The sequence below is a fragment of the Chanodichthys erythropterus genome, chromosome 16, assembly GCF_024489055.1.
Source record: "Chanodichthys erythropterus isolate Z2021 chromosome 16, ASM2448905v1, whole genome shotgun sequence".
NCBI lineage: Eukaryota > Metazoa > Chordata > Actinopteri > Cypriniformes > Xenocyprididae > Chanodichthys > Chanodichthys erythropterus.
In genome coordinates, this window is record NC_090236.1 from 4425001 (window position 1) to 4537899 (window position 112899).

A 112899-nucleotide genomic window follows, 5' to 3' on the forward strand; every position below is an offset into this window, starting at 1 on the left:
AGTTTTCTCTTAATCTTATTAAGCACAAACAATAAGGTTTCATTTGTTAACATTAGTTTATGCACTGTGAACTACCATGAACTAACAATGAATGATATATTGCTCATTGTTAGTTGATGTTGGTTAATACATTAATGTTAATAAATGAGACCTTATTTTTATTTATACTGTTTTTATTTCTATGATCAGTTTGTGGAAAGGAGTTCAGTTAGGAGGTCAAAAGTTGTAGAAGCTCATAAATCATGTACAGTAAGCTCTGAAGAGACTGAAATCATACAGGAGAGCGAGAGAAGTCAGTCAGTTGAGTTTGTGGCAAAACCTTTTACAGTACTTGAGTATTGTTGTCTTTTACTGCATATGATAATTCATACTCAAGTAGAACTGAAATGACATTCATTACAAGATGATTAGTTAAAACATTTCAAATACACCTGCAGAATATTTTTTTCTAGTCATGTATTTCGCCATTGAGGATTTCTTAAAAATAGTGTAAAAATCTTGTCTCGTCTCGTTTCGTGAACTCAATCTCGAGTCTCGTCTTGTGAGATACCGGTCTCGTCACACCCCCCCAAAAAAAAGTTTATATATATATCTTTTTTTTTATTTTTTTATTTTTTTTTTTATAAACCATTTTAGTTTGTTAGAAGTCAGTGTTTGCTTTCTTGTATATGTGAGAGAGTGGAGCATGTTTTGAGCATGTGCAGTTTTGTGTACTGGCATGCCAATGTTTTGGTTTGGTTTGACACGGCAGAGTTGGATCTGTCAGATGCAGTGGTTTCCTTGCATTGTTGGGAACTAAGGATATACCACAACAGTTGATTAGTTCAGTTCAGTTAATGTTTTTATTAGGGATGCACCCCAATTTTTTGCTACCAAAAATTTTGCTACAATCAGGGAAGCCACCGTGGCTCTTTTCCTACATAAGTGACTCGGCGCACAGACGAAAATGGTTTTGGAGAGCCAGTATAGGCTACTACTTTTTTTTTTGTTGTTGTTGTTTTTTTTCCCATCATTTATATGTTAATTGTTTGAGTGAATATATGTGTATTTATTCCTTTTTATATAGGCTATAAAGGTGCATGATGTGATGATGTGAATCCTCCTGTTGTTGTTTATGCTGGTATTTGCGCATGTAAAACTAAACTAAACCCCTGGAAAACCTATTATTAGTCATATAGACACTTATCCATTATAATGTAATTTAATTTAAATCTAATGTAACAATCTTGTCAGTTAAAACCGAAATGAACATTCTTAGTGGATAGGCCTATAGGTTGATGTCAATTCACAAATCCAATATAGGCTGTTACACACATTTTCTTTCTCAACAGTTTGTGACACAACTGTTTATGGGGATATTTTGACATAATTTTGAGTGCATTTGTCCATGAACTAGTCTATGAGTTGGCTTTTTGTGTGCGTTTTCGATGTGTGCACAGCTCAGAAAACAGTATGCGGTAGCTACAGAAGAGTGCGCTTCATCTCGCACTTGAGGAATGGATTAAAAATCTAATTATTATTGAGCAAAAATCGGCCTATTCGATTCCTAGCTTTAAGTACATTAAGTAATTCCAGAATAGATTTATTTCCTATAAATTGGCTACTAGCATAGGTTTCAAAATATTTCATTCATGCTATTTCATGTGGAAAAATATGTGCATGATAAATACGAGACTGTTAAATATATTTGTAATTTTTTTTCCTCGATATTGGCGATTATTGTCTGAAACTGGCTTTTATTATCGTCATTGCAATACTTGAAAGACATCATTGATGTACGATAATATTGTCATATCGCACAGCCCTAGTACCCTATTTATTGTGCTGACAGTGTGCTGTGCTATTTAATTGTTTCAGACTGCTACTTCACATCTGGCCACTGTGTTTCGCACTTTCACTGTTGCGTTCCACTTTTTAGGTTGCAATGCTTTGAGATGTATTGAATTTATCATTGAGGCCATCCTTAAAAATATTCTTGTTTGCCGTAACCAGACCAAATAATATTAATTATATTTTAGTAAGTATTGTAAATATATAAATAGCCTAGGCCTACATACAAACGAAGGCTACATTCTTTTAAATAAAAACCGTCATCTATGTTTACACTATTGGTTAACGGATGTCACACTATGGCCGGTGCGTTCGCTTCGTCTCAACCCGTTGAGAGACGAGATGTGCTGACAGATAAAATAATTACATGATTGTGATAGCCTACGTATGATTTCGTCAAGCCGTCGTATTAACCATGTTTACTATGGTAATAGCTCGCATAGTCTTGGTGATCAGAATCCACATCCGATCACAAACATAAGTTATTTAAAACACTTGCTGCTGTCTGAAAGCGAGTTTTTAGCTAAAATGATTTTAAAAATCTTTAATGCTGGTGTTAGCTGGTAACCTACATGTAATCATCGGCGCCTCCGTCTCCACACAAAGATAAACTACGCCTTTGCTCGTAACTACTCCCTCCTCAAGCCCGAGCTGGCCCGCTTTGGACCAAATTATTCGGCGGGCCGAAAAACCCTGGCCGTTGGCCCCGAGGAAGCCCCGATGAGGCACGATCAAGCCCCGGAAGTGACAGTGGAAACGCGACTGGCCCTGGCACGCACTAGCACGTCCGCTTTAGGCCCGACAGTGGAAACATGGCTGCGCCCAAAGGCACGGGTTGAAAGACCCAGTCAGTGATGTCACGATATGCTAATTTGTTTAAATTCATACCTACGTAATCACCATCACCAAAATTGTACTTTTTTTTTTTTTTTTTTTAAACTGTTACTGCAAACCAAAATATTTTTAAGGATGGCCCGATTGGGGTTTTCTTTTATTTGTGTGTGTGTTATAGCAATTCTTTTGCACATTTATGTTTTGGTACTTGTTTACATATATTAAACTTAAATGTGCATAATTTATTAATTATAGAAGATATAACTTATGCTCAATAACGCAGTCTAAACAAGCTCAAGACTGGTGCAACCATTCAGATTCTATTGCACATGCTGGTGTGATTGAAATTCCGGCCCTATATGCTGCTCTGAAATGAATGTGTCAATGTGTTTTATGATAGATAATCTTAGCATTTAGTCTCATGACTTGACATCATTCACCCAGTCCCCACATAAACCTGCACTTGCAACTTAATTAAATTTTGTCGTTTGTGTTTATGTAGGAACACCATCTCCAGCGGGCGATCTCTGCTCAGCAGGTGTACGGGGAGAAGAGGGACAACATGGTCATTCCCGTCCCAGAGGCTGAGAGCAACATCGCCTACTATGAGTCCCTCTATCCGGGGGACTTCAGGATGCCCAAACAGCTCATTCACATACAACGTGAGTCATTCAGCCTTTACCCAGACCAAATATCAAATTCAGATTGATTGCTTGAGGTTTGTGTCCTTCACGCCTTTTACTGCTGACTTTACTCAGCTGTGACATGAAAGGGAGCAGACAGGAAATGATACAAATCCATTTCACACTTTTTTTTTAAGAGCTCTTCATAACCGACTTCAGCACTGAAAAAAAAATTAATTATAATATAATACAATATTTTGTCTGGCTACTTTTGAATGCCTGTCAATGGAGAAAAATGCTATACTAGCAGAAGCTCACAAGCCTAAAAAGCCAAACCTTGATCATTTGGTTTGGACAAATAAATTGCCCTAAACTCATGGTAGTTGGAGTCAGTAACTCCATCCACCTATTTTTATACGTATTTTGAAATATGTGCATAAACTGTGATGAAACACGTTTGCCTAATTTTGCCTCAATGTGCAACAAAACTTGCCTGACTTTGCCTCAACAGTGATTTGCTTGGATACCTGTACTAACTAGCAGACCAGTTTCGTTGTACAGCTTCTCAAATGTTGGTTTGATTATTCTGAAATGCCTGAGCCGAAGTTTGTCATCAGAATGATTTGGTATAATGACCTATTAGAAGTGTCTCACAGGATTGACATGAAGTGACATTTTTGTTCTCTTGAACGTATGGGATAGATACCCTGCTTTATTTGCAAATGTTTTATGCAATATTTCAGTTTGGTGCACAAGTTAAATTCACAACTTTAAATGTTAACGGCTATGTTGGGCCTTTCAAATAGTTTGCAATTCAGTTTGATGCCACTAGAGGAATAGAAATTACATATTGTACCTTTTAATGACTACAGTTTGTTACTTGCAGTCAAACTTGGATTACCGTGGTTTTGGCTCACAGTAAAACTCTTTTGACTGTATTGTTCTTTCCCACTCTCTCCAATTTACACAGCGTTCAGTCTGGACACAGAACAGCCGGATTATGACCTGGACTCAGAGGATGAGGCTTTTGTAAATAAGCTGAAGAAGAAGATGGACGTAGGGGCCCTGCAGTTTGAAGAGATGATCGACCGGCTGGAGAAAGGCAGTGGACAGCAGGTACTAGAGGCAGGCAGAACTGGGAATAGTCGGAACTGTAGATATCATTTAAAAATGCAAACTCTAGATTTGGAATTTAATTGTGATTTTGATCTTGAGCCAGTGCTCAAGTGCTTTGCCGAGTGTTTTGATTTGTGCTCAAATGTTTAATTTCAGAGATCCTTCAGATGGATATAATTATTAAGCAGGTCATGACAGACCATGTTTTTATGGATTCTGTAAAATCACAATAATACAATATAAATGGCAGATAGCTTTTCATATAATCAATTTTTTACATTTGCTTGTTTATTCATTTGACAGATGCTTTTATCCAAAGTGACTTACATTACATTGAAGGTATATGTTTTATCAGTTTATGCATTCTCTTGGAATGAAACCCATTACCTTGGCATTGCTAGCGCTCTGCTTTGCAGTTTAGACTATAAGACAGCTTGGAATTGATAACATTTGCAGATAAGAGTGTAGCTGTAACATGTTTTGCTTGCTTGAGGGAAATAGTGTGTATTTGTTTGTTGTTAATAAGCATATTAAAGCAACGTCTGTTTAAATGAATGAACTGTTTCCAAGACTGCACTAGTGTTTCAGTAAAGGCATGCTTGTTCTGCAGCTGATTTATGGGTAAAACCGTAGTAACATGGCGACGCCCATAACGTGTATAGCTCAACTAACGCAATCATGATAAAGTTGTTTAAACAGCAGAACACATCCACTTTCACATATTTGACAATCGGAATATCAGATATTTCATGTTATAGTTAACAAATTAGTGAATATTTTGAATAAAAAAGGAAAACTGAAATAAAAGCAGATCATCAGTCATACAGCGCTGCGGTGTGTGACATGACAAGCAACGACACGTCACCATGGAAACTAGGGCTGTAACGATATGCGATATGAAATCGAAATCGCGATACGCAGGTCCACGAACCTGTATCGCGATTTGAGAAGGCAGAATCGCGGCACACCCCTTCCAACTCCCAGAGTTCTCCTTCCTGTCCAGATCCAATGCTACCACATTTTTAAATTGCTATAAGTATTAGGGGTGTAACGATTTATCGTAGATGGTGTGTCTCAATCAGCTCTCTAGTTCAGTAAGTGTTTCGGGCACACATTGAATCTTGCAAGCAGGTTTAAACGTTTTTCATGTCAGTCTCTTGCATGGTCGCGTGAGAAGTCGTGGCTTTCTTTCACCGCAGTGCACAGCAACAGCTGTGCTCACAGAAAAGCAAAAGACGCTTGCGATGCTTTGCTTTAAGTTCTGTGGCGCCGTTCACATATTGTGTCTTTTCCGCGTGCAAGTCGGTTATTATTTTCAAATGTAGCCGCGCGGCAGGCGCGCTCATAATGGGATCAACGCGGTCGCAACGCGCATGCAATTCTCAACTTCTCAGAATGCCGCAAGCGCACCGCAGGTCGTGTGACAAGACTCAACCGATCAGCTATGGCCTTTCCGTAACAAAACATCGAAAGCTCAGCCGAACAGCTGATCATAGCTGTACATGGTGGTTTTTATATCTTATCTCCATCAATATATCTCGTAGTAAAACTAATGCAAGGGCTAGAAATCATTTATCCTTTGCAGAAACATCCTCTTGTTCCTCTGATCCTCTTGGAGAGCCCAGTTCAAGGTTGCATAGCAACGACCGACGGCACGGGAGCGCAAGCGCTTTGGAAAGAAGCGGTGCGGCCGCGCCTTCCACGCGTTTTTAGACGCGATATGTGAACGGCCCCTATTCATAATTCTAAGTTCATGTTAAATTAAAAAAAAAAAATTTAGTGACAGACAGCCCTATTCAACTGTTAATTTGAATACAGAAGGTTTTTATTAAAATTTTATATTTATTTTATTGAAATGTGATCTTGTGTGTACAACAAGGACAATTATTGAAATTTGTTAATGTTTTTTTTAATAAATCTTGTTTGAATTTCAGTTTCATTTTGTTCAAAATATCGTGATACGTATCGTATCGTGAACTCCGTATCGAGATACGTATCGTATTGTGACCTGAGCGTATCATTACACCCCTAATGGAAACCATAAAGCGATACGTTCTAAATAACGGTCGCCTTGAAAAACTCGTGCTGGGGGGTCAGCCAGAATATTTTAAACTTGCATGCGAAAGGGTTATTTTATTTCCCAACTAATGACTCATCCAGGCTTTCCAATAGGTTGCACGTGAGGGGAATAAGAGGGGAATAAAAGGGGCGGAGCGGGGCCGTGGCATCACGATGGTGTCACTCCATCGGGATGTCGGTCAGCCATCACGATGGACGATGATATCGTCCATCGGCACAACCCTAATCAGCAGTTATTCATTCTGATTTTCAGTCTTTGTCACTGATTGTCACTATTGTCAGCCTTGTGAATGGATAACACACCATCTTTTTAAATGTATAGAGAGTGAATTGTGACTTATTGTTTGAACTGAGTCAGGGCTCAACAATAAGGATATCAACTAGGGCTAGGACAGTACATCGATTCTCAATTCATGATACAATGAATCTGGATCGATCCTAATATTTTCCCTCTCTAATTGATTCTGAGCTTAGTTAAGATTTTAACCACACACTCAAATGATCACGAAGAAGACTGCTGGAGAGCGCTTGTGCATTTGGCTGAGTAATTGGTTAAATATACTTGCACCTCCGCTCAGAATTCTTTTATGACGTGAGATTAATGTAAACGCAGCCCACTGAAAACACCCTTGTAATTTGCTTCAACCTTTTCAAACTTAATGATTTAAGGTTTAAGTGGTGTGTGTGTGTGTGTGTGTGTGTGTGTGTGTGTGTGTGTAAAGGAACTGGAAGCAAGCAGAGTATGTGTGTTTCTAAAGCACGTATAGTGCCATCTGTTAAAAACTAAGCTCATAAATCGATTTGAGAGAGAATCGCGATACATTTGGAAAAATAACAGAATCAATCCAGATTCATTGTATCGTAAATCGATAATCAATGTATTGTCCCAGCCATAATAACAACCCACTGTTGTCACCACATCTTACCGTAGCTGATCATGTGTTCTGAGAATCCAAGTCCTACTGCCGTTCCAATTTTGGGGTCTGTCAGATTTTTTTTTTTTTTAATATTTTTGAAAGTCTCCTTTTCACCAATGCTGCATTTATTAAAAAGAAATAATAACAGTAATGTTGTAAATTTATTTTAATTATTTTTTTTGTTAATATACTTATTCATGTGATTTATTCATTTCAAAGCTGAATTTTCTGCAGCCAATACTCCAGTCTTCATGATCCTTCAGAAAGCATTCTAATATGCTGATTTGCTGGTGTGCTGTTTAATGTTGTGGAAACCATATTTTTCAGGTTTCTTTGACAAATAAAAAGTTCAAAAGAACATTTATTTAAAATGTAAATATTTGGTTACATTTATAAATGCCTTTACTGTCACTTTTTGCATCTTTACTGTCAATTTAATGCATCTTTACTGAATAAGTGTTCATTTCTATCCAAAAAAATCTTACTGATCTCAAACTTTTGAACATTACTTTTGAATTCTGCTCAATTAATTGACTAACATTGGAATTGATAGTTAAGGTTGGCTGTCAATGGTTTTATCATTCACCTCATGAGAGTGACCTCATCTGTTGTTCTTGGGGTGAACAGGGATTGAAAATGCGTTTTATGCTGTCATTGTTTTAAAACCATACTATACTAATCTTTTTATTTTGGCTTCTTTTCTATATTTGCAAAAACATGTTAAAATGTCTATCATTTGTGGTGGGGCTAGTAAAATTGTTAGCAGGGTAAGTGAAAATCTGATTTACAGGCCCAACTAGGTCTGAACAAAGAAATCCTTGTTGAGCCTTGACAGTCTTTTGACCACTGCTGGTGGTATTAATGGTAGTAATGTTCATTAACCTGTTATCTTGGTAAGAAGCTTAATTAGAAACATTGTTTCTCTCAGCCGGTGTCTCTGCAGGAGGCCAAACTCTTGTTAAAGGAGGATGATGAGCTGATAAAGGAGGTGTTTGAGTACTGGAGCAGGAAGAGGAAAGCGTGTCAGAGCGGCTCTCTCATCCCTGTCGTCAAACAGGAGAAGCGTGACGGCTCCAGCACCAGTGACCCCTATGTGGCCTTCAGGCGCAGAACGGAGAAGATGCAGACGCGAAAGGTAAGAGGGAAACACTCAACAAGGAATTGACTGCTTATGGAATAACAAGTGAAAATATTTACAAGTTCTCTTCCTCTACAGAATCGTAAGAATGATGAAGCTTCTTACGAGAAAATGCTGAAGCTGCGTAGGGACCTGAGCCGGGCTGTCACCATCCTGGAGATGATCAAGAGACGAGAGAAGAGCAAAAGAGAGCTGCTGCACCTCACGCTGGAGATCGTAGAGAAGAGGTACACACGCACATCTTGCACCTTCCCATTTGTGATCATGTACAACCTGGAAATGTGTTGTCATTGCTACAGGAAGTTTAAGTAGGACATATAAATAAGACCAAATAAAATGTTGGTCTTAAATTTGTGATGTCCAGGGCTTGACATTAACATCTGCCAAATGTGTTTTTCAAAATTTCAGCAGTGGCATGTAACGCTCTCCTACTATTTTTTTTTTTTTTTTTAAGAACATTTTATATATATATATATATATATATATATATATATATATATATATATATATATATATATATATATATATATATATATATATATATATATATATTTTTTTTTTTTTTTTAAATTTTTTTTTTTTTTTTTTGTGCAATGCAATGTAGTGTTGTCAGAAATAGATATTTCAGTATGGATATGTATTGAAAAATCTATAAGACACTTCCAATACTCATTTTACTCATAGATACAAGATTCCAGCTACACTTTCTCGCTCTCTCATCTCTCCGACATCATTGATAAACCTGCCTCTCATTTGCTCTGGATGAATATTGTTGGTGTTACAGGTCTTGAATTTCAGCATGGGATTGATTGTGCGTTCCCGCAGATTTTGTGCTGATACCCAAAGTGCGTGCGTATAAAGCCACCTCTCGGTACTAAATTGAGTTCTTTTTCACTGCTTATTGTGCTCAAACAGTCAAATACACAAAATAATGTCAATGTCGGTCCTGGCGTGTATTCATGTATTCTCAGTCTAAGTTTGAAGTGAACGTAAAAAGTTAAGAAAACCCATGTGTAAAAGTATAATTGATCCATGTGTAAGGTCTTAAAGGGACAGCAGCCTAATATACCTGCTGCCAAATTATGAGATGATTCTAAAAGATATCTATATGGCAGTTTTCCCCATGGTATCAATGTCAAAATTGTGGCTAGTAACTTTGGAAAACCACTGAATGAAACCCCTAACCCACAGTGGCTGGCTTGTGAGCAAAAAAGTTAATTTCAAGCCCTGGTGATGTCCAGACCTGGAAAAAACAATGAAATTTCTGTAGTGAATATAATATTTTATTATAATAATGTGTGTGTGTGTGTGTGTGTGTGTGTGTGTGTGTGTGTGTGTGTGTGTGTGTGTGTGAGTAGGAACAGCATGGCTGATTTCGGAGGGGAGGTGATGGCAGAGGTTTTGGCTCAGAGGGCTTTGGAGAAACCAGTCATTCCTCTGATCCCAATCACAAACAGCAACCAGTATAGACATACAGAACATGACCGGGACTATAAGATCAAGGTACACACACTCTGAGCTCTGTTTGTCTGAGCCAGTTGACTTCCCCTTATGCCCTAAACACATTCAATGCAAGTACGCAAGTACAAAATATTTAATGATGGTTATTTAATAAATATCGTATGTGTTTGGGCTGTAGATGGATAAGCCAGAGGTTGTACGGCAGAAACGAAAGTATGAGAAGAAGGCAAAGCCACTGCCGTTGGCAGGCTCTGTGCACTCAGGCCCGGCAGTCTTTAACACTAAAGACCTCAATCAATATGACTTTCCCAGCTCAGACGATGAACCCTTCTCACAGGTACACTTGCGTTAAATCACAGAGATTCATGGGAATCCTTTTCTGCTTTCTCTTGGTTTAACACTGTTTTTCATTTCCTCAGATGTTCTCTGGTTCTTCAGAGGTCGAGGAGGAGAACGATCCAGATGGTGTGTTTGGGTTCAGGAGGAGAACAGGCTGTCAATATCAAGCTGTACGTTGTGATGCTTCTTTATATTCATGAATTGGAATGAGAAATTATGCTCCCTCATCCTGTGTGAGACTGCAGTCTAGGCCATATATTACTAGCAAATGATTCTGTTTTTTCCTTGAAGGTGCGATCAGGACTCGTGGGTGGTTGGCCCTGGTCAGACCCTGCCGAGGGCGGGGTAGCTGATGTGCGGTATCGCTATTCTCTCACCATGCTCACAGTCCCGCGCCGATGCCTGGGGTTGGCACGGCGACGAGTGGGCAGAGGGGGCAGGTGAGTTAAACAACTTACCTAATTGAACTACAGTTAATTTATATTATCTCAGCAGATAATTTCATATGATTGCAGATCATTTAATTTGTAGTATCGTCATTTAAGAACCTATATATGATTTATATTCAATTTTATTAAATCACATTATTATTTGTGGTTTTAAAAAAAAGTCCTCAAAGATAATACATTTTTAATTTGTATAATTTGAATTATTAAATTGTATGATACCGTTAATATATATATTATCTTCATTTGATCTCACCAATTAATATTGAGTTGAATTACATTAATTTGCACTTAATTACATATTAACATTTACTGAGAACATACAAAAAAAAATCACTTAATCAAATATGACTATTGTCATTACTGCAGTTATTTGCATATATGTGCAAATTAATATAAATGAAGGTAGTACGAATTAATTGTGTGTGTGTGTGTGTGTGTGTGTGTGTGTGTGTGTATATATATATATATATATATATATATATATATATATATATATATATATATATATATATATATATATATATATATATATATATATATATATTAGGGGTGTAACGGTACACAACTCACGGTTCGGTACATACCTCGGTTTTGAAGTCACGGTTCGGTACAGTTTTCGGTACAGCAGGTGGAGAGAAAACTAAACATAAAATTGCTTTTTTTTATTATTAAACAGAGGTTTACTGAACAAATTGTGTTTTTGTCTTTAAACATATTAAATTAAATTAAAACTAAAAGTTTCTTAAGGATAAAAACAATTATCTCTGCTAATGCTATAAACTATGTAGGGAGCCCTAACTTGAAAGAAGCCCAAACTATTAGCCTAAATTCAATTGCTTTTTATTTTTAGATAAAATAATCAACACTCAAATAACAAATTGTATGCAAACCTGTAAGCTGCACCTAAGGCAGTTTTTGCATTAACTTCTAAATGTTTTTACTCCAATTCGTTGTTGAAATATAATCATTTCTACACAGTGGCTGTTATTTTAACATCAGATTTATTTAAACCTACATTAAATCGCCTAATCAGGATATCACTAAAAGATTAAGTAAAATAATGAATATATTGGCTAATATAGTGCATATATTAAGCGAAAGAGTTCATTTCTCTAGCGAACTAACAAGCTGTGAACACTGAATGGCTTTTCTGAGGTAAATGCATCATGACATATTGTTGAATACGGACGCTTTCATTGATGTCTTTCCACCGTTGAAACACTGAATGAGCGATTACATGAGATATGACCGTTTCAGTAAGTTGTACTGAATCTTGCAACATACCTTCAGATGTTCTTTCATGTTTATTCTGTAACTAGTATTAAGGAGGAAGAGATGAACACATTCACTTGCGCTCCGCGCTCGCGCTGCCGGTTGAACTGAGGCGCCTGTACAGTGTTCTGTCACCCCACATCAAAGCACGTCAAAATGGCATTTTCTGTTTAAACTTCATGATTTCGTGGACAGAATTTGAAGGATGACACTTTGTTTCTTATCGAAAGTAACAAAACGCAGAGCTTATTGCGGTTATTGGTGGTGAATATTGGTTGCAATTAGGGATGCTCATTTCGGTTAAATTTCTCGACCGACAACCGACGCTCGTTATCCGATTATTAACCGTTAACTGATAAGATTATAATATTGTATAGCCTATATAATATGACATTAAATAAAAAATACAATTGACGAGTGTCTGTGTCTTCCACGGGTTTATTTTAACATGCAAACAGCAGCATAGAACAGATAAACAACAGAACCTGGATTCACATTATCAAATTGTCACGCACCTGCAGCGTTTCTGACAGCAGAAAAAAATAATTTAAATAAAAGGCATAAAATAAATAGGCCTACACTAAATATTTTTCACTTAAATGTTTAACAAATTAAGATGACAAAACAAAAACACGGTGAATCCATTGAAGCTTTTAACAACCGGTATTTTAGACATTTTTTCCGTCAAATAAAAATAGCAGGCCTACCTCAAGGATTGTTATTGTTATGACCACGGACGGTGCACGTGTGCACACCGAACGCGTCTTTCCGCGCTCATGGGCAAAGGAGTTTCTTTGAAAGGCTCGCGCACGAGACCAAGCGGAATGCGGGAAATGAAGTATACCATGGCCCTGAATTGTAATGGACTGGAGCTCACGGTTCACATCGAGAGAAATGGGAACGCGGGGGCACCGCTATGCGACCGCAAAAGGCACTTTCACTTTCGTGATCAAAGTGCATGCCACTGATAAGCTTTGTATTATGCAGTATTACAGTAGCATACACATACCAATTAAACGCGCAGGTCTCCTCTCGTGCGTCCTCCCCACTGTGTCGCCGGTCGAGGCAATAATTTTCGTTTCGCTTTTAGATATCTCTTTTATTGATGCCATCAATGCTTTTAACTCAAAACAGTCCATAAACTACAAATCCTTCAGTCAAGCCAGCTCGCGCGTCAATCTGAGAGATCAGCCTCTTACCTTAAAGTGTCAAATTTCTCGGTTTCTGAATGGACGGTTTTGCTTGATTGACAAACGCTAACGTTCGGCCACGATTTATATACCATCGACCTGTCCTAAAACGTTAGCACGCTGTGATCGATTGCTTGGAAATGGTCAGTACTTCTTTTCGCTCGCTTCATTTTGCTTGTTGCTTAGCGAAATATGTCTGGCACGTGTGAAACGCCCGGTGAGTTAACAAATAAGCATATATGTATATATATAGCATATTTTTCTTTAACCATGCAGCAAAAAAAACAAAAAAATCGTTTAACTGATAGTATTAATCGGTTAAAATTCTTACTTTCGGTTAACGGTTAAACGGTCAATGCGAGCATCCCTAGTTGCAATGTAATGCTTCGGTACACACGTGCACCGTACCGAAAGACCTGTACCGAAACGGTTCGGTACAAATACGTGTACCGTTACACCCCTAATATATATATATAAATAAATATCACGGCATTACGTTCAAATATTTAAATGACTGTCCCAATTTAATCTTTTTTTTATTTTATTTTTTTTAGTATCATATATATACTGTAAGAAATATTTTACCCACATTCACTCTGCGAGCTGAATTTTTTTTTTGTTTTTGTTTTTTTTTCTCCCATCTGTTTGTAGGGTTTTATTGGACCGAGCCCACTCCGAATGGGATAATGTGTATCATGGGCTGGACCCGGATTCCCCCGCATTCCCATCGTTGTCTCCCACCCAGCAGCCCAGCATGGATACCTCACACACCAGCACAGATACCTCTGCCCACTCCTCCACCTCACCTGACCTCACACAAATCCTGCTCAATATCAAAGCCTGTCGCTGGAGGCATTTCAAGCCTCGGACGGCACCGCCAGATGATCCCGACAATCCAGAGCACTGGTCTACACGGAGACCCCGCCGCGGCTTCCTCATCCGCCCAATCAGCACGCTTCAGAAGCAAAGAGGCCCCGCCTCCTACACCAGACCACCTGCCCCTCCACCCACACCGGGTGAGTCCACTGTTGCCAAACCATTTGTGTATAGCTGCTTATCTCAGATTTATCAAGGCAAAAGGTGGGTTGTAAACCACTTCTGACCCAGAAGCCTTTTTTGCTTTATCCGAGTCCATGTATGAAAACGTTAAATAACTTTCATTAGCATAATTTAAGGTTTGATAATGTTAATTACTCATGTCAGTACTCTTTACTATTTTTGCATTTATTGTCATGTCCTGGATGTGACATCACTGATCTTTTTGCTATGTTTTCCTGCAGCTTTCACCGCTGAGCAGTACCAGCAGCACCAGGAGCAGCTTACACTGATGCAGAAACAGCAGCTTGAACAGGTTCAACTACAGCAGCAGGCTGGCAGCACAGCTGTCACAAACAACCCCCAGGTCAGCCTTTTATGACAATAGATGTCCACTGTCCATTAAATTTTTTCTAGTGCTTCATTTCATGTTGATGTGTGCAAGAATTTGTTGATTGGCTTTCCGATTTCAATTGAATGGTTGACTTCTTTACATGGGACAATGTTTTAAGACTTCTGTTTTGGCTAAATAATCATGTGAATACATTCTTCCATTATTGTCTTGAGGACACATTAGTTTGCACTTCAAAATATAAGTTCATTCTTTATGTGTGTAGGGGTGTGTGATATGTATCATCTACGGTGGTGGTGTAATTTAATGATGTGCGAGCTGATATTGTCACTTACACTTTCACTGCGTGATGTATGCAGTTACAGAGCTCCAGACTGCTACTAAATGGTGGATTGCAAATGTGATATTTTACACAACAGTTAAATGAACAATAAGTTGTTTCATTGGCAAATTATAGAAAACAACAGTGTTTCTAAAATGTCTTTCAAAATGAAACCACAGCAGAACAGAGTCTTCATGCAACAGACAGCAATTTTTATTTTTTTTTACTGACTGAATCCTCGTTTTGAACTAATCAGTTTAATGATTCAATGACCCTTTCAATAAAGATGGTCACTTGCTTTGTTCCTGAATGAATCAGCGTTTGAACAAATTGGTTGAATGACTCAAGACAGTGACTTGCTGCCCCCTACTGGCAGTTATTTTTAAAGTACATTTTAATGAAAAAGTTAAAATTAGAAATCATTTCATATTTAAATTCTGAATTAAATTTATGTAGACTAGTTGTAAATGCAGTGCAAATATATTAATGCCACTTCTGGTGCCGCATATGTGTCACCTCAGCATGGCAAAGATGGATTTTCTTGATAATGATTTAATTTGACTGACTGGCAACAGCCCTATACTGTTATTAATCTAAATAAATGTAAATGTTAGTTAAATTTTTTATAAGTTTATCAAAAATGCCCTTTTATTGGTGAAAATACTTCTGTAAATCAATTTAAGGTGGCAAATATTGCCCCTTAATAAAAATGTTAATTTGTTACTGCTGTGAACTAACCACCGCTTAGAATATTAATAATGTGAATGTCTTTGTGAGTCAGCTGTCCACAACATGCCTAAACCAGCCATGGTACTAGCACAAAAACACACTCGGCAAAATATCTTCTAATTATTATCAATAACAAACTTTCAAAACCACTTTGAAAATATTATTGCACAATATTGCAAAAAGTATTAATTTTTATTTTTTCAGGCTCTAAAAAGGTCCTAAAAAGCCTTAAATTTGACTTTAAAAAAATGTACAGCAACCCTGAGTCCTGTTCCCAAAATGGACTTGTTTCCACAGTTAACATTGAAAATCTAGGTATAAATCATCTTAAGGTGTTTTTTTTTTTTTTTTTCTTAATTTAAATAATAATAATAATGCTGTACATTTATAACACAACACTACATGTTTTAGTACTTTGGCCTTAAAGGAAGCCGGTTAAAGCTGCTGCACGAGTGTTTCTTTAAATTAAAATCTCACCGTTTTTGATCACATAAAAACATATTAGAAATAGAATAGAAAATGTCTTTAATGGATAAACTGTTTTCAACCTTTACAGATCTGCTGTGTTGTAGTTTTATCATTTTCAAATGTATTAACTTGAATGTGTTTTTTTTTTTTCTTCTTTTTTCTCTCCCCTCAGAGTTTGGTGTCAAAGACGATAGATGTTGCCAGTGCTCAGTTTGCTGCCTCTGCACTGCTGACTTCTGACCAGCTGATGGCGCTTAAGAGTAAAGAGGAGGGAGTTGGTGTCAATGGAGTCGTTTCAGCCTCAGGTTGGTCTTTTAAACTGTACACTCACTTATTTATAATGCATATGCATATAATGGTTTATTTTTCACTCTTGAACTTTTGCTTGATCCTGCAGGCGTCTATAAGGGCTTACATCACACAAGCTCTGCAGTGTCGTCCATCCTTCCAACTGCTAGCCCTACCTTCACCTCATCCCCCTCCCCTGCTGTTGCCACCACCACCACTAACAACGGAACCTCCTCGGCCAATCATCACGTCAGCACAGCCAGCCCCGCCCCTGGCCAAGCGCTGGTGGGCGGGGCTGTAAGAGTGAGCGTGCCCTCACCAGCAGGCACCTTGAGCGTGCGGCAGCTGCAGCGTCAGCTCACCGTTCCCACTTCTGCCCTAAAACTTGCTGCCAATGCCAACAGACCCATCCCAAAGGTCACTACAGGGTCAACTACCCTCGACATGGGGCCCAGGTGAGAATCCGTGTAGCATCAAAGGAATATTCCTGTAATAATTGAAATGAAACTAAAAAATTGCTTAGTGCAATTACCAAATTGCAAAGGGTGTGATTAGTTGCATCAATATATGCGCTGTCAACTGTTATATTTTGATTTGCTAAAGATTATTAATCTCTTTTTCATACTGTACATTATAATGCTATGTAGGGCTGCCCTTGACTAAATATGTTTCTAGTCGACTAGTAGTCTTTCATTTTAAGCGATCAGTCGAATAATCGCACATTTATATGAATAAACCATATAAATCATAATAATGAGCCTTAATTGCCTACATGGCCTAATCAGCGCTCAAGTGCATGCTTGCCACAGTGCACTGGAAAAAGTAATGATTAGGAATGTGTCATGAAAAACGGCAAGAAGACTGTCTGAACGTTTTAATAACTTATTGATAAAACGGTGTTTTGTGTTGTTTCGGCTGTAGTGTTGAAGTTGAGGATGCTGACTCGTCATCTCTCCAGTAGTGCACACACCTGTATGCATGTTTTATAACATAATCTGAGAATATTTGTTTTCCATTTGAGTCGGTTCATTTAAAAATACATTTCAAGCTTTCAATAGATGTATTTCTCATGCCTGTGAGGCAAGTTCATGCTGAGTTTCGGTTTATTTTTTTGACGCACTTAAGTTCACAGAGACAGAGATGGCACAAAGCGCAATCTGTTTGTTTTATTTTACAAAAGCACAATCTTTAGTTGTTTTTGTGAGTGCACACCAAATTTGTCAGTTTCGAATTATGTATTAGGCTACTCTTGATGTAACACCAAAAATGACGGGGTATTTTAGGTTAAATGCAAGTGATCGCGCCGGCACCTCCATGTCATGCAGAAGGCGTGCTATACTTCAGCTTCCACGCTCTGCACAAACATTGGATATGCACCTAATAATAGCACACATTTATCTTGGTAATTGTTAGAGCGAGCAGTCATGTAAACTTGCTACTGTTTCAAAAGCCATACAGGTGCTGGTCATATAATTAGAATATCATCAAAAAGTTGATTTATTTCACTAAATCCATTCAAAAAGTGAAACTTGTATATTATATTCATTCATTACACACAGACTGATATATTAAAAATGTTTATTTCTTTTGATTTTGATGATTATAATTGACAACTAAGGAAAATCCCAAATTCAGTATCTCAGAAAATTAGAATATTACTTAAGACCAATACAAAGAAAGGATTTTTAGAAATCTTGGCCAACTGAAAGTATGAACATGAAAAGTATGAGCATGTACAGCACTCAATATTTATTTGCGGCTCCTTTTGCCTGAATTACTGCAGCAATGCGGCGTGGCATGGAGTCGATCCGTCTGTGGCACTGCTCAGGTGTTATGAGAGCCCAGGTTGCTCTGATAGTGGCCTTCAGATCTTCTGCATTGTTGGGTCTGGCATATCGCAATGACAGTACATCAGTTCGATCTTTGATTTCGTTTGAAGTATATAGGGGCCTTGAGATTGTCAGACAGGAAATCCAAACTTTAGCCTATCCTCCATCATACTTTTTTTTTTTTTTTTTTTTTTTTTCCAACTAACCAAATAATAAAATTTTGGTCGACTAACAGTTAGTTGACAATTATGGGGGCAGCCCTAATTCTGTGATGGATTTATATTTAAAAAAATAAAATAAATAAAAATGTATTAACTGCTATTTATTGGCTATCAGTTGCAGCATGATTAGTTACAATCAAATTCCACCTTGCATCATTTCAAATGCGAATTTATGTTGACTTTATGTAGCTGTTTTTGTTCTTCATTGTGTGATTTGCACATGATCAGTTCAACTAATCCAATTTTGTCTTGCAGGGAAAATCACGATCAAGAGAAACCACCATTAAACAGTCTAACAGACAACACAGTCGCCATGGAGGTCACGTAGCCCCGCCCCCTCAACCGTTCACACACCACCTCATAATCGAGGCGTCTCCTTTAGGTGCTATGCATCGTAGCGACGCTGTTTCCGTGGCAGCCGTTGGGACTTAATTGCAATGCTCATCTTTTTTCTTTTTTTCTTTTTCCTTCAAAAATTTTGTTACTGTTAAGATATCAACATCTGTAAATTATGAAATATGGAAAATATTCTATGTACATACATATTTGTAATACACCCCCTTGTATATAACATTACTTGAATACAGAAATTGTTCATTTGTGATGTTTTGCACTTGGGAAAAAAATCAGAAAAAAACTGCGATTTTCGTAGTGTGTGTGCAGTTTGTGCGTGTGTGTCGGAGATTGTGAATGTTCAAGTGTTTGTGAGACTGTATCTGAATGTATGTGTCACATGCATGGTGCAAAACCTGCTGTTTTATCTATTTATTGTGAGGTGTTTACAGTTTTGTTTTTTTTGTTTTTTGTTTTCCCCCTTTAAATTCTTAATTTTTTTTAATACACTGTAACCTCCTGGGTTTCTCTGTGTGTGTAGCTAAAGCAGTTGTATGTGAACATCTCTTGTTTGAAAAGCAGCAGGGGTTCATCTGTCTGTCTTCTTTCTCATGTGGCTGCTCCCACTCCACTCAAGCACTATTTTTTTTTTTTTTTTTTTTTTTTTTTAAATCAATGCTGCTTTTGTATGATTTCTGAGTCTTTTTTTTTTTTTTTTTTTTTGGAATCTGAGACCCTTTTTCATTTGGGGTTTGTGAAACTTAGAAAATGGGTTTATTTTTATTACCTCTGTTTTTGATGACTGATTGTACGTCCCCTGTCTGTTATTTGTAATGGTAGTTCATAAGGGAGAGGACTACAGTGACATCTCAGTATGTTTCTTTATCATCATCATCATTCCACTTTATATGAAATAAGGAAAACGAACAAAAAAGGGACGTTTTGTTTCCTGTAAGACTTCATGGTGGCACCCTTCCTGTGGGGCCAGCATGAGCTCTCTTCTGTGAAGAGGACGGTACCTCACAAGGCTACTCGTAGTTGTTGTTTGTATGTACCACAATCTGAATGCCCGTTCCAATGGCATCATCTATCTTTGAGGTGTTTTTTTTAGTCCCACCTGGAAGAATGAATAATAAAAAAAAACTTATAATACAAAAAATGTTTAATAAACCCAGGGCATTAAGTGTTTGACCAGCACAATCTGTCCGTCATTTTTATTTCAGATCTATCTTCTTCATCACCCATACAGTTTTATGTAGAAATTATAATCATGTGAAATACAAGTGTCTCTTGCAAAGTATGATTGTCAAGTCCCATTTAATTAAATTAGCTTTAATTAATTAAATTAGCCTCAAAGGAGAGAGTCTCACAGGTTTTTGAACAAAATTTTTATTTTTGGTTGAATCCATTTTAAGTGTTTCCTTCACCAAACTTGCAAACATTTAACATCTACAGAGACATTTTCATGGTTATTAAATGTTCATACATAGCCAGAATCAAATTTTGAGAATTAGGTAGTGGTGTTTTATGGCCACAATGCTGCAAAATCAAAACAAATTAATTACAGATTCTATGACTCTTCAAATATATCAGCACTAAAGAGTTCATAAAAATAAAGTTTAACATCTGTTGAATTACATTTTACAAATCTTAACAGCAATCCTTCATACAATAAGAACATAATATAATTACAATACAAGACCTAACTGCATTTTGTATTCATTTTATTTACGTTGTTTCACTCATCCACAGTTCTTGGTACAGCTGCTGCTTCTGGAGTTTACTCCTGTAAACCGTCATCACACTACCATTAGTTTCCAAACAAGGGCCTTAAAAACATGACAGAGACCAGAGAAATATCAGACAAATGAAGAAATCTGTCTTGAGACAGATCATGCTTTAGCATTGTGGCTACAGTCAGAGTATATGTGCTGGATATGTTATGAGTTCATAAATACAAAGCTGGCTAGTAGGTTAAGATCCACACTACATGCATGATGAAAACCTGTACATATAGGCTTACTATACAAGGAATTATTGTATTCTTCTAAATCATTCAAAAAAGGAAATGCTTTGCTTAACTGGTAGCTGTTGTCATCACAGTTTTCATTGTTATCGTTTCATCAAGATCTTTGTTAATCTCAGTCGTAACTTACTGTCGTAATGTCTCCACAGAAAAGCCCTGGGAATTCAGCTGAATCTTCACCTGATGATTGCAGCTTTCATTTTTCCAACTTGTGCATTTTTCAGACTCTTTATGGCATCTGTACCTTCATAGCCAGATATCACAAAGCATAGCTTCACTACACACACCTGACATCTGTTTTGAGTATAATCACTGCTATAAGAAATGTTGTGTGGAAAACGGACCAAAATTTAAAGGGATAGTTCACCAAAAATTGAAAATTCTGTAATAATTTACTCAAGTTGTTCCAAACCTGTATGATTTTTTTTGTTCTGTTGAACATAGGAAGATATCTTGAAGGAAGTTTGTAATCAGGCTGTTCTGGGGCACAGTTGACTTTCATAGTAGAAAGAAAAAAAAAATCCTATGGAAGTCAATGGTGCCTCAGCATTCCCACATTCTTTAAAATATCTTCCTTTGTGTTCAACAGAACAAAGAAATTTATACAGGTTTGGAACAACCTGAGGGTGTGTAAATCAAAAGTTGATCAAGGGTGGATGTCAAGAAAAATACATTTGTGAAACGATTCCCAAAATGTTGGTTTGTTCCTCACAAAAAGCTATTGTATGACTTCTGAACACTTTATATATTCCTCATGAGTTGTTTGGAACATTTTGATACTTTTGTACCATGTGAGTTCAGAGTTTTTTTAAAGGGGCCACACACGATTTTTGAGGGTTTGTGGAAATATTTTAAAAATATTTTTTTTTTTATTCAGGTTTAAAATCAAACGAAGGTGATTAAATGATGACAAAATTGTCAAGTAGGTCTGTTGATTATTCAGTTATAGTCAAAGATGTTTGAGAAATATAAAGTTAACCAATACAAACCCAGAAAATGACAAATCACAGGCTGGCCTCACACATGACCTCTGCAAGATCTCGATTCCCTCCTCCGGTAAAAAATGAGCACGTACCCTAAAACAAACACACATTATGAAGATAAGGTAAGTTTAAAAAAACTTCACACTTTGCTTCCCATTCATTAAAACAATTCTATAACAATGATTTTTCTGGGGGAGTGCCAGATGATGGGCTGATGATGAGGTTATCTGCTAGCAAGAGCTTTACAAAATAAAATGACAACCGTTCTTTATATCCAGCTTTAAAAATGTGTTTGAATGTACTAGTAAAAATTTGGCTAAATTATAATTCCTGACATGAGATAAATGTATATAGAAAAAGGACAGAAATTGGTTTTAAATTTAGATTTCTTACGAGAGTTCTGTTAGACCAGGGAATTTCTGGATGATGTGGAGGATCTGCACAGACCACTTCCTAGTCAATACCTCCACTCCAATTTCCATCTTTTTCAGTTCAAAAAAAGAACGGAGAAATGGCAACAATACACTGGATTTCCTTTCATTTATCTGGAAAAGTTTCGTCCAGTCGATGTTGATCAGCTCAGAGTGTGGAAAGGTGAGGTCGAGTGATTTCAAACTTCGCTTTGGGTCTGGAAACCGTGTAGATGTTATGCTCATTCTATACACACAAACACAAACAGAATTAGTATCAGTTAAAACAACAGAGCTAGACTATATTATAAAATAATATAAATATATCTAAATTGTTATTGTCAGTCTTTCAATCCACAAGCTGGCCTGTTAGGCTGGAACCAACCATTATTTGCATCACTATCAAAGATAACCAAAGTAAAGCAAAATTCAACCTCGTTTTGACTAGATGTATGATACACAGGTCCCGTTCTTCGTGATCCCATGTTTCAAACTGTAGTTAGTGTGTAATGTTGTTGTTAGTGTATAAATAAAATCTGTAAAATTTTAAAGCTCAAAGTTCAATGCCAAGCGAGATATTTTATTCAACAGAAGTCGCCTACATCGAACGGCCAGTTTCCCTCTACTTCCTTCTTTAATGACGTCACTAAAACTGTTTTTTGACTAACCTCCGCCCACAGGAATACACAAAAAAGGGGGCGTGGTCTTGTTGCGCTCCCACGGAGAAGAGCAAGAGTTGCGTTTGTAAAGTGTGTTTGTCGCCATGTTGTCGAAACACTGTTATTTTCATCCCACTGTTATTTTCATCAAACACTGTTATTTTCATCCCGCAGTCCAATGTTTAACTCAGTTCCCGAAAATTATAATTGTGGTATCCTTACTGCAATAGTTAATGTTGGACTGCAGTGCACATAATGGCCACAAGAGGGGACTATGTTTATGTATATGGCTGTTTTCCGTATGAGGTACTCTTCTGAGTGAGTGCTAACGTTGTACATTTTCTGTCGCTGCTTGTGGAGATTAAAGAGTTCAGTCTCTCGGGAATTATTGTATTTTGTGTTCTTTCGGCACAACACCACAATAATCCACATGTAAAACTATGTGCAGCACACGTTATGGTAAGAGGCGTGACCTTTCCGGGCAAGGAGCGCTAAGCTGCTGTCGAATCACAACACAGGAACCGCTGGCACAATCAGAACTCGTTACGTATTTTTGAAGGAGGGACTTCATAGAACAAGGAAGTCATCAGCCTGTTTTTATGACAGTGGAAACAGCGGTATACAGATAAGTAAATTATGTGAAAAATACTGTTTTTTTTACACGCGAAACATGAACACATGTTATGTTGCATACTATAAACACAATCAAAGCTTCAAAAAAACACGAAAAACGGGACCACAAATGTCTACAAATGTGTAGGTTAGATTTTAATATTTAGGGCCCGAGCACTGATGGTGTGAGGACCCTATTGGAATTGCTCAGCCAATTATTCTTCTTCTCCAAAATGAATCGCATTTTTGAGGGCCTAAACATTCTCAAAAACTCATGAAACTTTGCACACGCATCAGAAGTGGTGAAAATTTACATCTGATATGGGTTTCAGAATTAGGTGTGGCAAAATGGCTCGATAGCGCCACCTACAAAATTTCAATTAAGCGCCCTTCGTGCTACGTTTTACGTACAGTTATGAAATTCGGTAGACAGATGTAACAGCCCAATACCTACAAAAAAGCCCCTGGGTGCAAAGTTTGTAAACCCAACAGGAAGTGAGATATTTTGACTTTTCTCTACAAAATTTTGGCAGTTTTTGCCATTTCCAGATGTTGTACTTTAACGAACTCCTCCTAGAGCTTTAATCAGATCAACATCATATTTGGTCAGTCTAATCTAAAGGCCTTTGAGACATTAAATTGCGAAGATCTTGAGTTTTCGTTGAAGGGCGTGTCCGTGGTGACCGACAAAGTCTGATGTTTCGCCATGTAAAGTGAATAACTTTTTTGAGGGCCGAAACATACTCAAAAACTCATGAAACATTGAAGATGTGTCAGAAGTGGTGAAAATTTACGTCTGATGTGGGTTTCGGAATTGAGTGTGGCAAAATGTCTCAATAGCGCCACCTAAAAAAATTCAACGAAGTGCCCCTGATACTACATTTTACGTACAGGTATGAAATTTGGTACACACATCTAACAGCCCAATACCTACAAAAAAGTCTCTTGGAGTGAAATCTGAAAACCAACTAGAAGTGAGATATTTTGAATTTTCTTTGCAAAATTTGTGCAGTTTTGGCCATTTCCACATGTTGTACTTTAACGAACTCCTCCTAGAGCTTTAATCAGATCAACATCATATTTGGTCAGTCTAATCTGAAGGCCTTTGTGACGTTAAATTGCGAAGATCTAGAGTTTTCACTGAAGGGCGTGTCCGTGGCGGCCTGGCAAAGTTCAATGTTTCGCCATGAAACAGGAAGTTGTTGTAACTCGGGCATACAATGTCTGATCTGCCCCAAACTTCACATGATTTATTAGAGTCCTGACCTGAAGACATCTTCATAACAATATTCAGTTACAGTCATAGCGCCACCTGCAGGCAACAGGAAATGACATGTTTTACACTGTGATTAACTCCTCATGGAGATTTAACCAGATCAACATCATATGTTGTCAGTCTAATCTTAAGACCTTAGCGATGATAAATATCAAAGATCTTGAGTTTTCGCTGAAGGGCGTGTCCGTGGCGGTCTCACAAAGTCTGATGTTTCGCCATGAAAGAGGAAACTGTTGTAACTCAGGCATACTATGTCCGATCTGCTCCAAACTTCACATGTGTGATAAGAGTCCTAACCTAAAGATGTCTATATGATAATATTCAGTTAGTCATAGCGCCACCTGCTGGCAACAGGAAGTGGCATGCTTTATACTGTAATTCACTACCAGATTCACATTTCATCATGCCACGAAGTACCAGACATGCTAGAAACACATTAAATCATGCAACACTTGGCTGAGTGCTAATGTATGCGATTAACGGCACGAAAGAAACAGGAAGTTGTTGTAACTCAGGCATACAATGTCGGATCTGCTTCAAACTTCACATGTTCAATGATAGTCCTGGCCTGAAGACATCAACATGGCAAATTTCAGTTACGGTAAAAGCGCCACCTGTTGGCCGCAGGAAGTGTGGCATTTCGAAATGACTTTGGCATAATTCTCCTGTATTCACTCACTTAAATGCATGACGCCCACTGTTCACTGTTTTCCTGAGGCCAACGGGTGGCGGTGAGCCCGGGTGCGAGGGCCCTCTCAACGCTGCTTGCAGCTTTAATAGTTTAGTATATTTCTCAAACCATCCTTCAAATTTTCAAACTATTAATTGTATTTATCTAAAAAGTCCATGATACTGCAAATCTGTGATCAGGTTAGTAGCTAAGTGTACATGAGAAACCATGGAATGATTAAACAAAGCTAGAGAAAGTAGTGGTCACAATCTCTGATTTAAGTGTGTACAGATCTAGGGGGGCTAAATAAATAAAGTACTTTTAGAAATGAGCAAGCATGGGCCGCCAGCCTTCTAAATAGTATTAGTCAATTACACAAGCTTGGTAGATCCATGTACGCGACTGACGTGAGACTGGAATCTGAATTAATGAGTACAATCAAAATTAAAAATGTTAAATAGGATAATCTAATTTCTAGAAAAATTGTTATATAAATGACCAACAATCAACTGGTATTTCAACCTAAATTCGAGCTTGTGATTAAATGGAATCAGATAAAAAGTATTGTAAATTAAATTACTTTAAGCACCATAAAGACAGAACATGCAGAAAACCTTCGGACTTGATACCATTGTCAGGACATTAGGGTGGACTTTAAAATCCTGAATGAGGGCTACAAAATCTATTTATGACCAGTTCAGCCTTGTTTCCTTAAAACTGCAAAGTGCTTAAAATCTTTGTACTTAATAATATATAATTATTATTATTATGTCATGTGGATACTTGCAATATTTATAAGAGGGGTTGACAGTGTCTGTTTCTTTTTTTATAATGTTTTCAACATTATAAACAGAATAAGGTTAGATTTTGGAGAACAAACATGCCAGATAAATGTTGAATATATGCCAGACAAAGGAGTTTTAGATGTGGCTTTTTTCATCACCTGTATTCGTCTTCTGTCATAAACAGTTCCACTCTTTCGACAGACCAATCTATAACGTACGGTCTAATACAGGCACTGTAAATCAAAGCACAGAAAAAAAATGTCTATGAGCTAAAAGTCAAATAAAAAAAGCGCACTGAATGATGATGGTGCATGTGTGCATAAAATGTTATGAAGATATTTTTGAGTATGCATTTAAATGTAGATATTGTATTTTGAGAATACCTCTTTATGATCAGGGTCTTTCTTCTTGTTAGAGTAAACATCAGTTCAGCAAGCTCAGCGTATGATAGACCTTCTGGACTCAACCTTCAAAATCAGACATTATACTGTTAACACTAACTAATTATGTCATTATTACAAATATTACAAACAATAGATAAAAATTCATAATAAAAATTGTGACTGTTGCCAAAAAAATGAGCCAAAGTGATTTAGGAAAAACTGTAAAAACATCATATGTGTTTGTACAATTTTATCTTACTATTAAGCTATCATTAGTTTCACAGTTGTAAGACATTTTATATTTGTTAGGAATCTAAGAGCAAGAGATGAAAGCTAAACAACCTGTGGTGGCATGAGAATAAATATTCAACTGGAAACAAACAGGCAGAGAGACAGACAGATATGGTGAATGGGAAGGGAAATGCTTGGTTCATGCTTGATTTTGTCAGGGCCATGACTTAGTAACTTGTAGGAAAATCGCAGCATGTTGAGGCCACAACGTGGGTATTTGGTAAAATGGCCACAAGATCATTTTGTCGAGATGAAGACATCCTTAGGAAATAGAAAAAGAACAAACTGGTGTGAAATAATTTCGAACAAAATCTAGCCAAAATGGGTTGAGCTTGACCTAGTCCAGCTCCACCTCTGTGGATCTAATGGATGGAGGGATAGAGTTATGGGTAGGGTTAGGGTGTGGTTGGATCCCACCCATTAGGCCCATCCAGAGAGGTGGATCTGGACATCACACTCTACCCACGGCTCTGCAGTGAATGGTCCTCCTTCCGGAGTTCTAACTACCATTGGTCCGTGAGGGTTATGTAAGTGGTAGGTGTGCTGTAACCCTCCACTTTCTTTTCACGTGGGAATCTCTTCTGTTCAGTTAGAGACACTGACACTTTTTTCATGTGTAATACTGTAAAGCTGCTTGCTTTTAAACAATCTGTTGTATTAAAGTGCAATATAAATAAACATGATGTGACTTTATGGAGTGCCAAATTCCAGCACTCGTGCAAACATATCCACATCGCTATGATCACACGCTTTCTTAACTGATCTCAGTGCTGCCATTTTTGTTGTTTATTTTGTTATTGAAAGGAAAGCATGCAGCACATCATAACATTCATCTACACATCGCTCTTAGCAGTGTGGACAGTGTCAGGATGTTTGCTAACAGTATACGGTACCACTGGTCACGTATTTCAAAAGTGAAGAACGAAAAAGAACTTGGCTGTGAGTATATAGGGAAATCTTCAGTAAGTAAGACTAGTAGAGAATAAGGCCCAGTTTCACACACAGGGCTTAGACTAAGCCAGGATTAGGCCTTAGTTCAATTAGGGGATATAAATAGCTTTTATAAATGTACCCTAGAAAAAAACATTACTGGTGTGCATCTTGATACAAAACAATGACACTGGCATATTTTAAGATATGTCAGTGCAAGTTGCTTTCAGTTGAAACAGCTCAAACATGCATTTTAGTCTAGGACTAGCTTAAGCCTTGAACGTATATTAGTAAGTATATATATGTAATTAGCTGTGGTTCATTGAGGAATACATTTTGTCCTCAAAGTTGATGTGTTAGAAGCAGGAAAAATGAGCAAGTGTAAGGATTTGAGTGAGTTTGACAAGGGCCAAATTGTGATGGCTAGACGACTGGGTCAGAGCATCTCCTAAACTGCAGCTCTTGTTGGGGTGTTCCCAGTCTGCAGTGGTCAGTATCTACCAAAATTGGTCCAAGGAAGGAACAGTGGTGAACAGGGTCATGGGCGGCCATGGCTCACGTGGGGTGCGAAGGTTGGCCCGTGTTGTCCGATCCAACAGAAGAACTACTGTAATTGCTCAAGAAGTTAATGCTGGTTCTGATAGAAAGGACGTGAACATCAGAACTGGATCACAGAGCAATAGAAGGAGGTGGCCTAGTCTGATGAATCACTTACTTGGGGAACACATGGCACCAGGATGCACTATGGGAAGAAGGCAAGCCGACGGAGGCAGTTGGGCAATGTTCTGCTGGGAAACCTTGGGTCCTGCCATTCATGTGGATGTTACTTTGACATGTATCTACCTAAGCTTTGTTGCAGACCATGTACACCCTTTCATGGGCCTTTTTCAGCAGGATAATGCACCTTGCCACAAAGCAAAAATGATTCAGGAATGGTTTGAGGAGCACAACAATGATTTTAAGGTGTTGGGATGTGCTGAACAAACAAGTCTGATCCATGGAGGCCCCACCTCGCAACTTACAGGACTTAAAGGATCTGCTTTGACCATCTTGGTGCCAGATATCACAGCACACCTTCTGGTGGAGTCCAAGCTTTGACGGGTCAGGGCTGTTTTGATACCAAAAAGGGGACCGACACAATATTAGGAAGGTGGTCATAATGTTATGCTTGATCGGTGTAACGGCCCTGTTTCACAGACAAGGCTTAAGCTAGTCCCAAACTAAATGCATGTTTGAGCTGTTTTAACTGAAAGCAACTTGTAATGTTTTGTCTCAAGTTGCACATCTGCATGTTTATAAAAGCCACTTAAATGCCCTAATTAAATAAGCCGTATCCTGGCTTATTCTAAGCCCAGTCTGTGAAACCAAGCCAATATAATATAATTATATCTTAATTCTGCACTTTTTGTCATTCTTAATTCAAAATAAAATGTTAATTTATAAATGATACCCATTTCTGATAATCCCAGGTTGCTATGGTTACTCAGGTATGTTTATTGGATTAAACATAAGGCCATGAGAATATAGCTATGTAATCCCCTCAACATATGATCTCAAAGCCACAGCTTTACATTGTAAGGCCACAACATAAGGATATTGATACCTTGACAAAATGATCTTGTTGCCACAACTTAATACGTGGTGCCTTCAACATGCTATGGTGTTCACACTAATTAATGTCTAGTGGCCACAACATATCACATTCCACCAAGTTACTATGTTGTGGCCAAGTGATCCGAACATATCCCATCCCAGACACTGTAGATTTGAATGCATATGCAACTGCCTATGAATTCACTGAGGATTTATGTACTCACATTAAATTCTTAAACTTGCAGAGTGCAGGCAGAATAATAGATAACTTTTCAGATGATAATCTGCAGTCATGGAGAGCCAGACTTTCAATGCACTCACAGCACTGAGAGCAGTACAGCAGGGCCCAGCAGTCTATTCTTCTTAAGATGAATGAACCATACATAGTAATATGAGGTGTGGATTCCATTGCTTTTTTTACAAAGTCCTCTTCATGCAGTTCGTACAGACAGTGAATCCAAAAGCATATTGTATACGAATCCCAAGACTCTTTTTGAATCTCTGTTAAAATCATTTTTTTCAGATAGGCCTGAGTGTTTGGATGAACAAACAGACCATGTTTCTTTCCAAGAGTGTCTCTCACATCCTTATTCAACAGGCCAAAAGCAAACTGCACCACAGCTGTTAAACGTGAAATGCCTCTTGAAAAACCACCTGCCTCTTCATGAATGGAAAATAGCTGTGTAAATTTTCTCTGGGACTCTTCTTCATCCAGAAGGACATAGTACAGAGCGGTGAAGAACTCCTGAAAGCTGAGATGCATGAAACTGAACATTGTCTCCTGGTGGATTCTTCTCTTAAAAAGGAACTTGCATAGGAATGGACTGCAAGCAGGATCTGAAACAGTTTCATTAACACTTCTCTCATCAAACAAAACTTGCTCTTCCAGCATCCCTCTCTCTGCCAGCTGACCCAGACTCCTCAGCAGGGTCGGGACAGACTGACTCAGACCCTGGCAGTGATGCTCCAGTAGAGTGGATACAAAATCAACATAGATGGAGGTGGTGGTTTCCAGTCTTCTTGTTATATCTGCACCAATTTTGAATCGTTCCTGGATAGTTGTGCAGATGATCCAGCAGACGATAGGGATGGAGCAGACAGTGATGAGAGTTTCATTTGCCTTCACAAATGTATAAGCCTTCCTGAAAAGCTCCTTGTTTTGAAAAAACTTCTGGAAGTACTCCTCCACCCCTTCCTGAGAGAAACCAATTATCTCAGAGAAACTTTGAGGTCCTTTGAGCAGTTCACTCAGTTTGTCTGTAGCTGTAGATCTGGAGGTGACCAGCAGGAAGGACTCTGGCAGGATTCGACCCCTCAGCAGGTCACAAAGAATGGCCACAGGTGGGGCTTTCTGAAGTGGATCAGAGTTTGATGACGTGTGATAAATGTCCTGTGTGAGTCTCAGCTCATCAAATCCATCAATGATGAAAAGCACCTTCTCTGGTGAATGCTGTAACATCTGTGAGATCTGATCTGGTGTTAAACTGCAGCTGTAACTCAAGATCTTCGCCAAACTGTTTTTGTCAGGAATGCGGTTTATTTCTTTACACTTTAAGTGGAACACAATATCAAACCGCTCTTTGTAGAGGTCACCAGATGCCCAGTCCATCATGATCTTCTGCACAGTGAAGGTTTTCCCATTTCCAGAATTTCCCTGCAGTATAACAGCTCTGGGACTGATCCCATGACCATCTGGGTCAAACAGAGAGTTCAGATGGACAGAGTTTTCACTGCTTCTGGAGCTGAGGACCTCGTGGAAGCTTTCTCCCCTGGAGCAGATCTCTTCTTCTCTCTCGTTTGGATCTCTATGTTTCTTAAGGATCAGAGGTTGTGTGTAGCACTCAGACAGCAGCACATGTTCACCAGGCAGAGAGTTATACTCAGTCACATACTGGTATTCACTGCAGATCAGCTTCTTATATTTGTGAATCGCTGAGCTGATTTCTGTAGAAATAATCAATATTCAAATTCTAAATTTAATACTGAAGGAAGTTTCAGGGTAGGCAGCAAATAGCAACTAAATAAAGAGTTGGAATGAGTGCAATATTTAAAACTATAAAATTCACCAGTCACCTGATGTTTGTGTTTTTTCAGAGTATCTGTAATACCCAGTGAAACCTGCAAGACAGTAGACACATTTGCTCTGAATACAGATAAATATGGACATTTCATATTTTGACTATATTTATGGATAGTCAGTTTTACATGCCAATTCCTCCTGCACGATCGCTGTTAGCTGTCTATGATGTGGAAGAGTCTGTAGCTAATTTGCTATGGTTTGAGCGCTGTCATGATGCGTCGGCTTACATTGAATTTTGTTGGTTTTGTGTGCCATATGTTTTGCAACTGAGTGATGATGCAGTTATTTGCAATGAAAATTTGCATTTTATTACATTTCATGAGTTCACACTTACATATAATTAAGTAGAGTAAAGATTATTCATATTTGGCATTATGTCCAGGCGGGCTCCGAGCTCGGAATGTTGGTCCAAACCCAGAGTACTCTCCCCACCCCCGGGTGGTGAGGTAGGTCTGCTGTATACCTCTTATCATTAATTGAGTTGATTAACTGAATGTGCTCATCTTGTGTTAATTAGGATAATTATCTGATTGTGCTCCTCCCAATTATCTGAATGTGCACACACACACACACACACACACAAGCCTATATGTATGCAACATCAAACAGATATCTGATACATTCATTTAGGTGCATGACGTGATTACTCACATTACTTGATCAAATATATTATCCAAAAAAAAAAAGATCTTTGTTAATATTATTATCTATTCATATAAAACCATTTTCTTACCAGGTGCATTATGTATGATGTGGACATTGCCTGTTATTGTATTTTTAGTAAGTGCAGGTGCTGTAATATTGCTTCCACTCTGAGCTGCAGCACTGACATTTAGCTCAGCTTGAGATCCAGTTATGTCTTTGTTACTGTGAAACTCTAAAAACAGGAATATTTAGGCAATATAATACAACAAAAAGGCCATAAATGTGTTTGTACAGGTGTCACTGTGTTTCTAGTCTAAAACATAATCAACACAAATACCTATTCTGTATGCACACAAGCCTTGTACAGCTGAGGATCAGAGAAAAAGTTTACACAACTCAACCTTTTTAAGAGTATAGCCTTGTTTTATCTGTGAGATCATGTTACAACCTAAACCAATAAATATGTCTTTTATAAAACTGTAAGTTTGACATACTGTTATAACTGTCCCGGAACATTCTCTGCAAGAAAAGAAATACCACAATTAGATAAATAAATATGAATAATTTACATAAAGCACATACTAGTTGTAGTAGTTATACAAATGTAAAGAGTTCCAGATCCACTTTTATGTAAAATCAGAACAAAGAACTCTTCCAAATATAGTCCCAAGTCCAGGGGTTTCATTTATAAAGCATGTGTACGCACAAAACGGGGCTGGAAACGTGTGTACGCCAGTTCCCACGCAATGGTTGTGATCTATAAAAAAAACAAACTTGACAGGAGAATGTGCGCACCTTTAAGCAAACTTTGAGCCGTGCGTACGCACATTCTGGAAACAGAGCAGTTTGGCGACACCGATGGTGAGCTGAGGGACTGACGGCAGATGAAGGAAAATGTACTCAGTTACGTACGTAACCTCGGTTCCCTGAGATACGGGAACGAGTACTGCGTATGGGGAAAAGCTCCTTTTTCCTCCTTGCTGAAGCCTTTTACAATAGCGCAGTGAAAACTGCACGTCTATTGGCTCAAAGAAATGAAACTCTTTGAGCCAATGACGGCGCGGCGTAGTCGCGGGCGTGGCTTATTGCTATATAAGCCAGCGTTTCGCCGTTGGATTCAGTTTTAGCTCGACTGAAGCGACGATACTGAGGCGCAGTGTCGGGGCACGGCATAATACGCAGTACTCGTTCCCATATCTCAGGGAAAGGAGGTTACGTACGTAACCGAGTACGTTCCCTTTCGATACTTTCACTCATACTGCGTATGGGGAATGAATACAATCACGCCGTGCCGCGACAGGGAACGACAAAACATAACTTGAGCGCCGAGGGGCCCAGAGGATATGCGAAGGGCTGAAAGCCGTCGAACCCTGGACACTGGGGCTGGGAGGCCCCTGAGAGCGTGTGATGACAGTGCTCAGGGAGGCCGTCTTTTCACACTGAGAGGACCCGAGCATGTAAGGTCGGGATGTCCAAGTTATAAAATCTGACAAAAGTGGACGGCGAGGACCAGCCGGCCGCTTCACAGATGTATTTGAGAGAAACGCCACTAGACCACGCCCAGGATGAGGCCATGCCTCTAGTGAAGTGGGCTCTTACTCTTATGGGGCAGTCCAGGCCCATAGAGGAGTAGCATAGAGCAATTGCATCGACTATCCAACGCGAGAGACGTTGCTTTGAGACCGGAGACCCTTTGGTGCGGCCACCAAAGCAGATGAAGAGCTGGTCTGACTGCCTGAATGGCTGAGACCGCTCAGCATAGATTCTCAATGCCCTGACGGGGCAGAGTAAATGCATCCCTCTCGCTCGTCCATGGAAGGAGGTAGCGCTAAGAGGGAAATAACCTGGTCTCTGAACGGGGTCGAGAGCACCTTGGGGACATAACCATGTCTGGGTTTTAGAACGACTTTAGAGTCGTTGGGCCCGAACTCAAGGCATGCAGGGCTCACAGAGAGGGCCTGCAGGTCGCTGATGCGCTTAACCGATGCTAGCGCAAGTAGCAGAGTGGTTTTAAGCGTTAAGGGCCGAAGGTCAGCTGACTGCAGTGGCTCGAAGGGCGGACCCTTGAGGGCTGCAAGGACAGTGGAAAGGTCCCAAGAGGGAACGGTAAGTGGTCTAGGGGGATTAAGCCACCTAGCGCCTCTTAGGAAAACGGACAACGAGGCCGTTTCTGCCCACCGTCTGGCCAGCGGTAGGTGCGTAAAACGCTCCAATGGCTGCAACGTAGACTTTGAGTGTGGAAGGGGTGAGACCGCTATCCAGCCACTCTTGGAGGAAAGACAGTATCTGGGATACATCATTCTCCACAGGGTCGACGTTGCGTGTTGAGCACCAGACAACAAAGACAGACCATTTCTGGGCGTAGAGACGCCTGGTGGACAGAGCTCTAGCCTGAGAAATGGTATGTAAAATGTTCCTGGGAAGGCTTAGCGGCTCCCATCGAGGGACCATAGGTGCAGAGCCCACAGCTGGGGCTGGGGGTGCCAGATTGTCCCGTTCGCCTGAGAGAGGAGGTCTCTTCTCAGGGGGATAGGCCATGGGTCTCTCGTGGAGAGCCTGAACAGCTCTGAGGACCGGGTTCGGGTCCTCCAGAGTGGGGCCACCAGCAGGACTCTGTGTTTGTCCTCCCTGATTCGTCTGATCACGCAAGGGATCATTGTGATCGGGGGAAAAGCATAAAGGAGGAGCCTGGGCCAGGGCATCCGTCTGTTTTGAAAAGAAGGTTGGGCAGTGAGAGTTGTCTTCTGAGGCGAAGAGGTCGACCTCTGCCTTCCCGAAGATCCCGATAGCATGTCTGCCCCAAGGTTCGACTTGCCAGGAATGTGTGTCGCTTTGAGCGACTGCAACCTGGGCTTTGCCCATTCGAGGAGGCGCTTTGTCAGGGCGCAAATGCGGCTGGATGAAAGGCCTCCTTGGTGGTTTATATACGACACGACCGTCATGCTGTCCAACTGGACTAGGACGTGATGTCCTTTCAGGAACGCCTGAAAAGAGTTCAGGGCAAGCTCTACTGCCAACATCTCGAGGCAGTTGATGTGCAGATGGCTCTGCTCGTGAGTCCACGAGCCGAAGGCTGGTCTGCCCGCGAAAACGGCGCCCCAACCCGTGTTGGAGGCGTCCGTCAAAAGCACCTTCCTTCTTGTTATCGCCTGAAGGGGGACTCCATACTTGAACCAGCTGGGGTTCATCCAAGGTCTCAGGGCTGTAACGCAGGCCTGATTGACCCTGATAAGGAAGCGGCCGTGCCGCCAAGCATGTATTGGAACCCTGAGTTTCAGCCAGTGTCGCAGAGGCTGCATTCGTAAGAGGCCGAGTTGCAGTACTGGGGAGGCGGAAGCCATCAGCCCTAACATCCTCTGGAAAGTCTTCAGAGGGTAACGGGCATTGTTCCTGACTGATGCCGAGAGCTTCTAAATCGTCAGAGCGCGCTCTGGAGAGACTACAGCCCTCATGCGGACTGAGTCGAAGAGTGCGCCCAGGAACGTGATACGCTGGCTGGGGAGCAGTGAGCTCTTGGCAAAATTGACCCTGAGTCCCAGGCACTGAAGGTGGCTGAGGAGCACGGATCTGTGGTATTCCAGCTCGGTATGAGACTGGGCCAGTACGAGCCAGTCGTCGAGGTAATTCAAAACTCGGATCCCCATCTTCCTTAGAGGGAGAAGCGCCGAGTCCATGCACTTGGTAAACGTGCGGGGAGCTAGAGACAGCCCGAAGGGCAGGACCTTGTATTGATAAGCCACACCCTCGAAGGCAAATCTCAAGAAAGGCCTGTGGCGAGGGGCTATTTGGATGTGGAAGTATGCATCCTTCAGGTCCAGTGAGAAGAACCAGTCCCCGGGGCATATTTGCGTGAGGATCTGCTTCAATGTCAACATTCTGAACTTCCGCCTCATGAGGGAGAGGTTCAGAAGTCTTAAGTCTAAGATGGGTCTGAGACCGCCTTCTTTCTTGGGGACAACAAAGTAGCGGCTGTAGAAGCCCGACTCGCTCTCTGTGGGGGGAATGATTTCTATGGCTCCCTTCTGTAGCAGAGACGTCACTTCTGCGCGGAGGACATGAGCGTCGTCCGTTTTGACCGAAGTGGTGACCACACCGCTGAAGCGAGGCGGCCTGCGGGAAAACTGTATGGAGTAGCCGTTGGATATAGTCCCGATGACCCACTTTGACACTCCGGGGATGGCTTGCCAGGCCTCGACCCGTGTGGCCAGGGGTTGAATAGCGTCCGGTGACAGACCGCTGTGCAGGGGTCTTTGCACCATCATTATAGGATGAGGAAATTTGCTCTCTTTTTGGTAATGTAAAAATATTGGGTTCGCCATTAGAATGGCGGTTTGTGTGGGCGCAGTCATTGTGGGCCCAGGGGACATAACCCGATGAATTCCAGCACCCGGAGCTAAGCGAGGTGGTAGGGGATGTAAGCGAGAGAGCTTTTGGGGCGGTCCGGCCGTGGTGAGACCTAACCCCATCCTCTTTCTTCCTGCCTGATCAGGAAGACGCCGGAGGCGTTGGGTCCAGCACTATCTCGGGAGCGTGGAGCGTGGAGCGTTTCGCTGGGCGGGCCCGTAGGCGCTGCTCCTTGGGTGGCGCTGGCTGTGATGTGGAAGGCGCAGGTTTTCTCTGAGGATGGGTCGCCGCAGGTTTGGACCGACTTGCAGCAGAAGAAGAGCTGGAGCGCTTCGGCAAGAAATGTTGCATTGCCTGGGACGATTTCTGCGCGGCCGAGAAGCGCTCGGTGAACCCCTCCATGGCTGACCCAAAGAGACCTGAGGGCGAGACAGGGGCATCTAAGAAGGCCATCCTATCTGCGTCTTTGATCTCTGTGAGGTTAAGCCAGAGATGGCGCTCCAACACAACCAGGTTGGCCATGGACCTGCCTATGGCCTGGGCCGTGGTCTTCGTGGTGCGCAGGGCCAGGTCGGTGGCGCTGCGGAGGTCACGGAAGGCCAGCACGTCGATTCCAGTAAAAACGGCGCTTGGGGGGGCTCTTTTAGAGCGGTATAGACCGCGAACGGAAGCTCTGAAGCAGCGGCGGTGAACTGCGCTGGTGCGTTGGAAAACGCTCACCGGATGGCAGCAGGAGACTCGCTGAAAGCGAACCGGAAGCTCGTGGCGGTTGGCGAGAGCAGCGCTCTGGGCGGCAGTCTTCGGTGGCGCCGGCGGGAGCCTGCGACAGATTCAGCTGTCCTCTGCGGGGCCTCTTCCACGGCGTAGAGAGCTCATTCCAGCAGCGAAGGCGATCAGCAGGATCCAGCGAAGCGTAGATCGTCGCTAAAGGAGAGAGAACTGAATCCAACGGCGAAACGCTGGCTTATATAGCCATAAGCCACGCCCGTTTTGGCGGGCTTGTTGGCGTGCTATTTTGCCATTGGCTCGCACGACTACGCCGCGCCATCATTGGCTCAAAGAGTTTCATTCCTTTGAGCCAATAGATGTGCAGTTTTCACTGCGCTATTGTAAAAGGCTTCAGCAAGGAGGAAAAAGGAGCTTTTCCCCATACGCAGTATGAGTGAGAGTATCGAAAGGGAACCACTTCATTATGAGTCATAATCATAAATACAGTGCATGTGTTCACAATAACAGTTTAAATAAATAAAAGATTGATTTAAACTCGTATGGAAACTCACGTTTTCATTTTGATATACACATTTACATTGATGTTACACTTTCACTAATGGCGATAAGCACTGAAATTACATTACGCAGTCATTATGGAGAAGTTAATCAAACGTGATATGAATTTACATAGTACATGTGCTACTTTCGATCACTTTTCCTGTGACACGCTGCTTTAATGACAGCGAGGAGCGCTAGGAGCACAATAATTCCTCTTTAAACTACACTGCAGATGTTGTACAAAAAAATTTAGCGAGAACGACGATCGATGCATACTTCAATGTTATGGAAGACACTGCTGGATTCGGTGATTGAATGGTCCGTTGTCCTGTTTGAATAGTTCCAATGATAATAGCCTACTAAACCACAGCTGCACGGAGGTGTTGATGTCGTGTGAAGGATCTTCAAACAATTACCACTGTATTTGAAGGATATAATTTGAGGAAAACGGTAAGATTTGCACGTTCCCTTTCGAAAGGGAACTTCGAACTTTCGAACTCTGCGCTGAAATCGCGCTATGGGAACTCCACTCGTGACCCGTGTTCAAAATGCCAAGAATCACACAACTCCAATCCTATTGGCTGGCAACAGCCTATGACGTCGAACGGCGTGAACCGTGATGTATAAAGGGAGTGCCCGAGGAAGCAGTCGGACATCTTCTCGTCTTTTCGGGACTGTTTTGTTCGTGCCATTGTTTCACTAAACTCCGGTAGGAAACTACTCCATTTATATCTGCAAACGTCCAGGAGGATGTGTTCATCCGTGTCCCAGGGGTTTGACACTTGATGTACACGTTTCTGGTGTTTTTCTGTCTGGAGAGGAGCGAACGCATAGACGATGCTTGAGGGCGGCGTCTATGTGTGTTTGTCTACTTACTGTGAGCGTCTCTCCTGTTGCGACACTCCGTTCTCGTTTGACACTCTTCCTGAGGGAGGAGGTGTCTGCGTCTGTGCCTGGGGATGATGGTGACGTCCGCGTTTGATGTCACCGCTCTGGCCGCTGGGTATGTGAGCTGCTGTGTTTTTGGGACGCGCTTTTCGGCGGGCTGCAGCTGCCGTGTGAGCGCGTTAAGACTCGACGAACGGTTCCTTTCTATCCATGAATGTTGTGGCTCCTATAGACTTTCCATTCTCTCCTGATCTCCGCGTTTGAGATCGGGAGGGCATGGAAAGCCCCCTGGCCATTCAGATTTGGATCTGAGCCAGACAGACGGGAGGATGCATTAATAAGGAGGGAAAATCTTCGTTCTGCGAGCCGCAGGAAGGTAAGCTGGGTCTATATTTTTATGTTTATAAAAAGTGTAGACCTTGTTTTTCCTGTATAGCTTTCCTGAGCATGTAGTCAGTAAAGTTAGAAGGGGTTCATTTGGGCAAAATAACTGTAGCATTAGGTTGGCTAATTTTCAAAATATGCAGGCCGCTTTATGGCCGTTATTTTGTAGCCTCTTATGTTAGAGTAGCTTCTCAGCTAATATTTTAGTTTGGTTTGAGTTAGCACTCGTCGCTTCAGTTATTTGTGTACAGGACGGCTTATTGGCCGCCTGACACTGTTTGCTTGCAGTGCTTCATTTTCTCCTCATATTTGAAGGTTTCAAAATGAAGCCCAAGCCTTGCTTGGCCCATTAGGCCTTAGCTAGTGGCTAGGCTAGAGCTAGGTTTAGGTGTTTGTTACATCACCCTTATTATTACTATCCCTGTGAGGTTGTATAGTTCCTAGTTCTGGCCTCCTCCTGAGGGAGTTGAGGGCCGCATGCCCATTTCCCCTTTGATGTGAAAATGTAGGTGCTATGGCTGAGGTTAACAGCTAAGGTTATAGGCTGTTATTAGCCTTCCTGGTGCTGTTTTTCCCAGGTGGTAGGCCCTTATCTTTGAGAAGATGAGTTATGCAGTGCTGCTAGGCCCCACTTTTTAGAACTTTTTGTCATGTCTATAATGTCTTCACATGAGCCCCTTGAATTATAGTCAAGTTTCAGATTACGAAGCTAAATATTTTAGCTTTTGTTCTCTAGGGTTCATTACAGATTCCAGTTCTGTTCTGTGAAGCATTTATCCTGTCTGGATGGCATGTATTACAAAGCATTCATGTTTGCTTTGGGTTCTAAGCTTTAGCCCTACATACATATGTGAGCTTACTCATGTGCTGCCACAGGTTAATGCCTGTTTCTGTGATAGCAGGCTGTGATTAGCCTCTATCTATGAACGTGGTGTTTTGTTTTACTCCCTGGTTAGGGTGTGTTTCACTGAGTGCATCACCTGTTGGATTGCACACTCTGGTTGAGTGTAGAGAGTCTTATTTTGGTTAGAATAGCTATCTCTGTTAACTCCCAGTCGATCGTGACCACAGCAGCTGTCTTGCATTTGCTGTTAGATTGTTGGCCCTTTATTGTAGCCTCTTTCTTATCACAGCTTGTTTAGGTGCTGTTGGTTATGATCATGAGTTTGCTCACGTATTTGTAGCACTGCCTCAGGCTTTTGCTCACATTGTCTGAGGTAATAGGCTTGTTCGGCCTTCCTCAAACCGTGATAGCATTTTTATGTTCCGAGGTACGTTGCCTGTTGGAATGTGCAGGCTTGAGCTCAGGTTTGGTAAGTTAGTTCCCCACTTATCGTGTAGGATCTAGACCTGCCCCCTTGAGTTTGGGCCCTGTTATGACCACAGGCTGGTGCCACATGGCGCGAAAAGTAGTAGGCCTTGCCAGGCCTCCTTTGTAGCTTCTGTGTTGACCCAGGCGGGTTGGTCATTTCTGGACTCATTCCATGGTTGAGTTATGTCTTTGACTCTCGCCGCCTTCGGCCGCGCCCACCTATGTTCGAGTAGGCCCTATGTTGGGCCTTTCGTTGAGTTCTGTGGCGTAGTGTGTACTTTTTATACCCGAGGGTTTTCAAGTACCTTGCCTGCGGGCTGGCCCTAGTCATGAAGCTACCACTGGTTGATGCCATGTGTTCATAAAGGTTGTAGGCCCCCGTCAGGGCCTCCTTTCTGTCTGCATATTGGCACAGCTTTGTGTGGGTTTCTATACGATTCATCACCATGGATGGGTCTTGATGCCACTAGCTGATGCCGCGTGTATACGGGTTGTAGGCCTTCGCAGGAGTTTGGTTTCCTTTAGCTCTAGTCAAGCTAAATAGCTACCCTGTCTATGACTTGGTTCTATTTTGCTCCTAGAACTTTAGTGGCCGCTAGCTGACACCGTGTGCGATGGGTAGGCTTGAGGGCCTCCTTTGTAAGCATGCTGGCTTTTTCCCTTTCAGTTTTTATTTACTTACAGTAAAGGGTCTTATGTCGCTGGCTGGCCGGGGCTCGGGCTGGCTAATGACCTCCTTGGTAGTCGGTCTGTCTAGCCTGAACCTTGATAACTCTGCCACGAGCTGATGCCACGTGTCTGCTGAGGTTTTAGGCCCATGGGGCCTTCTTTAGCGCGTGTTGGTGTACGTTGTACTCCTCTTGCTTAAAGAGTAAAAGGGTGCTTTTACCGAGTACACTGCTCGTCGGATTGTGTTGGATGGGCTGTCTTGTGGGCACTCACAGCTACCTAATTACTTGGTTGGTCATGTGCACAGCATGCTTTGTTTTCAGTTCTTTGGCCGTATGGGCCATCCTGAATACCACCTGGTGTGTTGGGTTCGTGTTGTAATGTTAGTTCTCTATAGAACTCGTAGCTATGTTGTAGGCCCCTTTTGTTTGGCCTCCATGGTTATGTGCCTACAGTACGGTCTGTCTGTTAGGTTGAGCTTCGTACTTCCCTCTGGGTTGACTGTGTAATTGTGCTTAGCTCCCTAAGCTGGTCATTGGTTGTAGACTTCTGTGAAGTCTCCCGTTCAGACTGGCCCCAGGCTGGTTTGTGCTCCCCTGTACCAGGGTTCTCTAGCGCAGTGGTTCTCAAACCTGTCCTGGGGACCCCCCACCACTGCACATTTTGTATGTCTCCCTCATCTAACACACCCAATTCAACTCTTGCACTCTCTACTAATTAGCTGATGACTTGAATCAGGTGTGTTAGATGAGCGTGACATGCAAAATGTGCAGTGGGGGGGGGTCCCCAGGACAGGTTTGAGAACCACTGCTCTAGCGCACAGCCTTCTCAGTGCTTTATCAGCCACTGAGTTGATCCTAGGTTGAGCGGATTATACTCCCCTCAATACTAGGGTTTATAGCGCTGAGTTCTGCTCTCCGGGATGCCCATCTCTTAATGGCCGCTAGCTGATGCCGCATGTAACAGGTAGGCCCTCGGAGCCTCCTTTGGGAATATGCTGGCATGTACCTTTAGTGCTTCTTTTACATTGTTTTTGAAGACAGTAAAAGGAATTTTATGTCGCTGGCTGGCCAGGGCTCCGGCTGACTCATTAACCTCATCTGTAGTTGGTTTGTTCTGCCTGGAGCTTGATAACACTGCCACGAGCTGGTTCCCTGGCCACATTCCCTTTAAGTGACCACTTCCCCACGGGTTGTTGGTCTCAGATTCCTCTAGCAACCTTGGCAGGCCTTTTACGGAAGGCCTCTTTTAGGCTCAGCTTGGGCTGTTGGCCGTAAGGAATGCTGTCACTGACAGCCTTGGAGAGTTGCTCCCAGTTTTTCCCTGGAACTGCCGGACGTTTGTTCAGACTTTTTGGACATGCACTCTCCTTCAGCATGGCGGCGTGGGTATCGTTCCCCATAGCATGATTTCAGCGCAGAGTTGAGTTCCCTTTTCGAAAGGGAACGTCTCAGGTTACGCATGTAACCATGGTTCCCTGAGAACAGGGAACGAGACTCTGCGCTTCCCTGCCATGCTTCGGGGTGCCTGCGGAACAGTCCCTCAAAGACGAAAAGGTGTCCGACTGTTTCCTCGGGCGCTCCCTTTATACGTCACGGTTTGCGCGGTTCGACGTCATAGGCTGTCGCCGGCCAATAGGATTGGAGTTGTGTGATTCTTGGCATTTCGAACACGGGTCACAAGTGGCGTTCCCCATAGCGCAATTTCACTGCAGAGTCTCGTTCCCTGTTCTCAGGGAACCATGGTTACATGCGTAACTTGAGACGTTTCCTTTTTAAAATACTTCAGTGAAGCGCCGAGAAAGACAATTGTATTTTCACTGCAATAAATAAGTAGGCCTATCCGTTTCCACTAAAAAATATAGCTTATAAACTTCCTAAAAGATATGTTCACCTTATCAGCAAAACTGCATAAATTTGATTAGAATTGTTTAAAACAATTAAAATACTATAGGTGCGTACGTACACTTTTAGGATGAAATCTACGCAAAGTTTTATAAATAAGACCCCAGGTCCAGGCTGAAATATCACAATATCAATCATTTACATCATCAACTGTTATATTCCAGATATATAATAGGTCTGGAAATATTGATTCACATTTGATAGATTTTTTAAAATATTTGTTAAAGGTTGGGTATTTCAGGGAAGAGCAACTAAGCATTGAAAGCATAAGATCCCACCCTCCCTTCAGAGTTGTCAAAACCCACGCCTCCTCTAAAATACATGAACGCGCACAGCCAGAGCAGAGTCAGCAAAGTGTCATAAGAGATGGTGTTAAATCATGTTTTAAAGCACATAACATTAAAGAGAGTCAAGCATTATGACAAAAACTGTTTAGATAATTTGGTCCTGGATGGCCACTGTCTTGCAAAGTTTGGCTCCAGTATTCCTCAACACACCTGCCTAGAAATTTCTAGTATGCCAAGTAAGACCTTGATTAAATGGTTTAGGTGTGTTTAATTTGTGTTGGAGCCAAACTTGCAGGACTGTGGCCTTCCAGGAGCAGGATTGGACACCTCTTGTATAGAATTAATTAAAAAAATATATTAATTTCTCTCTCATTTATTTAACTCTGAAATAATAATCATCCAAAGCTTTTTCTTGTGACTTTTCCCTCTTTAATGGCAACAACTGATATGATGGTGACACATCATTTCAAGGTATTGTCATGTCTAAACTGGACTAATTTGGCCAGTCGTGTGTTGTTTTAATTAAAGGATTTTTGCTTTGTGACAGAAAAATAAAGAGTAGCCTCTATATAAGAATAGCCATCTAGCGTAGGCTACAAGAGTCATGGTTTGTGTGTGTGTGTGTGTGTGTGTGTACACTGCCATTCAAAAGTTTGGGATCAGTAAGATTTTTAGTGTTTTTAAGTCTCTTAAGGCTGCATTTATTTGATATTTTTAAAATGCAATTTATTCCTGTGATGCAAAGCTGAATTTTCAGCATCATTACTCCAGTCTTCTGTGTCAGTTTTGACACCAAAGCTCTGAATGGTAGTGTACAATGTTATAAATGCTTTCTATTTCTGATTTATATTCATCAAAGAATCCTGAAAACAAATTGTACACAATTGTTTTCAACATTGATAATAATAAGAAATGTTTCTTGAGCAGTAAATCAGCATATTAGAATGATTTCTGAAGGATCATGTGACACTGAAGACTGCGCAATGATGCTGAAAATACAACTTTGATCACAGGAATAAATTACATTTTAGAAAATCTTTAAATAGCAAACAGTTATTTTAAATTGTAATAATGTTTCAAAAATTACTGTTTTTTTTTGTATATTTTTAATTAAATAAATGCAGCCTTGGCGAGCAGACAAAACACTTTTAAAAACATTAAAAATTTTACAGATCCCAATCTTTTGAGCGGTGATGTATATATTTATTTATAAATATATTAAATAACTCCCGACTAATCGGCACTTATCAGTAGCAGTAGTTAAACAATAACATGAGATTAAAAAAATATAAATTCAACAAAACTTTAAAGTTTAATTACAGCTATGAGGTGTGTTTAATCTTCATTGATAGGTGGCCCAGGTTTTCTTATATATAAGGAGGGGGCTTCAGGTACAAAAGGTTGATACTGTTTTAGATCAGCTGTTTCTGTAAAGGATCCCGTAGTTCAAGAACCCCTCCATTAAAGGAGAGTAAACATGCAGAGTTCATCCATCTTTCCACACAGGCACTCTTGACACACCACTGCACATTTCCTTATTTTTTTTTTTTTTTTTTAACTAATCCTTTAAATTAAATTAATCACTTATTTTCCTTTATTTTTTCAGATTTATTTTAAATTGAATTTAAATAAAATAAATTTCAAAACTTAGAAACAAATCTAAAATTAAATCAATGCATATATCATCAATCAATTTTTAATTGAATCATGATCCCAATGAATCAAATCATTAGATTCCAAAAGATTCCCAAAAGATTTCTGGTAGATGGAAATGAAACACCATAACATGAGCTACATTTAAGAGAAGTTTTAATGATATTATATACTTTTTTGAGACAATTGTAATACCTAACTAAATAAAAATAAATAAAAAATGTTACCTGAGCAGATCCTTCCAAAAATGTGGATTTTAGTTCTCTTGGTCCAGGTAATGTGGTTGATGTTTCATCTGCCTGTTAAAATAAGACATTAATGCTGAAAGTTTGTACACCTGCTTTTCTTCAGGCAGACAGTGCAGTGACTTCAGTTTGCTTGAAGGAGCTCAACTTATACCTGAAGCTGCAGGAACTGTAAGACCCTAAGTTACAGAAACATGACAAACAGGTTCAACCTGAAGAAGCAGTCCAAATATGTCACAAGCTATCCATCTTTTTAGAAGTTTTTAAAGTCTGTCTGAAAGTATGTTGTACAAGGTGTGGCAAGTCATGCCAAAGCTTAAAGAATTAGAATAACTCTCAAGCATCTCCCAAAATGAAATAATCCACGGTCGTATCTGAAAAAGTCACACCTTCAGTCAATATGTTCATAAAGCCTGCTCTGTTTACCTCCTATAAGTTATAGAAAAAAAACTTTGATGACATGATGAAATGTTTAACCTTTAAAAAAAGAATTCAGTTGCAATACATCCACATCTTCTTCAAATCTTCTAAAACTCTGAAATTTTGGTAATAAAGTAAAATCATTTGCAAACTGTTAGTTTAAAGTTCATAGTTAATATATTGTAATCTGTCACTGTAATTAAAAATATTTTTAATTACATAATTATTGTTTAATTGGCTCATATGTAAAGAGTTAGATAATGTTTGTTTATTAACAGTTCTCAGGTCATGGAAAATTGGAAAATGTCATGAATGAATTGCTTTAAACCAATCTTAATTGGACATTAATTGCATTAGTATTAAAGTGTTCCTTAAAATGTTTACAAATACACTAAACATAACCCTTGTCGTAATGTTCAATATGCCAATTTTGTGTCTTGCAAGTCAATGTAAATGGTAAAATAAATAAATAAATAAATAAATAAATAAATAAATACTCATGAGATCACATTGTTAAAATACATCAGTGTTAGGGTTAGGGGGCAGAATATAGTTTAAGTATAAAAATCATTATTTCTATGTAAATTTTTTCTATATATTGTAATTATGATCACTTGTAATTGCTTTAATGAGCTCATTGTTCTGCCTAAAATTAATACATGATTTTAGCTAACTGCATGATTTGTATGTTCTTGAACTGTACATTTCAGAAATCTGGACATTACTTGGACACGTCACTCCTGATAACAGATCACTCTAAATTGAAATGTAGAAACATACATTTTGTATGAAGCTGCTTTAAAATGATATTTACTGTGAAAAGCATACAAATAAATGAGAAATTAATTGAAATGTGAAAGTCCCCATAAAACATTGAAACCCAACATATGTGTACTTTGTAAACATTTTAAGGAACATAATAAAGGTTGTTTTTAGCACTTCATTAATGACATTTTCCAATTTTCTGTGACCAAATCTAAACAGAGAACTATTTACTCCTAATAACAAATTAACAATTCTTTTACTACTGGTTTAAAATACTGTACATCACTTATAAGGTTAATAAGTTGTTAACAAAGCATAAAAACATTATCTAACTGTTATGAGATTAAACAATAATAATTTTGTTATTTACAGTGACAATGAATGAAGAGCTCACTATTTTTTATAGCCCAATAATATTAACTATGTAGAGACTTTCCAAAGCAAATATAAAAGTTGGTATTACAAAGGAATGAAAGTATCTATACATTTCACCTGTATATTGTTTTTTAAAACAGGGACTTGTTGCACAACATTACATTTCAAAGCGTATTTAAATGTGTTTTTATGCACTATACAGGCTTTGTCGAGACAGCATTCTTCCAATGCATGTCAATCAAGGGTTTTTTATTGACAAGTTATCTCTCTGTCTCTTACGCACAAAGTCAAGGCTTTATCCTTTGTCGAGACAGTATTCTTGCAATGCACCTGTTTCAGAGAAGTGCATTGGTTCGTTGATATAGTTTGCTTTCTCATCACAAGCGCTCCAGAGTTCTTTATTTTTTTAGACCACCTTGTTCAGTACAGATTATGTTGGTGATCATCTGAGAATCAGCATGATTGCAGTGTTCATTTAGACAATGCCAAAGCAAGCCAAACTAAAAAGGTTCTGAATGAATTCAATGATCCATTCGGAGCAAGTCTCCAGTGAATGAACAAGTCTGACTGAAAATTAGCCAAGAACTGGGTTAGGGTTAGTCCAATCCCAATCAAGTGCGCGCGACTGATGGTGAAAAGTAAGTCAGCCCACTAATGCTGAATGTTTAGGTTCTGTCTAACACGAAATACTATTCTTCTCATTTGTTTCACTATATGAAAGGGCCACAAGAGAATAATGGAATAAATTAAGACAGTATCATCAGCATATTGTGCTGAAGTTCACATAATGCAGCGTCAGACAGCTCCATCAATGCCAATGCCAACAGACCCATCCCAAAGGTCACAATACTCTCGGCATGGGGCCTAGGTGAGAATCTGTGTGGAATCAAAGGAATATTCCTGATTAAGTAGTAATTAATAGTAGGGCTGCACATTAACTAAAATAATACTCAGATTGTGAAATGGCTTGAGTGTGATTTAATTGCATCAATGTACAGTATGTGCTCATGTTCTTTTACATACAAGTGTGTTCAGTGTCTCAGAGCTCAAAATACCCCACAGATAATTTTATATAGCATGATAAAACTGCCACTTTTTGGGGTTGAGCAAAAACGTGCTGTTTCATTGTGTGCCCTTTAAATGTAAATGAGCTGCTGTGGACGGAGAGGGCGGAGCTTCAAGAGCTGATTCTCCGGTGTCAGGATTTAGTCAGGACGCACTATAATGTCAGAAACTGCTAATATATGCTGCATGGAGATAGAACAGATATAGTTTAGTTTAATTACGGATATAACTTATATTGTCTTCTTGTTTTTAACCACTATAATAGTACAAACCTGTACTAAAAAATCACTGTAAGAGCTTAATAAAACACAGTGCAGGTGTGCATTAAAATATTTTCCATAAACTCCCTCTCTCTCCCTTGCATTATGATCAACATACATTGCAAAATAACAGTTACACAGATACACTCCTTACAACTAACAGTAAACAAATATATAAAGACCTTACCTTCTTGGTTGGTGCTTAATAAAATGGTAAACTTTATATCTATAAATAAACTCCGATGAACTGTAATAAAGTGCTCTCACCTTCATTACTGCTGAATCCAGTATCACTCTGGAGCTGGGGTGTCCAGACTAGGTCCTGGAGGGCCAGTGTCCTACAGAGTTTCGCTCCAACCAGCTCCAAAACACCTGCCTGTAAGTTTCTAGTATATGCCTAGTTAGACCTTGATTAGCTGGTTCAGGTGTGTTTAATTAGGGTTGGAGCTAAACTCTGCAGGACTGTAGCCTGACACCTCTGCTCTAGAGACTGTAAGCTGGATCACGAACAGTACTGATCTATCCTTGAGTAACAACTTTTTAGCACCTCTGGCATTCATTCACAAAGCAGTCCGGTGTGAAATGACAGCTTTCACAGCTGCGAACACGCTCAGGGCGGTTCTATGTTAAAACAGCAGTGTCTGTCAACATTCATGGGCAGGGCCTGTGGCTAAAGTGACATCAAACTGCCAGGGATCTGGAAACAGCTTGTTCTGAGACACTGCTTATGATTTATGGGGATTAAAAAAAAAGGAATGGTTGGATTTTTATCATTATAGGGTGGTTGTGTACACACACTGCCAACACACATTTATAAACCATGCAAATGTGAATTTTGCATAATAGGTCCCCTTTAAACTTGTAATGAAAAGTGCTTATAAACTGGCTGTTGTCAACAAAAGAGAAGCTTTGAGGCAGGGGTGTCAAACTCCGTTTCTCTAGGGCCACTGTCCAGCAAAGTTCAGCCAAGGATCAAGGATTACTAGAAACTTCCAGGCAGGTGTTTTGAAGCTAAACTTTGCAGGTTCGTGGCCCTCCAGGAGTGGAGTTTGACACATGTGCTTTAAGGGCCTCCTGTGGTTTTCCACCAAAATAAAAGTCTGATGGCTTATTGTTTGAAAATTAAAACCGTTAAGACAGACATAAATATTTGTACTGTAATTTTATTGAACTGTAAAATAAAATAATTATTTTTTTTCTAATGCTTGTTTTTTTTTTGTGAAATATAGCCGTGAAATTGTGATTTAATTTAGTAATAATGTAATAATAATATTGTTATAATCATTATTTAGTTTGTATAGTCTTTTCATTATTATAATCACAATTTTCTAAATAGTCACATTTTCTAGCCGAAAAATCGCAATGAGATTCTATCCCCCAAGTCACAGCAGGATGTGCAAATCTGCAATTGTTGATATTAATTATTTTGTTTTGAGCATGCACAATTCATTATCAACCATTTGATTAAATTTGTCATCTAACAATTTCTTGGGTAATCTTAAAAACACTAATAATTTAATAACACTGTTAAATATAATCTTTAGCAAATCAAAATAAATATCCATTATTCATACTGTACATTATAATGCTGTGATGTAATCATACTATTTTTTTTCTAAAAAATCACAGCATTATGGAGTTTTAATTATGGCTATTTGCTATCAGCTAAAGTATGATGGTTACAATCAAATTCCCCCTTGTATAATTTCAAACACCAAAAAACAAACAAACAAACAAAAAAACTGTTTTAGTGTTTTAACCTGTTAACTGTCACCCCCACTTTTTGTTTTAGACAACAAAATGCACTATCCAAACTTAAATGGTTGTAATTCAAGAATTCTTTGGAGTATAGACATAAGGCTGGTCTTGTTTTAAAGATGAAATTTGGCAGATTATTGTAAAAGTGAAATAACTTATGTAAGTGAAACAGAAAAAAAGTTATAGAAGTTTGTTTATGAAAATATAAAATGTTAAAATATAATATTTTATATTTTATATAAATGTATATTTTACAAAACAAGTTTTACTCTAAAGCTGCTAGGAAATCAAAGCCAAAAATCTGAACAAGTTGTGTTCCAAATTTCAGGTTGATATCTCAAAAAATGAGCTTTCAGTAAGATTTTGTTTGGGCGCAGTACCACACTTTTTCACTAGATGACAACCAAGCTCCATTACTGACCATATAAAGGCGCCTCCATTTCTATATATGGTTTGAGTGATCTGAACCATATATTTCCATTATTTTCATACAATTTATGAAGTAGACATCCTATATAGAAGTAGTATGGGAAGTTTGGCAGAATTTGATATGAATTTAGCCTCTAATAAACATAAAAATAACATGCATGTGGGTTATAGATCGCCGCCACAATCATAAATGTATTTTTTTTTTTCTATTAAAAACATTTTTAGACCTTTTTTTCTCAAAAAATTGAATGGATGTTATCTTTTGACATGAAAACAAACATGTTTCAACCAATCTTTAATGATTTTTCATGTTCATCGCTATTTCAAAATAAAGGTCTGAACATGCCTTATGAGTATGAAAATATGCTTGTTGCAAATTGATAAATTACTGCTCCTCTGTAATTTATTTTGTAAATCAGTCACTAGGTTTAGTATAGAATATTACTGTTTTAAATATGTAATGGCTGTGGGCCCACCGGTGGGCCCATGACAGTTAACAGGTTAATGAACATCAGCACTGTAAACCTTGCAAAGTTTTTTTACATTTTATTTCAGATTTTCTATGAACAAATACAGCTCTTTCTCTTCATCAAACATACAGTTTTATGTAGAAACTTGCAATGACTATGTGTCGCTTGCAAAGTATGATTGTCAAGTCCCATTAAACAAAATTAAATTAGCTTTAATTCATTAAATTAGCCTTAATTAAAGGAGAGAGACACAAAGATGTGTAAAATGACTTTTTATTTTTGGTTGAATCCATTTTAAGTTATACCTTCAACAATATTGCTAACATCTTAGTTTATTTAACATCTACAGAGAAATTTACTACTGGGACACCTACTGGACATTCCCATAATGGGGACTTTGAATCATTGATACAAACACATTGCTTTCTACTGGACAGGTATGATTTTATCCATTTGAGAGCTTGTTCAGAAAAATTGAAATAAGTTAATTTAGATAAAATAACTTTGTGATTAACAGTATTAAAAGATTGCTTTAGGTCTAGAAAGACAGCACCAACATAAGAACTCTTATCTAGGTAGCCTTTAACCTTTTCCAGAAACAAACAGTTAGCTGTTTATGTTGAGTGATGGGCCCTGAAACCAAATTGCATAGGGTGGAATGAATTGTTGCTTTTATTGAGATGTTGCATCTGTAATTTAGCGACTAATTTTTTGACTATTTTAGAAAAAACAGGTAAAATCCTCCTGATTGACCGATAATTGGTCATAACTGAACTTTGACCTGATTTAAAAATCGGTGTGACCAAGGCCATCTTCCATGCTGATGGCACAATGGATTGTCTTAAAGACTGATTAATCAAATATGTAATAGGCTGTAGAAGGGCCTATTTGTGCCTTTTTTTTAAATTAGTATCAAGGCCATAGATATCCATGGCATTAGAATTTCTTAAGCCACTGATGATATTTGCTACTTCTGTTTCAGTTATTTGTTGTAAGTTAAAAAAAAAATTGTGCATAATTAATGGAGCAAACAGAATAACTAGGTGAATTAAAAAGTTGAGTTATTTCATAAACAGTCTAGAAAGAAGGTGTTTAGTTCTGTAGATAAGATGATTGGATTTGTAACTAATTCAGTGTTAATTTTCAACTCTAAATCTTTATTGTTATGATTCTGTTTTCTGCCAATCAGCTTGATGATGGTTTGCCATATCTTCTTCCCTCTCGCCTCTTCAATAGTATCAATGAAGAAGTTGGCTTTAGCTTGTCTTAGCCTTTTTATTACTTTATTTCTTAGTGAGGTAAATTTCTGTTGGTCTATTGTAAGACCTGATTTTAAAGATTGTTTCAGTAATTGATCTCTTTTCTTCATATGTTTCGTACACTCTTCATTTAGCCAGGGCAAAGTGTCCCTGCTTTTCTTTTGGCTCTGCTTTCTGAGGTAGGGCCCAATAATTTTCTTAATTGTTGATGTAAATTGGTCACTGTCACTCTGCAGGGGCCTGTACCATGAAGCTGGATTAACTGGCTAGCCAGGAAAGTTTCAGATTAGTTTGCGCCAATCCTGGTTTTTAGGTACCATGAAACTAACTTGGCTTTTAGTGGTGTTCATCACCACAGTAACTTACGCTCCACAGCTAACCTGCTCCGGGGCAGGTTATGTTCTGGGTTAGAGATTTCAAACTGAAATTGGACCAATCAGATGTAAGCTAAGTGACACTGACACACTCAACACAATAAAGTCACTCCCTCAGTTTCTCTTCCTCCAAATTAAAGGTCATTATATAGTAAAAACAAATATTTAACAATGAAATTGTCTGTTTTTTATGATAATATAATTTATATGATTTGTATAATTATATGATCTATATTTTTATTAATCCATTACACACACACGCTTTAAGTTTAGTGTAACAGTAGTTATTAAGCACTTTGTTTCAATGAATATTAATATATATAGATCATATGTAATATAGGCCTAAATAAGGAGTAAATATACTCTTTAAAAATTACTACATGTGACCTTGTATTTTTAAGTCTTTATCGCTATATATTATCAACTATATAAACTAACTTCACAACTTTCATTTGCACTGATAGAGAAAGATAATTTCTTTTATTTGTCCTCTTTTACAGACAAGTATTTTCCATTAGTGTAAATGCATTTAAATTCTTCATTTTCAGCGAAAGAGTGAATCACCGTTTATCATGTTGCAAGGCATGTGATTGGCTGTTTGCCACTGATGTCACGGATTCATGTGCACGCGCTCCACAAACTCAGGATCAAAGCCTGAGTTGACAGAGAAAGTTGATGATCAGCATCATGGTACCAACAAAGCTCGATTGGAGTGGTGTGGTTTTGTTAACTTGAAACTAATCCTATAACACTAATCCTATAACCCTGAGTTTGTTCAACTACCATCATGGTACAGGCCCCTGATCACCTTTAGAGAGGACTCCATTCCATTCAGTCTCTCCTAATGCTACCCCAAGGTTTTCCTGTTGACTAGTTGGGACTGATTCATATTTACATATTGGTGTGGCTGAGGAATAAAACTATGTTTTTTTAGCTTCCTGGAAAAAAAGACTGATATTATGATCTGACAGCCCTGTCATTAGATTAAGGGTCTTAGTAATTCTTTCCAGTCTATTTATGAACAATAAATGATTCTAATTACAGCTTTCTGTTCATCACCCATGCAATTATGTAGAATTCCACTCGTGGAGCTGGAACCTTTAAAAGGTTCATTCTCAGAAATGAAACCCACTGACCACAGATCAACCCCAAGTAAAAAGTAAACTTGTCCAGATATTAAAATGCATGTTGGTGAATTCTGTGATCTATGAAGGAACCATTCATTGTGAACTAAATCAACTGGTTTATTGAAATTGATTGTTCATGAATCAAACATGACTACTCTCTTGACCATCTTGAGATTAAAGTTGTTAAATTTTGAGAAAAAAGTCGAAATAAAATGTTGAGAATAAACTCGTTAAATTAAGTTCCTTGATTATGCTTGTCAGTACACCACATAATTTAAAACACCAACTGCTATATACAATTTTTTTCTGAATGCATACATACAATATCTCACATGGTCACAATATATAATCTCAAATACTTATTAGTTTATTTTGTCTTCACATAAAGTAAGTTATCATTCATCTCTGAACTGTTAAATGTAGACAATTAAGCATCACCATAGTAAAACTCTAAAGCTACTTTGAAACAATATGTTTTGTGAAACACAAAAGGCAAATAAATTAACATGACTATTGCTATTACAACGCATGGCTTTACATGACTTTAGATATACTTGGTTGATGTCTTTATTCCCATTCCTAGCTCTAGGTAAAGATGCTTTGCCAGCTTTCTCCTAGTTGTCAGGCTGTACCATTAGTTTCAAAACAGGGGCCTTAGAAATGGAGACATTAGATAAACACATTAAATCATGTAGAAATGTCTATATACAAAGCTAACCAGTAGGTTAGGATCCACACTGTACACTATGATAATATGCTTTTGCACTGAAAGCTTTAATATACAATGTTGAAATTTGTATAAATCATAAAACAATATTTTGTGTTTTGTGTCATTCTCATTGTTACTGGTGCATTCTTAGTGTTAATCTTAGTCTTAACTTACTTTGGCAAAGTCTCAAAAGAAAAGCCCTGGGAATTCAGATGAATCTTCACGGCCTGGTTGCAGCTGAGTTGACGGTCATCATAACGTGTGCATTTTTGAGACTGTTTATTGCAAAATAACCTTTATCAGAAAGCACAAAGTACAGCATCACTACAGAGTCTTTAACAAACCTAACCTTTGCTTTTAATAGAGTATAATTACTGTTATAACAATGATTTATGTGTGAAACGGACTAATATTTAATTGATTATTGACTGCTTATGAACAAGGAGATCTAGGAAGGATGTAAAGAAAAATAAATGTATCAATTTAACATCTCTCAACTTTTTCCCCTCACAAAAAGGTAGAAAAAGCTAGAAAAGCTCTAGTCTCAATGAAATGACATGGAAAAGACATTTACGAAATGCCAAAATTGTATGATGGTAAACCAATACAAACCCCTCAAATGACATAATACAGGCTGGTCTTGTGCGTGACCTCTGCAAGAGCTTGATTCCTTCCTCCAGTAAAAAGGTAGCATATACCCTAGATTAAAAATTATACAGAAAAAATGATTGCAATTTTAGACTGATACAATACTTAACACATTGCTTTCCACACATTAATTTGAACAATTCCATAACGATAATGAATAATGGTTGAGGGCCATGTACTACAGATGGGATATTTGCTTTGTGAGGTTATCAAGAGCATCGCAAAATAAAATTACAACAGTTCTTTTTGTTTGTTTCAATACCTCACAGGTGGGTGACTGTAACCCTGTTTTTATGTACATTTTGAAGTATTGCTTCAGAAATGAGTGATAGAGACACCCAATCATAAGCGAACCCTTCATGAATGCACAGTCACAGTGTTTTATTTACTATTGGATACTAATTTACCAATACCACCATCATCCGGTCAAACAACTTGATGGAAATGCACCTAATTCGCATTCGTGTTTTTTCTTTTTTTGCAAACTTTGAAAAGATTCGCTTCATGTTTGGATGGAAACCCAGCTGTGATCAGTCCGTAATCTCACTAAATGAAATGGAGTAATATTTTAAAATTATAGTTCACTCAAAAATTCAACTTCTGTCATTGTCATGTTATTCCAAACCTGTATGACTGATTTTCTTCAGCAGAACACAAAAGAACATAAAGCTCGGTAAAAACAGTTTTGTTCCCATTGAATTCCATTGTATTTTTTGTCCATACAATGAAAATCAATGTGATCCGGAACTGTTTGGTACACCAGAATTCTTTAAAATAACTATCCCTTTAAACATGGGCTACACAGCTCCTAAAAACAGAAATTCATAGGCCTATAGGAACAAGCTAGGTGTTTTCACATCTTTTTCAGTAACACTTTTCAATAAGGTTAATTAGTTAACATTGTTGTGTACACGCAAATGCATATTACCTGGTTGGGAAAATATACAAAACAGCTCGGTTTCCTTATTTAAATTTCCTAAAAACGATGATATGAAGAAGAGGTGGATTTATTTTGTGAAGAGCCACTTCTACAGCATTTATTAATGTTTATTGATGTTAATTAATACATGCACTGTGTACTAACAGGAACAAACAATGAACTGCTGTATTTTTATGTATATTTTATTTGTATTGCTCATGGTTAGTTCATGTTAGTTAATACATTAACTAATGTTAACAAATGAACCTTATTGTAAAGTGTTACCTCTTTTTTTCTTACTTGAGTTCTGTTAGACTGGAGCAGTTTTGGATGATATGGAGGGCCCAAACAGACCACTTCTTACTTAGACAGTTCACATGCATGTCCATCTTTTTCAGTGTAGAGGAAGAAAAGAGAACAGACATTAATGCATCTGAATCTTCTTGTTGAATTATCTGAAAAAATCTGGTCCAGTTGATGTCAATTGGCCCTGCGCGTGGAAACATGAGATTGAGTGATGGCAAATGTTCTGTTTGGTTTACACGGTGTGGAGGATTTATGGAGATCCTATACAAAAAACAAACAAACAAAATTGGTGTCAGTGCTGTTATGTCTGTAAACCAACAAGTCCTTTCTTAGAATAACTTTTTTAGCTTTTTTAGATAACTCTTTCAGAATATCCATTATTACTATCATAATTATAATCTGAAGGTATTAGATTGTGCAGAACAAACAAGCCAGATAAATGTGAGATATTTGCTAGGAAAAGGCTTATATGTACAAGTGGTAGAACTATTATTATGGTTATTTAACAAAGTGATGATATAAATGGTTTCCCAAAATAAAATCGTCTTTTTTCCCCCGGTTATGAGAAACGCCTACTCAAAGCTGCAGTCCGTAACTTTTGGTGCTCTAGCAGTTAATAAACAGAACTGCATGCGTCTTCCGAAAGAACATTGTACCCATAGCTACTTTTCTCTTATGTCTACGACGAGTCACACAGGTGCTACTCTGCAGCAGTTCCTACCAGGGGTGCGTTTCCAGAACAACAATGTAACTCATAGTACGATGCATCAATGAACAAATCAACTAGCTAGTCATGACTGTTTCCCGAAACCATATTGCCACAAACCTGTCGTTCAACCACGTTGGTGAATGACGTCATGCAGGTGATAATTTATAACTTTTTTTAATGAATCCGTTTGAGATCGAATTAATGCAAGATTTTTTTGGTATAAATTACAGACATGGCATTAGAAGACTAATTCTCATTTTCCTCAGTTAATTTGCTTTATTTCCAGATTAAATCAAATGCTTGTTCTTATGTACCAGAGCACGTACACACATGCGCACTCTCCAAAAACGGTGCTTTAAATCTCTTGACAAACTAAAATATATAAATGACATTTGTATATATTCGAAATAAAAGATATACATTGTATTTAATGTTAGCTTGCTTATTTTGCTCAAAATGATGATTTATTAAGTCCACATGTCATAAAAACAAGAAACTATGCTTCTAACTACAGCTCGAGAGCGGTCGTTCCAACCACACAAGTTTGCGATGCAGTTTGCGAATGTTCGTTTGATCTATGGTTTCGGGAAACACCAAATCATTGAACTATGTAAGTAACAACGGAACTTGCGATGTTAGTTGGCTAACAATGCTTTTGGGAAACGTATCTCAAACTGGTATAAATAGCCCAAATATAAACACTTATTATAAGTGTACCATAATGATTCAGGGTAAGACAAAAACACGGTTTGGAAAATGGATTCAGGTTGTACATTCTCATTATATAATTTTTGTAAATTTTGAACAAAAAAAGTTACAGACAGCAGCTTTTAAAAAAAAAAAAAAAAAAACACAAAAACAAAAAACAAAACAAAACAAAATCACTTTATCTTCACCTAGTTTGCTCTTCACTGAATGACAGACTCAGACTTCCATCAGAATAATTCTCAAATTTTCTATTTCTGGGGTCGATATCAACACTGCAAAACAAATCACAGAGAAAAGAAATCAATGAACTAAAAGTAAAACAAAAGCACACTAAAGGATGATGTTTCATGTACATAAAAAAAAAAACAAAAAAAACATGAAATGTATAAAATGCATTTTGAGACATTACTGTTGTGAGCTCAGGGTCTGTCCTCTCAGGAGAGCATATATCAGTTCAACAAGATCAGAGTCTGACGGATCTTCTGGAGTAATCCTTTAAAATCAAATCCAGAACATTACCATCACACTTTATATTAGTTGTTTTTGGTTTGATCCGAGGGTTGGTTAAGGGGTTCAAGCTTAAGGAGATGCAAGTGAGAACTCAATTCAGTATTCGCACACTATCGGAAACACTCTGTGTCCATGCTTTAGGTGTGCGCGAGCACTGAATTGCATGGGTCTGGGTCCGTAAGGATCACGGCTTAACTGCGATCCATTGCAACCCTAGCGTTAATTACATGCAGGATTTTTTTTTAGATAAAAGTACAGAGTAAAAACATGTAAGTGCATTCAGTAACACTTCAGTATGGGGAACAATTATCACTTTTAAGTTGCTTATTAGCTAGCATATTGGCTGTTTATTAGTACTTATAAAGCACATATTAATGCCTTATTTTGCATGACCGTATTCTATTTCCCTTAATCCTACCCCATACCTGAACTTAACCACTACAACAACTACCTTACTAACCAGTTGGGGGAAACGCATTACAAGTAACTTGAGTTACGTAATCAGATTACTTTTTCAAATAACTAGTAAAGTAATTGTAACGAAGCGGGACTCAGGCAGAGATCCATTTGCAAGCTTTATTAAATAAGAGCGTGGTCGTACAGGCAGGGTCAAAGCAGGGGCAAACAGGAACAACAAGGGATAGGCAGAATCGTGGTCAGGATACAGGCAGATATTACTCACAGGTCAGGAAACAATACACAGTCCAAAGGCAGGCAGCAGAGGGTCGTAAATGAAAGGCAAACAGGATCAAAAACAGGCAGGCAATCAACATAGGGAAACGCTCAGAATTGTACACAAGGTGAATCAAGACTTTGCCATGAGGTGGTGTGTGAGTGAGTCTTAAATAGTCCAGATAATGAGCGTCAGCTGTATGTGGCAATGGGTGATTGGTGTGAAGTGTGTGCATGTGACTGGCAGGGAGGATTATGGGAATTGGATTCCAGGAACTGACAGTGATCGTGCATTACTTTCTCAATTTACAACAAAACATCTAAGTTACTTTTTCAAATAAGTAACGCAAGTTACTTTTATACTTTTTTTATACTTTTATTGACTGACAGCTCTCCTGTCCCCATGCTGAGAGAAAAAAAAGTGCAGAGTCATTGTGTGCACTGTGTAAACATGATGGTTATTGTAGTTCTATACTAAATGTGAACATGCATTTTCTCATCTCACTTGCATTCAGAAAACATACTGAAAAAATTCAGTATTCCTCAAAATGAATAAAAACAATGAAATGCAATCTCAGAATTTTACGCAAAGCTGTAATAATTAACTATTTTAAATTACACAGATATACTTTATGTATTTAATTTCAATTTATTAACCAATGTCTTTACTGCTGACCTTCAATGATACAATTCAACCATACTTCGAAGGGATGAAGGGTGTAGGGGTAAAAAAAATTTTTTGGAGCGCACTTCTGCGCCATCTTAACGTGTCAATCAAGGAGGCGCCTTCATTTTTTCCCCCTAGTGTACTCTTTGTATTAATACGCATTCATTTACTGTAGTAACATTATAAGCTACTGCCAATTAAATATAATGTTTATTGTGTCTATGTATTTGAAACATTTGAATGGACTGATAAAGGGAGCTGTAAAGTATTTTTGTTGATGTACAATATCATTTTGACCATAATAATGTACCAAATCTGGTATCCGGAAGTCAGACTGACGGTTATGTTGAGCCTCTGGAAGAAGGCGGACCACAAACGTGAGGTAAACTTGGGGCCTCTGTTGGAGACAATGTCTTCGGGTAGACCATAGATGCGGAACACGTAGTTACAGAGGTGTTCCGCTGTCTCAAGGGCGGTTGGGAGCTTGGGCAGAGGGATAAACCGGCAGGCTTTGGAGAACCGATCCACCACAGTGAGTATGGTGGTGAATCCCTGGGAATTGGGTAGATCTGTGATGAAATCTAGGGCTATGTGGGACCATGGACGTTGTGGTATAGGCAACGGTTGAAGAAGTCCGGCAGGGAGTTGACGGGGTGATTTCGTAGTTTGACAGACGGTACAGTTATGAATGAAGGTGATGACGTCGGCCTGTAGCGTAGGCCACCAGAACCGGTTGTTGACAAGCTAGTCGAGTAGTGGCCGCAATGCCTGGATGCCCGGAGCTGGGAGATGTATGTATCATTTGCAGTACTCTAGTACGAAGAGAGGCTGGCACATAAGTGTGTTCGGCAGGGCAATCAGCAGGTGGTGGTTCTGCTTGGTGAGCGTGGGTGATCTCGGATCATGGATGAGGGGAGAATGGGTTCGTTGGTGGAGTGGTAGTAGACTCAAACTGGCGTGAAAGTGCGTCGGCTTTTGTATTCTTGGAGCCAGGTCGATAGGTGACAGTGAACAGGAAGCATGTGAAGAACAAGGCCCACCTGGCCTGACGAAGGTTAAGACGTTTGGCTAAGCGTAAGTATTCCAGATTTCGGTGGCCGGTTAGTACCATGAATAGGTGTTTACTCCCCTCCAGCCAATACCGCCATTGTTCTAAAGCGGCCTTAATATCCAAAAGTTTTCGGTCGCCCACATCATAATTTCGTTCCGGTTGGGTCAGCTTACGTGAGTAATATGCGCAAGGGAATAGTTTGGGGGGATTGCCGTGCCGCTGAGACAGGATCGCTCCTATACCCGTGCTGGAGGCATCTACCTCCACAATGAATTCAAGCTCTGGGTCAGGGTGATGAAGGATGGGAGCAGACGTTTTCCATTCATCCCCCTCCCGTATACGAATGAGATTATATGCTCTTCGAAGATCAAGTTTGGTGAAGTAGCGGGCAGACCGGAGCTGTTCTAGGGCTGCAGGAACCAATGGTAGCGGATAGCGGAATTTCACAGTGATCTCGTTCAGTCCACGATAATCTATGCAAGGTCTCAATCCACCGTCCTTCTTTTTGATGAAGAAGAAGCCTGCTGAAGCTGGAGATGTAGATGGTTGTATAAAGCCCTTGGCCAGCTCCTCCTCAATGTAGCACTGCATAGCCTCTGACTCGGGTTGTGAAAGTGGAAATATGCGGCCCTTGGGTGGTGTAGACCCCGGGATGAGGTCGATGGCACAGTCACTGGGGCGGTGTGGTGGTAGTTGGGCCGCTTGAACCTTGCTGAAGGCCTCGGAGAGATCTTTATATTCGTTGGGGAGCTGGTCGCTAGATAATGTAATTCCTGGAGTGTTAGGACGTTGTGGAGACTGGATACAGGTCTGACGACAGTGACCAGACCAGTGAGTTATTTGATTTTCCGCCCAAGAGATTTGTGGATTGTGTTGGCGTAACCATGGTTATCCAAGGATGACAGGGCTTTGAGGTGAGTCGATGATGTAGAAACGCAAAGTCTCCTTATGTAATGATCCTATCTGGAGTGAAACATCGTCAGTAGTGTAGTTGACCTGTCCAGTCCCCAGGGGACGTCCGTCTAGCACTGCCACTGATAACACAGAATCACAGGGGATTAGAGTAATGTTCTGAGATTTCGCAAACTTCGGATACATAAAATTTCCAGCCACCCCGGAGTCAATCATAGCATGAGTGTGCATAGTTTCATCCTTATATGACAATTCAGCTGGTATTTCAATAGTGGAGGAAATAGGAATGTGACTCACCATCGAGGGATTTCAGCTGGGCGGACGAACGGGACACTCCAATGCTTTCCCCGTAAGCAATGGACAAACGAAGGCGATGCGACTCGCGTCAGTGGGGTATAGAGCTGGTTGCTGCGAGATGAACAGCGAGCATTGTAACAGGAACCCTTGCATCTCGCTGGTGATCCATCGTATTTCTCGGGGAAGGCGAGGCGTGGGCTGCTTGTTGTGGGTGCGGGTGTGGCGGCCGCCATTGGCGGCGTGGCTGCTGGCGGGCTAGAATCAGCGGGAGTTAGTCGCATGCTTTGCAGTGTTTTGACCAGTTCCTCCGTGATTGAGGTTAGACGGGTAAGCTGTTGCTGGTGGACGGCTAGAACACTTGCCTGGGTCGATAGCTCGGTCGACATGCGTTGTAAAGCCGTTGGATCGGGGTCTGGTGAAGTCTTCTGTAACGAGGCAGACTCAGAGAGATCCATTTGCAGCTTTTAATAAGAAAGTCGTAGTAGTACAGGCAGGGGTCAGATACCAGCAAAGACAGTGTCAGAGGCAGGGCAAACTCAGAATCGGTAACCAGGCAAACAATCAGGGCGGGCGGCAGGCAAGACAGGGGAAACGATAACAGGCAGAGATATCAGAAGGCAGGCGGCAGGCAGTAAACAGGGGTAGTAGGCAGTCCAAGATCAAACACAGAATATCAAACACAAGGAATAACGCTCAGTAATGCAGCTGTGGCAAACAAGACTTCGCAAAGCATAGTGGGGCATGAAGGTCTTTTATAGTCCGGGAAATGAGGATCAGGTGAGAGTGCAATCAGTCCAGATATGGGGTGTGGTAAATGTAGTCCAGGAACAGTTAATACTCAGGTGAGGGCGCCATCAGGTGGCGATCGGAGGGAGCCACAGAGGCCGAGTTTGTGACAGGTGGGTTGGTTTTGGTGATGGCTGGGTGTTCTTTATTTTTTTTATTTTATTTTTTTCCCGTTTGGTTGTTTTTTGCTTTATTATTTTCATATAGGGAATGTATAGGATTTATCCACATCAAATGTATAAGAATATTTGGTTTCAAGTGATTTAATACTTTAATTTAATTAATAATATAATTTTTGTGATTATTTAAGTGTTTTATATTGATAGTTTAAATTTCCCTATATTGATTATTTGTTTTGGATAAATTAACAAAAAGAAAAAGAAAAAAAGGAGAGTGTTGAACTTTCTTCTCCTGTATACTATTCTTCTTTAATTCAAAATGGCAGCACAGCTGAAAGGTTAGCTTGAGCTGCGCCCTCTACTGTACAGGTGTAAATATGCACTTCCTTCAGTCTGAGGCTTATTCATTTCACTTGTGGTGTGAAAGGCCCTTAACATTTGACAAAAATATAACTCTTTTGTTGTTATTAAAAAACAAATAAGCAAGCCCACTCCAGATGAGAAAAAGTAATACAATATTGTAATACATTACTTTTAAAAGTGACTTTCCCCAACACTGTTAATAACTCTTAATAAGCAGTAAATTAAGAGTTTATTGAGGGAAAAGTCATAGATAATAGTGAATGTGTTCCCCATTCTAAAGTGTTACCGTGTATTCTATCAAGATTAATTTGAATGTTAATACATAATAGTTAGACACTTTACAATAGAAAAAACATAATGAAACATATATGTATTTATATATAAAAAAATTTGATAATGTCAGAAAAGTTCAAATGTTTCAATATTATTCTGGATTAGTTTGACAGTTGCAAGACATTATAGGGATTATTACAGTAGGAATATGAAAGCAAATTAAAAAAGTTTACAGACAGACAACATCATTTCAAGGGTATATAATTTAATCCATCATCAATGAAGGGTCTGTTTTGTACCAAAGCACTTACCATAATTGCTTAACTTTGTGGAGTGCAGGTAGAATCATAAACAACTTTTCAGATGTTAATTGGCAATCAACGAGAAGCAGTTCTTTGATGCACTGACAGCACTGAGAGCAGTACAGCAGGGCCCAGCAGTCTGTTCTTCTTAGCACTGCACCATATGCATTAATCGACTTCCAGGCTTCTATAACTTCTTTCACAAAGTCATCTTCATGGATTTCATAGAGACAATTAAGACAAAACAGTGTTCTGTCTGAATATGAACCACATTGTTTCAAAATCCATTTTTTCAGATAGGTCTGCAAGTTTGGATGAACAACCAGATTATGTTTCTTCCTAAGTGTGTGTATCACATGCTTATTCAACAGGCCAAAAGCAAATTGCACAACAGCTGCAAAACGTGGAGGAGAATAACTAGAATTGTCTGAGCCAGGAATGGAAAATATATGAGTAAGTTTCCTCTGGGACTCTTCTTCATCCAGAAGGACATAGTACAGAGCAGTAAAGAACTCCTGAAAGCTGAGATGCATGAAACTGAACATCGTCTCCTGGTGGATTCTTCTCTTGAAGAGCAACTTGCACAGAAATGGACTGCAAGAAGGGTCTGAAATGGTTTCATAAACAGTTTTCTCATCCAACAAGACTTGCTGTTCCAGAATCCCTCTCTCTGCCAGCTGACCCAGACTCCTCAGCAGGGTCGAGACAGACTGACTCAGACCCTGGCAGTGATGCTCCAGTAGAGTGGACACAAAGTCAACGTAGATGGAGGTGGTGGTTTCCAGTCCTCTTGTTATATCTGCACCATATCTGAATCGTTCCTGGATAGTTGTGCAGATGATCCAGCAGACGACAGGGATGGAGCAGGCAGTGAAGAGGGTTTCATTTGTCTTCACAAATGTATAAGCCTTCCTGAAAAGCTCCTCGTTCTGAAAAAACTTCTGGAAGTACTCCTCCACTCTCTTCTCAGAAAATCCCATTATCTCAGAGAAACGCTGAGGTCCTTTGAGCAGTTCACTCAGTTTGTCTGTAGCTGTAGATCTGGAGGTGACCAGCAGGAAGGACTCTGACAGGATTCGACCCCTCAGCAGGTCACAAAGAATGGCCACAGGTGGGGCTTTCTGAAGCAGATCAGTGTTTGGTGATGTGTGATAAATGTCCTGTGTGAGTCTCAGCTCATCAAACCCATCAATGATGAAAAGCACCTTCTCTGGTGAATGCTGTAACATCTGTGAGATCTGATCTGATGTTAAACTGCAGCTGTAACTCAAGATCTCCGCCAAACTGTTTTTGCCAGGAATGCGGTTTATTTCTTTACACTTTAAGTGGAACACAATATCAAACCGCTCTTTGTAGAGGTCATCAGATGCCCAGTCCATCATGATCTTCTGCACAGTGAAGGTTTTCCCATTTCCAGAATTTCCCTGCAGTATAACAGAACTAGGACTGATCCCATGACCATCTGAGTCAAACAAAGAGTTCAGATGGACAGAGTTTTCACTGCTTCTGGAGCTGAGGACCTCGTGGAAGCTTTCTCCACTGGAGCGGATCTCTTCTTCTCTCTCTCTTGGATCTCTATGTTTCTTAAGGATCAGAGGTTGTGTGAAGCGCTCAGACAGCAACACATGTTCACCAGGCAGAGAGTTATACTCAGTCACATACTGGTATTCACTGCAGATCAGCTTCTTATATTTGTGAATCGCTGAGCTGATTTCTGTAGAGATAATCAGTATTCAAATTCTAAATTGAATAGTGTAAGAAATTTCAGAGTAGGCAGCAAATAACAGCTAAATAAAGAGGTGGAATGAGTGCAATATTTAAAACATATTACTATAAAATGAATCAGTTACCTGATGTTTGTGTTTTTTCAGAGTATGTGTGATATCCAGTGAAACCTGCAAGACATTAGACACACTTTCCCTGAATAAACTGACATTTCATATATATATATATATATATATATATATATAAATATACACCGATCCGGTATAACATTATGACCACCTTCCTATTGTTGTGTTGGTCCCACTAGACCCCTGAAGGTGTGCTGTAATATCTGGCACCAAGATGTTAGCAGCAGATCCTTTAAATCCTTTAAGATGTGAGGTGGGGCCTCCATGGATCGGACTTGTTTGTTCAGCACATCCCACAGATGCTCGATTGAATTGAGATCTGGGGAATTCGGAAGCCAAGTCAACACCTCAAATGAGTTGTTGTTTTCCTCAAACCATTCCTGAACCATTTTTGCTTTCAGGATGCATTATCCTGCTGAAAGAGGCCACAAAGATTAGGTATGTGGTACCTGTCAAAGTAACATCCACATGGATGGCAGGACCCAATGTTTTCCAGCACAACATTGCCCAAAGCATCACACTGCCACTGCCAACTTGCCTTCCCATAGTGCATCCTGGTGTGTTCCCCTGGTAAGCACTGCATACGCACCCGGCCATCCACATGATGTAAAGAAAATGTGATTCATCAGACCAGGCAACCTACTTCCATAGCTCCATGGTCCAGTTCTGATGCTGATGACCGGGAACACCCCACAAGAGCTGCAGTTTTAGAGATGCTCTGACCAAGTCGTCTAACCATCACAATTTGTCCCTTGTCAAACTTGCTCAAATCCTTACACTTGCCCATTTTTCCTGCTTCTAACACATCAACTTTGAGGACAAAATGTTCACTTGCTGCCTAATATATCCCACCCACTAACAGATGCTGTGATGAAGAGATAATCAGTGTTATTCACTTCACACCTGTCAGTGGTCATAATGTTATGCCTAATCGGTGTGTGTGTGTGTATAAATATAATGTATAAATCTATATGTTAAAGCTTAAAGGTGCTAAAGAGGATGTTTTGTTTTATTCATTTTTGCAATATTACTTGAAACTGTCTTTACTATAAAAGACTATTTATTAGGTGCACTGAAAGTAATAATATTAATATACATCATCTGTTCACGAGGTAGGGCCTTAAAAACATCAGCCAATCATTTACGCGATTGGCCCTCTGGCTTGTCAATCACTGCCGTGACGTTCCTTGTGAGAGACGTGCGCGGCTGCACGCTCCAGTAACTTTCCACACTCTACAGGCGCTGCATGCAATGTTTTGTCAGGAGACAGGAGTAACAACTGCAGATTATGAGTTACCTGCGGTGAGTCCGACATAATGAATCCACTAACACGATACAAAGAATGCCGGTGGTAAACACTCGTGTTCCAATACTCGTGCACAAGTTTTGGGAGGCGTTCCTTTGCAATGAGCTGTGAAGGAGGGGGGCTGTTCTTACGCATGCGCTCGTTTCAAAAACTCTTTGGATTCTCAGTCAATGAAAAAATCCTCTCTATCACCTTTAATCTATAACTTGATTTATAACAAAAATGACAAAATATAGAGCCTTGACATCTTAACATGTATCTGATACATCTTTTTTCATTTTAGTGCATGACGTGATTACTCTCAGGAAAATATCTAATATATCCTCAAAAATGATCATAGTCGACATTTAGTCATATAATTTGTCATCATGAATATATATATATATATATATATATAAATATATCTTACCAGGTGCATTATGTATGATGTGGACATTGCCTGCTATGTTATTGTTAGTAAGTGCAGGTGCTGTAATATGACTTCCACTCTGAGCTGAAGCACTCACATTTGGCCCAGTTTGAGATTCAGTTGTGTCTTTGTTACCGCAAAACTCTAGAAGCGGGAAATATTTAGGCAATATAATACAACAACAAGGCCATAAATGTGTTTATACAGGTGTTACATAAGGTAAAACATCATCAACCTGACCTTCTGTATTCACTAATTATACAAGCTTTGTATACAGCTGAGGATCAGAGAAAAATTTACATGACTCAACCTTTTTAATATTATAGCCTTGTCTTGTTCACATCATGTTACAACCAAAACTAATTTGGTTTTAAGAAAACTGCAAGTTTGACATACTGTTACAGCAGTCCCGGAACATTCTCTGCAAGAAAAGAAATACCACAAGAGAAATTAATATGAATAATTTACATGCACAATGCACAGACTACTGCAAATAATATTCTAGTTACACAATGAAGGCAATGAAGGCAAAACATCAGTAACATCAGTCAAATTTAAGACACATTCAATGAGTTTGTTTGCCCATTTAATCTTAAAGGTATTAGGTTAGCTTCTTTGGCTTGCTGTTCACTGATGAGGGGCTCGAAGAAGCAGCTTCAACTCGAGCTCTGATATACCCCCACATTGAATAAATATAAGATATGTTTACATAGGGCAAGTTACCTGAGATGAAGGTGGAGGGATGCTGGAACATCTGAGACTGGAGAGGTAAGCAGCTGCTTATACTCTGGCTAATGATTGGAACATTAGATGGGCTCACTCCTCCCTAAATTACGTTTAGAAACTTCACTTGTAATATTTATAGACACTGAACAATAAGAAGGAAAAAAAAGATTTATTTCTTTGCCTTTTGTTGAGAAATCTGTACAATTGTAATGTTAATAAGAAAAATGGTTAAAATGTTACCTGATCTTTCCAAAAATGTGGATTTTAGTTCTGTTGGTCCAGGTAATGTGGTTGATGTTTCATCTGCCCGTTTAAATAAAACATTAATGCTGAAAGTTTGTACACCTGCTTTTCTTCAGGCAGACAATGCAGTGACTTCAGTTTGCTTGAAGGAGCTCAATTTATACCTGAAGCTGCAGGAACTGTTAACATGAGAAACAGGTTCAACCTGAAGAAGCAGTTCAAATATGTCACAAGCTATCCATCTTTTTAGAAGTTTTTAAAGTCTGTCTGAAAGTATGTTGTACAAGGTGTGGCAAGTCATGCCAAAGTTAAAAGAATTAAACAAACTCATGAACATCTCCAGGATAATTTCCAAATCTGCAGTCCAAATAAAAATGCAATCCTAGGTCATATCTGGAAAATAGTCTTTTGTGAACTTAATAATTTATTGTCTCAGAAAACATGTTCATAAGGCCTGCTCTGTTTATCTCTATTGAGTTAAAAAAACAAAAAAACTCTGATGACATGATGAAATGTTTAACCTTAAAAACCAACCAATAAACCCCAGAACGTCTCTGGTTACGAGTGTAACCCTTGTTCCCTGAGTAAGGGAACGAGACGCTACGTCGGATGACGTGATGGGAACCCTCTGTATTTTGTGTTCGTGAAGCACCTCTGTATCCAACCAATGAAAAGACGTGACGTCAGAGGCGGGTGACGTCACGGATCAGGAAGCTATAAAGCACACCTGAACACAAAGCACGCCAGCTTCTGTAGGTTGTCTGAAGCAAGCGCACCAGGTATGCAGGAGATACGGCCACGTGACGTAGCGTCTCGTTCCCTTACTCAGGGAACAAGGGTTACACTCGTAACCCGAGACGTTCCCTTTCGTGGGAACTATCGACGCTACGTCGGATGACGTGATGGGAACGCAATCCCAACTACGCCGTCTCTCCAAGTGCCTGGCTGCTATCTTGTAGCACCCTGGCCCCGGGAGTGATATTAAGATGAAGATTATAAAATCTGATAAAGGTGTGCTGGGATGACCATCCAGCCGCACCACAAATGTCGTCCATAGAGACCCCAGACAGAAGAGCTCTGGACGCGGCCATACCTCTCGTGGAGTGAGCCCGCACCATCAAAGGGCACGGGCGCCCCACCGTCTCATACGCAAGTGAGATGGCCTCGACCAACCACTTGCTCATCCGCTGCTTAGATGCTGGACCCCCCTTCTTAGGGGACCCATAACACACAAACAATTGTTCTGTTTTCCTCCACAGGGCAGCTCTGTGGACATACGCATCTAGTGCTCTTACAGGGCAAAGCAGATTCTTTCTTTCCTGATCCACATTTGTGAAAGGAGGCGGGCAGAAAGCCTCCAGTACAATGGGGCCTGGGACCCTCGTCGGAACCTTTGGAACATAGCCCGGCCTGGTATGTAGAAAGGCTTTCATCATACCAGGCGCGAACTCGAGACAGGATGGAGCGACTGACAGCGCTTGTAAATCGCCAATTCTCTTCAGAGAAGAGACGGCCAAGAGAAAGATAGTTTTCAGTGTCAGGAACTTGTCTGACACCTCTTCTATTGGCTCGAAGGGAGCCTCAGCCAGCCCTTGGAGCACAATAGTGAGGTCCCAGGTCGGGGTCTTTGTGCGCGCCACAGGTCTCAACCTGAGTGCACCACGGAGGAAGCGTACTACTAAGGGGTCTCGACCCAGCGAGGAGCCCCCTACAGGGATGTGATGAGCCGAAATAGCGGCGACATATACTTTCAACGTGGAAGGGGTTAAACCTTCCGAGAACTTTTCCTGAAGGAACCGAAGCACGTCTGAGACTGAGGAATGGACCGGGTCCAAATTATGCTGTTCACACCACAAGGCGAACACTTTCCATTTGTATAAGTACAGCTTCCTCGTGGAGGGAGCTCTGGAATGAAGGATGGTCTCCACAACCTCGGTTGGGAGACCAGTTTCTATGAGCCTTGCCCCCTCAGGGGCCAGGCCCACAGTTTCCACATATCTGGGCGGGGATGGAGAATCGTGCCACCCACTTGAGACAGGAGATCCTGCCTGAGAGGAAGCTCTAAGGGAGAGCCGTGTAGTAGAGACATTATGTCTGAAAACCATATTCTGGTCGGCCAGTAAGGGGCCACCAATATTAGGTCGACCTTCTCCTGGCGAACCTTTTCCAGAACTCCCGGGAGCATTGAGACTGGGGGGAATGCATACAGACGTAGCCTCGGCCACGTCTGCAGCATGGCATCCAGCCCTAGAGGTGCTGGGTGCTGAAGTGAGTACCACAGAGGGCACTGAGCTGACTCCTCTGTGGCAAAGAGGTCGACTTGAGCTCGACCGAAAGTTTTCCATATCACCTCCACCACCTCGGTGTGGAGTTTCCATTCCCCCGGTCTCACGCCCTGCCTCGACAGGGCGTCCGCTCCCACATTCAACCGCCCGGGGATGTAAGCTGCTCTCAGCGAGAGGAGCTTCCCCTGGGACCAGAGGAGGATGCGGCTGGCCAACTTTGATAATAGGCGAGACCGCAAACCCCCCTGATGGTTGATATACGAGACCACCGTAGTGTTGTCCGTGCGGACCAACACATGATGGGGAGGAAGTGTTTTAGTGCAAGGAACACCGCCATCATCTCCAGCCGATTTATGTGCCAGGAGCGCTGATGGTCCTCCCACAGACCTTGAGCTGAGCGGCCACTCATGACCGCTCCCCAGCCCGTGAGGGAAGCATCTGTCGTAAGCATTACACGACGACCAGAAGTCCCCAGCACGGGTCCCTGGGTTAGGAACCAAGGCTTCTTCCACATGACCAGAGCACGAAGGCATCGCCGCGTGACTTTGATCATGCGAAAAGGATTTCCCCTCGGGGAAAACCCCTTGGTCCTGAGCCACCACTGTAGGGGTCTCATGTGCAGAAGGCCAAAAGTAATAACGTTGGACGCAGCTGCCATCAGACCCACCAGTCTCTGAAACTGTTTTACAGTGAGTGACTGGCCTAACTTCACCCCTTTCACGGCCCCGAGAATGGAACTCACACGAGCAGGGGACAACTGCGCCTGCATCGTGGTGGAATCCCAGATTACACCTAAGTAGTTTGCAACCTGACTCGGGACCAGCACACTCTTTTTGGCGTTGAGTCTCAGCCCAAGCCTCTTCATGTGCGACAGAACAACATCTCGATGTTGAACTGCCAATTGTTCTGTTTGAGCTAATATCAACCAATCGTCGATATAGTTCAGCACGCGGATGCCCTGGAGTCTCAGCGGAGCCAGCGCTGCATCCACGCACTTCGTGAACGTGCGGGGTGAGAGGGATAGGCCGAACGGAAGAACCCTGTATTGGTAAGCTTCGCCCCCGAAAGCAAACCTGAGGAACTTCCTGTGTGAAGGATAGATGGATACATGAAAGTATGCGTCTTTCAGATCTATCGCTACAAACCAGTCCTCGGACCTGATCTGAGGGATGATCTGTCTGAGTGTAAGCATTTTGAACTTCAGCTTCTTTACAGATCGATTTAACACACGTAAATCTATGATCGGACGCAACCCTCCATCCTTCTTCGGAACAATGAAGTAGCGGCTGTAAAAGCCCGACATTTTGCTGGGAGGGGAAACCCTTTCTATAGCCCCTTTTTGCAAGAGCGTCGTTACTTCTTGCTCTATCACCAGAGACTGCTCAGGGGTTACCACCGTGGGAAGCACCCCGTTGAACCTGGGCGGTCGTGAACCGAACTGAATTCTGTAGCCCTGTTCTATCATGAGCAGCACCCACTTCGAAACATTCGGGAGATTTTTCCACTCTTCCAAATATTCTACTAAGGGAACCAGTCTCTCGAGACTGGTCTCTGGTGTTTTTTGAGCACTTGGCTCGTCTATCTGACGCGGCGCACCGGCAGACAGGCGAACCACGTGCTGACCGACCCCCCTCGGAGGATCGGTGGAGACCGCTGCGCCCTGACTCACACTTGGTGGCAGGGTTGGCAGAACGGTCCCCTGAAGGCACCGAGGAGGACCCGATATCCGAATCCTCCCGGATGGGGCTGCCCTCAAGAAGTCCTGTGACACTAGTGTCAGGACTTCTTCTTTGAAGCCTTCCGGGAGATAATGACGGTCCTCAGATCCGCCCTACCTCCAGAAGGCTTCGCCTGTGCCGCCCGTCCCGGTCCCCAGGCACTGCGTGGGGGAGTACGGGAAGCGACACTGGCTTTTTGCTGCGCTCTGTGCGCGGATGTTGCTGAGGAGCTGGCTGTCGGCCGAGGCTGCTCCCGCCCAGCAGCCTCGGGGGGATGAGCGCGGCGGGGAATAACTTTAGAAAACGCCGCCGTCTGTTTACGTGACTCCTGAAACCTGTCGACGACTGTTGACACTGCATCGCCGAACAGGCCATCAGGAGACAGCGGCGCGTCCATGAGCGTGTTCTTATCACGTTCCTTGATGTCCGACAGATTCAACCATAGGTGCCTCTCCGTGGCCACCAGGGCTGCCATAGAACGGCCGATGGATTTGGCCGTTTCCTTGGTGGCCCGGAGAGCTAAATCTGTGGCTTTACGCAACTCATGGATTGCCTCAAAGGACACTTCCCCGCTCTGATCAATTTCCCCCAGCAGGTCGGCTTGATATGCCTGGAGGATAGACATTGTATGAAGGCATGCCGCCGCCTGACCTGCTGCCGAGTAAGCCTTGCCCACCAAGCTGGATGTAGTTTTCAGAGGCTTGGTGGGCAGCGCCGGAGTCTTAAGGGACGACGCGGTCTCGGGCGAGAGATGGCTCGCAAGCGTCTCCTCTACCCGAGGCATCGCCCCATAGCCATGATTTTTTTAGGCCAACAATATTGCTGTACAGCGATGTCTGCGGGCTGTACAGCCGATACTGTACGGGTCTCTTCCACGACCTCGACACCTCGGCATGGAGGTCGGGAAAGAACGGGAGACCCCGGCGCTGAGGCAGTGACCGAGGGGGAAGAAAGCGTTCGTCCAGTTTACTTTTCACTCTGGACTCGGCTTTCTCCGCAGGCCATTCTATATTCAACTTTTCAACAGCCCTGGTCACTACCTCTAATAACTCCTCATAAGCCGGTAAAGTTGATGGCGGTACATCATCGACACTCTCTACATCAACCTCCTCGGAGGAAGATATATTGAGCATCGGTGCCTCTCTTCGGGGGGAAGAAACCGCTACGCGTGCTTCCACCACCAAAGGAGAGACACTGGGTCTAGCGGGTAAGGGAGGCGATAAGGCAGGGCCCGTCTCTTCCCCCTCCGCTAGATCCATCTGTGAACCCCACGAACGCAGCCTACGCTGTGCCTCGGCAACAGGGGGACCGGACCCGCGGGGAACACTCGCCTCGGCGCCCTCCTCGAAGAGCGCTCGACGCGATCGCAGCACTCTGAGGGTGAGCCGCTCACAGTGCACACAGACAGCTCCCTCGAGAGCCGCCTGTGCGTGCTCAACCCCCAGGCATTTTACACACATGTCGTGTGTATCCCCTTCCACAATGAAGCGTGGGCAGGGAGGAACACACTTCTTGAACTGCTGCTTTTCCGCCATAATATTTCTTTATATGTCTTTTTATTGTGCTTGAAACTCTTGTCCTCGGACGAAGAGATCACTGTGTGAATATATCAGACAGACAAACAATAAATAAGACAAACAAGATACAGAGAGCGCTTGCTGAAGACAACAGAAGCTGGCGTGCTTTGTGTTCAGGTGTGCTTTATAGCTTCCTGATCCGTGACGTCACCCGCCTCTGACGTCACGTCTTTTCATTGGTTGGATACAGAGGTGCTTCACGAACACAAAATACAGAGGGTTCCCATCACGTCATCCGACGTAGCGTCGATAGTTCCCACGAAAGGGAACAAAACAACTCAGTAGCAACACGTCCAGGTTTGTCTTCAAATCCTAGAACTGGAAATGTGCATATAAAAAAACAGAGTATGAAGTACTGAATGGCATTTTGGTAGCACTTTACAATTTGTTAACATTAGTTACTATATTAACTAACATGAAATAACCATGAGCAATACATTTGTTACTGTGTTTGTTAATCTTTGTTAATGTTAGTTAATGAAAATACAGCTGTTCATAGTTTGTTCATGTTAGTTACATGTCTATTAACTAATGTTAACAAGATTTTAATAATGTATTAGTAAATGTTGAAATTAATAACAAAGAAGAATAAATGCTGTATACGTGCTGTTCATTATTAGTTCACATTAACTAATGAACCTTATTGTAAAGTTTTACCAGCATTTCTTTATAGTTCTATAGGACTTAAATTGTTAAAATTTTTCATTTTCTACATTTCAAGTTTTTTTTTTTTTGCAATTCACCTGCAAGTAAAACTTCCCTCTCATTGGGCAGAGTACACCTCTTTATGCATTCACTCACACACACACACACACACACACACACACACACACACTCACAGACACACACATACACACAATATAACGTATTAGTTGCAGCGGGAGTCAAGGCTTTGTTGAGACAGCATTCTTCAGATTTTTTTGCATTTCAATCAAACATTCTTGTTGTTGAAGTTATCTCTGTGGACAAACAGTCTCTTACACACGTATATATATACATAATGTCTCAGAGTGGGAGTCAAGTAATGGTTTGTTGTCTTGTTTTTATTCCTCACCATAAGTGAACCAAAAAGTTCATTTTCAATTTGGCTGATTCAAAACCTTTTTCAAGCATGACTGCAGTGTACATATGATATATTGTATTTGTTATCCCCCTCAACCTCTAATAAATCACACAAACAGTTCTATAATCCTTAACTTCATCAAAAAGATTTGGTCTTACCTAGGATTGAGAGCGCTGTGTGACGGTTAGAAGTTTCAAGGTGGAGTCCTCACCAGCTCAGTCAGGTCCGGTGCTATTGAGGCTCGATGGGGTAAAGTAATTACAGGTTCAGATAATAGTCTTATGTAAAAAATAACTTCACTCTGAAACAGACAATAAAAGTTACAAAAAACATAAAAGCGAGTAAAGTCTTCACCCGAGGTGTGGCAATTTCTTATTGTACAACTTCCAGTATAGTCTGATCACATCCTTTTCCTGACATAAAAACATCTCCTTGTTTGTCAAAGTGTAAGATACAAAGGTCATCCACGGGTTACACACGTGCTGCACGTCTTAACACATGTTATTAGCTTGGCCCCAATGGCCTTTCACACTCGGTAAAAGGCACATAGCTTGCACTAAAAATACACATTTCAGTTAACTTGTGGTAAAAACATACGTTAACTTTGCATTAAACACACCCATTTTTGCTAACTTGCAGAAAAACATATCTTTGTTGACATTAGTTCCTCTTAATGCCTCTCGCCTAGCAACTGTAACATACATTGTGGTTAGCTAAGCTGATCACTTCTAGAAGAAAAAATATGAAAAAATAACGAATACATTTTTGGCCAGTATGCACTCTTTAACCTTTTGGTCTTTACACACAGTAGTCAGAATCAACCGGCGCTGAAGTTTCTGTGTTCAAAGCTTCAACCTCGTTTGTAATCTGTTCCAAGTCACACATAAAAGTATTCAACATACATGATTGTTTAATAAGCATGATTAACCTCAAATTAATTATTTGCTGTTGTCTCAGTAATTTAAGCATTTCTTTGGCTTTCGGATCCATCCTTGTCTCTTCCACTCTTGTGATTCGTCTTGTCTTCCTCATCTTGTTCTTGTTTCTTCTCGATTTCGTCTTGTTCGTTTTGCAAACCTTGAGTAATCAAATTGACCATATCAACTATAGGCCTCTGCTGATGAATTGGTACTTTTGGTAGGAAATGTTCAGTACAGTTCATATCTATAATTGTCTCCACAACAATACACACACACACATATATATATATATATATATATATATATATATATATATATATATATATATATATATATATAAAAGTTTTTTTTCCTGCCTTCATATAGTTGTTATATCGAGTTACTTTTTTTTTCACTTTTTGCTTTTTCCGTTACCACACCAAAACTGAAAAGGGACTTAAAAGAAGTGATTTTTCATACCACATTTCCTTTACTTGTCTACTAAAATATTAATAATTATTAACATCCATAAGTAGGTCATATTTGCCAAAATTTGCTCATAAACACAAGAAGCTTTTTTTTCCAGTTGGAATAGTATACCGAATACAGTTGAGACACCCATCCGGAATGCTGTAAAGCTGCCTAACCAATTCACTGCAAATGTAAAATACCTTTAAAAATGAGAATTCAACAGTTTTTATTTCCATTTAGTATTTCATTTGATTATTTGTTTAGTTAAAAGTAGTCCATTTGTAAAACATTGAACAGCAATGGAAAAAGCGATACAATATTTAATTTCAGTTCATAATTTTAATATTAACAGTTGAAAAGTAAAAAAACATCAAAAATTGCAAACAGCAATAATAAAACAGATGAAATCTATTAATTTGTGATCTTACATCGTGCAACTAAACTGCATGTGCCGCAATAGGATTCTATAGTGCGGGTACATTTGATACATTGTGTCTCCACTGTACCCCGCTGACCACCTCGGACATTTCTCTAGATTTTACGATGACCTTGCATGATACAAAGTCATGCAATATGTCAGTGTTTAGAGCACAGATTAAGGTTTACGAAAATGTAAGTTAACTTTGACAGTCATGTAACGATGAGAAGCTATTCAATGTGGAAGGGACGCGGTGAAGTGAAAAATTTACCTTAGAAAAAAAAAACTTTCGCCGATATCTTCGGACTGGAGAAGCCTATGTAGCCCCTAAAGGGACATGGTGGTAGAAAAAAAATGGGAAGGAAGGAAATTTTACATGGTGGTGGAAAAAAAATTTGAGATGGGAGGAACTTTTTTTTCAAATCTTTTGCGTTCCCTCGCAAAGTTATAATCGTTCCCTTGCTGTGAGCATAAACGTTATGCTTTTTTTTTTTTTTATCAAACTAAGTGTTTTGCACTTTTCAGACGGTCCCTTCAAGCGTGTATCTCTGCCCAATTTATTATAAAACACATTTGAGGAAAATTGGGTTGTTGTAGCTTGTTGTCTAGGTTACTATGATTGGAAGTAGCTGCATTTGAGTTTTAACAATGTTTAGCTCACGAGTTATTAATCCGGGAAGCTCAAATCTGTGAATATATTGACAACTGAACTGCTTGACATAAGCACTGACTGCATTTCTGGTTTTTTGAGTCCAACAAGTTCAAACTCTATGAGCCACACATTATTTGTGTGCATTATTATGTTACTAACTGAAACACTACTGCCAGCCAGTGGGGCTTAAAGAGGAAGTGTTTGTCTGAGCTCACAGCAAGGGAACGATAACTTTGTGAGGGAACGCAAATGTTTTGCGTGGGAACACAAAATATCTTTGCGAGGGAACGCAATCTTTGCGAGGGAACGCGAAAGATTTGGAAAAAAAAAAATCCCCCCCATCCCAAATTTTTTTCCACCACCACATAAAATTTCCTTCCTTCCCATTTTTTTGCACCATGTCCCTTTAGGCTCCGTAGAAGCCCATGTAGCTTACTTCAAATTTAACACGATCAAAGAGGGCACTAATACTCATGTGCGAAGCAAATATCACAGATAAGACTTGTTGCTTACGCAAGTTATTTAAGGTGTTTCAACTGTACCCCTGTACCAACTGTGCCTGGTCTAGTTTAGATCTGAGGAGAAACAGGGGAAAAAAAAGCAGAGTTTAAAAATGAAAAAAAAATAAAAAAATAAAAAAATAAATTCAATCGTTTCACTCCGAGCAGAATCGGTATTTTGACATTTCTGTTCCAGCGTTCCCACCGTCTCGGTTAACTATAGACCCGATATAGTCCGGCTATGTGTAACCCACTTTTAGCCAAAATAATCATTTGGTTACATGTCATTTTTGCCAAAATAACTTGCAAGATGTATGATATTGCATCATGTAAGCAAAGTCAACAGTGACTACAAGGTGTTTGGTTTCATATCTTTGGCAAGTAGCTATTGCCTAGGCAGTGCATAGACCGACTATGTGTAACCCACATATAGTCAATCCTAATTTATTGTAGTTTTTGGATAAGAAGTGCATGAGATGGTTGATATCTCATCATGTTCGCAATGTCAATGATGTAAGTGGCATTTCATGACATGGTCTATATGTAGTCATGATTTAGTTCTGAATTGGATAGGCTATGTGCAGTCTGCTTTTAGTCCACCTGGCAAAATCGAGGCAATCTATAGGCCTAGTCTAATTTTTACGGCTTGGCTATAGCGCTGATTCAGACCAGTAATGAGCTTAACCAAAATAGTGTTAAGTAATTTTCGACTACAAAGCTTGTGGGATTCATGATATATTGCATTTATATATACATATAAATGCAAGTATACATTTGAAACAGCATATTTTTGCTGTCACACAATCCTACACATTCTACGATATATATATATATATATATATATATATATATATATTAGGGCTGCACGATTAATCGCATGCTATTCTCACGCGCATTTCGTCAGTAAAGCCGGTTCCCTGATTACCGCTAAATCGCCATCACCTGTTTTTAAACGGAGCGCCTTTTAATAGACAGAGCCGTAGTTCACAGACAAGCCACGCAATATCGCGTTCATTATCGCAGGCGATTCATCTGCGATATGAACGCGATATTGCGTGGCTTTTCAGTGATCTACGGCTCTGTCTATTAAATGCCGCTTCATTTGAAAGCAGGTGATGGCGATTTAGCGGTAATCAGGGAACCGGCTTTACTGACGAAATGCGCGTGAGAATAGCATGCGATTAATCGTGCAGCCCTAATATATATATATATATATATGAATTATAATTATATAGCCTACCACACACACATATGACTGTATTTAATTTTAAGTTAAATAAAAATTTACAATTCTCAACCACTAGATGGCAACTGTGGCTCTAACTGAGACATGACCACTGGCAACGTGAGACTTGAACGTTAACTCTGAAGCCAGATCTCGCGATAAACCTTTCCGCATTTTACAATAGTTGGAGACGGAGAGCAAGCAATAGCAAATGTTAAAGCAAATTCTTTCCTGCTTTTGGTCTTGTAAGTATCTGTGTTTTTCATTTTGACATGTGTTCATTATTTATGTACATCATGTGTAGGAACCGTGACATTTTAGCGGGTAACAGTGCAGACTAGTGTAGCAAATTAGCTCAAAATAAATATGAATAATTAATCATAACTAGTTATAATTAATTATTAATATTTTAATCAGTCAATAAAATTAACTTAATGTAATAAAATTAATATTACAATCAATTAACCTGTTGTTCAATGAACACACAGTGTTAATTGTTTATTAACTAAGAAATGTTCATTTCCAGGTTATGGGAAATAACAATCTACTAAAAGCCTGTAGTCAGGACCGACATGAATAGGGACTCCCGTACATGAGCGCAAAATACGGACAACCTTACATGTGACATGAACAAGACTTTATTAACTAGACTAAACACTTAAACTACTCTAACATTCACACACATACATGCATACAGTTTACCAAGAGAGAGAGAGAAAGCAGAGTACAGGAAGCAAGAAGTTACAGCATTGTTGGACATTCAGCAGATCAACAGCCTTGAGCAAACCATCAGTTTAGTTTTAACAGGCCCTTCTTTAAAAGGGGTAAGGATACTCAATGTATCCGATAATGAGACTAAGTTTGATACTTGCATGTCTCTCCAAGTTGAATTAAAACTGGCTCCTGTTGAATCTTTGCTGATATTTTCTTGACGAAAGAGAACCGGCTGGATTCAGAGGATCTTTGGTGAATGGAAGGTCTAGGCCGAGGCCTGGCACAAGCTTGGGGTTCCTTAGAAGCTTCTAGCTTCTTAAAGCATCATCTTGACGTCAGCATTCATCAGTAAAAGAGAAGAAGAGGAGGAAGAGCAGGAAGAGAGGGGGTTCCTTGTGATCAGTGAATATAAGGGGTGAAGATGTCACACCCTCTTGAGGTGTCTGAGCCAATAAGGAGTTCCCCTTTCAGAGGGAAGTTTTACGAGTCTTTGTTCTGTAGCAAGATATTAGCATAAGACACTGGATTGGATGAATGAGAGAATAACCTTCTAGATTCTTATAATACTAATGTGTCACAGAGTTAGTAACATGTGACATAAATTACCAAATAGGAAATGAAAGTTGGAGTCCGTAGATACCAAGCATGCTGCCAATGTGATCTCAGTTAACTATACATTTGCAACTATGGAACATTAATACCAAAATAGTTCAAAAGAGAGAATTAATACATAGAATAAAGCCTATAAAAGGAAAGTCATGAGATGGGAAACTTGGATACATGTTTATACATTTCCCAAGTGGTTATATAGAGAATACATAGGATTAAGAGAGTTTATTTGTCCTTCTCAGGAAGAATGAGTCACTAGTCTCTCCAGAATTCTTCTGGATCATAAAAGTACCATATAACTGTAACAGGACACCTAGGTTGGCCTGTGTGCTAGCAACATTGGGATGCTGGTTACAGTTTTAGGGGGATGAGTTCAGAGAACTTTGATAGGGAGAGTGAGTTTATGGGTAATTCATTAAATACAATGAATAATTGTGTGGCTGATTGGTCCAGACGTTACATCCCCCCTTTCGGTCGTTGTTGTTCTTTCTATGGACACCAGCGAGCGACGTTGAAGGTGTAGAAAGATCAGACACACCACTGGCACACAAGGCTGGAAGGCTGTGATGGGCTCTGGTTGTATGTGTCTCCTGGAGTGGTGGTCGTTCCATTGCGGTTGATGTAGACAGTAGACAAGCTCAGGTCTCTGAGCTGGTGTTGTGTGAGTGGTCAGAAGCTTGTACTGCTGAGTACTCCTCAGGTAAGAACTGTTCAAGGAGCTATCTTACTAGCGTTAGAAGCTCCTGCAGGTCCGATGCAGGCGTGTCCAGTCGTCCTTGGGCTGCCTGCTGTTGGAGATCCTGCTGTGTCTGCAGGGAGAGGATGCTCCCATCCCTGGCTTCTCCCTGTGGTAGGTCTGGTACCTGGGTCTGTCTGAATTAATCCTTCTCCTTCTGCAGCTGCAGAGGATTTCAGGAAATTGGCTGATAAGGTGTCAAGCAGAAGGCTTTGGCCTCCCCCTCTGTACCTCTGTGCTTGGCTGGGGGAGGTTCTTCTGCTGACTCCATGCGGTGAAGTGAGACGTTTCTCCTGCAGTGGTTCTGTTTGCTGCAGGTAAGAGAGTCTCAGTTCTCTTTTCTTCTGTGTCTCTATTCTGTCAGGTCCTTGTGTCTGTCCCGAGCCTCCATCTCTAGCTGGTCTATGTGGCTTTTAGCATGCATCAGCTCCTTGTGAGTCTCTGTGATCTGGAGTTTGAGGTTGTCCACCTCCTGTTTCAAAACAGCGAGGATGTGGGCCAAGAAAAAGTTGACTTCAGTCAGATCATTGTGATCACACCTCTGGTTTGAGTCATCTGCCTTTACTTCTCTTCCATCTTTGTCCAGTTGCTTTTGGCTCTGGTGCCGTAATTGCTCAGCAGCACTGGTTAGGAGGGTGTTCCTCACGACACATAGCCAGTCCTTTTGGTCTGCCATCTGGGCAGTTAGGCTGAGCATCTGCAACATTTAGGCACGCTTGTGGTGAGAGTAAGGGCAAGAGACTACTGCAAGATCAAACAGAATTTAGGGCTAAAGGCGAGGTGAGCAGCCAGGTGTATAAAATACAGCTAGCTTTAATAAATGACTTAAGATGGTTCTTGTAGTCAGATTATTTCTTAGTATTTCTTACTGATGGCTCACAACAGGCTTGACCTCCGAACAAATGGAAAAGAGAAAGAGAGAGGAAGAGGAGAGCTTTCCTATTAGATTGTGCTTATTAGTGGTGCTCAAAATTATGCCATAGCAATCATTCGGATTCCTTTGTAACTGGCTCATAAAATTGAAGCAACTGTTGTAAATAAACAAAATCAAGAAGGAGAGTATGTCTAGTTGCTTGTGGTTATATTGGGAAATTAAACCACACAAGACTAAACAGGAAAATGTAAATAAATCACATAGATGAAAGAAATACTAGTAAAAACAAATAGCTGACTGCTATTGTAATTAAAATCAATAAAATATTTAAAGAAGTGATTAAAACAGCAGAATGACCTGGTATTGGGAATAGTCAATAGCACTAGTGATTAACAATAAGATTAGCTTTGGAAATCACTCTATAGTTGGTCACAGCTGCAGCGTGTTCAGGACCACACCATGTGTGTGTCCCTCCCAGAAGTTTAGTCAACGTGTTATTGAAATATCCCAATAAATCCTAGAATTCTTCTTTAGTTAAACAGTTTACATGTAATTAAATTTAGATTTAATCACCCTAGTAACTGCAGATTTAGCTGAACAGTGTTCAGGGAGAAATGCACCTAAGTGCAGGTGAAATTAGCTGAGAAGAATTAAAGGTAAGGAAAGAAAGAAATCAGAAAACCAGGAATGTGGTTAAGGGAAATTGGTTTAGATCAGTTCACACTGCATACACACAAGCTATAGTTAAAGGCTTCACGTAAATGATGCTAACCACTAACTGTAGAAGCTATTAGTTAGCTTAGCCTGAGGTGCAGGGCTGCTAGGTGAGGTTAGCTTAGCCACCTAGCCTGGTTTGTTTACAATATGGCATCACAGGGTGATGAGTTAGCACTTCCTGTGACAAGTCGTTGTCATGGGAACCAATGCACATTTGGGCAATTCAAACAGTTTATTGAGACTGTCTGCTCATTTCAAACAAGTTACGTATAGAGTTAAAATGTGACGCTTATACTTTCAGATTTTCAAAAACTTGATATTACATTCAGTAAAATGCAAATATGTTTTGACATTTGCAAATTTTACTCATGTAAACTCTTCTCTCTACTTTAAACAACGTCTTGTACTTGTTTAAAGGGTAATTACACAGTTTGCTGTAAGTCAAAGCTTGTTTAAGCATATATAGTTAAGTCCGTCTTGTGCATGAATACTGATATTCCTTTCAGCGAGTGAAACACAGTTTTGGTCAAAAGGTAGCTATGCTTGTAGGTGCAGGCAAAGTTTAGATGAATGACATCAATCTTAACTATAACAGGGGAGCATTACCCAAATCTACATTTATATAACACTGTACTGAGATTCATTCATCAGAAACAGTTTAAGCAATACTGCAATTGGTATTTCTCCAACCAAAGCAGAATAATCAATTCTGGTACAGTTTACATGCCGCTGAGCTGAGATTCCTTCGTCAACACAGGCTTACGCTCTAATACTGAGATTAGGATTTCTTCGCTAAAATCAGATTAACTTTACACTGATACCATTTGAACATATGCTAAAATGTGTCAAGAGTAGACTCTTTCAGTTACAGTAGAGATGTCAATTCAAGCCATCACTTTATCAGCATCTAACAAACCAGCAATTAGTGACCAAAATGCGCATCGTCTGACATATTCTGACTGGAATTATCAAATGCACACTTTTAAATTGACAGTGGTTTAAGCTCATAATCTTTGTTTATTCATGCCCGCATTCTCCACCATTTGTAGCAAATTAGCTCAAAATAAATATGAATAATTAATCATAACTAGTTATAATTAATTATTAATATTTTAATCAGTCAATAAAATTAACTTAATGTAATAAAATTAATATTACAATCAATTAACCTGTTGTTCAATGAACACACAGTGTTAATTGTTTATTAACTAAGTACATGAGCGCAAAACACGGACAACCTTACGTGTGACATGAACAAGACTTTATTAACTAGACTAAACACTTAAACTACTCTAACATTCACACACATACATGCATACAGTTTACCAAGAGAGAGAGAGAAAGCAGAGTACAGGAAGCAAGAAGTTACAGCATTGTTGGACATTCAGCAGATCAACAGCCTTGAGCAAACCATCAGTTTAGTTTTAACAGGCCCTTCTTTAAAAGGGGTAAGGATACTCAATGTATCCGATAATGAGACTAAGTTTGATACTTGCATGTCTCTCCAAGTTGAATTAAAACTGGCTCCTGTTGAATCTTTGCTGATATTTTCTTGACGAAAGAGAACCGGCTGGATTCAGAGGATCTTTGGTGAATGGAAGGTCTAGGCCGAGGCCTGGCACAAGCTTGGGGTTCCTTAGAAGCTTCTAGCTTCTTAAAGCATCATCTTGACGTCAGCATTCATCAGTAAAAGAGAAGAAGAGGAGGAAGAGCAGGAAGAGAGGGGGTTCCTTGTGATCAGTGAATATAAGGGGTGAAGATGTCACACCCTCTTGAGGTGTCTGAGCCAATAAGGAGTTCCCCTTTCAGAGGGAAGTTTTACGAGTCTTTGTTCTGTAGCAAGATATTAGCATAAGACACTGGATTGGATGAATGAGAGAATAACCTTCTAGATTCTTATAATACTAATGTGTCACAGAGTTAGTAACATGTGACATAAATTACCAAATAGGAAATGAAAGTTGGAGTCCGTAGATACCAAGCATGCTGCCAATGTGATCTCAGTTAACTATACATTTGCAACTATGGAACATTAATACCAAAATAGTTCAAAAGAGAGAATTAATACATAGAATAAAGCCTATAAAAGGAAAGTCATGAGATGGGAAACTTGGATACATGTTTATACATTTCCCAAGTGGTTATATAGAGAATACATAGGATTAAGAGAGTTTATTTGTCCTTCTCAGGAAGAATGAGTCACTAGTCTCTCCAGAATTCTTCTGGATCATAAAAGTACCATATAACTGTAACAGGACACCTAGGTTGGCCTGTGTGCTAGCAACATTGGGATGCTGGTTACAGTTTTAGGGGGATGAGTTCAGAGAACTTTGATAGGGAGAGTGAGTTTATGGGTAATTCATTAAATACAATGAATAATTGTGTGGCTGATTGGTCCAGACGTTACATGTTAGATTAACATACATGCACATGTACTGTAGTGTTTCCTTGTGCCCTAAAACTCATTATTATCTAAATACAAGGGGGTAAACATGAAACCTGCGCACCCTATTATGATTTGTTACAGAAGCCTGATATATCTTTTAATCTTTTGATTATTATGATATGAAAATATGAGTTTTTGATTTGACAAGGCAAGTTTATTTTGTATAGCACATTTCAACAACAATTTTTAAGGTAATTCAAAGTGCTTTACATAAAACATGGAATTTATGGAACCGAAAATTAATCAGGTTGTTTTATAAACCAAAAAACATTGTTAACCTTTTTTATTTAACTTTTTTTTTTTTGTCAACTTTTATTTCCCTTTTCGAGGGAACTCGCACTGCGTCCGATAGGAACGCTTTGGGAACGCCTCCAGCATGATAGCGTCTGATGCACGACTGTCAACTAGTCCAATGGCAAGAGTGAACATCACGGGCAGGTGACGTCACGACCAGGAAAGGATAAATACACATCCGGTGCAACCGGCTTCAGCTAAAAACTGCCGAGGCAAAGCGCTCTATGTGAAACTGTCTTTGTCTATTTATCGTTGCCTTGTTACCATACAGCTCAATATCACAGTTATGGCGAACACACAAGCATTTAAACCGTGTGCTCCTCCCTGCCCTCGTTTTCTCACGGGTGGGGATACACACGATTTGTGCATTATGTGTTTGGGCATGCTCTTTTAGCCTTCGAGGGGGCTGAATGCGAGCATTGTGAAAAACTTCCCCTGAGGAGAGGGTTCCGGTTGCCGACAGGGAGTCGGGGTTTTACAGCCGGTATTTCTTGGTTCCAAAAAAGGATGGGGGATTGCGCCCTATTTCAGATCTACGTCATTTGAATCGAGCAGTACAAAAGCTAAAATTCAAGATGCTGACGTTAAGTCAAATTGTGACTCATATCAAATCCGAGGATTGGTTTGTCACAATAGATCTCAAGGACGCATACTTCCATATCTCCATCCTTCCACAGCACAGGAAGTTCCTGAGGTTCGCTTTCGGTGGCGAAGCGTAGCAATTTCGGGTTCTTCCGTTCGGCCTAGCTCTCTCACCCCGCACATTCACAAAATGCGTAGATGCAGCGCTGGCCCCGCTCAGGCTGCAGGGCATACACATCCTGAATTATATCTACAACTGGTTGATTTTGGCACAGTCAGAGGAGATGGCGGTTCACACATTCGGAAATTGGGGTTGGGACTGAATGCCAAGCGTGCTTACTCCACAACAGAGGACCACTTTTCTTGGCGTGGTTTGGGATTCAGTGACAATGCGAGCATGTCTCTCTCCAGCTCGCATCACTGCTATTCTATCAGCCGTAAAAGAATTGAAGCTAGGCCAGTCACGCACTGTAAAGCAGTTTCAGAGACTGTTGGGTCTGATGGCAGCAGCGTCCAACGTGATACCTTTTGGCCTGCTGTACATAAGACCTGTACAGTGGTGGCTCAGGACCAAAGGGTTTTCCCCGAGGGGCAACCCACTTCGTATGATCAAGATCACGCGGCGCTGTCTCCATGCCTTGATCATATGGAAGAAGAATTGGTTCCTGTCCCAGGGCCCTGTGTTAGGAGCTCGATGTCGTTGTGTCACTTTGATGATGGACGCTTCTCTCACAGGCTCGAGAGCAGTAATGGAAGGCCGCTCAGCTCAGGGTCTGTGGAAGAGTCATCAGTTCTTGTGGCACATAAATTGCCTGGAGATGATGGCAGTTTTCAATGCGTTGAAGTTCTTCCTTCCAGACCTGAGGGGCCATCATGTGCTAGTCAGAACAGACAATACATCAGTCTCGTATATAAATCGGCATGAGGGTCTGCGGTCGCGCCCATTATACAAACTGGCGCAACAGGCAAGTAGCAAAACCTAACAGTCCTTGAGAGCCAGCACAGAAATCAGTTTCATTATCTAAGATTCAGAAACGGTACTTGCGTCAGTTTGCTTGCTCTCGGTCGTCCCGAGAGATGAGCGGGAGAGACGTGCGTGAGTGGGCGATGGATGATTCAGGGCAGTCGGGAGAACACACAGAAAAATCCTGGTGCTCCTCTTTTATGACAGATAAGCCGACACACCTTGAGGTGGAATAGCCAATGACATTGATGCAAAGTTGGCGGGCAAGCTCTTTCTTTGTCTTGTCTCCTAGCTGAATTTATGACTATCAGATCGGATTTCGAGATGGAGTACTTCCTTCACAGTATCATTAAACACATAGAAAAATGCATTTGACAGCCATGTAACATACATAGATGAATGAGACGTGGAAATAGCTTTAAAATGAATCTAAACTTGATAAGAAAAGCATGTAGAAGGAGTTATGGTTTACAGACAAAAAAAAATCATTTAAAGTCTATACACTAGGAAGCATATATGCATTGGATATACGTGACAGGTACATTTTGGAACAGTCATATTCTAAGAGTAGCTGTACATAGTCTCTAAGCATGTTTGTGCGGTTTTTGTTTGTGTGTGTGTGTGTGTGTGTGTGGAATTTGTCTGGTCCGTCTCTGGGCCCACACCAGGGGGGTGCTCCTTTTGAAGTCTCCAAAGTTAGGAAGTTGGAGTTTTCTGTTTAACCTCACGGGTCCACAAACCTGCCAAAAGTCGCAGTCAGCCGGAGCCGATTTAGTGATTTAAAAACACAGTTCATCAGGTTAAAAGCGTTCTGAAAATTCCAAAGTTTGACTCGTTACAAGGGTCCCTGCTTGGGATTTGGCTATTGTGTTAGAAGGCTTATCTACAGCTCCATTTGAGCCTATTGAGTCAGTCTCAGATAAGTTCCTGACACTTAAGACTGTCTTCCTTCTCACCATATCATCCCTTAAAAGAGTAGGAGACCTCTTGAGTTTGCTCCGGGGATGGTCAAAGCCTTCCTTTACCCCAAACCTGGATATATTCCGAAGGTTTTGACTAATGTTCCAAGGCCTATTATGTTGCAAGCCTTTTGTCCTCCCCCGTTTATTACACCAGACCAGGAGAAATCAAATCTGCTGTGTCCAGTGCGAGCACTGGTCACATATGTCCACAGAGCTGCCCTGTGGAGGAAAGCAGATCAGTTATTTGTGTGCTTTGGACCACATGACAGAGGTCGTCCAGCATCTAAACACACTGTAAGCAAGTGGATAGTCAAGGCTATTTCACTTGCTTACGAGGTCTCTGGCCAGCAGTGTCCATTAGCTGTCAGAGCACATTCGACTAGGAGTATGGCAGCCTCCAAGGCCTTAATCTCGGGGGTTTCCCTCAAAGAGATCTGCGACACGGCCGGTTGGTCCTCGCCACTCACTTTTGTGAGGTATTATGACCTTGACCTGGATGCAGCTCCAGGATCATCGGTTTTGCTGTCTTACGTGTGCCAGAGTTTCACACAAGCAAAGAAAGTTGTAGCGCTCATAGTTGCAAAATTCTTGTTTCCTTCGTTTTGCCTCAGCAGTTTTTAGCTGAAGCCGGTTGCACCAGATGTGTATTTATCCTTTCCTGGTCGTGACGTCACCCGCCCGTGACGTTCACTCTCGCCATTGGACTAGTTGACAGTCGTGCATCAGACGCTATCATGCTGGAGGCGTTCCCAAAGCGCTCCTATTGGACGCAGCGTCTCGTTCCCTATTTCAGAGAACTATGGTTACATATGTGACCTAGATGATTTTTATTATGGTTTTTTTTGTATTGTATTTGTAAAATTTAAGTTTCTTTTTTTTTTTTTATCATTTCGTATTATCTTGAGTTCTTTTTCTAAATAAAACCTTTTATATTTAATTTGTTTGGACGGATTGTCATTTATGAGTTCCTGTAATATTTAAGTGAAAAGAATCCTTTAGCCATTATTTTGTTGTCTATTGCATGTATAGATGTAGTTATTTATAAGCTGTATATTTGATGACTAGTCTATTTTTGGGTTATGGTTAGATTTTCACTGACAGCCCAAAATTTGCCTTGTTTTAGCAGGGTATCTGCACATTTTTTAACAGCAAATTTAATAACTTTTAAGACCTTTTTAAGTCCTCTAAAAGGAAAATTTAAGACTTTAAAAATGTTCAGTGCGACAACACAGAATGATGTGGCGAAGCATTAGCGTGGCAGAACTCACCAGAGCCACGCTCAAGACAGGTCAAAGGGACGCAAAACCTTTTATACCAAGTGCTGATTGACCTTACAACCCTGACATGGTTGACTATGTATAAACTATCAGCCTTTAAGGTACTTAAGGTAATTTCTAAATTCTGGCCCCTCATTGCAGTTTAGCCCCAGGACATTGCAAAAGCCCACAAATGCACAAAAGTTAAAGTATTCATCATACTTGATCTAAATTATGGGTAAATGTGGCCGCCAAATAGCCTTGAGCTGGGTTTGGGGGTTCTCCCCCAAGAAAATGTTGTTCAGGGTGTTTTCTATGTCATTTCAGACACAGATAAATGCAAGCACATTCAATAATCTATGCATAGATAGACCTAATGAATGAAGATCCAGTCAGACAATTGTAGGAAAGATCAGGATCAGAAAAGTATTTAAAAGTGCTTTGTTCAGCTACTACTTTCAGTACTGTGAAGACATCAAACTTCCAATATGGTCAACAATGGGATTAATGCCAATCTGGCAATCCAAGATATACATGTATAACAGTATACAAATTGGTGTTGTCACTAGTTTGTTGTCACACATTTATTTCCTCAAATATCTCAAGCATAATCAAGTTTATTTGTCCAGTAAGTCTGCCAGTAAGCAGTTGAACAACATTGTATAGTGAAAATGTGTTGTCTAACTATTCATTAAAGGTGCCCTAGAACGTTTTTTCACAAGATGTAATATAAGTCTAAGGTGTCCCCTGAATGTGTCTGTGATGTTTCAGCTCAAAATTTAAGTTTTTAACTGCCTATTTTGGGGCATCATTAAATATGCGCAGATTCAGGCTGCTTCCCCTTTAATTCTTGTGCTCCCCACCCCCGAGCTCTCGACTCTATAATACATTGAATAAATAATGTTCACACATCTAATATAACCCTCAAAATAGATTTTTATAAAGTGTTCGTCATGCATACTGCATGCATGTGTCATGGGTGTTTTGGTTTTGTGTTCATGTTATGGGTTCCATGTCTTTTATTTTGTAGTCTGTTTCATGTCGCTTGTTTGTGTCATGTTTCCCTTGGTCCTCATGTTCTCCCTTAGTCTGTGTCATGTTCTCATTGGTTGGTTATAGTCATGTGGTTTTCAGTTCTGTTTGGTCAATGGTTCTCTTGTTCCTTGTGTCACTTCCATATTGGTTGTCATAGTCATGTGTTCCATCAGTACTTGTATTTATAGCCATTGTCTTCCCCATGTTCCTTTGTCATGTATTATCAAAGTAACCTGCTGTCGGTGAGTGTTTATGTCAAGTATGTTCAAGCCAAGTCTGTTTTTGTTCACGTTTGTATTGGGATTTATTCTTATTAAACTGCATTTGGGTTCTACCACACTCGTCTCCAGTGGACTCAATGTTACAGCATGCATCGGATCATGTGAGTAGCCTATAGTATTTATTTGGATGTTTACATTTGATTCTGAATGAGTTTGAGGCTGTGCTCCGTGGCTAACAGGCTAATGCTACACTGTTGAAGAGATTTATAAAGAATGAAGTTGTGTTTATGAATTATACAGACTGCAAGTGTTTAAAAATGAAAATAACGATGGCTCGTCTCCGTGAATACAGTAATAAACGATTTACATAAGAAGGAAACAATGGTGTTTGAGACTCACTGTATGTAATTTCCATGTACTGAACTCTTGTTATTCAACTATGCCAAGGTCAATTCGATTTTCCATTCTATGGCACCTTTAATGATTCATTAATAATTATAACAGATCAAAACGGAATTGATTGGAGTTCAGGTGTGTGGGAGAGATCCTTACACAAGCTTTCCTTCAAAGCTGAAGAGCCGAAGAGATGAGCACAGACTCTCTGCATCATTTGTCTTTAAACTGCCAATCAGAATACAGAGTTTTAACATTAATATCTAAACTTAAAAATCAAGAAATTTGGTTTTAGATATGTGAGTGGTGAGGGGCCAGTCATTGATGAAGGTGTGTGAAGTTTAAAGTATGCAAATGTAAGAAAATGATACTGATTACTAATACCTGATCTCCTCCCATTTCAATTTGCTCTGCAGGAAGTCAGTGAGGATGAGGGCAGTGTCAGCTGAGATGCTCTTCACCACAATCTTAAGTCCACCCACACTAATCTGTTTGTTTAGAGCATTAAGAACCTGCAGCACACTTTGATCTGACAGACAGCTGCTGTTCAGCCTGTAAAAGAGATTTATAATCTGATCAACAATGTGACATTAATCAGTCACAAACAGATTAGCAGTTCTGTGCTGAAAAGTCACTGATTTTTACTTCAGTTCTCTCAGATGCTTTCCTTCTCCAAGAGCTGAGAGCAGATTAGTGACATCTGTGTCTGAAAAGTTTTGCACAGTCAACCTAAAAAGAATAAATCAATAAACCATCAAACATCACTTAACATATTGATCATGTAACTTTTAAACAAATTTTTGTTTCTTTATTGGAAACAAACAGATACACTATGAAAGCCCACCTCAATGAAAATGAATAAATAAATAAAAAGAAACTGTATTTCTCATAAGTATGCATGCATTTCTCAAACATTTCTTTGTTCTTCAACTTCCACTTTTTCCCCTTCGTAATTGTAGGTTAAAAATCCTACAAATGTGACTTTACATCTCACAAAAACTTTCTCAGAATAAAGGTGCAGTAAGCGATTTCTTAGAAAAACTGTTGATATTTGAAATCCACCCATCAAACAAACCCCTCCCTTCATTGCTACGCCCAATAAAATGCACGAACACGCAATGCAAGATTGGATGTCTCTTTATCATAGCTGAAGCGAAAAAAAATGCTTCAATGACAAAACTGTCCTGTTGCTATAGCTAACATTATAACAACAGTACCAATGTTACCACGGAGTCTGTTTTCAGGCCTTCCCAATTAGGTCTCTCCGGGGCCTGTACCATGATGGTAGTTGAACAAACTCAGGGTTATAGGATTAGTTTCAAGTTGACAAAACCAAACCACTCCAATCCAGCTTTGTTGGTACCATGATGCTGATCATCAACTTTGTCAACTCAGGCTTTGATCCTGAGTTCGTGGTGTGCGTGCACATGAATGTGTGACATCAGTGGTGAACAGCCAATAAGATGCCTTGCAACAGAAATAAACTGATTCACTTCTCGCGAGAGAGCCAGTGCGATTCAAAACTCTTTTGCTGAAAATGAATGAATTTAAACGCATTTACACTAATGGAAAATGCTTGTCCATGAAAGAGGAAAAATAAAAGAAATGATATTTCTCTATCAGTGCAAGTGAAACTGAAGTTAGTGTATATACTTGATAATATATAGTGATAGAGACTCCAACATACAAGGTCACATGTAGTCATATAAAGAGTATATTTACACCTTATTTATATTACATATGATATATATATATATATATACAGTACAGTCCAAAAGTTTGGAACCACTAAGATTTTTAAGGTTTTTAAAAGAAGTTTTGTCTGCTTACCAAGGCTACATTTATTTAATTAAAAATACAGTAAAAAACAGTAATATTGTGAAATATTATTACAATTTAAAATAACTGTGTAATATTTAAATATATTTGACAAAGTAATTTATTCCTGTGATGCAAAGCTGAATTTTCAGCATCATTACTCCAGTCTTCAGTATCACATGATCCTTCAGAAATCATTCTAATATGCTGATTTGCGAAGACTGGAGTAATGATGCTGAAAATTCAGCTTTGCCATCACAGGAATAAATTACTTTGTGAAATATATTCAAATAGAAAACAGTTATTTTAAATTGTAATAATATTTCACAATATTACTGTTTTTACTGTATTTTTAATTAAATAAATGTAGCCTTGGTGAGCAGATGAAACTTCTTTTAAAAACATTAAAAATCTTAGTGGTTCCAAACTTTTGGACTGGACTGTGCTGTATATTATATATATATTATAGTGGGTACGGAAAGTATTCAGACCCCCTTATATTTTTCACTCTTTGTTATATTGCAGCCATTTGCTAAAATAATTTAAGTTTATTTTTTTCCTCATTAATGTACACACAGCACCCCATATTGACAGAAAAACACAGAATTGTTGACATTTTTGCAGATTTATTAAAAAAGAAAAACTGAAATATCACATGGTCCTAAGTATTATCATTAAATATTTGTTTTTACTATATAATGACCTTTAATTTGGAGGAAGACAAACTGGGAGAGTGATTTGGGTCTGTAGTGTCACTTAGCGTACATCTGATTGGTCCAATTTCAGTTTGAGATCTCTAGCCCCGGAGCAGGTTAGCCGTGGAGCGTAAGTTACCATGGCGATGAATACAGCTAAAAGCCAAGTCACTTTCGTGGTACCGAAAACCCGGGATTGGCGCAAACTAATCTGACACTTACCTGGCTAGCCAGCTAATCCAGCTTCATGGTACAGGCCCCAGCTCTGTTAAGCTTATCTAATATTTATCTTCATCCTAAAGCTCTTGCCTGATGATAACCCTTCTTTATTCAGTGATATTTCTCTGACTGTTCTGTATCTTTTGTAATGTGTCTTAGTCATCTCTCTTTCTACTGTCTTTTTCAAATCTAGCTCTTGCTCACTCTCTCTCCTCCCCCATCATGAGTGGACACTGCTGATTGGCTACAAGTGTGTTGTGGTGCTCAGTCTGATTCACTTTCAACAGCATTTCACAGAAATTGCTCACTGCCTCTGTAAGGCTAGAATAAACTACACAAACTTCTGCCCTAATTTAAAGTCTGGACGAGTCAATGCTAGTTGTCGAAAGTCAGAACCCATTTGCAGATTTTGGGCAGAGTCCACAGATTTCACAGAGAGTTGTGTAGACTTTAATGGAACTTTTTAGCTTCAGATTATGAATCCGTCCAGTCAGAGGATATCAAACCTTTAAAATCTGTTCAGATTTTAAAAGTTGTGTAGTGTATTCCAGCCTTTAGCTTTTTCATTTTTCACTTTGAAGTGACGTTCACATTAATGTCCAAAACATAAAAAATAACTGTTAGCTGTCAATATTCCCAATTGGTTCATGACTAGATTTGCACACTCACTCTAGTTTTGGGGTCCTGCGCAATACAGGCTGAAGCATCTTCAGCTCTTCAGCTGCAAAGTTGATCTTCAGGCTTCTGAAGTGAGGGCAGCAGTCCAGACAATACAACAACGCCCAGCAGTCTGTCCTGCTCAGTTGATCCCAGGACATGTCTAACTCCTGCCAAGCTTCCATGGCTTTCTGCACAAACTCTTTCTCGTGGAGTTCATAGAGACAGTGGAGAATGAAGGGCAAGTAATTGTAGTCTCCATTTGTGCTAACATGGAGGATCCATTCTTCCAGCTGTGCCTGTACAAAAGAAGGGACGGACAGATTGTGCGTCTCTTCAAGTGTGCTGCTAACTTCTTTATTAGAGAGACCACAGAGAAATTGAATCACAGGCAGGAAATGAGGTTCAGGACACCCATACTTCAGTGGAAATTTCTTATCCAAATATAGGGCAAGATAGCTTTGTGTTTGAGAGTGGAATCGCTCTGTTAGTTTATCCAGAAACTCTCTTTCATCTAGTGAGATGTAGTACAGAGCAGTGAAGAACTCCTGAAAACTGAGATGCATGAAACTGAACATCATTTCCTGGCGAATTCTTCTCTTAAGGAGGAACTTGCACAGAAATGGACTGCCTGAAACCGTTTCTTGCACGCTTTTCTCTTCAAACAGGACTTGCTTTTTCAGCATCCCTTTCTCTGCCAGCTGACCCAGACTCTTCAGCAAGGTCAGGACGGACTGACTTAAACCCTGGCAGTGATGCTCCAGTAGAGTGGACACAAAGTCAACGTAGATGGAGGTGGTGGTTTCCAGTCCACTTGTCGCATCCGCACCATCACTGAACCTCTCCCGCATAACTCTGCAGATGATCCAGCAGATAACAGGGATGGAGCAGGCAGTAATGAGGGTTTCATTTGCCTTCACGCACTCAAAAGCACTCCTGAAGAGTTCTTCATCCTGAAAGAACCTCATGAAGTACTCCTCCACCTCCCTCTCAGAGAAACCGATAATCTCAGTGAAGCGCTGAGGGTGCTTGAGCAGACCGCCTAGGGTTTTTGTAGCTGTAGACCTAGTGGTGACCAGCATGAATGACTCGGACAAGATGTGGCCCCTCAACAAAGCCTTCAGAGAAGCCTCATTTGGCTATTTTTCTGAAAAATGCCTGAGTTTTGGCATATTCGACGTGTCACTATATGAAAACCTGAGCTCATCGAATCCATCAATGAGGATGAGAACTTTCTCTGGTGACTTCTGCCGGATCTGGGAGATCTGGGCCGATGTTAAACCGGAGTTGTAGCTCAAGAGCTCCGCCAAACTCTGCTCTCCAGATATGTGGTTCAATTCTTTGCATTTCAAGTGAAAAAGACAATCAAATTCCTCTCTGATGAGGTTTCCTGATGCCCAATCCAGCATAATCTTTTGAGCTGTGAAGGATTTGCCATGCCCAGAGTTCCCCTGAAGAATGACAGCACTAGGATTGACTCCCTTATTATCAGCGCTAAAAAGCTCATCCAAGACTGAGCTGCCCTTTTCCGCATTATTCCTAGAGGTGAGGAGCTGCTGGAAACTCTCTCCCACGGAACACATCTCTTCTTCTCGCTCTCTCTTCTCTCTGTGTCTCGTGATGATCAGAGGTTGTGTATAGCGCTTGGACAGCAGCACATATTCACCAGGCAAAGAGTTATACTCACTCACATATTCATATTCCTTCTGGATCCACTTCTTATATTTGTCTGTGTATAATACATTGTTAGTGAGTAATGGACATATCAGCTTGTAAGCACTGTTGAACTTCATTTAAAAAGGGAAAATTCAGCCAAAAATGAAAACTGACTAACACTCATCTTGTTTCAACAACTTCTTTTCCATAATAAAAATGAATGGAGATTGGGGACTGGGCCTGTAAAGCCCCAAAATGACAGAAAAAAAAGCATCATGGTCTGTGCAACTTGCATCATATTCATAGTGTTTTGAAGTTATACAGATACGAACCAAAGATATGGACCAAAATTTAAGGCAATATTCACTCTTAACTATCTATTCTGAGGCTTTAAAATGCCTACGAAGGTTGTAGGGTCTTCAAAAATAGAGCATCGATTCCATTTGACCACAAATGCCACTGGCTATTGTATGGCTTCATGACAAGTCAAATGAACCAATATATTTTGGTGCGCTTTTTTTTTTTTTTTGCAATTTTGTAGCATTACGGCCTTAGTCCTCATTCATTTCCATTATATGGATTAGAGTGTTGAGTAAATGATGACAGAATTTTCATGTAGCTATCCTTACAAAAACACCTGTTACTTTGTATTTTTGTAATTTTTTTAAACAAGCATCCAACCTAAGCATAAACATTTAAGTCAAATGAAACTTAAGATGATGATGAATTAAGATGAAATACTCACTTAAGCTTGTTAGAAGATCTTCTGCAGTATTTTACAGGTAGCATTTAACAGAACATATCTCAGTACAAAGGTCTAGATGCACGTGGTATAATAGCCAAAATTAGTGTGCACATACCCAAGGATCTAAACAGAGATTGCTCATGCTTTTCCAATCTAGAATAAAAGGCAGATTTAACCTTGTCTCCTCCAGAGTGCAGTACTTCATAAAACTCTCTCATTTTCTCCTGGTTTATATCTGCTGCTTTGATCTTACAGTACGGCTCCCACTCCAGCATACCAGCTGACCGCAGCTCATCCGCTATCGGCATCACCATGATTACTTTCTGGACAAGTGTCGCCCAGTGGGCATCCACAAACTGAGCACCTGGTGGAGAGATAATAAAATGATAATTGGTCACAAGAAAGGAAGTCAAAACAGCAGATTTTAGACATTCAACATATACATATTATAAACATCAAAAGAGTAATTTGGACATTTAAGTCACACTTAAACTTTTCAATTCCATTGAAAATAGATCAGTTGTTCTCAACCTTTTTGACTTGAAAAATTCAAGAGCCCCCTGAATAGTATATTATATTATTAACAGAAACCGTGAGTGTTGAATGTTAAATTAATTAACCACAATTCTTTTTTTGCAATTCTTAAATCATTGGTAACACTTTACAATAAGGTTCATTAGTTAACATTAGTTAAAGGTGCTACAGAGGATGTTTTGTTTTATACATTTTTGCAATATTACTTGAAACTGTCTTTACTAACTGATAAAAGACTATTTATTAGGTGCACTGAAAGTAATATTAATATACATCATCTGTGCACGAGGTAGGGCCTTAAAAACATCAGCCAATCGTTTACACAATCATCGCGTAAACGATTGGCCCTCTGGCTTGTCAATCACTGCCATGACATTCCTTGTGAGAGACGTGCGCGGCTGCGCGCTCCAGTAACTTTCCACACTCCACAGGCGCCGCATGCAGTGTTTTTGTCAGGAGACAGGAGTAACAACTGCAGATTATGAGTTACCTGCGGTGAGTCCGACATAATGAATCCAAAAAACACGACACAGCGAATGCCGGTGGTAAACACTCGTGTTCCAATACTCGTGCATGATTTTTTACATGCCATTACATGATTCGGCGAAGTGTCGCATTCCTCCGCGGCACCCACAGAAAAGGGAGAGCCTCTCAGCTGCAATGCCAGATCAATATAACATTCCAATGTTAATGAGGAGTGCCTCATGATATTTTTTCGCGGTGGACTATCTGATCCGCTCAGTTCCGTCATGCCATTACATCAGCCTGACGGAACTGAGCGGATCAGATAGTCCACCGCGAAAAAATATCATGAGGCACTCCTCATTAAAACAAGTTAACGGTGCCAGTTCAATAAAGTCCATGACATATTCCTCAATGGATCTGTCTCCCTGACGGAGACCTGTTAGCTGAGCCGATGGGTTCATATTAGAGGTGACAGAAACACTCACGGTAGCTGCTGGATCTTGGTGTGGCGAAGTCTTCTGTTACAAAGGGAGACTCAGGCAGGGGATCCAAATGCAGCGTTTTATTAGAAGTGAGCGTGGTCGTACAGGCAGGGTCAAACAGGAACAAACAGGAGCAATAAGGAACAGGCAGAGTTGTAGTCAGGGTACAGGCAAGGTTCGAGGCAGGCAGCAATGGGTCGTAAAACAGGAATCAGGCAAGATCAATCACAGATAGACAAACAGGATACAAGGTAATGCTCAGAAATGCAACACGAGTGAAAACAAGACTTCGCGGTGAGGTGGTGTGAGTGAAAGTCCTTTATAGTCCTGTTAACAAGCTGCAGCTGGGTGTGGTGATTAGTGAGGAGTGTGTGCATGGCTGTATGTGGCGACAGGTGATTGGTGTGGAGTGAACATGTGACTGACAGAGAGAATTGTGGGAAGCGTAGTCCGGGGAGTGACAGGAACAGACGGTGATCGTTACAGTACAGTATTGGGTAAAGTAATTTGTTTATATTACTATAGTTGTTATATTACCACAAAAACTATAGAATTACCACAACAAATTAATTCAAGTAGCTACTTTACTATAGTATAGTTCAAATGCACTATACTTTTTACTATAAATTACTATAGTATTTTTTTTTTCATGTGAGCTGAAATTGATTTTTATCAGAACTAATTTCATGACTTTTCATGAAATGTCTCACTAAAAGTGTGCATATGATTTGCAATAACATCCATACATTTTTATGTGTAGCAAATGTTTATTTGGGCCACTTCGCTTTTATTCAGTGTAACACAGACTGTTTTGCATATGACTTTCTCTTCTTTTACCATATAATGGTACTTACGCTCTGAGTCTTCTGAGTTCATGGTGTCTCATAAGTGTCTGTGACATGTCCAGTTGGAGCGAGCTGTCTTAAGTTGTCCTCTAGAAAAATAAAACAAAGGTAAATCTACTAGATCCTAGTTTGAAAAGTTCTAGCAACTGATGAAGGCAGCTTTTATGACACATGGTTAAAAATTACCCTATGCGCTGCATGCACTTTATAGTATTAAAGTACAATAAACCCAAATATGGTATTTTCTAAATGACAGTCACAAAACAAAACTGTACAGATACGTTACAGGAGGGGTTTGAACTTTAACCCCTTGAAACGTACACAAAACGACATTGCCTGCTATTTTAGTGTTAGTAAGTGTAGGTGCTGTAATATGGCTTCCACTTTGAGCTGAAGCGCTCACATTTGGCCCAGTTTGAGATCCAGTTATGTCTTTGTTACCGCAAAACTCTAGAAGCGGAAATATTTAGGCAATATAATACAACAACAAGGCCATAAGTGTTACTGTTTCTATTCTAAAACATCAACATGAACACCTATTCCATATTCACTAAATATACAAGCTTTGTATACATTTTTAACAAAACTGCAAGTTTGACATACTGTTACAACAGTCCCGGAACATTCTCTGTAAGAAAAGAAATACCACAAGAGAGATCAATATTAATAATTAGTTGTAATGTTAATATGGAAAATGGTTAAAATGTTACCTGATCTTTCCAAAAATGTGGATTTTAGTTCTCTTGGTCCAGGTAATGTGGTTGATGTTTCATCTGCCTGTTAAAATAAGACATTAATGCTGAAAGTTTGTACACCTGCTTTTCTTCAGGCAGACAGTGCAGTGACTTCAGTTTGCTTGAAGGAGCTCAATTTATACCTGAAGCTGCAGGAACTGTAAGACCCTAAGTTATAGAAACATGACAAACAGGTTCAACCTGAAGAAGCAGTCCAAATATGTCACAAGCTATCCATCTTTTTAGAAGTTTTTAAAGTCTATCTGAAAGTATGTTGTACAATGTGCGGCAATTCATGCCAAAGTTAAAAGAATTAAACAAACTCATGAACATCTCCAGGATAATCTCCAAATCTTTCTATCTTTCTAAATTCCTAGGTCATATCTGAAAAATAGTCTTTTGGGAATTTAATCATTCCTTGTCTCAGAAAACATATTCAGAATGCCTGCTCTGTTTATCTCCATTGAGTTAAAAAAACAAAACAAAATAAAAAAACTCTGATGACAGGATGAAATGTTTGACATTAAAAACCAACTAAAAAACCCCAAAACAAAACAAGACAGTAGCAACACATCCATGTCTGTCATCAAATCCTAAAACTGTAAACGTACATATAAAAAACCAGCATATGAAGTACTGAATGGCATTTTGGTAGCACTGGCAATTTGTTACCATCAGTTACTGTATTAATTAACATGAACTAACCATGTGCAATACATTTGTTACTGTGTTTGTTAATCTTTGTTACTGTTAATTAATAAAAATACAACTGTTCATAGTTTGTTCATGTTGGTTGTCCGTTAACTAATGTTAACAAGGTTTTAATAATGTATTAGTAAATGTTGAAATTAACATTAACAAAGAATAATATATGCTGTAAAAGTGTAGTTCATTATTAGTCTCATTGGGCAGAGTACACACACACACACACACACACACAATATATATAATGTATTAGTTGCAGCAGGAGTCAAGGCTTTGTCAAGACGGCATTCTTCAAATGCATGTCAATCAAGCATTCTTGTTGTTGAAATTATTTCAAAGTCTCTTACACACACGTATATATACATAATGTCTCAGTTAGAGTGGGAGTCAAGCAATGGTTCACTGTCTTGTTTTTGTTTCTCAACATAAGTGAACCAGAAAGTTTATTTTCAATCTGGCTGATTCAAAACAACCTCTTTCAAGACCCAAGCATGACTGCAGTGTTCATATATGATATATATACATACAATAATCAGAAACATTAAAGTTGGTTGTTGGAAAAAAAGTTTTTTTCCTGCCTTCATAATACAAAACAAATACCTGTATAAACCAGTGTGTCTACAGGCAGGATGAACTAACAGGACACAGAACACTTAACAAAGTTCATTTCACACATGTTCAGAATTCTTTCAGCAGTGATTTATTGTGCATTATTATGTCTCTGTATTAATTTCACACATAGTTGTTATATCGAGTTACTTAAGAGAGACAAATTTTAATTTCTATACAAGAGAGACTCATGAAGACCAATTCAACAGATTCAGTTTTCATCAGGCAGTACAAGTTTAGATCTGAGGAGAAACAGGAAAAATAAGTAGAAGATTATAATGTCATACTTTAGAGAATGGGGTTTTACTTTATAATAAAAACATATTTATAATATAAATTATATTAAATTAAAGCTTTAAAGGTTGTTCTTGACCCCTAATCAGAACTCACTTTATGTCTTCTGTACACTTCTCGCCACAGAACTGAATGGTCACTCTCTGGTTGCAGCTGAGCTCCTCGATCTGCTCGGTGTGACGAGTGCAGCGGTCAGAGGATTTACTGCATCTGAACCTTCACAGCAGCACATTCACCACATTCAATCAGCGCAAGACACTTCATTTTAAACATGAATTCCATTAAAATAGTAACAGTATTTGAAAGAATATCTTATATTCGTTGCCAGGTGCATAAATGTGTGAGATCACACCACAGAAGTGTAAATGTGAAACATGCATATTTTCATACACAAAGTATAATATTTCACATTCATCAAACACTCAATACTCACTAGCAGATTATTTAGAACTAACAGAAAATATGACGATAAATAAACAGATTTGCAGTGAAGATTACAAACCCTCTAATGTTCACAATGCACTCTGGACGTTTTGCAGATTCTTTCAGTAACTTGATTCCTTCTTCCATTAAAAGACCAGCGAGCCACTGACCACCTTCAGAGCCCCATAAACCAGCATGAAAACTACAAAACAGAGATATTACTGTGAGAATGATGAGATAAAGCTTATATAAAAATGTGTGATTCTACACTGCAACAGTTATTGTAGAATGAATCATATATTAAGCACAGTGCAAATATAAATGCACATAAACTAAAGGCACACTCAAAGAGCTAATAACTCTCACCTGATCGCAGCCAGTCTGGGGCAAGACTCGACCAGGAAAAGGATTCTGGAAGCCCATGTTTCCGTCAGGAGGGGAACAGAAAGATTTATCGCACTTAAACCAGACACAGATGGCAGCTGAGACAGCAGAGCATCGACCTGCCTGTCAAAATCGGCACTTCTATAGACGGAGAGAAGCTTTTAGAGAATCTCCATACACAAAGATCAAGATGGGGAGGTGAGGGTGGTTTTGAAGACATACTGTTCTGTTATACAGTTTACACTGTGAAACGCCTGCAAGAAGCTCTTGACATTAATACTGGATGCCTCTGAACGTGGACATTTCAGAATTATTTCTGACAGTGACGGCTCATTCTGTGGGCTTGAACACCATCTCACCACATTCAACCTGTCAACAAGAAACACATTTATTTCCTCAAATATCTCAAGCATAATCAAGTTTATTTGTCCAGTAAGTCTGCCAGTAAGCAGTTGAACAACATTGTATAGTGAAAATGTGTTGTCTTACTATTCATTAAAGGTGCCCTAGAACATTTTTTCACAAGATGTAATATAAGTCTAAGGTGTCCCCTGAATGTGTCTGTGAAGATTCAGCTCAAAATACCCCATAGATTTTTTTAATTAATTTTTTTAACTGCCTGTTTTGGGGCATCATTAAATATGCGCTGATTCAGGCTGCTTCCCCTTTAATTCTTGTGCTCCCCGCCCCCGAGCTCTCGACTCTATAATACATTGCATAAACAAAGTTCACACAGCTAATATAACCCTCAAAATGGATCTTTATAAAGTGTTCGTCATGCATACTGCATGCATGTGTCACGGGTGTTTTGGTTTTGTGTTCATGTTTTGGGTTCCATGTCTTTTATTTTGTAGTCTGTTTCATGTCGCTTGTTTGTGTCATGTTTCCCTTGCTCCTCATGTTCTCCCTTAGTCTGTGTCATGTTCTCATTGGTTGGTTATAGTCATGTGGTTTTCAGTTCTGTTCGGTCATTGGTTCTCATGTTCCTTGTGTCACTTCCCCATTGGTTGTCCTAGTCATGTGTTCCATCAGTTCTTGTATTTATAGCCATTGTCTTCCCCATGTTCCTTTGTCATGTATTTTCAAAGTAACCTGCTGTCGGTGAGTGTTTATGTCAAGTATGTTCAAGCCAAGTCTGTTCATGTTCTAGTCTGTTCAAGTCAAGTCAAGTCACGTCTGTTTTTGTTCACGTTTGTATTTGGGATTTATTCTTATTAAACTGCATTTGGGTTCTACCACACTCGCCTCCAGTGGACTCAATGTTACAGCATGCATCGGATCATGTGAGTAGCCTATAGTATTTATTTGGATGTTTACATTTGATTCTGAATGAGTTTGAGGCTGTGTTCCGTGGCTAACAGGCTAATGCTACACTGTTGAAGAGATTTATAAAGAATGAAGTTGTGTTTATGAATTATACAGACTGCAAGTGTTTAAAAATGAAAATAACGATGGCTCGTCTCCGTGAATACAGTAAGAAACGATGGTAACTTCAACCACATTTAACAGTACATTAGCAACATGCTAACGAAACATTTAGAAAGACAATTTACAAATATCACTAAAAATATCATGTTATCATGGATTTTTCGCTATTGTCTTGGCTTGCTTACCTAGTCTGAAGATTCAGCTGTGCACAGATCCAGATGTTAATACTTGTCTAATGCCTTGAACATGGGCTGGTATATGCAAATATTAGGGGCGTACATATTAATGATCCCGACTGTTACGTAACAGTCGGTGTTATGTTGAGATTCGCCTGTTCTTCGGAGGTCTTTTAAACAAATGAGATTTACATAAGAAGAAGGAAACAATGGTGTTTGAGACTCACTGTATGTAATTTCCATGTACTGAACTCTTGTTATTCAACTATGCCAAGGTCAATTCGATTTTCCATTCTATGGCACCTTTAATGATTCATTAATAATTATAACAGATCAAAAAGGAATTGATTGGAGTTCAGGTGTGTGGGAGAGATCCTTACACAAGCTTTCCTTCAAAGCTGAAGAGCCGAAGAGATGAGCACAGACTCTCTGCATCATTTGTCTTTAAACTGCCAATCAGAATACAGAGTTTTAACATTAATATCTAAACTTAAAAATCAAGAAATTTGGTTTTAGATATGTGAGTGGTGAGGGGCCAGTCATTGATGAAGGTGTGTGAAGTTTAAAGTATGCAAATGTAAGAAAATGATACTGATTACTGATACCTGATCTCCTCCCATTTCAATTTGCTCTGCAGGAAGTCAGTGAGGATGAGGGCAGTGTCAGCTGAGATGCTCTTCACCACAATCTTAAGTCCACCCACACTAATCTGTTTGTTTAGAGCATTAAGAACCTGCAGCACACTTTGATCTGACAGACAGCTGCTGTTCAGCCTGTAAAAGAGATTTATAATCTGATCAACAATGTGACATTAATCAGTCACAAACAAATTAGCAGTTCTGTGCTGAAAAGTCACTGATTTTTACTTCAGTTCTCTCAGATGCTTTCCTTCTCCAAGAGCTGAGAGCAGATTAGTGACATCTGTGTCTGAAAAGTTTTGCACAGTCAACCTAAAAAGAATAAATAAATCAATAAACCATCAAAAATCACTTAACATATTGATCATGTAACTTTTAAACACATTTTTGTTTCTTTATTGGAAACAAACAGATAAACTATGAAAGCCCACCTCAATGAAAATGAATAAATAAATAAAAAGAAACTGTATTTCTCGTAAGTATGCATGCATTTCTCAAACATTTCTTTGATCTTCAACTTCCACTTTTTCCCCTTCGTAATTGTAGGTTAAAAATCCTACAAATGTGACTTTACATCTCACAAAAACTTTCTCAGAATAAAGGTGCAGTAAGCGATTTCTTAGAAAAACTGTTGATATTTGAAATCCACCCATCAAACAAACCCCTCCCTTCATTGCTATGCCCAATAAAATGCACGAACACGCAATGCAAGATTGGATGTCTCTTTATCATAGCTGAAGCGGAAAAAAAATGCTTCAATGACACTCAAAACTGTCCTGTTACTATAGCTAACATTATAACAACAGTACCAATGTTACCACGGAGTCTGTTTTCAGGCCTTCCCAATTAGGTCTCTCCGGGGCCTGTACCATGATGGTAGTTGAACAAACTCAGGGTTATAGGATTAGTTTCAAGTTGACAAAACCAAACCACTCCAATCCAGCTTTGTTGGTACCATGATGCTGATCATCAACTTTGTCAACTCAGGCTTTGATCCTGAGTTCGTGGAGTGCGTGCACATGAATGTGTGACATCAGTGGTGAACAGCCAATCAGATGCCTTGCAACAGAAATAAACTGATTCACTTCTCGCGAGAGAGCCAGTGTGATTCAAAACTCTTTTGCTGAAAATGAATGAATTTAAACGCATTTACACTAATGGAAAATGCTTGTCCATGAAAGAGGAAAAATAAAAGAAATGATATTTCTCTATCAGTGCAAGTGAAACTGAAGTTAGTGTATATACTTGATAATATATAGTGATAGAGACTCCAACATACAAGGTCACATGTAGTCATATAAAGAGTATATTTACACCTTATTTATATTACATATGATATATATATATATATATATATATATATATATATATATATATATATATATATATATATATATATATATATATATATATATATGTATATATACAGTACAGTCCAAAAGTTTGGAACCACTAAGATTTTTAATGTTTTTAAAAGAAGTTTTGTCTGCTCACCAAGGCTACATTTATTTAATTAAAAATACAGTAAAAAACAGTAATATTGTGAAATATTATTACAATTTAAAATAACTGTGTACTATTTAAATATATTTGACAAAGTAATTTATTCCTGTGATGCAAAGCTGAATTTTCAGCATCATTACTCCAGTCTTCAGTATCACATGATCCTTCAGAAATCATTCTAATATGCTGATTTGCGAAGACTGGAGTAATGATGCTGAAAATTCAGCTTTGCCATCACAGGAATAAATTACTTTGTGAAATATATTCAAATAGAAAACAGTTATATTAAATTGTAATAATATTTCACAATATTACTGTTTTTACTGTATTTTTAATTAAATAAATGTAGCCTTGGTGAGCAGACGAAACTTCTTTTAAAAACATTAAAAATCTTAGTGGTTCCAAACTTTTGGACTGGACTGTACTGTATATTATATATATATTATAGTGGGTACGGAAAGTATTCAGACCCCCTTATATTTTTCACTCTTTGTTATATTGCAGCCATTTGCTAAAATAATTTAAGTTTATTTTTTTCCTCATTAATGTACACACAGCACCCCATATTGACAGAAAAACACAGAATTGTTGACATTTTTGCAGATTTATTAAAAAAGAAAAACTGAAATATCACATGGTCCTAAGTATTATCATTAAATATTTGTTTTTACTATATAATGACCTTTAATTTGGAGGAAGAGAAACTGGGATAGTGATTTGGGTCTGTAGTGTCACTTAGCGTACATCTGATTGGTCCAATTTCAGTTTGAGATCTCTAGCCCCGGAGCAGGTTAGCTGTGGAGCGTAAGTTACCATGGCGATGAATACAGCTAAAAGCCAAGTCACTTTCGTGGTACCGAAAACCCGGGATTGGCGCAAACTAATCTGACACTTACCTGGCTAGCCAGCTAATCCAGCTTCATGGTACAGGCCCCAGCTCTGTTAAGCTTATCTAATATTTATCTTCATCCTAAAGCTCTTGCCTGATGATAACCCTTCTTTATTCAGTGATATTTCTCTGACTGTTCTGTATCTTTTGTAATGTGTCTTAGTCATCTCTCTTTCTACTGTCTTTTTCAAATCTAGCTCTTTCTCACTCTCTCTCCTCCCCCATCATGAGTGGACACTGCTGATTGGCTACAAGTGTGTTGTGGTGCTCAGTCTGATTCACTTTCAACAGCATTTCACAGAAATTGCTCACTGCCTCTGTAAGGCTAGAATAAACTACACAAACTTCTGCCCTAATTTAAAGTCTGGACGAGTCAATGCTAGTTGTCGAAAGTCAGAACCCATTTGCAGATTTTGGGCAGAGTCCACAGATTTCACAGAGAGTTGTGTAGACTTTAATGGAACTTTTTAGCTTCAGATTATGAATCCGTCCAGTCAGAGGATATCAAACCTTTAAAATCTGTTCAGATTTTAAAAGTTGTGTAGTGTATTCCAGCCTTTAGCTTTTTCATTTTTCACTTTGAAGTGACGTTCACATTAATGTCCAAAACATAAAAAATAACTTTTAGCTGTCAATATTCCCAATTGGTTCATGACTAGATTTGCACACTCACTCTAGTTTTGGGGTCCTGCGCAATACAGGCTGAAGCATCTTCAGCTCTTCAGCTGCAAAGTTGATCTTCAGGCTTCTGAAGTGAGGGCAGCAGTCCAGACAATACAACAACGCCCAGCAGTCTGTCCTGCTCAGTTGATCCCAGGACATGTCTAACTCCTGCCAAGCTTCCATGGCTTTCTGCACAAACTCTTTCTCGTGGAGTTCATAGAGACAGTGGAGAATGAAGGGCAAGTAATTGTAGTCTCCATTTGTGCTAACATGGAGGATCCATTCTTCCAGCTGTGCCTGTACAAAAGAAGGGACGGACAGATTGTGCGTCTCTTCAAGTGTGCTGCTAACTTCTTTATTAGAGAGACCACAGAGAAATTGAATCACAGGCAGGAAATGAGGTTCAGGACACCCATACTTCAGTGGAAATTTCTTATCCAAATATAGGGCAAGATAGCTTTGTGTTTGAGAGTGGAATCGCTCTGTTAGTTTATCCAGAAACTCTCTTTCATCTAGTGAGATGTAGTACAGAGCAGTGAAGAACTCCTGAAAACTGAGATGCATGAAACTGAACATCGTTTCCTGGCGAATTCTTCTCTTAAGGAGGAACTTGCACAGAAATGGACTGCCTGAAACCGTTTCTTGCACGCTTTTCTCTTCAAACAGGACTTGCTTTTTCAGCATCCCTTTCTCTGCCAGCTGACCCAGACTCTTCAGCAAGGTCAGGACGGACTGACTTAAACCCTGGCAGTGATGCTCCAGTAGAGTGGACACAAAGTCAACGTAGATGGAGGTGGTGGTTTCCAGTCCACTTGTCGCATCCGCACCATCACTGAACCTCTCCCGCATAACTCTGCAGATGATCCAGCAGATAACAGGGATGGAGCAGGCAGTAATGAGGGTTTCATTTGCCTTCACGCACTCAAAAGCACTCCTGAAGAGTTCTTCATCCTGATAGAACCTCATGAAGTACTCCTCCACCTCCCTCTCAGAGAAACCGATAATCTCAGTGAAGCGCTGAGGGTGCTTGAGCAGACCGCCTAGGGTTTTTGTAGCTGTAGACCTAGTGGTGACCAGCAGGAATGACTCAGACAAGATGTGGCCCCTCAACAAAGCCTTCAGAGAAGCCTCAGTTGTAGCTTTTTCTGAAAAATGCCTGAGTTTTGGCATATTCGATGTGTCACTATATGAAAACCTGAGCTCATCGAATCCATCAATGAGGATGAGAGCTTTCTCTGGTGACTTCTGCAGGATCTGGGAGATCTGGGCCGATGTTAAACCGGAGTTGTAGCTCAAGAGCTCCGCCAAACTCTGCTCTCCAGATATGTGGTTCAATTCTTTGCATTTCAAGTGAAAAAGACAATCAAATTCCTCTCTGATGAGGTTTCCTGATGCCCAATCCAGCATAATCTTTTGAGCTGTGAAGGATTTGCCATGCCCAGAGTTCCCCTGAAGAATGACAGCACTAGGATTGACTCCCTTATTATCAGCGCTAAAAAGCTCATCCAAGACTGAGCTGCCCTTTTCCGCATTATTCCTAGAGGTGAGGAGCTGCTGGAAACTCTCTCCCACGGAACACATCTCTTCTTCTCGCTCTCTCTTCTCTCTGTGTCTCGTGATGATCAGAGGTTGTGTATAGCGCTTGGACAGCAGCACATATTCACCAGGCAAAGAGTTATACTCACTCACATATTCATATTCCTTCTGGATCCACTTCTTATATTTGTCTGTGTATAATACATTGTTAGTGAGTAATGGACATATCAGCTTGTAAGCACTGCTGAACTTCAATTAAAAGGGAAAATTCAGCCAAAAATGAAAACTGACTAACACTCATCTTGTTTCAATAACACTCATCTTGTTTCAAACCACTTCTTTTCCATAATAAAAATGAATGGAGATTGGGGACTGGGCCTGTAAAGCCCCAAAATGAGAGAAAAAAAGCATCATGGTCTGTGCAACTTGCATCATATTCATAGTGTTTTGAAGTTATACAGATACGAACCAAAGATATGGACCAAAATTTAAGGCAATATTCACTCTTAACTATCTATTCTGAGGCTTTAAAATGCCTACGAAGGTTGTAGGGTCTTCAAAAATAGAGCATCGATTCCATTTGACCACAAATGCCACTGGCTATTGTATGGCTTCATGACAAGTCAAATGAACCAATATATTTTGGTGCGCTTTTTTTTTTTTTTTTTTTTTGCAATTTTGTAGCATTACGGCCTTAGTCCTCATTCATTTCCATTATATGGATTAGAGTGTTGAGTAAATGATGACAGAATTTTCATGTAGCTATCCTTACAAAAACACCTGTTACTTTGTATTTTTGTAATTTTTTTAAACAAGCATCCAACCTAAGCATAAACATTTAAGTCAAATGAAACTTAAGATGATGATGAATTAAGATGAAATACTCACTTAAGCTTGTTAGAAGATCTTCTGCAGTTTCAGCAATGCTACCTGTAAAAGGTATTTTACAGGTAGCATTTAACAGAACATATCTCAGTACAAAGGTCTAGATGCACGTGGTATAATAGCCAAAATTAGTGTGCACATACCCAAGGATCTAAACAGAGATTGCTCATGCTTTTCCAATCTAGAATAAAAGGCAGATTTAACCTCGTCTCCTCCAGAGTGCAGTACTTCATAAAACTCTCTCATTTTCTCCTGGTTTATATCTGCTGCTTTGATCTTACAGTACGGCTCCCACTCCAGCATACCAGCTGACCGCAGCTCATCCGCTATCGGCATCACCATGATTACTTTCTGGACAAGTGTCGCCCAGTGGGCATCCACAAACCGAGCACCTGGTGGAGAGATAATAAAATGATAATTGGTCACAAGAAAAGAAGTCAAAACAGCAGATTTTAGACATTCAACATATACATATTATAAACATCAAAAGAGTAATTTGGACATTTAAGTCACACTTAAACTTTTCAATTCCATTGAAAATAGATCAGTTGTTCTCAACCTTTTTGACTTGAAAAATTCAAGAGCCCCCTGAATAGTATATTATATTATTAACAGAAACCGTGAGTGTTGATATTGGTAAATTAACTAACCACAATTCTTTTCTTGCAATTCTTAAAAAATCATTGGTAACACTTTACAATAAGGTTCATTAGTTAACATTAGTTAAAGGTGCTAAAGAGGATGTTTTGTTTTATAAATTTTTGCAATATTACTTGAAACTGTCTTTGCTAACTGATAAAAGACTATTTATTAGGTGCACTGAAAGTAATATTAATATACATCATCTGTGCACGAGGTAGGGCCTTAAAAACAGCCAATCGTTTACACAATCATCGCGTAAAGGATTGGCCCTCTGGCTTGTCAATCACTGCCATGACGTTCCTTGTGAGAGACGAGAGCGGCTGCGCGCTCCAGTAACTTTCCACACTCCACAGGCGCCGCATGCAGTGTTTTTGTCCGGAGACAGGAGTAACAACTGCAGATTATGAGTTACCTGCGGTGAGTCCGACATAATGAATCCACTAACACGACACAGCGAATTCCGGTGGTAAACACTCGTGTTCCAATACTCGTGCACGATTTTTGGGAGGCGTTCCTTTGAAGTGAGCTGTGAAGGAGGGGGGTTGTTCTTACGCATGCGCTCATTTGAAAAACTCAGTAACAGTCTTTGGATTCTCAGTTGACGAAAAGATCCTCTCTATCACTTTTAACATGAACTAATAATGAACTGCACATATACAACATTTATTCATCTTTGTTAATGTTAATTTCAACATTTACTAATACATTATTAAAATCTTGTTAACATTAGGTAATGCACTAACATGAACAATGAACAACTGTTTAACTAACATCAACAAATGTATTGCTCATGGTTAGTTCATGTTAGTTAATACATTAATTAACTAATGAACCTTATTGTAAAGTGTTACCAATTAATCTTGATTTAGTTAGAATATGAAATATAAACATTTTTAAAAATAATAATAATATATTATTATTGTTCATATGAATTACTGATATATGATTATATTAGTATACGAGTATTATATTAAGTATGTTATATTAATTATATTATTAATAATAATAATTAAAAAAATTAAGTCATTCTGTGGCCCCCTTGGAAGTTTGCTAAGCCCCCTAGTGGTCCCCAGTCCCCCCACATGAAAAAATACTATAGTGTTTACTATAGTAAATTGTAGTATACTGTACATATTACAGTATTTACAACACTTTGTTAATGAATCCTACAGCATACTGTAGTATTACCTATAGTGAACTGATCAACTGTAATAAATACTGTAGTATACTTTAGTTTTTACTACAGTAAACTGTAGTGTATTGTAGTATACCTATAGTTGTAGAAAACTTAGTACAGTATTGGGTAAAGTAATTTGTTTATATTACTATAGTTTATATTACCACAACAAATTAATTCAAGTAGCTACTTTACTATAGTATAGTTCAAATGCACTATACTTTTTACTATAAATTACTATAGTATTTTTTTTTCATGTGAGCTGAAATGATTTTTATCAGAACTAATTTCATGACTTTTCATGAAATGTCTCACTAAAAGTGTGCATATGATTTGCAATAACATCCATACATTTTTATGTGTAGCAAATGTTTATTTGGGCCACTTCACTTTTATTCAGTGTAACACAGACTGTTTTGCATATGACTTTCTCTTCTTTTACCATATAATGGTACTTACGCTCTGAGTCTTCTGAGTTCATGGTGTCTCATAAGTGTCTGTGACATGTCCAGTTGGAGCGAGCTGTCTTAAGTTGTCCTCTAGAAAAATAAAACAAAGGTAAATCTACTAGATCCTAGTTTGAAAAGTTCTAGCAACTGATGAAGGCAGCTTTTATGACACATGGTTAAAAATTACCCTATGTATAGTATTAAAGTACAATAAACCCAAATATGGTATTTTCTAAATGACAGTCACAAAACAAAACTGTACAGATACGTTACAGGAGGGGTTTGAACTTTAACCCCTTGAAACGTACACAAAACGACGACGACATCACAGAGAATCTCACCTGGCTTCTCAGGGACGCGTTTTGAAGAAACCTGAACGCGCTTTTGTTACATTTTAAGTCGCTTTATTAGCAACACTGCTTCTCGCGTAAAGGTACATTACCTCTACATGAACCGGATGTCTGAGTTCTCTGCCCCGCCTATCATATGTTCGACCCCTCCACTGGAGATAGAAAAATAGATCTGAGCTGCGGTTCCCAAAAGCAGACAACGGGCGGTGCACATATGCATGCGCCGAACGCGTCTTTCCCCATGGTCTTTCCGCGCTCATGGGCAAAGGAGTTTCTCTGAAAGGCTCGCGCGAGACTGAACGGAACGCGGGAAATGAAGTATGAAATGAGCACCGCGATGCGACCGCAAAAGGCACTTTCACGATCAAAGTGCACGCCACTGATAAGCATTGTAAATGCAGTTTTACAGTCCTCTCGTGCGTCCTCCACTGGATGAGGCAATATCACTTTCGTTTCTATTTCAGATATCTCTTTTATGGATGTCATCAATGCTTTTGCCTTTCAAGATGTAATTACCGAAATCAAAACAGTCCATAAACTATAAATCCTCACGAAAACTTCAGTCAAGCCAGCTCGCGCGTCAACCTGAGAGAGCCTCCTTACCTTAAAGTGTCAAATTTCGGTTTCTGAATGGACGGTTTGGCTTGATTGACAAACGCTAACGCTAAAACGTTAGCACGCTTTGATCGATGGTTTGGAGATCGTGTGTTTCTCCGTTTGAGAGCGCATTTCCTGTTCATATCCGCGACAAAACAGCTGATTATTTACGAACGA

General features: G+C 39.7%; 4 protein-coding genes and 1 pseudogene across 15 annotated transcripts in view; 1 reads left to right on the plus strand and 4 right to left on the minus strand.

The window, feature by feature from the left end:
• The window catches only part of epc1b (enhancer of polycomb homolog 1 (Drosophila) b), a 26921-nt gene extending 6855 nt beyond the window's left edge, over window positions 1-20066 (plus strand). Inside the window, exons 3-15 of one of the 2 annotated variants that reach the window (XM_067363397.1) lie at window positions 3167-3326; window positions 4258-4403; window positions 8328-8534; window positions 8616-8764; window positions 9896-10040; window positions 10177-10335; window positions 10418-10507; window positions 10629-10777; window positions 13900-14264; window positions 14529-14650; window positions 16327-16459; window positions 16552-16897; window positions 18748-20064. In XM_067363397.1, coding sequence (XP_067219498.1) covers window positions 3227-3326; window positions 4258-4403; window positions 8328-8534; window positions 8616-8764; window positions 9896-10040; window positions 10177-10335; window positions 10418-10507; window positions 10629-10777; window positions 13900-14264; window positions 14529-14650; window positions 16327-16459; window positions 16552-16897; window positions 18748-18820 — 2184 coding nt within the window. In that variant the 5' untranslated portion in view covers window positions 3167-3226 and the 3' untranslated portion in view covers window positions 18821-20064. Of the gene's footprint in view, window positions 1-3166; window positions 3327-4257; window positions 4404-8327; window positions 8535-8615; window positions 8765-9895; window positions 10041-10176; window positions 10336-10417; window positions 10508-10628; window positions 10778-13899; window positions 14265-14528; window positions 14651-16326; window positions 16460-16551; window positions 16898-18747 lie in introns of both variants that reach the window. The other variant, XM_067363396.1, reaches the window with a different exon arrangement.
• Window positions 20067-29663: 9597 nt separating this feature from the next.
• LOC137003105 (NACHT, LRR and PYD domains-containing protein 1 homolog) lies at window positions 29664-35030 on the minus strand. Its single transcript, XM_067363141.1, has 7 exons — window positions 34322-35030; window positions 34118-34239; window positions 33768-34019; window positions 33538-33607; window positions 32257-32400; window positions 31517-31561; window positions 29664-31387 (listed from the first exon to the last, which is right to left on the minus strand). The coding sequence occupies exons 1-7, from the start codon at window positions 35028-35030 to the stop codon at window positions 29664-29666; spliced, it is 3066 nt and encodes a 1021-aa protein (XP_067219242.1).
• Window positions 35031-50765: 15735 nt separating this feature from the next.
• On the minus strand, window positions 50766-74977 carry nlrp3l (NACHT, LRR and PYD domains-containing protein 3-like). 9 transcript variants are annotated; one of them, XM_067361967.1, is made up of 14 exons: window positions 74715-74977; window positions 68078-68118; window positions 67911-67973; window positions 67668-67812; window positions 67341-67365; window positions 66945-67088; window positions 65227-65271; window positions 63386-65090; window positions 57834-57917; window positions 57613-57696; window positions 56002-56268; window positions 54747-54833; window positions 54309-54428; window positions 50766-54078 (listed from the first exon to the last, which is right to left on the minus strand). In XM_067361967.1, exons 5-14 carry the CDS (start codon window positions 67360-67362, stop codon window positions 54066-54068), a joined length of 2571 nt encoding a protein of 856 aa, XP_067218068.1. In that variant the 5' UTR covers window positions 67363-67365; window positions 67668-67812; window positions 67911-67973; window positions 68078-68118; window positions 74715-74977; the 3' UTR covers window positions 50766-54065. The 9 variants fall into 9 exon arrangements, 8 of the variants coding, with proteins under 8 accessions (XP_067218068.1, XP_067218071.1, XP_067218070.1 ...); XM_067361970.1 differs by lacking the exon at window positions 68078-68118 and having other exon boundaries at window positions 67668-67770; XM_067361969.1 differs by lacking the exon at window positions 68078-68118.
• Window positions 74978-75584: 607 nt separating this feature from the next.
• LOC137003110 (NACHT, LRR and PYD domains-containing protein 1 homolog) lies at window positions 75585-95706 on the minus strand (annotated as a pseudogene).
• A 5066-nt stretch (window positions 95707-100772) lies between these two features.
• LOC137002855 (NACHT, LRR and PYD domains-containing protein 1 homolog) lies at window positions 100773-112372 on the minus strand. Of its 3 annotated transcripts, none has more exons than XM_067362773.1 (13): window positions 112218-112372; window positions 111786-111865; window positions 109651-109899; window positions 109511-109552; window positions 107097-108813; window positions 104260-104343; window positions 103999-104166; window positions 103774-103842; window positions 102012-102158; window positions 101772-101930; window positions 101485-101607; window positions 101079-101198; window positions 100773-100930 (listed from the first exon to the last, which is right to left on the minus strand). In XM_067362773.1, the coding sequence occupies exons 2-13, from the start codon at window positions 111805-111807 to the stop codon at window positions 100900-100902; spliced, it is 2931 nt and encodes a 976-aa protein (XP_067218874.1). In that variant the 5' UTR covers window positions 111808-111865; window positions 112218-112372; the 3' UTR covers window positions 100773-100899. The 3 variants fall into 3 exon arrangements, with proteins under 3 accessions (XP_067218874.1, XP_067218872.1, XP_067218873.1); XM_067362771.1 differs by having other exon boundaries at window positions 112117-112372; XM_067362772.1 differs by having other exon boundaries at window positions 112084-112372.
• Between the last annotated feature and the right edge of the window lie 527 nt (window positions 112373-112899).

What these genes read in the sequence shown, in the direction of transcription:
- LOC137003105 (XM_067363141.1), bottom strand. Translation starts at nt 35,030, where the DNA reads ATGGGCAAAGCCCAGGTTGCAGTCGCTCAAAGCGACACACATTCCTGG. An exon ending in GCGACCTGCAGGCCCTCTCT is followed by an intron (nt 34,020 to 34,117) that starts GTGAGCCCTGCA and finishes GACCCCGTTCAG; the next exon opens with AGACCAGGTTATTTCCCTCT. An exon ending in CATCATACATAATGCACCTG is followed by an intron (nt 31,562 to 32,256) that starts GTAAGAAAATGG and finishes ACTGTCTTGCAG; the next exon opens with GTTTCACTGGGTATTACAGA.
- nlrp3l (XM_067361970.1), bottom strand. Translation starts at nt 67,362, where the DNA reads ATGTTCCGGGACTGCTGTAACA. An exon ending in TGAAAAAACACAAACATCAG is followed by an intron (nt 65,091 to 65,226) that starts GTAACTGATTCA and finishes TTATCTCTACAG; the next exon opens with AAATCAGCTCAGCGATTCAC. An exon ending in TTCAGTGAAGAGCAAACTAG is followed by an intron (nt 56,269 to 57,612) that starts GTGAAGATAAAG and finishes TTTTTTGTATAG; the next exon opens with GATCTCCATAAATCCTCCAC.
- LOC137002855 (XM_067362773.1), bottom strand. Translation starts at nt 111,807, where the DNA reads ATGAACTCAGAAGACTCAGAGC. An exon ending in GAACTCAGAAGACTCAGAGC is followed by an intron (nt 109,900 to 111,785) that starts GTAAGTACCATT and finishes TCTCTCCACCAG; the next exon opens with GTGCTCGGTTTGTGGATGCC. An exon ending in AAGTGTACAGAAGACATAAA is followed by an intron (nt 100,931 to 101,078) that starts GTGAGTTCTGAT and finishes GTTTCTCCTCAG; the next exon opens with ATCTAAACTTGTACTGCCTG.